General features: G+C 37.4%; 2 protein-coding genes and 3 long non-coding RNA genes across 6 annotated transcripts in view; 4 read left to right on the top strand and 1 right to left on the bottom strand.

The window, feature by feature from the left end:
• LOC141378191 (uncharacterized) overlaps positions 1-2750 on the top strand; it is a 6463-nt gene extending 3713 nt beyond the window's left edge. The window contains exon 3 of the long non-coding RNA XR_012392062.1: positions 2691-2750. This is a non-coding gene — a long non-coding RNA (uncharacterized lncRNA). The remainder of the gene's footprint in view (positions 1-2690) is intronic.
• A 34113-nt stretch (positions 2751-36863) lies between these two features.
• On the bottom strand, positions 36864-102521 carry LOC141378192 (uncharacterized). Its single transcript, XR_012392063.1, has 3 exons — positions 98377-102521; positions 96910-98326; positions 36864-37526 (listed from the first exon to the last, which is right to left on the bottom strand). It is a non-coding gene; the product is annotated as an uncharacterized lncRNA (long non-coding RNA).
• On the top strand, positions 41967-51633 carry LOC141378193 (uncharacterized). Its single transcript, XR_012392064.1, has 3 exons — positions 41967-42015; positions 43653-43715; positions 51448-51633. It is a non-coding gene; the product is annotated as an uncharacterized lncRNA (long non-coding RNA).
• sntb1 (syntrophin, basic 1) lies at positions 54916-142763 on the top strand. Of its 2 annotated transcripts, none has more exons than XM_073924864.1 (7): positions 54916-55502; positions 76651-76867; positions 102890-103097; positions 122635-122771; positions 125714-125910; positions 140040-140329; positions 140414-141524. In XM_073924864.1, the coding sequence occupies exons 1-6, from the start codon at positions 54998-55000 to the stop codon at positions 140294-140296; spliced, it is 1521 nt and encodes a 506-aa protein (XP_073780965.1). In that variant the 5' UTR covers positions 54916-54997; the 3' UTR covers positions 140297-140329; positions 140414-141524.
• On the top strand, positions 90314-95435 carry LOC141378189 (uncharacterized). Its single transcript, XM_073925962.1, has 2 exons — positions 90314-90391; positions 91179-95435. The coding sequence occupies exon 2, from the start codon at positions 93235-93237 to the stop codon at positions 94765-94767; it is 1533 nt and encodes a 510-aa protein (XP_073782063.1). The 5' UTR covers positions 90314-90391; positions 91179-93234; the 3' UTR covers positions 94768-95435.
• Positions 142764-144179: the final 1416 nt, after the last annotated feature.

Here is a 144179-nt window from a genome sequence, read left to right as displayed (position 1 = left end):
AGGTCAAGCTTGGTGAAGACCTTAGCTCCCTGCAGGAGTTCAAAGGCTGAAGACATAAGCGGCAAGGGGTACCTGTTCTTAACAGTGATGTCATTCAGCCCTCGATAATCAATACAGGGTCGAAGGGAGCCATCCCTCTTCTTAACGAAGAAGAACCCAGCACCAGCAGGAGATGAGGAAGGGCGGATGAGGCCAGCCTTAAGGGATTCGTTAATGTACTTGTCCATAGCCTCTCTTTCTGGACTAGAAAGGGAATATAAGCGACCCTTTGGCGGAGAAGTGCCTGGGAGGAGCTCTATGGCACAATCGTAGGGTCGATGCGGAGGCAGAGAGGTGGCCCGGGACTTACTGAACACCAGGGACAAATCACGGTACTCCGCCGGAACCCCGGTCAGATCATCCGGCTCCACCTGCAACACAGAAGAGACAGAACCAGGAAACGGGGCAGGACCAAGACAAGACTCAAGACAGGAATGACTCCAAGACAAGACAGAGTTTCCGGACCAATCCACGTGAGGACCATGCTGCACCAACCAGGGGTGACCCAAAACAATGGGAGCACTGGGAGAATCTAAAAGGAACAACGTGGTGACCTCACGGTGATTGCCGGAAACTATAAGACTTACACTGGGGGAAGTATGGGAGACAGTGGCAATCAAGGTACCATCTAGGGACCGAGCAGGAATGGGTTTAGGGAGAGGGATGGTAGGAATACCCCACTGAGCAGCCATAGAGCGGTCCAAAAAATTGCCCTCCGCCCCAGAATCAATGAGGGCTGAACAACAGTTAGAGGAGTCCCCATACTGGACTGACACAGGAAGTAGGGTACGGGAAGAGGGGGAATAGAAGAGTGGGATAGTGCTCACCAGGATCCCCCGTTTCACTAGTGAGCCTTGGCTTTTGCTGGACAGGATGCTGCAAAATGTCCAGGCTTGCCACAGTAGAGGCATAGGCCCTGAGCCAGTCGTTGCTGTTTCTCCTGGGGTGTGAGGCGGAGGCGCCCCACCTGCATGGGTTCGGGGTCAGACAAAGTAGCAGAGGCAGTGAGTGAACTATGATCATCCATCGTGGCTGAGGAATGGACCATCCTTCGGCGGTGTCGTCGGCGAAGACGGACCTCGACGCGAAGTGCCAGGTTGATGAGGTCATCGAAGTCATGGGGCAAGTCATGGGTCGCCAGTTCATCCTGGATCTCCTCTTCTAGGCCAGCACGAAACATTGCTCGGCAAGCTCCCTCATTCCAGTCGCACGAGGCAGCCAGGGTCTTGAACTGGATTGCGTATTCAGTAACAGAGCGACTCCCCTGGCGAAGTCGTGCTAGCTGGTCTGCAGCCTCCTGTCCCCTGGCTGACCTGTCAAAAAGCCTCATCATCTCCAGTCTGAGTTCGTCAAAAGAGGCACAACATGGAGATCTGGATTCCCAAACAGAGGTACCCCAATCACGGGCTCTGCCTGTGAGAAGAGTCAAAACAAAGGCCACTCTTGTCTCTTCTGCTGCATACGTGCGTGGTTGAAGTGCAAACACAACCGAACATTGGGACAGGAAGGCCCGGCATGAGTTGGAATCGCCGTCATAGGTGGGTGGGTTGTTACAGCGGGGTTCAGGCTCATGACGGGGAAAACGGCCTCCTTGTGCTGCTTCTAGCTGAAGGTCCTGTATGCGAGCAGTGAGGTCAGCCACCTGATTAGACAGAAACTCTACCTCTCTTGTAGTGTTGGAGAGTCTGGTCTCATGTTGCCCGAGCAGGGCTCCCTGCTGGGCCACGGCAGATCTGACGGGGTCTTGGCCTGCTGTGTCCATCCTGGTCAGATTGTTCTGTCAGGGATCTGATCAAGGCAAACAGAAGACACAAATGCAGGTCCTTCACAGTTTATTCAAATATAAGCAAAATAGCAAACTCAGATGGGAAAAAGGTTCTTCAACAAAAACAGCTCCGAAGAGGAAAATAAGATGTTCAATAGCTTCACTATGGAGAATTCTCAAAAACATCCAGACGGAAAAAACTTAAACTTAAACTCTCCGTAGAGGAAAAAAGTCTTAGAAAACTAAAGTCAGAAAAAAGGGAAAAAAAAATGTAACAAAAATGTCCGAAAAATCCAACAAAAAAAACGGAACAAAAACCTCTTCGTAGAGAGGACAGGCTTCTCCCAGAGGGTGTAATAATAGGTACCGCCGGCAGGGGGCGATACTGCTGGGTCGCGTTTCCTGGGCCGCGACACCCGCGAGGAAGAGAGAGCGCTGCGGGGCTGGAGGAGGCCGGAAAATGGATCGCTGAAGCGGAGAGAAGAGACAGGCGAGCAGCAGGAATGAAACTAAACGGGAATGGGCCTGGTAGCAGAAAAAGGCAAAATCAAAGATGTAGACCGGGATTCAGATACAACAGGAAAAAGGCTGACTGGACAGGACCGGGAGATCGAGGGAAACACGAGAAGGGCAAACAACAATCTGACACAGGACAGCGCTAAGGGAAGGAATAAATAGAGGGAGAAATCAAGAAGAACAGGTGAGTGACATTAACTTAATAACGTAATAGCTTAAACAGGAGGATGGGCGTGGAATTAGAGAGTAAACAGAAGGCATGTGGCGGAGGATCAAAACAAAACATGCTAGGGAAAGGCACATAGATAATACAAACAAAACAACAACACCCAGTGGCCCAGATGATCAAACCGAGGACATGACAATCTAGGCTATATACCCAGCCCAAAGGAAAGCTCTTCATCTTGACTCCCTTGGAGAGACTGAGGTGAAGAAAAAGAAGTGTTTGGAAACGGCAAGGTATTTTAATTCGGCATAATCTGATATTGGAAGTTGACTGACAGACAGACAGAAAAAAAAAAAAAACTGCAGCGCAATAATGAAGAAACTTCCAGTTTCACATTGGGTGTATAAAACACTGCCTCACCCACATTAAAAAGATGGAACATCATGTGGTGTGTTTGCGTTGAAGGTATGTGTCATTGACCATATGAAATATTAATAAAAATGGGATTGTTTATTTATTTGTGTTTTTGTCCAGTTTGCAGAATACATCCTTAAAGAGAAGGAAATTGACTTCTGCAGTGCACCACAAGAAGTGAAACGACTCTGATTAGAGATTGCATCAACACTTCTTGACCAATCTGGTATGTTTTTATTCGTTTTTAACTTGAAATTTTTCAATGCGTTTATGCATTTTCAGTACTGGTTTAAATTCACAAAAGAAAATTAAACAGTTTATTTTATCTCATAGACGATCTAAGTGACCTGTGTCATTTTTTTGGGGGAGGCAGAGACATTTGATGAATCTGAGAATGTTCTTTGGGTAACAATATTTGTCTTTTTGTGGTAAATGCGTTGTAAGCAAGTTTTATTTATTTATTTTTTAATCATAGAATATAATTGAATAACACTAACATTTTGCTTACAACGTTGCTTCCCTTTTTATTATGAGGCAGATGTATTATTAATACCCCCTCTCTATTTTTAGATTTCCTGTGACCAATGTGGGCGATGGTTCCACGTGGCCTGTGTTAATAATCCAGCAACAGAACTTTTCCTGTTAATAAAAAAAAAATGAAATGTAAAAACGTTTATTTTCTTGTTTATCTCTTTGGAAATTGCTATGGGATACATGCTGTAAATTTGTCTCTAAAATGTAAACATGTGTATGGCAAACATGCTGTCTAAAATACAATTCCGCTTAAGGAATAAGGAAAAACCTTCTAGATTATGTTAATTTTCATTTTCAGGTTCGCAAAAAATACGTACTTTAAGAACCACTCTGCTTCCCGTACATCCAGTTGTGCTTCACGGGTACGTTGTTTGCAATCATACGTATGGTGCCTCGGCAACAACGCAAACCATGTAGTTTAATTGCATAAAGGGGAACAGACATTCCGAGGGGAACAGAATCGACTGCTACACCGGCCCACCAGCTCTTCCACCTCTACTTCATACTGCCTCATGCAAACACAGTCCTCAACTCCACCTAAACTCTTTATGCGTCGACAATCCAAAACATTGCAAAAGCCCTAACTTGCTGCTTCCTAGCGGTGCACCCTCAGTAACGTATAGCAAGCTTTTAAGGGGAAGCATCGCGGAAATAACTAATCTCCATCAAAGACTAAACATATTTATAAATCTTTGAAAGACAAGATTCATGTGATTAGAAGATTCATAAAGAACTCACCCTTTAAGCCCGTCCACAAATACATAAGTAAATCACAGCAAAGATCCAGGCAATCTAATCTGTAAACATTAATCCACGACATGTTAATGCGTCGATGAATCGCCCTGTTATCCTCCAAACTAGTAGCTGGTGTGCCGCAGTGTCTTTCACACAAACACTAGTAATACTGGTAAACAAACTTGGCCTCCGAGCTTTGATTGACGCCCCATCGAGCCAATAGCTGAAGGAGAAGTGTCCTCATCCAATGCGCTTTTAAAACTCGATATGGTTCCGCCCTCTCTCGACAATTCATGAATGAACTCCGCCATAAAAGACTCGTGATCGTGAATAAAATGAGATGCATATGCTTGCGAATTAATCAAGTTAAGATTCCTAACATGTATTTAAACAAATTAAGTAAAGCCAATAACAAACATTTCATTCATACAGTTTCCACTAAGTAGTGAATTAAGAGTTTGGATTTGATATAATAAATAAATAAATTAACAAATTAATAATATTAATAATAAATTGATTTAATAATAATAATAAATAAATAAAATATTAAATAAATAAATAATAATAAATAAATAAATAAAAACTCTGCCAGATCTGATAGCATTTAACTTGAAAAAGACTATTACCCAACCAGTGAGAATTCAACACAAAAGACCAATCGTAATACGCCCATACTTACATACACAGTGTCATATGTAACTTATAATGGCACGCCGGTTGGAGGTGAAACGGTAAAGAAACAAACTTCTCACTTGACTGCATGAATAGGAGGAGGACATTTTAAATAAATCTTCAAGAAGAACTTCTAGGACCACCAGACAAGCCACACCCCATATCCCCAGCTCTGCATCCACCTGCTATCCTGTGGGGGAACAAATGCCCACCTCTATCATCCTCGCACACTGCGACAACGAAGCTCACAATTGTCCATGCTCTTAAGACGCCTCGCATGGATATCAGCTAAAACAATTTATCATGTCTGCTGTACATGCATCATGTTGTAAAATTTAATTTCTGATTTTCTCTTGTTTCTCATTCCAGAGATTAGGACAGCCGGCCCAGAAGCTGACCTTCATCCAACCTATTACACTCCACATCCATTCCAAATGCAATCACAATCTACACAAGGATGCATTTCCAATCATACAGCCCACATCCACAATGCCATATTTACACTAGTCTTTGGGTTTTGAGATTCTCTGAATTAACATCAGTTTCAATCCAACAATCCACATATATAATCTATATCTGATCTGACTTAAGGAACACTATCTTTCTCTATTAAGCAAGCAAACCGATTAATTCATCAAAGCACGTTCTATATACATTTTCGACTTCCTCTACCCCACTCACACAATTCAAACGTTTTAAAAGTGTTTCTAAGTATAAGCACAACTTGAACTATCCCATACACCCATTCATTTTCACTCACCACAGCTCCGACTCATTTAGGGGTTGCCTAAATTTTTCTATTACTGCAGCAGGGATGCACTAAGCAAGCTCTATACACTTACAAGTTCAATAACACTCGTCACACTGCCCTGCACTACTACAGTTGTAAATGCTTCTGCAGGAGCACACATTGCCTCCAAACTGATCTTCTGCAGCAGCAGAATCGCTCCACTGAGCCATACTCACCCATTGCACCTCTAGCTAAGCCCTTATTCACTTCCTCTCTACATATCACTACTGACAATATTTAATATTCTTGCGAGAGCATTCATAACTCTCCAATATCAATCACTACTGCACCTATCGAATAGCAGAAGCGCTCTGCTGAGCTACACTCACCATAGCACCACTACAACCGCAGTGACGCTCTACCTGAGCCCCTATTAACTTTCATCTCCACATATTACTACTGATATTTAATATTTTTGTGGGAGCACCCATAATGCTACAATGCTGACTACCACCGCACCTGCAACAGCAGAGATGCTCAGCCAAGCCTTATTCTCCCTCTGCACCACCGCCACAGCGAACCCCCTTTCCTTCCCACTCCCCAACACCGCACAGCAGTTATACATTTTCGGGAAAGCGTACTCGCCACCCTATATTGACTTCCACCACACCTCTGCAACAGCAGAGAAGCTGGCGAGCTTCATTTCCCCTCCGCTCCACTGCCGTAGCAGTGACGCTCTGCCTGAGCTCACATACACTTCCATTTAACATACAACTATTGACACACTCCCCAGCAGTACACAACAGTTTAAACGCCTCCATAGAAGCGCATTACTCATTATTAGTTACTCGTCTAGCTCAATTACACGTAACATCCTCTCCAAATGTATACATGCATCACGCTAAGGCTATCAATTTATCCACACAGCTCGCACTCACGACATCCACTATCTTGAATACAAGGACAGAAATTTAACTCTGCCTCTTTCTTTCCCCCCCTCTTTTTTTTAGCGCTCCCAATTCAGCAAATAATCTCCCCCTAGCTCTCTCCCAAGAGTGCCTAAACCCCGACCCCAACAGGAGCAACACTTTTTTTTCCCCAAGGCTACCAGTATAAAATCTTTTCAGTCTTCACTTCCTTCCTGCGTCGAGTTTCTCCGCACCTCCTTTCCTTCCTTCAAGCGTCGAATGCTTTCGCTCTTTCCTCCATTCTCTCCCTCTCTTCTCCCCCACCTCATCATCTTTTACTCCCTACCCCTTTCCACTGTCGAGTTTCTCCGTGACTTTTCTCTTTTCAGCGTCGAGTTGCTCCGCTACTATCTCCTTCTCTTCCTTCCAGCGTCGAATGCTTCCGCTCATTCCTCTCCCCACACTTAACTCCCAATCCCCCTTCCAGCGTTGAGTTTCTCCGCTACTTTCTTTCTTCAGCGTTAAGTTTCTCCTCTACTTTACTATTTTCAGCGTTGAGTTCCTCCGCTACAATTTCTATATTTCAAAAGCATTACTCACCAATTTGACTCCCAAGGAGTCTTCCCACGCTCTGACTCCCCCGGAGTCCCGCTCAGCCCACTACCTACAGGAGTCTCCACCTCTCCCTCCCTTCCCAGACTCCTGTAGTAGTCCAATCCTACAGCTCTAACTCCCACGGAGTTGACCCAGAGCTCTGATCCCCATAGGTTTCTTTTCTTTACCTTTCCAGCGTCGAATTCCTCCACATATCATGCTCTATCCTTCCCAGTGTTGAGTTCCTCCGCATCCTCTTTACTTCCTTCCAGCATCGAATGCTTCTGCTCTTCTCTCCACCCCCTCTACAACCCCTCTCCCCTTCCCACTACATACCCCTTTCCGAGCGTTCAATTCAATTCAATTCAATTCAGCTTTATTTGTATAGCGCTTTTACAATGTAGATTGTGTCAAAGCAGCTTCACATAAATGGTCATAGTAATTGGAACAGTGTGGTTCAGGTTTTAGTGTTTAAGTTCAGTTCAGTTCAGTTTAGCTCTGTTCAGTGTGATTTAATCATTACTGAGAGTTCAAACACTGAAGAGCAAATTCATCGATGTGTAGCTCTACCAATCCTGAACCATGCGAGGCAGTGGCGACAGCGGAGAGGGAAAAAAAAACTTCACCTGATGGGAGTGAAGAAAAAAAACCTTGAGAGAACCAGACTCAGTTGGGCACGACCATTTTAATTTCTCCGCTGGCCAAAAGTCTTGTGAAGAACTTCCTTCGCCGTGGTTTATGCTGGAAGATGGCCTCAATGAAGACTCGTCTGTCCCTGGAGCGTCGCTGGAATCAGACTCATGTTCTCCACTCCCCACGACCATCAGCGCAGCAGCAGCTCAGGATATGGCCTGGTCCCGGATATGGAATCCTTGGGATCATCACGTCGCTGGTCTTGGATCCAATCAGTGACTCCGCCTAATCTGAGGACCTCGGGATGAGTATCCCCAGGTGAAAATAGAGAATAAAGAGAATAATTAGCGTAGCTGCTGTTCATAGTGTATATAAGCAAGATGTAGAAGCCAGTGTGGAACCTGCTAGGTGATGCACTGAGTGTATGCTTTACTAAACAGATAGGTCTTTAATCTAGTTTTGAACTGGGAGAGTGTGTCTGAGCCTCGGACATTACCAGGAAGGCTATTCCAGAGTGTAGGAGCCATGAAAGAGAAGGCTCGACCTCCTTTACTTGATTTTGCTATTCTAGGTACTACCAGAAGCCCTGAATTTTGAGATCTTAAGGAGCGAGTTGGTTCGTAGCGAGACAGAAGGTTGGTTAGATAAACAGGAGCTAGATTATTTAGAGCTTTATAGGTGAGAAGTAATATTTTAAATTCAATACGAAATTTAACAGGCAGCCAGTGTAAGGAGGATAAAATTGGGGTTATATGATCATATTTTCTAGACCTGGTCAGAACTCTGGCTGCTGCATTTTGCACTAATTGAAGTTTGTTAATAGAGGATGCTGGGCAGCCAGCAAATAGAGCATTACAGTAATCCAGTCTCGAAGTCATAAAAGCATGGACTAGCTTTTCTGCATCTGAGATGGATAGCATATTTCGTAATTTAGCGATATTTCTCAGATGAAAGAAGGCAGTTTTAGTGATAATGTTGAGTTCCTCCGCTACTTTTCTTCTTTCAGCGTTGAGTTACTCCGCTACTTTTCTATTTCTAGCATCAAATCCCTCTGCTACTTTCCTTTCTTCCGTTAGGCTCCCCAACCCTGCCTCCCTGAACCCGACACCCACAGAGTCCCCAGCCCCCCCTAAGAATCAGTTTCAACTTTTCTCCTGCAGTAACCTATCTCACTTCAATTTACATTCAGCAGCCAGATATGGCACTGACCTCTTGCCTTTTGGGGGGGCACTTCAATACGCGGCTGCTGTCCCGAGCTAAAAACCTTTGCTTTTTGGGGAGTTCTCGAGACCTACCTGACCTCGAATTCCCCTCTCGCCCTTCTAACGGGAGGGAGCCCCGGGCTCGAGCATATTACGAGCTCAGGGCTCTCTCCCAGGACAGCATGCCAAATATGCTTTATTGATTATCAGCTAAGTGTGAACTCTTGAAGTGCTGTTTATTCATAAACTAATTTCGAGAGGATCACGTGCTTATAATCAACACGGCTGGCTCCTTGTTAGCTCCGTAATCAGCCCTAATAGATGATTACGGAAGCATTATAAATAACCTGAGTTTTTCACTCCAGTTATCTTCGTCTTGAAGTTCCCCCCCTTTCCACCTGAACATCTTCCCACTTTTTTCTGATCGGGCGACACGGTGGTCCAGTGGCTAGCACTGTTGCCTCACAGCAAGAACACCGCCGGTCCAACCCATTGGGCCGGTTGGTGTTTCTGTGTGGAGTTTACATGTTCTCCCCGTGTTCGCGTGGGTTTTCCCTGGGTTCCCCGGTTTCCTCCCACTGTCCAAAAACACAAACCATAGCCAATCGACTAAAACAAATTACCACCCAATACAACCTTAATATACACATTTCTCACGGTGACAAGCAGGGGAGTTCTCGAGACCTACCTGACCTCGAATTCCCCTCTTGCCCTTCTAACGGGAGGGAGCCCCGGGCTTGAGGATATTACGAGCTCAGGGCTCTCTCCCGGGACAACATGCCAAATACGCTTTACTGATTATTAGCTAAGTGTGAAATCTTGAAACATACAGTTCAATTCCAATGGTAGTACCAAGAATAGCAAGTCTACTAAGGGAGGTCAAGCTTTCTTAATTATGGCTCCTAAACTCTGGTATAGCCTTCCTGATAATTTCAGACACACTCTCTCAGTTCAAAATAAGATTAAAGACCTATCTTTTTAGTAAAGCATGCAAACAAAGCACCACATAATGGTATGATGCACGAGTGTGCGTCATTCAGGTGAACAGGTTTGACAAACCACCTGTAGAACACACTCTTCATGTCTTTAAAAATAATAATGACCGTTTAACTGATTATTTACAATGAAACAGAGGAACATAAAGTAGTCATTTGGGGATTTACTTTTTTGGGGAAGGGGGTTGGGTATCTTTTATTAATGTGGGCAGATCCCTTATTTTCATCCCAATGTTGACAAGTATGATAGGGCTATTCACATATTGTGTCCAAAATCACGTTGAAAATGCAACGCATGCTTCTTCCTTTACCACTTTAAATGTGTTTTGTGCTCGAGATCTCCTGCTGTTTGTTGCTATGAGAAACGCCAGGCGCAGACAATTTTCAAATTACTTCAACTTTTGCGAGTATGTGGATTATAACTGAATGTGTGTCGTTGTTACTACTTGCAGTTAGGGTTAAGAGTAGAGCATGCTGGTGTTTAACTGCATTGCTTTATTGCATTCGTGCATTGGGCTCTTACATACTGTCTGGCTGCTGCTTCATAGACTTAGTGGGCATTTCTCTTGGTCTCCTGGTGAACCCACTCAACAGACTGGGTCATTGGTCCAATCAGCGCAGATTAACTTCGTGCTAAAGTGGGGTTAGGGAACAAATGAATCACTGAACGAATCATATAGGAGTCTTCGGGATAACTAGGTAAAAAAAAAATGCATATTATAAGACAATGAAAGTGTTTTTTATGACCTTGCATGCATATCAGCCTGTTAGAGACCCCCAAAATTAAAATATGATAATGCAAAATAGGGGCTCTTTAAAAAATATCATCAAGTAGTGCCAATAGCTGACAGAGTGCTAACCATACAGTATTTTTGCAATATATGTATATATAATTTAACTTGCATTTAGCCATTCAAACTTTAATAACCAGGTTTCCTTTAAATTATGTTACTGGAACTCCCTTTTAATGTACACAAAAGCTATAATCATGCATGAGTGATAGAGGTTATCTAGGATTACTTTAAAATGCAAGGCTAAATCATGATGTTGAAGCAAATCATTTGCAGGTGAGCTGTGTGAGTCAAACATACATCATGAACACTGCTTTATTCCCATAGCACTATATATAAATCATGTCCATGGCTTTTGCTTCTTTAGAAATATATGAAACACTAGACGCTGCGCTATCAGACATCTCTGATTGTTCTAGGATAGTTACTGTGGAATTATGGAGATCCACAGAGTTCTGCCTTTCGTTTGTCACAATGTAAAGTGTTTCACTGCAGCGCAAATGAAAAGTGATGGAATTACAGATTATTGTAATCAAAGCACAGGTCTTGAGTACAATAAATAATGAAATGAAGTGTAAAATCTGTCCACAGAGAGGATATATTTACTCTTGGCCTCATGCACATGTATTTATTTGACATGTCCATAGATAAATAATCTTATTAAGAAATTCTTTATAAAGTAAACACAATTTTTCATTTGCAGTCTGCTGTTAAAAATGATCTGTAAGGACTTCAGATTACAGCAAATAAGGAAAGTTGTGCTGTTTTGTATATTTTCATTATAAACTAAGACAAATATTTTAATTTTTTGTCAATGCTGATTTTATTTGTATTATGATTCTATGAGTTATTCATACACTCTACACAACCCAAACTGAGCTGTATTAATTTGCAGCTTTAAATGTAAGTAGTAATTTCATTTTAGAGTGTTATTATCATACAAAAAAATCAAGTTGAAGCCTTGGAGCTGAAACAGGTAACAGAAAAGCAACATATGTTACCATGACTAACTGTTTACATGATTTCAAATGAACCAACAATGACATCATCTTGTAAGCTCCTGTGAAAGTGCTTTAAAAGATGCAATTTTATTCAATGTTTGACCTAATCTCAACCGAAACTAGATGAGAAGGTGGGGCATAGAGTAACCCCTCCTCTTTAAAAAAAAAGAGCCAGTAGTGTTTGTTTTATCACAGCTCTGCCAGTGAGAGTGCTTGAGCTCAAGTGCATTAAATGAAAAGCAAATTAGATTGATTTTGATTGGTTTTGATGTGATGAGAAACTGTAGAATGTGGTCACAATAATAAAACATATTAGTTTTATATTGTCTCATGCAAAATTTTGTCACTGTTTTGGGGCACACTAGCTTATAGATATTCTAAAAACCAATATTAATGATAGTAGCATCTAAAAAACTTTAATATAATTTCATGGGATCATTAAAGATAAAGTCATACAATGCAGTTGGAAAGTTTGTTAAGGTTCTTCACCAAAAATATTGCTTTAGAGAGCTATATTGATTGGCATTGGGATCTCATGGTACTGGTGCTAATCTTGTGGCCTAAACTAAATAGTCACTATTAGATTCAGATGCAAATGTTATTGTATCTTATGAAGTGAATTTTGACAAAAGATGCTTTGGAATGTCCTGACAAAAATTACATTGAGTGAATCTCGATCAGTTCCCTTGTTCAGTAGTCAGGTCTCTGATCTGGGAGCCAATCCAAAAATTCTACAGGGGCACCCAAATGTTTGCATCCCAAAAAAATCCCACAATGCACTCTTAAAATCAGGGTGCATCAATCATGTAACCAAAATAATCAAACATAATGACACATGAGAAATGTTTCCTAAAAAGAAATGGTTATTTGTTTGCATTTATTTTGAACGAACATAAAAGCTTTTCCACACATGGCAAAATGAGAGACAATTGGGCTGGTGCAATTATGCATTGACTGAAAGGAAAGTGGAGTATTGGGAAACAATTATATCTCCTTTATAATGTTTCCTCAAAGTTTTCTTTACGATCATACATATCAGTAGCTACTTCAGCATTTTTGACATCATGTATGATCAAATTCATGCATGTAGATCAAAATCACGTAATATAATACAGTGACAATCAAAAACAGACAAAAATAATGTGTCTAAACATCCCAGGGAGTTTTTCCTCTGCCATTGCTGCCTTTGGCTTGATCACTGTGGAGGTAATAGGGCTGTAAAAAGATTATCTTTTCCTTTTATATTCTTTATTTTACTATTTCCACTAAAGCTACTTTGGAACAATGCAGTGTATTTATAAAAGCACTATACAAACTCTAATCTGAAACCTCTCAAGGGAAGATATACTAATATAAACACATTATAGACGATAATCTAATTTCAGCCTTTCACACTGGACCAATGCTAACAGATCCTTTTCTTTACTTTTTTGTTCATACACATATCTCTTACCGTCAAATACCCAGCAGAATACACCCAGAAAACCCAAGATTAAGAAGATAATATAAAAAGTGTTAAAATCCAGCACTTGTCCATATTGAAACACTTTAGAATGATTAATGTAATGAAACATGAGACAAAAGCAAGTATAAAAGTGAGCAAGATGAGGGTGTGAGAGAGAGAAAGAGAAACATTAGAGAGCGGCTTAATCCAAACAGCTCTACTTGGACACCTCATTTAAGGCTCAATATCACATCAGCAAGACTGTGAAACTCCTCTGACACACTTTCCATTGTGCTCCACCAGAACTGGCCAGTTACTGGGTCACCGTATACATCCAATCCAAGCCAAGACATGACGTTGGTAAAGTTGCTTGTACTCAATCTGGGTGGTTCAACTGCAGTCGCACACAGGAAGTTATTCATCTAACGTTGACATCCAGAGGTAAACACATACAGGGCTTTTGTATACAGCTCTTATAAACCCATTTGCCACTATATATAATGGGGTATGCAGAATCTTAAGAATAAAGCTGATGAAAAGAGGGGTACTTCAGAAAAATATAAGCAGATGTGTATTTTTACACAATGTGCGTCAAATGAAATGTTTGAATAATGACTTTCGGTTAGTCCATTAAACTGTCTTAAATTGATGGTCTGAAAATGCATTTCTAAGAAGATCAGAAACAAATCATGCTGTTGCAACACATGTTTTAAGCAGTTTGTTACATTTATAAGAGGCAAATGATTATAATAGGGGGTGTTAGGTATATGGCTTAAAAATAATATAATAGGACTGCTATTTCCTTACAGTGACAGGAGAATACAAAATTCAATTACAGACTAGCAGACTAACGTTTTAGGATAATTACGAATTATAAGTTTCTCTCACTGTAAAAAAAAAAAAAAAAATCAGGATTTCACAAAATTTTTTTTATTTTGTCCGGAAACAAATTAAGTTAATGGTGCTATAAATTTTTGACTCTTCTCAAGCAGTGGTTCTCAAATTGGGGGTCCGGACCCCCTAGGGGGGTCGTAGGAGAACGACAAGGGGTCGGCTGGTGATTTCCAAAGCCCAAATAAATTTTATTAAACTTTTTGATTTATCATGTTTTATTCAAAACCCACAGAAGATAGTTAATAGTAGCGTTAAAGAAACAACAACATTAAATTAAAAATCTAAATAAAAATCCCCATCAGCCTTAATTTTTATAATAAAATTTAATTAAATTAACAAATAACTATAAAAAAAGCATTATATGGATATTAGACTGTTGCATTTTTGTGTTGTCAGTATGCTCATGTTTATATTTGCCTATAGTTATGTGTGCAACATTTGTATATTTACAGTATAGCCACCTAAAAAAAATGGGAGTCGCGAGTCCCTGACATTGTTATTTTGGAGTTTGCGGGCTGAAAAGTTTGGGAACCCCTGTTCTGAATAAAGCATAAAAACAATGCTAAAGTCTGAAAAATAATGCTAAAGTCAGTTATTCTGCTTTGAAAATGTGAGTTTCGTGTTTTGTTTTTTTTTTGGTTCTTTTAACCAGCCAACTGTCACTTTAGGAAATTATATTTCAGCACTCTAGGATGTCTTGTTGGAAAAAAAAATGTTATTTCATTCATTCATTCAGAAAGTCTGTTTCTCAATATACATTCTTCAGTGATCTTGTGTCCTCATGTTATCGTGTAACGCCATCATCAACGGCTAAACTTCAGTTCCAAATCTCAAGACTGCAAGAACAGAGGACGCGTGAAAGTTCCCAGATGTGGTATCAAGGATGCACCTATGCAGACTTGAGCATCGAACTCACTCTATAATTCCTAGATGTCATTGCAGCTGGAGGTGGGAGGCGCAGTATTTTATATAGATTTATTATTAAAGTTCAGAGATATAACTTATTTACCTCAGGAGTTTTCTACCATAAAAATCTTAATAAAGGAATAAGCACATTAAAGGCACTATCCAAGCAGCCAGTGGAACGGACTGTGATAGTGGAGTGTTTTGCAGATGCGGCAAGATCGCTCTCTGTGAGGAACACCAGCATGGATAGGTCTGGTGGGGGAGCAGTTTTCCAAGCAATTACCTGCACACGGCTGATCTATTACCACCGAGGACTCCTGGGTGATGTCCCCGACAGTGTTCCAGAGTAGGCCTGCCTGGGATATGGGTGCGCCAATTAAATCATACTTTTTTGGCACGACAAAGCTCCATAAACACTGGCCACCTCGCCATCAAGGGAGGAGAAGGCACAAGCAAACGAGGACCGGGCAGAAAAAAATGCTCTATGGTATCTATCTTGCTTGAGCTCACTGTGCGCCCCTGGGAATAAGGGGGTGGGAGCTGGAAGATTCATTTTACATAAGCCCGCACTTTACACCCTCTAGTCAGTCCAGCAGTGACACTGGGGGACAAGCCTTTTTCAGCCACACTGCCAAAGCAGCCCAGGTTGCGCAGCCATCATGTCTGACTTAAAAACTGAGACCACGCATTGCAACCCACAAGATGGTAGCGAGCCCAGTCTGTCATCTGAGCATGTCAGCTCACCCTTTGATGTTTAGATGGGCATCTGATCTTCGCTATCATGCTGTTGAGGAGTGGGGGGTCTATGATCTTAACTGTGCAACAGCCATGCCCTCACAGTGAGAGCAAGAGCTGAGCACATCAACATGCTTGCCTCCCAGACCTTGTGATGCGGTACCCATGCCCATCATCACCCATCATCTCTAAAGCAAAATTCTAATGCTCTAATGCTCGCTTCTCAGTCATCAGCTGATATACTCTGCTAATGAATAATCACTGACAGCTGTGGAGCTGAGCTCCGCCAATTCAATTGGTATTCATTGGCCTGTTTTCTTACCCTTTAGAGTGATTGGTTGTCTGTCTGTTTCAGACACATGTTGTAGTTCCCATCATACCTGCTAACACTTCCCAGGAGTCTGCCCGTATTTCAGACCCACCTCCCATTTTGTTCTGTCTCCCTGTTCTGTCTTCAGTTTACTATCCCCCCCACCCCCACTTCTTCAGTTCACTGCTCCTCACCAGGTCTGCCCGGATTTTTAGAGACAAATGTTTGCAGGTATGGTTCCCATTAAGGGGAACTTAAATGATGCTGCTTTAAATATGCTTCATAATATGACTTTTTTAAAGGGCAATCACAGATGTGCAGCTTTAGATTGCAGCTTAGGATGAACTATCTTGTTTGCATCATGTAAATGTTTACACTGCACAATATGCTGATAGCTGAAATTTACAAGAGACTTTCCAGTGAAAATCATCCACACCAGCAGGTGTGACCTCCAGCCCTTGCAGAGGTGGTGAGGTAATAGTAAAGCAGGTGTGTGTATGTGTGGGTCTGCTTGTTTTCCTTGCAGCTGAAAATCTCCACAGAGTGGTGTCTTGCAGATGTGCAGGGCTTATTTCTAGCGCTGTGCCAACTACTCACACTGTGATCTCACTCATACAATCCTGCTATACACTGCACAGAGCCCTGAGTCAACCTCTCCAGTCATTAGGCACCTAGTCAAAGCTTTACAGTCAGCGAGGACCAATCTGTTTGCTTTGGGGATAGCTTAGGCTTATGCAAATCAGAGGATCATGGGTTACATCTACATCTATAGTTTTCTCTTAATTTTAGCGTTCTATCTACTGAGAGGTTTTTTTGTACAGCAAGCTTTTTAAAGGCATTCTCCCAAGTGAATACATGTGAAAACATTGTCTTATTGTGACAATGTGTAATAGTGTAAAACTGTAAAAATTGTAGAATTTGAAAATTATGTTTAGTCTCATAGTGCACATTGTAATTGTACATATCTATGGCTGTGCCAGCATTGTTGTGTGTCTGCTATCAATTTTAATAAGTTTGATGAAAAATTGAAAACACTTGATTTTGATTGACCACTTTAGACATTCTACAACCTGATCACATGGTTTTCTATGACACCATGTTTCATGCTTTATGGAAACACATGCAATTACAAAAAAAAACAGTAAATTAAGAAAATATTTTCATCGGTTTGACAGCACATGTGCTGCAAATCCTCACAAAAAAAACACATTTTAATAAAACATGCTGCATTTTCTCACAACACAATGTAGGAAATTACGCTGCATCTTTTCACACTTTTAAATAGCATGACAGACACAACAGAAAAGTTTCAAGTGGACCCTAAACCGTGACAGACATGGCTATTTAGGTTATGTTTTTTACTATTTAGGTTATTGTGTAAAACTGAAAATTGTCGTATTTGAAAATTATGTTTAGTCTCATAGTGCACATTGTTATTGTAGATATCTAAGACTGTGACAACATTGTTGTGTGTCTGCTAATAATTTTTATATGTTTGACGAAACATTGGAAACACTTAATCATTCAATAAGGTTCCATTGTTTTTACCCCAAACATATCCTTAAAGTTTGTGTGAAAATAAAACTATGTTTCAAGAGTTCACACTTAGCTGATAATCAATAAAGCGTATTTGGCATGCTGTCCCGGGAGAGAGCCCTGAGCTCATAATATCCTCGAGCCCGGGGCTCCCTCCCGTTAGAAGGGCGAGAGGGGAATTCGAGGTCAGGTAGGTCTCGAGAACTCCCCTGCTTGTCACCGTGAGAAGTGTAAACTCAGGTTGTATTGGGTGCTAATTTTTTTTAGTCGATTGGCTATGGTTTATGTTTTTGGACGGTGGGAGGAAACCGGGGAACCCGGGGAAAACCCATGCAAACACGGGGAGAACATGCAAACTCCACACAGAAACACCAACCGGTCCGATGGGTTGGACTGGCGGTGTTCTTGCTGTGAGGCAACAGTGCTTGCCACTGGGCCACCGTGTCGCCCGATCAGAAAAAGTGGGAGGATGTAGGGGTGGAAAGGAGGGGAACTTCAAGATAACTGGAGTGAAAAACTCAGGTTATTTATAATGCTTCCGTAATCATCTATTAGGGCTGATTACGGAGCTAACAAGGAGCCAGCCGTGTTAATTATAAGCACGTGATCCTCTCGAAATTAGTTTATGAATAAACCACACTTCAAGAGTTCACACTTAGCTGATAATCAATAAAGTGTATTTGGCATGCTGTCCCGGGAGAGAGTAATATCCTCGAGCCCGGGGCTCCCTCCCGTTAGAAGGGTGAGAGGGGAATTCGAGGTCAGGTAGGTCTCGAGAACTTCCCAAAAGGCAAAGGTTTTCAGCTCGGGACAGCAGCCGCGTATTGAAGTGCCCCCCAAAAGGCGAGAGGTCAGTGCCATATCCGGCTGCTGAATGTAAATTGAAGTGAGATAGGTTACTGCAGGAGAAAAGTTGAAACTGATTCTTAGGAGAGGCTGGGGACTCCGTTGGAGTCGGGTTCGGGGGAGGCAGGGTTGGGGAGCCTAACGGAAGAAAGGAGAGTAGCAGAGGGATTTGGTGCTAGAAATAGGAAAGTAGCGGAGTAACTCAACGCTGAAAGAAGAAAAGTAGCGGAGGAACTCAACGCTGGGAAAGAGGAATGTAATGGGAAGGGGAGAGGGGTTGTAGAGGGGGTGGAGAGAAGAGCGGAAGCATTCGACGCTGGAAGGAAGTAAAGAGGATGCGGAGGAACTCAACGCTGGGAAGAAGAGAGCATGAGATGCGGAGGAACTCAACGCTGGAAAGGTAAAGAAAAGAAACCTATGGGAATCAGAGCTCTGGGTCAACTCCGTGGGAGTTAGAGCTGTAGGATTGGACTACTACAGAAGTCTGGGAAGGGAGGGAGAGGTGGAGACTCCTGTAGGTGGTGGGCTGAGCGGGACTCCGGGTGAGTCAGAGCGTGGGAAAACTCCTTGGGAGTCAGATTGGTGAGTGATGTTTTTGAAATATAGAAAAGTAGCGGAGGAACTCAATGCTAAAAATAGTAAAGTAGCGGAGAAACTCAACGCTAAAGAAAGAAAGTAGCGGAGAAACTCAACGCTGAAAGGGGGATTGGGAGTTAAGGGTGGGGAGAGGAGAGAAGTAGTAAGAGGGGGAAGAGGAAAGAGCGGAAGCATTCGACGCTGGAAGGAAGAGAAAGAGATGCGGAGGAACTCAACGCTAGGGAATATAGGACAGGAGATGTGGAGGAACTCAACGCTAGAAGGTAGGAAAGATGCGTATTTGGCCGGGGCGAGAGAGAGAGGGGAGGGGGGACTCCGTGGGAGTCGTAGCTCTTGGGGTAACTCCGTGGGAGTTAGAGCTGAAAGATTAGGCTTCTACAGGAGTCTAAATGGGAAGGGGGTGGTGGAGACTCCTATAGGAGGTGGGCTGGGCAGGACTCCGGGGGAGTCTAAGCTTAGACTGGAAAGGTAAGAGTAGCAGAATACTCAACGCTGGAAGGAAGTGATAGTAGCGGAGCAACTCGACGCTGAAAAAGAAAAGAAGGGGAGAAACTCGACGCTGGAAAGAGGTAGGGAGTAAAAGATATTGAGGAGGGTGGAAGAGGGAGGGGATGGAGGAAAGAGCGGAAGCATTCGACGCTAGAAGGAAGGGAAGGAGACGCGGAGGAACTCAACGCTAGAAAAGAAGATGTTAATTGTAGAGGGGGGATGGATAATTGATTGACTCCGAGGGAGTCGGGCCTTGGATGGCGTTACTTAGGTTGAAGAGATGAGAGTAGCAAAAGAACTTGATGCTAGAAGGAAGGGATAGTAGCGGAGCAACTTGATGCTGAAAAAGAAAAGAAGCGGAGAAACTCAACGCTGGAAAGGGGGTAGGGAGTAGAAGATATTGAGGGGGGTGGAAGGGGGAGGGGATGGAGGAAAGAGCGGAAGCATTCGACGCTTGAAGGAAGGAGGTGCAGAGGAACTCAACGCTTCAAAACATAGAATATGAGATGCGGAGGAACTCAACGCTAGAAAACAAGAAAGTTGTCGATTGTGGAGGGGGGGGATGGGGGGGGGGTTTGTTGGGGTAATTGATTGACTCCGGGGGAGTCAGGCCTTGAATGGTGATACTTAGGCTGAAGAGATGAGAGTAGCGGAAGAACTCAACTCTATAAGGAAGAGATAGTAGCGGAGCAACTTGACGCTGAAAAGAGAAAAGTAGCGGAGAAACTCGACGCTGAAAAGGGGTAGGGGGTAAAAGATGTTGAGGTGGGGGGGGAAGAGTGGGAGGGTATGGAGAAAAGAGCGGAAGCATTCGACGCTTAAAGAAAGGAAAGGAGGTGCGGAGGAACTCAACGCTAGAAAGGAGAAGAAGGAGGTGCGGAGAAACTTGACGCAGGAAGGAAGTGAAGACTGAAAAGATTTTATACTGGTAGCCTTGGGGAAAAAAGTTTTGCTCCTGTTGGGGTCGGGGTTCAGGCACTCTTGGGAGAGAGCTAGGGGGAGATTATTTGCTGAACTGGGAGCGCTGAAAAAGAGGGGGGGGGGGGGGGACAGGCAAAATTAAATTTCTGTCCTTGTATTCAAGATAGTGGATGTCGTGAGTGCGAGCTGTGAGGATGAATTGATATCCTCTCCAAATGTATACATGCATCACGCTGAGGCTGTTACGTGTAATTGAGCTAGACGATAATAACGAGTAAACGCTTCTATGGAGGCGTTTAAACTGTTGTGAAGTGTCAATAGTGGTATGTTAAATGGAAGTGTATGTGAGCTCAGGCAGAGCGTCACTGCTGCGACAGTGGAGCGGAGGGGAAAAGAAGCTCAGCAGCTTCTCTGCTGTTGCAGAGGTGTGGTGAATGTCAATGTCGGGAGGCGGTTACGCTTTCCCGAAAATGTATGACTGCTGTGCAGTGTTGGGGAGTGGGAAGGAAAGGAGCTGCGCTGTGACAGTGATGCAGAGGGAGAATAAGGCTTAGCTGAGCATCTCTGCTGTTGCAGGTGCGGTGGTAGTCAGTATTGGAGCATTATGAGTGCTCCCACAAAAATATTAAATATCAGAAGTGATATGTGGAGATGAAAGTTAGTAGGGGCTCAGGTAGAGCGTCACTGCGGTTGTAGTGGTGCTATGGTGAGTGTAGCTCAGCAGAGCGCTTCTGCTATTGGATAGGTGCAGTAGTGATCGGTATTGGAGAGTTATGAATGCTCTCGCAAGAATATTAAATACTGTCAGTAGTGATGTAGAGAGGAAGTGAAGGAAGTGAATAAGGGCTTAGCTACAGGTGCAATGGTGAGTATGGCACAGTGGAGTGATTCTGCTGCTGCAGAGGATCAGTATGGAGGCAATGTGTGCTCCTGCAGAAGCGTTTACTGCTGTAGTAGTGCAGGGCAGTGTGACGAGTGTTATTGGACTTGTAAGTGTATAGAGCTAGCTTAGAACATCCCTGCTGCAGTAATAGAAAAATTTAGGCAACCCCTAAATAAGTTGGAGCTGTGGTGAGTGAAAATGTATGGGTGTATGGGATAGTTCAAGTTGTGCTTATACTTAGTAACACTTTTAAAACGTTTGAATTGTGTGAGTGGGGGAGAGGATGTCGAAAATGTAAATAGAACGTGCTTTGCCGAATTAATCGGTTTGTTTGCTTAATGGAGAGAGATAGTGTTCCTCCAGTCAGATCAGATATGGTGAGGTTGATTGTGGGATTGCAACTGATGTTAATTCAGAGAACCTCAAAACCCAAAGACTAGTGTGAAGATGGCATTGTGGATGTGGGCTGTATGATTGGAAATGCATCCTTGTGTAGATTGTGATTGCATTTGGAATGGATGTGGAGTGTAATAGGTTAGATGAAGGTCAGCTTCTGGGCCGGCTGTCCTAATCTCTGGACAGAGAAACAAGATAAAATCAGAAATTAAATTTTACAACATGATACATGTATAGCAGACATGACAAAATTGTTTTAGCAGATATCTATGCAAGGCATCTTAATAAGAGCAAGGACAATTGTGAGTTTTGTTGTCGCAGTGTGCGAGGATGATAGAGGTGGGCATTTGTTCCCCCACAGGATAGCAGGTGGATGCAGAGCTGGGGATATGGGGTGTAGATTGTCTGGTGGTCCTAGAAGTTCTTCTTGAAGATTTATTTAAATGTCCTATTCATGCAGTCAAGCGAGAAGTTAGTTTCTTTACCATTTTCACCTCCAACTGGCGTGCCATTATAAGTTACATATGGCACTGTATATGCTAGTATGGGTCATTGGCTTATTACGATTGGACTTTTGTGTTGAATTCTCACTGGTTGGGTAATGGTCTTTTCAGAAGTTAAATGCTATAAATGCTTTATTTTATTTATTTATTTTTTATTTATTTATTTATTATTATTATTATTTTTATTTATTTATTTTATTTTTTATTATTAATATTATTATTATTTATTCATTCATTTATTATTATTATTATAAATTTGTCAATTTATTTATTTATTATATCAAATCCCAACATCAAACACTTAACTTAATTCACTACTTAGTGGAAACTGTATGAATGGAATGTTTGTTATGGGCTTTACTTAACTTGTTTAAATACATGTTAGGAATCTTAACTTCTTAATCTTAACTTAATTCGCAAGCTCGATGGGGCGTCAATCAGATCGGAGGCCAAGTTTGTTTACCAGTGTTTGTGTGAACACACTGCGGCACACCAGCGACTAATTTGAATGATAACAGCGCGGTTCATCGACGTATCAATATGTCGTGGACTAATGTCGTGATCTTTGCAGTGATTTACTTACGGATTTGTGGACGGGCTTGAAGGGTGAGTTCTTATGAATCTTCTAATCACGTGAATCTTGTCTTTAAAAGATTTATAAATAGGTTTAGTCTTTGATGGAGATTAGTTATTTCCACGATGCTTCCCCTTGAAAGCGTGCTATATGTTACCGAGGGTGCACCGCTAGGAAGTAGTGAGTTAGGCTTTTGCGATGTTTTGGATCGTCGACGCCTAGAGAGTTTAGGTGGAGTTGTGGACTGCGTTTGCGTGAGGCAGTTTGAAGTAGAGGTGGAAGAGCTGGTGGGATCCGGCGTTTTTGCGGGAATTCAGGCTCGATTTTGGCAAGGCTGCGGCTGAATTCTCAGGGAGAGTGGAGCTCTGGCTGGAGTTGTTGTTTGTTTGTTTGTTGTTGTTGTTTGTTCTTCCGTATCGATAGGTTAGATGGTGCGATGATGGAGCGTTTTGTAGCGGGAAGCGAGCTTCAAGACGAAGATAACTGGAGTGAAAAACTCAGGTTATTTATAATGCTTCCGTAATCATCTAATAGGGCTGATTACGGAGCTAACAAGGAGCCAGTCGTGTTGATTATAAGCACGTGATCCTCTCGAAATTAGTTTATGAATAAACCACACTTCAATGCTTGTTGTGCAAGTTCACATTGTTAATCTTAGGGTAATCCACTGAAAAGATTAGTTTGCTTTGGTATCTTCAATGAAAGTCTGAGCATTTACTTCCGCATTTGAAGTGGCGGTACTTCTGTTGACATCAACCTGAGGACTTTTATAGGAAACCTCATATTAATACCCTTTCTTACAGTTAGTTTGTCATAAAGGAATGATGTGCAATAGAAAACTCTGCCCCCAACTCAAAATTCTGTTTTAATTGGAAGTACATCAGCATACTGATAAAAAGGCTCAGCAACTTCCTGTTCACATGGTTTTTAAACCCAAACCTCACAGGAAACTGTATGTTTAAATTTCTGAATGACTTGTAAGCTACCAAAATGGGGACATGGGAAATGTTCTCATAAGTCACCTTTCCTTGTAAAACTTTTGTCTCCTTGTAACAACCACATGTTTCACTCCTTCTGTGGGTACAGGCACAAAAGCCACTTAGGGAACACCTGGGGACTCACAAACAGAGTGCTCACTGCAGAGTGCTCACTGCTCAACTTAGAATCCTCTGAGGGTCATTTAACAACAAGAAGGTAGAAGAGCTTTTATTCAAGGGTGTTCAGTACCACCACATGGCCTGGCCACTAGAAGAGGACCAAATGGCAATTATTCAAGGAACCAGACCCTGAATACATTGAACACCTCAGGTATTTCCTTGCGTTTGCTTTCTCTCACCTCATCTGTCCTTACCTCCTGGTGCTGTGTCTCTCATGGTGTGGGGCTAAAGGGTAAAGGCTGGTTTATGCTTCTGCGTCGAATGATCGGCATGACCCATGTCTCATGCAATGCGCGTAGCAGTGCATTTATACATCTGTTTGTGTTGCTCTGCAATAACATTTCACAAACGCTAGCTGGCAGTAGGTGTTTATGTTCCTCTGTGTCGAGTTTCTTTGGCGGTGTTTGTGGGAGACAAGTGTACAAGTGGCTCAAGTACAAGTGGCTCAAACTTGCTCATTTTGAGGTGGGAATCAGTGGATGTGCAACGAATTTACGCATAAGGTAAGCACACAACAACAGTTTTCATCTAGAGCTCCTTCACGAGATTCCAAATTTGTAAATGTTTGCTCTATCTGGCTCGCACAGCTTTCACCTCCGCCCACACTCATCTGCGCAACTAAGCAGACCAATCACAGAGCTTCACATCGTTGGAACGTATAGTCACATTTTGTAAGAGGTGCGTGTCAGCATTGGCAAAGGCCCCAGCGAGGGGTCTGCGACCACGCGTAGGCTGCGCCAGAGCATACATGTGCGCTTGACGCAGAAGTAAAAATCAGCCTTTAGTGTTTGAATAGAGAGCCTTTTTAAGGGTGTTAAGGGTGAAAGGGGTGTATGTGATGTGGGAATTATTTTGTTTTTGGGTGGGGGATGGGGGGGGGGGGTTGAGGGGATGCATGGAGGAAGCTCAAGACATGCTTTCATGAATGTTAATAAGCAAAAACTGACAAGTGCACCAAATCCCGCTCTCAAGTCCCACAGAGTGATGGCAGTGGCAGCGACAGCGCTCCGAGATCAGACGGCAAACTCAGACCGTGCAGCTTCTGAAGAGCGACTGCAGGAGCTTTGATGACGACACCGATATTACACGATTGGCCGAGTTCACCACATGACAACAACCACATGTATTTCGGGTTTATAATTGGACAAATTCCGATTCAAAAGTTTCAAAACAAACAATTCACTTTTCACACCCTCTCTATCCTGTACACATCTTGCTTATTAAAAGACTACAAATATTTTACTGCAGTATCATCTTTTGTTAAATAATCCGGTTATAAAGGTTAGCTTGTTTGCACAGGTTTATTTTCAACCTTTTTATACAGACTATTTACTGCATTCATCTCCATTAACGATTTAAATGATATATTTTAGTGTATATTTTAGTGAATAACCTAAATATGAACTCAAATAGGTCTTACAGACTTGAAATAAAATAATCATCATCATTGATCCTGCCATCCTAAAGCTCTCTTAACAAATTAAGCTAAATAACTTTTTTATTAAATAATTATAAAATGGTTTTATTATTATAATATAAATATATATTTTATTTCCTGTCTAGCAGTTTAAAGGCTACCTGCTCTTTATGGGAAACTTCTACATAGCTCACTTATTTTACTTTTTGTTCTTTTCAACACAATCTTTTTGGATTAAAATGCTTTTTTGAAAATTCATTCATTATCCAAAATAATCTCATTTATTAAGACCTAATCAAAGCACCTTGTTTTGCTTTTTACATTGGAAATTTTTATATCTATAAATGTACATATATGTAAACCCTTTTTTTAGCATATTCAAACAAAAAGTATCAGCCTAAAGATTGATGTTTAACTCCTAGAATTTATGCTTATTGCTTTGTATTTAATAGACCTGTTCGTTTTTATGTTTATATTAACCTCTTATTTCCTCTTATTTCTCTCATGCATATGTAATATTCGTAATTCTCCCTTATTGTTTAAAAAGGAACTACAGTTTGTGGAGACTGTATTCTGTTTTATTTGTAAATGTTTTGTTGTTATAAATAAAAATAACAAAATATATATAGGCTATATATATATGATGACCCCATGTGATCGGTCATCATGACTGCAGCAACTTTGAGTCCCGAAGTGTCCAGCTGTCCGTCTTGACGGCTTCGTTTTCAACTCCGCCCCCGCCTGCGCTCCGCTAATCTCGTTGATCATCGACTGCAGCTGAGCTTCATGTCGAACGCACCTACAGCTTACAGGAGGAGGAGCGACAGCTCATGCTCCCCCTCGCTGGAGCTCAGCTCTCCTCAAATGGCTCTGCAGCGAGCACCCTCTCCTTAAGAAGGGAGTCTCTCCCGCCCAATCACTAAAAAGACAGGTGTTATTTAGCATTTATGATTGACCTGCTGATTAGCCGCCGGGCTCCTAGCATGCTCTCCCCCCTTATTGGGTGTTCGATCACGCTTACCTCTCCACAGTGTCATAATCTCATATCCTGGTAACACTATATATCACAGTATAGTACAGTTTCTGTATATTTAATCAATTAATATATTATTTTGACCACAATAAATGCACTATTTCTTTACTGTACTGTTATTCCCATTTCCATTCCTTTTGTTTTGGATTTATTTTGTCATTAATACTTTATGTTTATTTATTGCTGGTTTCCACTTATTTCCTTCCTTAACTATCAAATTTGTTACAATTCTAAAACTGCTGCTGCAATCTTAAACAAATTAAAACAATGTCTCATTTGGCAAAAGGGAATGCAAAAACTGTGTGAATGTATTTAGGTCATTATTAAACTTGCTGACCTGCTGACAGTTCATTATGGAGGGAAGATTCAGCTGAAATAAAGAACTCTAACAGAAAAGGCTCCCACAATGCTGTAAAATGGAAAGATGCCATTCATGTGAATAGTGCCATGCCAATATTCTTTGCCAGGGTCAGCTCTCATGCAGACTCTCCAGTACATAGGCTATACACACATAAACACACAAATTATTAACAATAATTGCAGATGCTTGTTCTTGGTATTTCGATTGGATTCTCTGCATGGGAATGTATCCCAGACTGTTTATTGCGACTCATATTTCACACTCTTACTAAAAAAAAAAGAAGTAAAGTTCAAAATGTGTGTGTCGCTCCCTCTAGTGGATGGATTTAAGAGCTTTATTGTAGTTTACTACTTTAAATCAACACACTCCGGTAACATGTACAGTTATACTTGCTCAAAACATGTTTAAATATCTTCATACTGACTCATCAGCTTTTGCTGATACATAATGAAATCAATCCAGACATTCACAGCTGTGCTGTGAAAGAGATGTTTAAACTGTGTGCTGTTCAAATGGAAAAACGCTATTACTGTTGCCATGTCAGATAACACAGCATGAACAAATGAGATTATTTTGACACTTTAGATTTTCAGTTTTGTTTCTAATGACAACAGACGAACAGAGAATCAGAGCTCATGTGGTCTGAAAGGATTTATCATCTCTTTTTTTGTCTGGAACAGCTTATCAAACTAGTGCCAGAATACAGACTGCCAGTATCCATTAGCTGAGTGAAATTACACTGTTTACACAAACACATGCATTTCTGGGTCTGTTTTAAACAGGGAGATTAACAGAGAGTGGTAATAAATCTGTGACCACACAAAGACTGACAATGACAGTGGGAGTCAGAGTGTGTCAAACTACACTTCGTCAGCATGCACAACATTTTATTCTACAATTATCCTGATTTTAAAGCCACCCAGACAACATCTTATGTTGAAATGTATAACACCTGCTTATAGATAAATGTTATTGTTTTTTATGTATTTGACTATGCAGATTTACAATTATATACAGTTCAAATAAATTATTAGCCCCCCTTTGATCTTTTTCTTTATATATATATATATATATATATATATATATATATATATATATATATATATATCCCAAATGTTTAAAAGAGCAAGGAAGTTTTCACAGTATGTCTGATAATAATTTGTTTTCTGGAGAAAGTCATATTTTTCTATTTCAGCTAGAATAAAAGCAGTTTTATATAATAATAATAATAATAATAATAATAATAAACATTTTAAGGTCAAAATTATTAGCCCCTTTAAGCTATATATTTTTTTCAGATAACCTACAGAACAAACCATCATTATAGAATAACTTGCCTAATTACCCTAACCTGCCTAGTTAACCTTACCTTGTTAGGCCTTTAAATGTCACTTTAAGCTGTATAGAAGTGTCTTGATTAATATCTAGTGAAATATTATGTACTGGGGCGAAGCAGTGGCGCAGTAGGTAGTGCTGTCGCCTCACAGCAAGAAGGTCACTGGGTCGCTGGTTCGAGCCTAGGTTCAGTTGGCGTTTCTGTGTGGGTCTCCCTGCATTCGTGTGGGTTCCCTCCAGGTGCTCCCGTTTCCCCCACAGTCCAAAGACATGCGATACAGGTGAATTGGGTAGGCTAAATTGTCCATAGTGTGTGTGAATGTGTGTGTGGATGTTTCCCAGAGATGGGTTGCGGCTGGAAGGGCATCCGCTGCGTAAAAACTTGCTGGATAAGTTGGTGGTTCATTCCGCTGTGGCGACCCCGGATTAATAAAGGGACTAAGCCGACAAGAAAATGAAATGAAAATGAAAAATATTATGGCAAAGATAAAAGAAATCAGTTATTAGACATAAGTAATTAAAACTATTACGTTTAAAAATGTGTTGAAAAAACTCTCTGTTAAACTGAAAAACAAAACAAAAAAAAACATGGCTAATAATTCTGAGTTTAACTGTATATGGTGCATATGTCCAATAAACTGTTTTATTTAAATACTTTTTTCCAGGTTGGGTCTATAAGTTATCCTCAAGTAACAAGTAGGTAACAAGTAAATTCATGAGCAAAGCTGTGACTGTTGAATGCATGAAGTATTCAACATTCCACACTTACATTCAAGTGCACTAATTCTTGTAGAATTTTCAGTGTGAATGCAATACTTATACTAAACAAAAAATTGTGTAGTAGAGCGAACAAGTATGCAATTAGTTACGCACCTATAGTCTCTGTTTTTCTATTAACATCATTCCCCTCTCTCGTCCTAGTGAAATTATGTGATTCACTGTAGTTTAACAAAGGTGATTACGTTATTACCCACATTTGATTTTGAGTACACTATCTGAAAATATTCTTGTCACTTATACAAGTTTTAGGGACAACAAATAATTACTTGACTTTTAGTTGATCATTTGGTATCAGAAGTTTTTTACCAAAAAAAATAAAATATATATATATATATATATATATATATATATATATATATATATATATATATATATATATATATATATATATATATAATCATGCCTTGATTTTAATAATTTAATTAGGACAGTAAGGCCTGACTTTGCTTAGACAAAAGTCTTGTCACTTAAAAGACAATGTACAGTATAGAATATAAAGTCATGGTGCAGTTAATAAAGGATTAATATTGTGTATAACTTTATGAGCTTGCAGGACTGCATCCATACATCTCTGCAATGACTCAAATAACTTATTATAAAGTCATCTGGAATGGCAAAGGAAGCTTCTTACAAGACTCCCAGAGTTTATTAAGATTCTTTGGATTCATCCTCAATGGCTCCTCCTTTATCTTACCCCAGCTCAATATGCTCAATAACGTTCATGGTGACTGGGCTGGCCAATGCTGGAGGACCTTGACCTTTTTTGCTTTCAGTAACTTTAATGTTGAGGCTGAAGTATGAAAATGGGCACTATCCTGTTGAACAATTTGCCCTCTCCTTATTCATTCATTTTCTTGTCGGCTTAGTCCCTTTATTAATCCAGGGTTGCAACAGCGGAATGAACTGCCAACTTATCTCTGGGAAACATCCACACACACTCATATACTACAGACAATTTAGCCTACCCAATTCACCTGTACCGCATCTCTTCGGACTGTGGGGGAAACTGGAGGAAACCCTCCGGCGAACGCAAGGAGAACATGCAAACTCCACACAGAAATGGCAACTGAACCGAGGTTCGAACCAGCGACACAGGGATCTTCTTGCTGTGAGACGACAGCACTACCTACTGCGCCACTGTCGCCCATTTGCCCTCTCCTGTGGTTTGTAATGTAATGGGCAGCAGAAATGTATTGATACCACAGGTTGTTGATATTGCCATCCACTCTGCAGATCTCTCACACACCCCCATACTGAATGTATACCCAAACCATGATTTTTCCTTTACTAAACTTGACTGATTTCAGTGAGAATTTTGGATTCATGCGGGTTCCAGTAGGACTTATGCAGTATTTGTTAGGATTGGGACGCAGTTCAACAGATGGGTTATGAACAAAATCTACCTTCTGCCTTATTTCCAAATGATCAACTAGAAAACAAGTTATTCTTTGTTGCTCTTACAACTGGGATCAATGACAAGACTTTTGTCAGGTAGAGTACATGTTTTACATTATAACCAAACACCCTGTTAAAGGGGTTACAAAACCAATTTGCTCTAGACAGGTATGAATGCATTCAGGATCCTTTTGACTTTGACGAAGCGATGGATTAAAGTTAGTAATTTAATTTTGCTGCAAAATACCTCAGTGTATATTTTTAGTGATACATAGGTATGCATTCTATTGTACCATTTATTCAGCTGATTCATTCAAAAACAATGTTTTATTCAGGCATGAAACATCCCAGCTGCCCATTGCTTATAGTTCATAATGAATACTACAGTGCTGTAATTTCTATTGTGTGTAAAATGTACATTATGAAATGCATGGTCATATTTATTAAACAAGGTTTATTAAAATCGCCATTTGTCATACAGGGCCATCAGTACAAACAAGGGATCCATTACGTTCTCAGAATCTTTCAATTTCAGCTCTGGTTCCAAAGTTTTTGGCTTCAAACAGTGGATCAGCCAAATGTGAATTTATATTGCTGGATTTGTTGTCAATTAAACTTTGTTCCAATAATGACACACACAATGACTGTAAACTGTGTTTTTATTCTGCTTGCCAACTGAGAAGTTTAATGATTTATTGACCATTATCACTAAACACCTGCCACACGTCAACAGCTCCAGAAAAACACACATACACACAATACTTGGTCAGAACATAAGCATGTGAAACTGATTTTACTCATTTGAAAGTATTCACACACCGCTTTAACAGTCATTGCCCTTCCAGGACATGTATCAGAGCAGTTTGGTGAATAATACTGCTCTCCACATTGGGAGAATTAAACCAAGAGCCATCAAATGCTTCCAAATGGGCTTTACAACAACACCCTGCACATAGTAACAGGAGGAGAGCAACAAAGACAACCAGAACAACTGACAGAGCTCAGATCACAGCTCTAGTTAGTCTGTTCGGCTCTGGTAATAGAGTACTCTGGAAAAGGATGAAAGTGCAACAACAGAATATGATGCAACTTGTTTTTGGTACAACTGGGGCCTGTTTCACAAAGGAGGTTAACTGAAAACTCAGAGTATTTTAACCCTGAAATGAGAGAAACTCTGGGTTTTCTGTTTCAAAATGGCAGGTTTGTTAAACTCGAGAAAGCAGGGTAAGTCAAGCCTGTTTCTGAAAGAGAGGTAACTTCAACTCAGAGTCAGTTACTGTGGTAACTTACTCTGTGAACCTAACCTGGTCAGAAGCAGGTTTTATTCTCTAAACTCAGAGTTTCTGTTGGTCTCCTCCCCTTTGTTAAAGACGAAGCGGTACTTCTCGCCTTAGCCTTACGTTTCCACACACCTTTTTTAATGCTCATTTTTAGGGATGTTCATAAAAACGATTGATGGAAACGTCATGATGCACATAACTTTTTAAAATATGCAAAAAAAAAACATGCATAACTGAGTAGGATAAACTTTTATTCAAAAGTGGGAACACTTTTACTGAACAAATTACAGTATGTACATTAAAAAAGGTCATGATCAAATGATGATGAAAATGTGTGTAAATGGACAAACCAGCAGGCAGAGCACACTGTAACATCTTAAATATTGTTTTAGTCATTCTAAAATGCCTTAAGTGTTTCAGTATTAGTGTATATTATTAATTGCCTACGAACATCTGGAGCGTGTCAAGAGTCTCCGCGTCTCATGGCTTCAGACGCCCCCACGTGTTCATTGTGTTTCAGTGTTGTCTTTTGACATCGAGGCGCAAGTACATTAATTAAATAAACAATTAATTGACACAGCTTATTCTACCACAGTAAATTCTGTTTTTACTGTTGATATTTGGCGCCAATAATCAGGAAGTGACTATTTTTTTCTCTTTGACTCGTTGGATGGAAACTTTTGCACATAAATTTATGTAATATATTTGGATGGAAACATAGCTGTTGCCTACATTTTAGTCACACACAGAAGAACTGTACAAGAATGGCTTGTCCTTTTTTAATAAATAATTAAATTACATTTACCTTCGACATGCACTGTAACTAGATTAATGGGATTATTATTCTTTCTAAAAATTATTTTTAGTACTGCTTACCTTCTAAATGTTATATTAACCTCTATCACTTGATCAATAAAAAAGGCAGACACACAAGTGCACTGTTAAATCATTTAAAACTAATAAATGTGTATAAAAGTTTAGAAAAAAGTATAAACGTCACACATTACATTACTTATTTTATTATACTTAAATATTTAAATACTTAAAGTTAAATTAGGCATTAACTTAAGCAGCTGTTTTCCCAATCTAACTGTCTCTTCTTCACTGATGGTTGCTTCTTTTCAAATATATACACTCATATTTGCTATAACTTTGCATGAGAACATCAAGTTCAGCTGGAGAAAGAAATGGTGATCTCTTTTATAAGATATTGCCATAGTCACTCGTAATGTATGCGCTCCATTGATAATGCCTTTTTAAAGTCAAGGTGCGCGCGCTTAACTCTGAGTTGGTCTACTCGAAGTTGATTGAACCAACTCAGATCAGCTGTTCTGAAACCGACAACTCTGAATTTTTAATCTCTCGGTAAATCAACTCAGAGTTCAAGTATAAACTCTGAGTTGTTTGAACCTCCTTACTGAAACAGGCCCCTGGAATTGTGCTATTTCCGAAAAGGTTATGTTTTTGTAATAAATTGATTACAAAATAAAATAAATAAATAAAATAGAATTAAATAGTTAAATTAATCAATACACAAAAACATACTTTTACTCAGTTTTTAAGAGTTTACACTTGGTTTACATAAACATCTGGAGAAACATAAACATTGAACATTGGTCACTCACTTACCAAATTCATAGAGACAGGATAATCAACACCAACTGGAACAGTTTCTTTTTTTTTTTTTTTTTAAAGAAGATGAGTGGCAAATCCGGATTTCACCATTTCCAGATGCGAAAAGCTCTCAGGTAAAAGATGTTTCTTACAAACGTATTTTTGCAACGTGTTGACACTGTAACGTCCACACGCGAGTTGTGCTCAAATCACAAAACCTTCATTACGGCACATTTAAAAATGCAACACTGACGACTCAATGCTATCTCCGAATAGTTCTTCTACTATTTGTTTGATATACAGTTGGCAACACAACATGGCATCTCTCTGATCACTGTAACAAAAAGAGTCTTCAAAGCTATATCATGCATATCAGTGAAGTTGGATTTACAAGAGCACGCTGATTGGTTCGAACCAAGTCTTTCTCATGAGTTAATGAACAGATGTGCTGAAAACTCAATGATGTCACTTTGTACTGGCTGGTACAGACAGCCAATCTATACGCTGGAATTTACACTATATATATATATATATATATATATATATATATATATATATATATATATATATATATATTGCATAGTGATGCCTTTCTTCCACTAAAATTCATTAAAACATTGCTTGTTGCATATACTTTTGAGTATCTAAGCTTTGGGACTACTTCCTTGTTAACATATCCTTGTGTTGCTTATTCATGAGCTCTGTCAATCTTGCACATATCATCTACATTCCTGTCGTATAATTTCCTACCTTATTGAAGATACAGCAGCAGGTTAATCTCCCATTCAAGTGTCTTTAATGTCGAGAAATCTTCACAGGTCTTTGGATAACTATGCATTCAGACGGTAATGTCCAAACATGTCTTTATATAAGTTCAATATTGTTGTTGCAGATGAAATTTAGTGCAGACAACGCTATAAAAATATTTTCCAGTTGGCTAGATATTAATAAACAGTCATACAAACATCTTTACTGAAGCCTTTCTACTTTCATCTCTTTCAAGCTCTTTCATCCATCCATCATGTTTGTAGTTTATTTATACTTTCCACCTACGTTTGTAGTGCTATTTGAATTAACGTCCAATACGCAATGTATTGTTATCACAATATCAGTGGTTAGAGGATGGACACTTGTACACTTAAAATTTTCACTGGAAATAGTAGACCATTCCGGGACCCTTTGGCATACTCTTTTCAACATACTATGATTTGGGACATACTAATTATATTTTCAAATACTATTAAGGACTGATAGTATGCAGATTGGGGCGTAGCATATGTCTTTTTGGCTAAAAATTTTCGGCTGGTCATCTTCTATAAGTCTTGTTTTGCCTGGCTGACATTACCTGTGTTTTACCTGATTACTACTTTGGATCTCTGTGTTTGACTCTGGATTGCTTCCTCTTTCCTTTGCCTCTCAACTTTGTCATGTGAATGTCTTTCTATGTTTTTTTTGCTGTCTGCACACTGACCCGTTGCTGGTCTATCTCACCCTACCTGTCATATTGAACTTGCATTGTACAATAAAACCACAAATGGATCCTCACTATGCTACTGACGCTTTATTACAGACACACCGCAATGAAAAGCAGCAATAAAAACTTTTAATTAACCTGAAACATGTCTGGGAAAGAGAAATGTTACATTTGAAAAAAAGCTTTCACTGTTTGAGGGTCAGCTAGTGGACACGTTACTCTACAAACCTTGTTATAGAGCAGCCAAGATAATATTATTCCAAAAGGCTTCTGGCAATTTAATTGTTTTTCAGCTAAAACTAACTAAATAATTGAAACGAAATGGAGAAAAAGAATGCAGACCTAGTTAAAATTTGCATTAAATTTCATCTGTCTTGCCATCACTCAAGAGGAATATGGCATCATGCTTGGTCATTTAAATAATTCTCACACATTGGTAAGAAAAGCAATCTGAAAATCTGCCTTATGACCAATGGAAGGCTATTGTGTTGTAGCAATGCCGGCAGGCGAACCATGCATAATGTAGATTTCTTTCACAAGTCTTTTTTTAGACTAGAAATAATGTAATAACAGAAAAATACTGACAGCTCCTTACACAACTCTTGAACTACATAATTTGCATGACCAAGCCAGACAATATATAGTTTCATTTAACTTTATTTTATTAAACTAAAACATTTACATTTTCAACGTACACTACCAAGAGATCAGCATACCATAATACAGTTTGAAAGTGTAAATAACATGATTAAAAACACCCATAGTTCACACACTATTTGACACAGTAAGAAAAATCTGTTCATTAACAGTTTCTGTCACAAGAGTTTTCCATTTGTTTGCAATATGGGACCTTGATCTCTCCTCTGTCGACTTTTGATGTTGAAAATTCAACTCTACAGTTTAACAAAGTGACATTTATTGAGCTTTTACTTCCAGTGCTGTTTATATCGAAATTGATATTTACTTGTAACATTTCATTTTTACAAGTTGGGTCATTAGGCCAACATTCAACCCCCAATCTAGAGGACATACACGCATTCACTACGTGCGGTTTATTCATAAACTAATTTTGAGAGGATCACTTGCTTATAATCAACACGGCTGGCTCCTTGTTAGCTCCATAATAGCCCTATTAGATTCCTATTGGAACCTGCGAGCATACTACTGAACTAACATCACATACAACAGCTAACTAACTCCCGCGTGATGACAAAACAGCAATGGGATTGGCTAATACACGTAGCCGTAAGGTTAATAAAAGTCCTCTTGTCTGTTAACTATTAAACACTACAACAATATGCATCGGCCTCCTCCTTCATTCACCCGACAAAAAGTCAACGAACTCCGGAAACATCTTGCAGACCTCTGCATCCACGCTTCTCGTTCACTCAATAAACCGGAACTTCTGAAACTCTACTCCAACGCCACATCGGACTCTCACCCTTCCCTCACATCACCTACAAGAGGAAACAACAGACAATCCAGCAATCGCCCCACTCTGTATCCACCGCAAGGGAAGAGAAAGGACAAAACAAAACACGCACCTCGCCGCACTCCCATCAGACCATGCCCCCAGGAACCACAAGCGCAACACATGACGTCACACCTCACCAACCAGGACTACAACCAGACGAACTCAGCAGTGTGTCAGAGTTAACGGTGCTCTTTTTGACTTCCAGTTTTGTTCCACTGGGTCCACTCAAGGTTGCTGCCTCTCACCTCTTTTGTTCATCATGTATACTAATGATTGTCGTAGTATTCACTGGGATTGTCATATCATTGAATATGCAGATGATTCTGTGATTGTAAGTCTCCTCCACGATCAGGATTTGGGGCATGGTCCTGCTGTACAGGAGTTTACTTCCTGGTGTGATAGATTTTCTCTCCAGTTGAATGCAAGTAAAACAAAAGATATGGTGATAGATTACAGGAAGGCTTCTCCAACCCCAAACATAACTAATAATAAAGGCTTGGACATTGAAATTGTTGACACGTATAAATATCTAGGGGTTGTTATTGATAATATGTTGACGTTTCAACCTAATACCCAAGCTATTTGCAGGACAAATAGAACCAGAAATTCTTTTATAATGGTGGCCATTAGGTCATTAAATGAGTCCAGGGGGGAGGGGGAAGTTTCTTTATACTGATGTATGGATGTTGTGTGGTAATATTTTATTAATATGTACTTGGAAGTTCGCCTGTGTTACCGTACGTTCACACCGAAAGCGGCGAGAGCGTCAAAGTAGCCGGAAGGCATTCATTTTCAATGAAAGCCGGCGGCGAAAGGCGGCGATAAGTGGCGAGGAGCAGCGCGTCGCGTCTTTGCCAGCGTGAGCGTCGAGGAGAGTTGAAATGAAGTCAACTTTATGGTAATGAGCTATGACGCGGTTCAGCGGCAAGCAATTAGAATGAAGACGTCCATCGCTTGATAGCAGTTCAGAGAACACAGACCTGTGAACTTTGGTTCCGACCACAGTTGTTACCAAGGGTTTGATTATTGCGGTCGCCGGATTTCCAATTATTTCCAATTTTTTTCCTACAGGAACATTAAATAAGTTACTGGCGAGTTACTGATGTTCATTAATGTTTTATAAATGTATCTTAAAAAAGCGGGAATCTCACGCGATGTGACAGTAAAAAACAGTACTGCTGCTTCAGGATATTTCAGACACATATTGGATAAATAGAGCAAAGCCACACCACACGCAACTTGATCTTCCATTGTTGTATGAATTTGATAAGAAGTGCGCTACACTTTCACGCTAGAAACATGTTTTATGCATAAATGTAACTGATATGCTGCAACGGCTCCTTTAAATATGAAATCAATGTAGCGAGTTTTGACGCTCTCGCCGCAGGAGCTGAAGGCAGAGAGCGTTGTCGCCAGGGCGGCCAGAGTGACCTTGGACGCTTTCGCCGCACTCGGTGTGAACGTACGGTTATGGTACCTTGTTGCAATTTTAGTTTCCCTAACGGAATAATAAAGCTGAGTCTGAGTCTACAATTCCCAACCTGATCCTCCTCAACCCTGCTCTACCTCTCTTTCCTGGCCTCCAGCCCCCATCTCCAGTTTTTCTAACAGCCCTAATCTCCCCTCTACTTCAGCTACTCACTTCCTCCCTTCCTGTTCCTCCAGCTCTTTCTCAACCTCAATCTTTTTCCCTCCCACTCCAACCCCCGCTTCATGCTCCATCCCCTTTCAACCTGCTAACACAAACCACACTTAGCAAATACCTACCCCCGCTCCAGTTTCTGCCTCACGCACCCCATTCACACTTTCTTAAGCCACGCCCCTTCCTCCACCAAACAATGCTCTGGCAAGGAAACCACCCCAAGTCTCCAACGCAGCACGAAACCAGATCCTCTCAGAAATTTCAGGGATTAGCTCTAGAAGCGGACCCCCATCCAACACCTGTCCCTCCCTATTCAGAAATGATCTTGCCATTGATCACCCTCTACATAACCTCCGACATATTTCCATATCTCTCATCCTACAAGCAATAGCCCCCAGAACCCTCCAGTCATATCTCACAGCCTGGAATTCATTTAAACACTTCCATTCAATATACAAAGCACCTTTCCCCGACTTTTCCCTCCCACATTTAAAAAAACATACAATCTAGCTCTATCAGAAGTTACCTAAGCGGGATCCAGTTTTTCCATAAATTAATTTACGGATCTCCCTCCGATGCCATACTCAACTCTCAAACTTCTCTCCTTATTAAAGGCATACAGAAAACCCACCCTCACCCCCCTGATCCTAGGTTACCCATCACACTCAACATTCTCACCAAATGCATCCACACACTACGCATAGGTTACCAATCCATCAATACAGCTCGCACCCTCGATGCTATGTTTACCCTAGCCTTTTTTGGCTTCCTTAGATGTTTAGAAATCACAACCACATAAAAATTCAACCCCTCTATTCACCCTACCATTTCCGATTTGACTGCTTGACAAAGAAACCATTTCCTTCTTCGTTAAACAGGGCAAAACAGATAAAATTTGCAAAGGTCATCATATATACATTTTTGACATCCCATCCCCCACCCACCACTTACAAACCCTCCTAGCATTCCTACAGATTAAGAAACTCCAAGACCCCAACCCCCTTTCTCCATTCTTTACAGATGACTATAACCGCCCAGTAACCCGATTCTGGTTCCAAAAACACCTCATAGAAATACTACACCTATCAGGCTTCTCCCCCGACTTCTCCGCTACTTTTCTTTTTCAGGGGCGAGATGCTCCGCTACTATCCCTTCTTTCTTGCATCAAGTTCTTCCGCTACTCTTATCTCTTCAGCTTAAGTAACACATCTAAAGCCAGACTCCCCCGGAGTCAATCAATTACCCCCTGCCCTCGACAATTGACATTTTTCCTATGCATCTCCTATCCTATTTTCTATACCATTGAGTTTCTCAGCATCTTCTTCCCTTCCTTCCAGCGTCGAATGCTTCCGCTCTTTCCTCCATCCCCTCCCTCTCCCCCCCAAACATCTTTTACTCCCTACCCCTTTCCAGCGTCGAGTTTCTCCGCTTCTTTTCTTTTTCAGCGTCGAGTTGCTCCGCTACTATCACTTCCTTCTAGCGTTGAGTATTCCGTTACTCTTACCTTTTCAGCCTAAGCTTCGACTCCCCCGGAGTCCTGCTCGACCCACCTCCTATAGGAGTCTCCACCTCCCCCTCCCTATTTAGACTCCTGTAGGAGTCTAATCCTTCAGCTCTAACTCCCACGGAGTCACCCCAAGAGCTACATCTCCCACGGAGTCCCCCCTCCCCCCTCTTTTTCTCCCTGGCCAAATACGCATCTTTCCTACCTTCTAGCGTTGAGTTCCTCCGCATCTCCTGTCCTATATTCCCTAGCGTTGAGTTCCTCCGCATCTCCTTTTCTTCCTTCCAGCGTAGAATGCTTCCGCTCTTTTCTCTCCCCCCTCTTACAACTCCTCTCCTCTCCCCACCCAATTAAGTTAAGAGTTAACCCAATCCCCCTTCCAGCGTTGAGTTTCTCCGCTACTTTTCTTTCTTCAGCATTGAGTTTCTCTGCTACTTTACTATTTTCAGCATCGAGTTCCTCTTTCTAAATTTCAAAGCATTACTCACCAATTTGACTCCCAAGGAGTCTTCCCACGCTCGGACTCCCTCGGAGTCCCGCCCAGTCCACCACCTACAGAAGTCTCCACCTCTCCCTTACTTCCCAGACTCCTGTAATAGTCCAATCCTACAGCTCTAACTCCCCTGGAGTTGACCCCAGAGCTCTGATCCCCATAGGTTTCTTTTCTTTACCTTTCCAGCGTCGAGTTCCTCTGCATCTCATGCTCTCTCCTTCCCAGCGTTGAGTTCCTCCGCATCCTCTTTACTTCCTTCCAACATCGAATGCTTCCGCTCTTCTCTCCACCCCCTCTACAAACCTTCTCCCCTTCCCACTCCATACCCCTTTCCCAGTGTTGAGTTTCCTCTGCTACTTTTCTTCTTTCAGCGTTGAGTTACTCCGCTACTTTCCTATTTCTAGCATCAAATCCCTCTGCTACTCTCCTTCCTTCCGTTAGGCACCCTCTCCAACCCTGTTTCCCCGAACCCAACTCCCACGGAGTCCCCAGCCCTTCCTAAGAATTAGTTACAACTTCTCCTGCAGTAATCTCACTTCAATTGACATTCAACAGCCGGATATGGCACTGACCTCTCGCTCTTTGGGGGGCACTTCAATACGCGGCTGCTGTCCCAAGCTGAAAACCTTTGTCTTTTGGGGAGTTCTCGAGACCTACCTGACCTCGAACTCCCCTTTCGGCCTTCTAATGGGAGGGAGCCCTGGGTTCGAGGATATTACGAGCTCAGGGCTCTCTCCCGGGACAGCATGCCAAATACACTTTATTGATTATCGGCTAACTGTTAACTCTTAAAGTGCGATTTATTCATAAACATTTCGAGAGGATCACGTGCTTATAATCAACACCACTGGCTCCTTATCAGCTCCGTAATAAGCCCTATTATATGATTACGGAAGCATTATAAATAACCTGAGTTTTTCACTTCAGTTATCTTCGTCTTGAAGTGGGGGAAACCAGAGCCCCCGGAGGAAACCCATGCCAAAACGGGGAAAACTCGCAAACTACACACAGAAATGCCAACTGCCCCAGCTGGGGCTTGAACAAATGACCTTCTTGCTGTGAGATGACAGCACTACCCACTGCACCACCATTTTGCCCATTGACATTTTATAGAGAAATAAGTCTGTAAAAATAACAGAAAATATATTGACAGTTTTACCATCAGTTATGTACCATAATATATACCACACAAAGCCAGACAATTTATCATGTTAAACTATGAAGAACGTTAATAAAAGTGTCACGGAACAGAATCAAGGAGCAAAATTGCTGTTTAACAAGTCTTTAATTAAGAAAAAAAATTAAAAATAAAAAAAGTCAACGAAGGCAGCCTGTCGTTAAATCAGAATACACGGAGCTGGTTCTTTACCAATGAAACTCAAAAGGGTCACCCACAGCCGAGAGCGATAGAGAAAGCAGGCTGGTCCCGTGCCCACCACTGCGATGCGGGAACTTCTGACCTCCTGGTGCTGGTGGTCAGAGCACAGTCAACAGATGAGCACACCTCAGCAGTATACAGCAATCTTGTACATACAACGTTGAACACAATCGGGCACTTCAGGACAAGACTAGACGAGACAAATGTGGATCTGATCTGGTAAGTGTACGTAGAGTACAAAACACACGTAGCGTAACGCACAGAGCAACAATAATCTGACAACAGAGGGAGAAATAGGGATATAGACAGTGTTGGGGAGTAACTAGTTACATGTAACGCCGTTACGTAATTTAATTACAAAATAAAAGTAACAGTAATTATTTACAGTTACTAAGAAAAATATGTAATTAAATTAGTTACTTTTGAAAATGTTAAAAATTACAAATAGGGTTACATCTAATATTTTTCTTTAAATCTCTGTGATATGTTGAATAATATTAAATCTATTGCTTTGCCTGTTTTTGATATGCACGATGGCTTCTGCTAAGGCCATTTATTCAAGCGCTGATTCTTTTGATTTGCGGCGCAACCACGGGCGTAAATCCCGGGGGGAACATGTTCATTGTCCTCCTCACCAAATAAAATATATAAATATATATATATATATATATATATATATATATATATATATATATATATATATATATATATATATATATATATATATATAAACGCACTCTCTATTTTGAAAAATATATGTGTGTATACCTAAAACAATTGTCTAAGTAGAAAAAAAACGCATTTATTATTTAAAATGCATTTAGAAAGAGTTCACCCCCGCTTCCTCATAGTGGTTTGATCCACCTACTCCTCAAGTACACTCAGCCTGTAACAGTCACAGACAGACGCAGAAATTAGGTGTGTGGCTACAGGTCAATGTTGAATTTGGGTAAGTATGGTGTATTAATCACATTAAATAAATCGATTCTCTTCAAAGTTAATGCAGAATCATTTATAAATTAGTTGCGGCAAAAATGCAGATTACCGATGTCCATGAATCTGCTGTATTAGCGGTTAAAATGACTCATGTAGTTAACGTATGCTTGTTTAGCTTGTTGCACACGTTAGTGGCGCACTGCAAAATAATACGCCAAAGTGCATTGTTTCATTTGTGACGACTTGGCATAATGTTAACTTTACATTAACGGCCACAATTAGCATATTGTTTATCTGTGGATTTGCTAAATGAGCACTGTGCTACGTCCAAACTAGCCCCACTTTATTTTTTGTATAATCAATTTCAGTTCTGTTCTTAGGTGACTAAATTAATTTAAAATATAAAATGTCCTTGTTTTTATTGTTGTGATGATTTTTATGATAGTTTTTCACTCTTTATGTAAAGCATTTTGAATTAGCATTGTATAAAATATGTGCTACAGAATAAACTTGCATTGCAGTGTCATGGACTAGATAAAATGATTGAGGTAAAGTTGGTTTTATATTCGCACATTCATTCAATGACAGCTCCATACATTGTTTACCATGGTACTTTGAATATTTGAACTGAAATCTCATGCAAGTTTGACTTCAAAACAACATTAATAATAATAATAATAATAATACATTTTATTTGTATAGCACTTTTCCTACATACATGGAACTCAAGGCACTTCACAAACAACAAACAGGCATTGTAAAATAAACCAAATACAAAATAATGTATATTAGACAATTAAAGCAAAATATATACTCAGATAAAAGCATACATGTACACACATATATGCATACATCTACACAATCACACACAATATTCTTTTCATACATGCACACACACCGTACATGCATATGTACTTAAACCTACATGATATAGATAAATTGCATAAACTTCACAAACTTATATTCATACGCAATTTTAAAAAGGTGCTTCTTAAGCTTTTTAAAAATAAATTCTGGGGGATTCTTTTACTTAATTTGGGAGACAATTCCAAGATTTTGCAGCATAGTGACTAAAAGAAGTGCCGCCAGATCGCATCAGATTTACAAAGTGAAATTCTAAAAGTCGAGTGCTAGAAGAGCGTAGCAAACGGTTTGGATTATATTTTGATAAGCAGTCAGAAAAGTATGAAAGGTGTCATGTTGTGTAGTGCCTTATAAACTAATAAAAGAATCCTAACATGTATTCTATTAATGCTGGTGTGATATGTTCTTGTGTCTTCAATTTCATTAAAACTCTGGCTGCTGTATTTTGTATCAGTTGCAGCGTCTTTATAGAACCTTTAGGTAAACCAATATAATATTAACACTAACTGTAAACAATGCTGTACTTTGATGGTTGTTGGCTGCTAATATAATTTTACTATTTAGAATTTCCAATGAATACTCTTCTGAGGTAATATTATGAGAGACTGAATGTGCAAATATAAAACCAACTTTACCTCAATGATAAAATGACAGAGAAAAGGAAAAAGGACATAAGATAATTTTTCAGTGCAGCAAAACTCCAAGTACAAAAAGTTCACATATTAAGCAATTTGGCTTTCAGAATGAGTGCTTATGAAAATACTAATGTCACATTATCAATCACAGGCAGAGGAGAAAGAACTGATTGAGGATCAGGCAGAGCAGAGTCAGTCAGATGTACAGTGTCAGGTAAGGGTGTTGTGCTTTATTGAAGGGATAATGACAATTCTTTTAGGGGTAAACAATTTTTTTTAAATGTTTTCTGAGTTGTGGCTGTTTAGCAGATGAACTTCACAGGCTCACCAATTTACAATATGATCTCTCAATTTAACAAGTGTAATGTAAACCAGTTAGTTATTGAGTATGGAAAACGTCTTTTCCTGCATTTATTCGGCTTCAGGAGTCAGTCTGTTGACTGTAAACAACACAACAAACAATGCAATAAATAGTTTTCAAGAAAAATTTGCTGTCATTGAACCTGAGAAAAACTTTGAAAATAACCATAATGATGTGGTCTCCATGCTGTAATATGAACAATAAAACCATTTTTAACTGCGGAGACAGTTATATAAGTAAAATTCGGCTGTATTATTTGTGTCTCCTTCAAAAAATCTTTAAAAAATTGCTCATAAGAAATGTTATATTTATTGTCCCCCCTACTGTTAAATCTAATTAATGGCCATGGGTGCACCATGTCTAATCCTCCTTGCCATTGAAAAGCATGAGGAAGCATCTGCAGGTATGTAAGCTAGCGTTTCTTTGTTTTATAAAAGCAAATGTTTTTGTCGTTATCGTGAGTGTACAGAAATAAAAACAGACCCTTTAATTTCTAATGATATATTATGATTTATATAGTTATCGATTTGTGAATTTCAGGGCACCAGCAGACTCCTCTGGCCAAAGTGATGTTATCACATTACCAGTGTAGCTAGCTTAACTACATTTCTCAGTAGCGTGACGGTAGCGTCGCTAAAAAATCAAATAGCTTTTCACAGTAGCGAAGCTATTTTATTAGTGAAGTAGCGCAGTAGTGTCCACACAAGTTACATTTACAGATCACGGATCAATATTGTTCAAAATGTGTAGCACCTGGTTTTATTGGATTTTTTTGTTTTTGCTGTTATGTACTATAATTTATTCCTGTTTGGTACAGCATATTATTTACAGTAAACAATTGAAATGAACAGTTCTGCCTCATATGTTTCATTGGCAGTTTTATTGATCACTAAGATGTGATTGATTTGGATTTAAGTGGCTTCGATTTAAAAATGAAAAATTTCAAAAATTAGATGTATTTTTTTTATTGTAAATGCCACATAAATCACCTGCACAACTAACTAACATTGTGATTTTGTAACAACAGTAAACATGTTTTTGTGATAAGGTCTGGTTTTGTGGTGGCTCTACTTTAAATTTAAATAAATTTAATTAATTTTATTTAAGTGATGAAAGCTTTTGAGATTCTAACAGTAAACAGAGCTACTGTAAGCTCACTCCTGCTCTGTATAAATGCTTGAAAATTATTTAGTTGAAAATGTTTATTAGAAAATTAAAAGTAATCAAAAAGTAATCAAATGTAATTAGTTACTTTACTTTTATAAAGTAATCGAAAATTACAGTAACTTATTACATTTTAAATAGGGTAATTTGTAATCTGTAATCTATTACATTTCCAAAGTAACCTTCTCAACACTGGATATAGATATAGGAGTGTCAATAATGACAAAGCGAGAACAGGTGCCTGCTGATCAGCGCTTGTGCTGATTGCAAGAGCTAACAGCTGGTAGGAGAACACAGAAGGGAAAAGGTTAACAATCAACAAACCAGATTCATGACACAAAGTCCCTTTTTTAAGCTTTTCAAGATTAAAAGTTGCTGGATGAAAGATTAAAGTTTCAAAATGCAATTCAAAAGCATAAACATGCAATAACTTTAGTAGTTCATATTAATCTACACCACAATAAAACTCATATAAACTGTAATATATCAGGATGAAAGAGGTGAGTACAATATATGAAAGTGTACACAATCAAAATTATTAAATGATTAAAACGTTTTCGTTGACAAATGAATTTAAATGAGAGGCAAAAATATAATGATTATGTTTTAGGCTCTGAAATATCGTGACACAGATTTACTTTAAGTTTTATTTCATAATCCTGTGGGTAAGCTAGTTTTGTCATTAATCATACAAAAAGGTTGAATTAATCCTTCATTTATGAATAAAACTAATTTCCCCAGAGAGTTTCTTAAAGCGTATAAGCTGGATATGTCTCTAATCACCTTTATATAAGGTGTTCTTCTAATTGTGTTGCCCCACATTTCCATGTTTTGATGATTGGTATGATCAAGGAGAAGAATATTAAAGCAAAGTAAGCTCTGTTTTCAAGATATGTTGGATGAAGGAAAAGCCATAAAAATATAATACATAATTGGCTTTGGTAGAAAAATACAGGCCTCTTAGATGTGTTATTTTAATGAGCAGATTTTGGCACCTATTGTGCTGCATATCACAACAGCAGATATAAGACCACCAAATATCTCCAAATATAGTTTTGCTGTTTTCATTTACTGCATAGTATGGCTTCTTTAAATCCATTACTAAATTGAAGCTCGTTTGAAGACAATGTGCTTTTGGCATCAGTTTTCACATTTAACAAGTGTTAAAAGCAAATTATGTGTTAGTTTAAAACAGCATTAGCATTTGACGCCAGAAATAAGGTTTGTGTTTCAGAGTACATGGCACAGTTGCAAACACTTTATTTTCATGGTTTCGTACTTTTCGGTCAACCAAATTGTTAAATCTCTTCCAACAGATTTTATTCAATTCATGCATTTTTTATGTCATCTAGAAACATTCATTCATCAAATTTTCCTTCGGCCCAATCTCTTTTTCACAGCATACTCCACAGCGAAATAAACCGCCAACTATTTCAGCATATGGTTTATGCTGCAGATGCCCTTCCAGCCACAAAACAGTTCTGGGAAACACTCTCATTCACACACACACACACACACACACACCTACACGATGGACAAATTAGTTTATTCAATTCACCTATAGCACACATCTTTGGGGGAAACCGGAGCACCAGGAGGAAACCCATGTGAAAACCAGAAGAACATGCAAACTCCACACAGAAATGCCAACTGGCCCAGTCCGGACTCAAACCAGTGACCTCCTTGCTATGAGGCAACAGTGCTAACCACTGGGCCACCATTTCGCCCTCATCTAGAGACATTAATGACAAAAATATATCTAAAAAATTTAAATTCATAGTGGTTTAGAAGATATGGTCCAAAAATCAATTGGCTCATGTAATTGTTTGATTAATTAAATCTATTTTGAGATATGAAGAGTTTAGATGTAATACAACAAATTTATACAACAGTTCTTTCTAATTCTGGAATCTGATCAGCTGATAGCCGTACAATATTCTAGTAATATCATCTAGCCTCTTCAACCATGTGTATTAATTCACCTACTGGAAATGCCAAGCAGAGTACTAAATTTACAAATTTGACAACTACTGTTGGACAACATACTTTTGAGACTTTTTTTTAGGTGAGAATGTACTTGTTTAAATTGCAAATATGCAGTATAGTGCCTGTTTGAAAATGTTTTGCCTGTCATTGCCATTTAGCCTGTCGTTGCCAGCAAAATCACTCCTCTGACTAGGGCATGATTAAGAACACATTGGGCCCTGGTGCTATGGCAATCCCTTTTTTACCTCACAAAAGTATATATTATATTATATTATATATATATATATATATATATATATATATATATATATATATATATATATATATATATATATATATATTTTTTTTTTTTTTTTTTTTTTTTTACTAATTAATATCATCAAATTTTCCACCATTTAATTTATATTTGATTGTTATATATGTAGCGCCCTCTACCCTCCCAAGAGGGCACACACACACGCACACACACACACAAAAATATATATATTTATATTTTCCAAATGATTTTAAGATATTGAGCTTCAAAGTTTGTGGATTCCATATAGCAAACAGTATGTGTGTAACATTTATATTAAAATAAAAAGTCTTAAAATGTAAACAACTTATATAACTTAACTTAAAATATCCAACGTTGCGGAGTATCTATCTCCTTACACTCAGTTTTGCTTTGCAGTACGTCTAACTGACCAGTTAGAAAGCAAACTTTTTTTGTTTGTTAACTTTGCATCTTTTATGAAAACAACATGATAATGTGGATCAATGAAATATTGGCACTGGCTTTCATTAGACAAAAACTATTTAAATAAATAAATAAAATAAGGATGCCAGCCTTCTTTAACTCAGAAGACCACAATAAGCTATTTTGCATATTAGAAGCATGGATTTTAAAGATATTATATCATTAGGGATTTATCATTAGCCAAAGTTCTAAAAAAACTTTTTTAAAGGTAAACCCCTGTTTAAAGTATTTATTATAAAGCACTAATTTAGGAAGTATTGCAAATGTTTTTTTTTTGTTTTTTTTGCTGCCTGTTTGAACTTTAAAGTTCATATTATGGCATTATATACTTGCAGGCCTATTTTATTTAAAAATAAATAAATAAATAAATAACTCCTGTCAGGGAGTGTATCATGGGTCTCTGGTGTGACAGGAGGCCACTGAAAGTTGATGAACCCAACGGAAGGCAACTTGCTTCTTTGTGGAAAGTCATTAAGAAAAAAAAAATCTTCAATAGGAGACAAAGTTAGGCATGGCTAAAAAAATACATGATACTATATATATGCACACATAAATCATTTTTACATATACTCACATGATACACCATATACATATAAACACATGATATACTTCATATGCACACACAGGATACACTCTACAGATATATGATACACTCCATACATATGCACACATGAAAACTCTTTACATATACTTACATGACACACCCTATATATATAAACACGTTACACCCTATTTCAGGGGTTTTCAAACTGTGGGCCAGCACCTATTGAAGGGGGCGTGACACAATCAGGCGTGCACTCGACTAAATTATGATTATGATTTGTATGAAGATGGCATAGGCGGGTATAGAAAATTCTATTCTCGTGACCGTCACCCCCCACCACCACACCACACCCACATCTTGTGGGAAAACATGGCTAAAAGTCCTACAGGACGATAATAGTTTGATTGCGGTGTTTATCTCTATAATGCCACTAATATATGCATACTCCACGTCTTGATTCCATTAAGTTTGAACAGTCCAGTTTCCGCCCACTTCTCAGCATTTTACCGTTTCTTCAGGTGTTCCCCAGGGCTCAGTCCTGGGGCCGCTCCTTTTTTATCATCTATTTCCTTCCACTTGGTAATATTCTCCGTAAATATAACATACAGTTTAACTGCTATGCAGATGATACCCAGCTCTGTCTCTCTGGCAAACCCTCATCTTGTTTTCCACCTACATGCCTTACAGTCTACTTAGCAGAAATCAAGTCCTGGCTCTCTCTTAACTTTCTTAAATAGCTCAAAATATAAAAATAGCTTGTTGGGACCAAATCAACACTCTCCAAAACTGACAGCTTTGCTCTTTCTATTGATGACTGTTCAATTTATCACTCCAAACAGGTTAAGAGTTTGGGTGTCATCCTTAATAGCACCCTATCATTTGATTCTCACATTACCCGCTCTGCTTACATTCATCTATGCAACGTTAATCGTCTCCGCCCTTTTCTTACCCCTCATGACACTGGTGTTCTTGTCCATAGCCTTGTCACATCTCGTTTAGATTACTGCAACTCCCTTCTCTTTGGTCTCACTCATAAATCCCTTTGTAAACTTCAGTTGGTCCAGAACTCAGCTGCCTGTATCAGCACCAGAATCCCATCATATCACATCACCCCTGTCCTGCAGTAGCTTCACAAGTTACCAGTTCAATTTCGAATTGATTTAAAAATTTTAATGTTAACATGCCAAGCCATCCACAATCTCGCCCCTCCATATTTTGTCTGCCCTCATCCACATTTCTGTTCCTTCTCGCACCCTGCGATCTTCTTCCTCCCTCCACTTGTCTGTTCCCTCTGCTCATCAATCGTCCATGGGCAATAGAGCATTTAGCCGCTCTGCTCATCAGTGAAAGATGATTTACAGTTAGTCAGAATCCAGCCATGTTGTCCTCACAGAAACAGGCTCAGCTATCACACTGAATCAGATATATTTATGTTGCAATGTAATTAATGCTATGCACTTTAAACGCAGCAAATAATATGTAAATGATGTTTGCACATGCATTATAATTTTGGCTCGTGGGAGGGGGTTAATTGGGGGATGTAATTGAGGGAGGGGGCGAGTGAAATGGGCCAAACTTGGGAGGGCGTGTTCCCTAAAAGTTTGAAAACCACTGCCCTATACATATACACACACGATACACTCTACATATGCACACACACACATGATACACTCGAGATATATGATACACTCCATACATATGCACACATGATACACTCCTGTCAGGGTCTGGGATAGTACCTGGTTTCTGGCGTGTGAGGTGAGTCACGTAACCACTGAGCTACTGGATATTAATGAATCCGATAAAACGAAAAGGAATTAAGAAACAAAGTCAGGCAAGGCAAAAAAAATGCATGATGCAATCGATACATAAACACACACATCATACACTCTAAACATTTACTTGCATGATACACTCTATACATATACACACAATCAATACCCAGCTGATTCAGTCGTTTCGTTGTGACAAAAAAAGAGGACTGCGCTTATTTTCTTCTTTTTTCCTTGTCAACATAAAAGGAGTGAGGTGCGCCTCACGTTTTTGGAAGGGAAAATCACGTTTGCTGTGATCGGCCCCTTGTTGAACTGCAACACATATTTGTTATCTCGCGGGACGATAACGTATTACCACACGTGCCCACAGACATATTTGCCAAAAAAGCAAAATGGAAGAAGAATATGGCTGTTTTATACAGACGAGTCGATGCCAAACCAGCGCTGATGCTGATCGCCTCCTGGATCTGCATCATAAATACAACAAATAGGCTTTACCTTTTATTTTATAGCTTATAATGCATGTATGCAAATTAATGCAATATCATATTTAAACAACAAAACTGTTTACAAAAAGTCAACATATGCACGCGTTGTCAGTTTTGTCATTTCATTATGCAACGCGCACTTGAATCGCGTGAGAGGAATCAACAAGACATAATCTTTAAAATAATGACTTCTATTAAAAAATGTAAAAAGGTTTGTGATATAATAACAACAGCGGGGCATTAAATAAATGCATATTTTCCGTGGAGCCACCAGTTTGAGAGAGTCTGCTATTTTTATTTGGCGGAAGACAAAAACAAATTATTTAAAAAAAAAACAGCCTATGCCCATTCTTAAAAAGGATCAGTCAATGTTTTCGTTTTGTAATCTAAATTAATCTTTGAGGGGAATATTATTTAGGGCAGGCCTATTTATTTTATTCAGTTGATTTAGTTTATTCTGTTTTTTCTGTGCTATCAGAAACACTGCAGGTGCTTGACAATGCTTTGTTGTTATGTTCTGTTATTAATATGCTAGCATATTAAAATAAATCAGTATTTCAAAATGCAATATTTAATGTGCCAGACTCAAAATAGACATGTGAATTAAAAAAAAAATAATAATAGTAATCTGACCAGTTAACCGTTAATAACCAATTAACGAGTGGCGGTTGTTGGTTAGCAAAATTAACCAAAATGAGCATCCCTACTCTTTACATATACACCCCTTTTGCCTTCAGACCTGTCTTAATCGTTCATGGCATTTAACAAGGTAATGGAAATATTCCTCAGAGGTTTTGGTTCATACTGACATGATAGCATCACACAGTTGCTGCAGATTTGTCAGCTGCACATCCATGATGTGAATCTTCTGTTCTGCCACATCTTAAAGGTGCTCTGTCTATTGGACTGAGATCTGGTGACCGTGGAGTACAGTGAACTCATTTTCATGTTCAAGAAACCAGTCTGAGATGATTCACACTTTATGACATGGCACGTAATCCTGTTGGAAGTGGCCATCAGAAGATGGGTACACTGTGATCATAAAGGGATGGACATGATCAGCAACAATACTCAGGTAGGCTGTGGCATTGACACAATGCTCAATTGCCAAGAAAATATCCCCCACACCATTACGCCACCACCACCAGCCTGAACTATTGATACAAGGCAGGATTGATCGATGCTTTAATTTTGTTGACACCATATTCTGACCCTACCATCCGAATGTTGCAGCAGAAATCAAGACTCATCAGACCATGCACGTGAGTGACTGATTAGAAATTTGCATTAATGAGCAGTTGGAGAGGTGTACCTAATAAAGTGGCTGGTGAGTGTGTGTATATGTATGTATGTATGTATGTATATATATATATATATATATATATATATATATATATATATATATATATATATATGTGTGTGTGTGTGTGTGTGTGTGCGTTTTTGTGTGTGGGCGCACACACACACACACACACAGACTCTGGCACATATTTTACCAGTGGATGCCCTGAGAGTACACTCACTTGTGCAACCACCAGTCCTGGGAATTACCCACATACTTACCTATTCAAACTCTTTGCTTATTGTAGTTTGACCAATATACTGTATGTCTTTGTACTTTGCAAAGAGAGGACAGCCATATCACCCTGTAGTCCAAGACTGGTTACTCACTGAAACTAAGCAGGGCTGAGCGTGGTCAGTACCTGGATGGGAGACCACATGGGTAAACTAGACTGCTTTTAGAAGTGGTATTAGAAAGGCCAGCAGGAGACGCTCAACCTGTGGTCTGTGTGAGTCCTAATGCCCCAGTAAAAGTGAAGGGGACACTATACTGTAAGTGGGCACTAAGTGTGGAGAGACTGCCCCTCATGATTGTGAAGCGCTTTGGGTGTATGGCCATACACAATAAATGTGCTATATAAATACACATTACATTACATTACAAAACTCATGCAGGCGCGAGAAGAACATAAAAACTCAAACATGGAACCTTGGGTGAACCATGCCTTAAAGCATCAACTTGGGATGGTACATTGATGAAGAAAAATCGAAATTAGTTAGCACTCGTGTCCCATTTAAAGTCTCAATCTAAAATTCTGAAAGAAATATTGCCATTAAGGATATCATGCGTTGACAGACACTATAGTTACTGTAGTTTGAGATCATTTTCGGACTACACAAATAGAAGTTACCTTGTCGAAGTAACAAAAGTGTACGACTGCATCTGTCTTTCACCCCTGAGTCTTTCTCTTTTCTCTGTACACCCGAGAGCATGAACGTTTCAACATGGTTTTTTATTTCAACTCTAATGAGCTGCATGTGCCTCCCTGCTGTTTCACAATCATCAGGGACTGACAAAAAGTACTTTCACAATTCAGAAAAAAAGAAGGAAAAGTCATTCCCTTTGGTACAGCAGCCCTTGTAAATTTCAGTCACGGATTCCTGCAAGCTGTTTTAGGGATAACCTGTACATTTCATGCAAGTCTTAATCCTTAAATTTGTCCCAATCAAACCCAGAGAGACATGAAACAGATTTAGAACACTTTTAATTCAATGGAACAATGGCATTGTTCTCAGTCTTAATGAAATCAGTCTTGTCATGTTTTTCCACTGTATTGAATTGGATAAAAATGTTTGCTTCACCGTCAACAAATCAGAAAGGAAATGCAACATGAAACAGTTTTTAAATCCCTATCAGTTTGGCAACAATCTGTAGAGAAAATGATTACTTTGCTAATTTAATCTTTAGCTTTTTATTTTCCTTGCTTTGATCATCAGCCAAGCACAGAGGTGATTGCTTTATTCAAATATGCACATATTGTCAGATGTTACTATTTTTTTTTATCTTAGTTATATCTTGTTTCTACATTTTACAGTAGCAAGACTTCTTTAATTGAAGTCTCAAATCTCTTTATAAAGTGCTCTGCAGAAGACGTGGGAAACATGTTATAGCACATGCAATAAAAAAAAAAATTGGCAAAGTAAAAAGAAGCATCAATAAAATAAGTCCAAACATTATTATTTATTCTAAGTTTAAAGGCTTTGAATGATAAAAAAATCAATAAAACAAAAATAGGCCCTTCATTCATTCATTTACTTGTCGGCTTAGTCCCTTTATTAATCCGGGGTCACCACAGCAGAACGAACCGCCAAATTGTCCAGCACGTTTTTACGCAGCGGATGCCCTTCCAGCCGCATCCCATCCCTGGAAAACAACCACACACACTCATTCACACTCATACACTATGGACAATTTAGCCTACCCCATTCACCTGCACCGCATGTCATTGGACTGTGGGGAAAATCGGAGCACCCGGAGGAAACCCGTGCACGCGAACGCAGTCGGAACATGCAAACTCCCCACAGAAACGCCAACTGACCCAGCAGAGACTCGAACCAGTGACCTTTTTGCTGTGAGGCGACAGCACTACCTACTGCGCCACTGTGTTGGCGAAATAGGCCCTAGTGAAAGACAAAAAGAAAATTAATTAACAGAGTTCAAACAGCTTCAAGTCCAGTGTACTGAAGTTATTTCAAAAATGCACAAACCAATATTAAACACCAGATGGCGCTAAAATCGTTTACGCCACTAAATTGTAGACCGTCTAGATAATAGGAACACCGCAGTTTTTTTTCGTGAGAAAAAACAAGCAAAACACATAAATGTTTTTATCATCTTGCTTGAGAATAATCGACATAATTGTTCCCCCAGTTATGTACATTTAAAGAGAACCATCAATTAATGTGTTAAAAGGTGCAAAACAGATTATTTCCCAAACCGGCACAGTGATGGAATTACAACAGCGGAAATCCATGTTCAGTACTTAAAACAAGGCGCTAATTATAGGTGGTTACTGTGTGTTTTTTTGAAAACATGCTCTTTATAAATATAGCTGTATTTTATTATATTTGGCGTCTCCCAACCACATGAGTGGCGTGTTTCCACGAGGTAAACAAACGCTCGTGAACGTTCAGCTGAGGCAAGTTTAACGGCAGGATTTTCAGGAACATAACTTTTCTAACATTAACGTACATTAGCCTTGAAAGTCATAATAGAGTTTGTAAACACGCAAATTGAATACCAAGTGACAGCTAAATGCAATCTGAAGCCGTCTGCCATTATTTTTTGCAAAGACATAAATGAACATTACTTTATGTAATCTCCGTGTGGAATGTAATGTATCTATCAAATACATCGATGTATTTAAAAGATACATCCCACACGGAGACTTGAAACGAAACATTTCCTGACAGCGAGAGGCAGTTGAGCATGGCCACACAGGACATCTCAGACATTTGCTCCACCCAAAAAGGATATGCATGTGGAGCCTGTAGAGGGGCTGAAACTATTCAACCTGAATCACAACTTTTTCCCTGTTCGGGGGTAAAGTCCTGTACGAGTGTATGAAATCACATGGCATTTTAAGAATGCTTCAAAGATGGCGGTTTGCGGTAACAGAGTGCAGAAAAGTGCATGTTTGGAGGTGCTGGTGCGGGAGCAATGGCACGCGGTGCTGGCGAGTTTAGGGGACGAGTCTCTGACGCTCAGCTGCGAGGATCCCGCGGCGGACACCAGCGTCAGCCTGAACGGCATCACCACCAACGGCTCCTACGACCAACCGGACCCCACCAACAGTCCCAAAACCGGAGCGAGAACTCCTTTTTCGGATTCACAAGTGCCCGAAGCGATTGCGAACCGCAAGAGATGCGTCAAAGTGATCAAGCAGGAGGTCGGTGGATTAGGGATCAGCATCAAAGGCGGGAAGGAGAATAAGATGCCTATTCTCATTAGTAAGATATTCAAGGGTCTGGCCGCGGATCAGACTCAAGCGCTGTACGTGGGCGACGCGATACTGTCCGTGAACGGGATCAATCTGCGGGACGCCACGCACGACGAGGCGGTGCAGGTGCTGAAGAAAGCGGGCAAAGAAGTTATGCTGGAAGGTAAGGACGAGGAAAACGCCAGAAAACCTGCCAGACAGGCTGAGTTTTGATGAGGCTATATGGGTTATTATCAGGTGTGTGGATGAACCTGTTGAAGTGACACGGCAGGGTGGATGCTGTATCATAATGCATACATAAAAATATATGCATTCGTGTGTTATAACTTTATATACACATAACATTTTATAGTTTTCCTCTATGAGGAGTTGTATTTTATTATGGTTTAGATTTGAAAGAACACATAACATAAGACTTGACCAATTGAATAATAAGAATAGAACTTTAAAAACAAACAAACAAAAACCTCAAAAGTTCAAAGTCAATCAGAAATTACTAAACCCATTTATTCAAAGATAACATTTGTTTGAAATGTAAAAAAAAAAATACAAATACACATCACAATAAGTAATGTTTATTCACATACGCTAATGTTTAAATGCAAATTGGCCAATGTTACAAGCTACAGTGTCAGTAAGGGTTATGGCATGTTCACAGAATTCAGTCACAAAGTTGTTAGATATGGGAAATGCAGTATGTCTCATAAATATAACACTAAATGTTTTATAAAGGGTTACTGAAGTACTACAACTATGCAACTTGTTAATTTCCTTTGGGTCACCAAATATGATGGGTTTTTTACGCAGCAAATTGCTTGGCTAAATAAACAAAACCCCACCCTAAACCAAATAAATACAGCAACCTGAGCTGGTTTAAGTTGTTTATTTATTTATATATTTATTTATTAAAGCAGGTTGATAATTAATCCAAAAACAAGTCCTTTTCTCACACCTGTGGAAGGTCATTGTCAGAGTGATGGAGGTTTTTGCTCTGCCCTCCGGTGTTGTACATTAAGGATGAAAGCACCCTTGAGAGTGACAAAGCTCTGAAATTCCCTCTGACTGAATCATAAAAGCACACCACAGATTTCAGAGGGACATCCATAACTTTCATTCCGCTCAGTCATGTTGAAGATTTCCATAATACAACTGAGGATTTAGAAATATGCTTAGATGAAGAAGACTTGCAATGGCAGTTAGGCTTGGAATACCCACACAGTCGAGACAGAATATGTATTAATTTAGACTGTGTGGAAAAGATCTAAATTTGTTGTTATTTTAAATAATTATAATATTATAGGCATAATTTACCCAAAAAATGAAAATTCTGTCATTATTTACTCATCTCTAACATGCTTTAAACCTTTCAGTTTATTACATCTGTTGAACACAAAGGAAGATATTTAGAAAAATATCGAAAACCTGTAATCATTGACTTTCTTCGTAATATCTTATTTTGTGTTCAAAATCAGAAAGACACGCATACAAATTTGGAATCACTTGAGGGTGAGTAAACAGTGAGTTTTCAATTTTGGGTGAACTAACCCTATAATTTTGATAAAAAACTTTGAGCATTGTGCTCTACAAAATATTACAATATTTATTATCGAGATTGTAATTAACCAGCTGTATCTACACCCAAATATTTAGAACAGAGTATACTAAAAAATACTACAACTGAAAGCAAAGCGCTTTAAATAGGCAAAGAACTACTCTCTGTGAAGTGTTGTGGATAAATATTAAAAACAATGGAGAAATAAAAAATTAAGTTGTTATAAGTACTTATCGAATACATTTTCAATGTTTATTTCAAAATGTGAAAATTTTGAGTGTAGGAGGACTTCATGTGAGTGCGTTGAGTCAAAGATCTCATTTGGCACACATTGCACACTGCCACTTTCTGGGCCCTATCATACACCTGGCGCCAAAAGGTGCAAGACGTGTTTGGCGTGATGTGTTGCTATTTTTCAGCGCTTTGTGGAATCATGGGTGTGTCGGTCTAGAAAGGAGGTATGTTAAGGTGCATTGTTGGCACATTGCTATTTTGAGGAACTAAAATTTACTGTGCAATTGATCAGCTGAAAGCAGGTCTAAAGTGCAGCACAGAGCGCGTTAGTTGTGCGCCTTAAATGCGTACATATTGCTTAGTACACACAGGCAATGTACAGCAATATGCAAATTTACAAATGAAAAAAGGAACTAAAGGATTAAAATATTACAAAATTTATTTTCCACATAAATATAAAAACCGCCTGCTCTGTTCTTTCTTCATCTCATGGGGCTTTTTTCACTTTATTCATGACAACTTACTTTCATATAATGTTATTATTATTATAATGATGATGATGATTATTATTATTATTTATATGCATATTTATATTTGTTTTAATACAAACAGGCTAGGGCTGCTCAATTATGGGAAAAATCATAATCACGATTATTCAAAACGATTATCAGTTGAAGTCAAAATTATTCGCCCTTCTATGAATTTATTTTTATATATAAATAGTTCCCAAATGATGTTTAACAGAGGATTTTTTTTTTACAGTATTTCCTAAAATATTTTTTCTTCTTATTTCAGCTAGAATAAAAGCAGGTTTAAATATTTTGAAACCTATTCTAATAGCTCAATATTATTAGCCCCCTCAAGCAATATATATTTTTGATTATCTACAGAAGAAACTACTGTTATACAATGACTTGCCTAATTACTCTAATTAAACCTTTGTGTCACTTTAAGCTGAATACTAGTATCTTGAAAAATATCTAGTAAAATATAATGTACTGTCATCATAGCAAAGATAATATAAATAAGTTATTAGAAATGAGTTATTAAATCTGTTGTGTTTAAACTGTGCTTTAAGCATCTTCAATGTATTTTTTATTTTATTATTGATTAATAATCAATAATATTAATGCTGAAAAAGTTACATTACAGCACATGCTTTTAGTCACTTTCACGTGGAACTGAGCTTTGCAGAGCAACACGTGTACAACTGGAAAAGGGGCGGTATGTGATGGAATAATCGTTTATTTAGATTAATGTTTTTTTTTATAATCTGATTTTTGATTAATTGCACAGCCCTAAAACAGGTTTAGAATTGTCCACCTGTCTGGTTTTTGACCATATGGGGCATAAGACGTGTGTTTGGATATAACTCCAAACATACTTTGTTAATATTGCTCATTTATTCGTTTGCTGGAAATAAGAACTGAATTTAGAAATAGTTTTGAAACAAATGTTTGTGCATAACAAACAAAATTTAGTATGTAGGCTAATGTATGTCTTCAGTGGAGTACATACAACACCATTTCCACGAAAGGAGTAAAGAGTAAAAGTGAGGAGAAAGCGAAAGTAAAGAGGCCGAATGAAGGAGGCTCGTTCTTTATCCTCTCACCGCAGATGGTTTGTTTAACTGTTTTCTTGCTAGTGAAGTGTTCAGTATTTCCATTTACAAAGTCCACCATGTAAATAGTAAATGTGTCATGGCGCGACTCAACTTCTCTTAAAGGGAATGGGAGATGAGACTCTCATTGGTTTAGTACACGTTATTCTCGAAACACACCCTAAAGCAGGTCGCACACCAGAAGCGCCGCTCGGCGTCGCGCCGCGCAGCGCCATGTATTTTAGAATTCTAAACATAGGTTTCTATCAGGATACACACACCGGCGCCGCAAGTCGGCGGCTGTCGGCGGCGCCCGGCGACGGCTCAGGACGCAGTTCATTTTTCAGCCGCGCCACAAAGCGCCATCTGATTAGTTTCATGTTAAATATCATTCAAATGTGCGCGTCTGGTGTGCGATACTTTAATCTGTCATGTACGCGCCGTGTCGCGGCGCCGAGCGGCGCTTCTGGTGTGCGACCTGCTTAACTCATTAAGAGAATACAACCATGTTAGACCATGTTCTGCAGCGCAAACTTTATTTTTCCATCTTTAAAATAGCAAAAGTGGATTTGGACATGCCCTTGATGCCTTGCGCCCTGTGCTTTAGACTTTGCTAATAGATTATTGGTCCCTCTGATTGGTATTTTTCTGTACAGCTTAATGGGAAATTCAGTTGTACTTTCCCTGCATAACTACTTTTTAAACTCCCTTTTTGTAAATAAGATAAAAAAAACAGATGGCCTAAACCTCAAAGCTCACAACAGCTGTCTTTAAAGATTTATCAGTTGTTAAATCCGTTTCTTTGAGTATAAATGTTTCTACTTCTGGAAACTGTTTTGCTCTGTATCCATTTCTGTTCTGCATTTCTGTATTTGTGCCTTGTACAGTCCCTGTCACACAATATATTGTTGTGGCCTGGAGGTGTTTATGCAAATGGTTTTACACTATCAGTTGTAGAGCTTGACATACTGATTCTTTATGCTGGAAGAGACTTTAACCTCATACCAGTGCTTCACCTTTTTTATGACATTAAAGTCTTTCTGTAGTCACGTTCTGTAAAAAAAATAAACATGGCATAGTAACTCAATACTGTGTTCATCCTTGTTTTGATGTCTTTTATTTGCCCAATTAAAACACCATTAAAGTTTAACAGTCATGACAAATTACTTTGGAAAGTAAACATTTAATTTAGTTACTTTAAAACTGATTCATGCAACTGATACCGGGATTACATATCTATATTTGGCCTCTTTGTGTGATTATTTTCAAGCTTTCCACCTGACGTCTTTGTGACTAAATGAACACAGATGTGCTGTACTTTTGTCATACCCTCCTGCATAAGGATTGAACTGCCTTCGGGAGTCAAAGCAGCATGTGGTTCAGTCACTGATGGCTTGATGTTAAATAAAAAAATATTAGAAATTCTTTTGTCATTTACTTTCCCCCATGGTTTCTTTTTCAGTATTGAATGAACGCCTTTCTTCTTTGGAAAGGACAATTTCAGAACGTTGCTTCTTTTTAAAGCTCTGACTTACCAAAAAAATGTAACTTTTTCATTAATGTCAAATTTCTTATGAATCTGAATGATTAGATTTGTATGAAGATTCACACATAACCCTCATTGGGATGTGTGCAGATTGTGTGACCATTTGCAAATTACATTTCAAACAAATTTGTCTCCAATTCATCAAAAAGAGCAGTTGGCTTTTTCCCAAGTTTTTACTTATGGATTGAACTGCCTTCAGGGATCACATCAGCTCAATATTTAGTCACTGTTTTGGTTTAATTGGTTTTTATGGTTGTCTGATTGGAAATAGAGAAATGCAAGGTGTTTTAATTGGTTAGTTTTAATTGGTTAAAAAAAAGAAAAAGTGAAGATCCATTTGCAAAACAACCTTCACAGGGACATCAGTAGATTGTATAAAAATTTGGTAATGGCAGTCCTGTTATATGTGCCTCCAGAACTAAAACATATTCTCCCATTAAGCATGATAGCACATAACATTGTGTAATTTGGGGTTTGACGCTAGTGTTGTAAACCCCTCTCCAGGGGTCCAGACTGTGAATAATGGCTAGTTTCCACTGTTCGTTATGGTTCAGTATAGTATAATACAGTATAGTACATTTTGGTACGGGTAACCCTGATCAGACTTGCATTGCCATTGCTAATAGAACCTTTTACTTGGTAGGCGTAGTGTAAGCCAGGAAGTAGTGATCAACATCATTCTCATGTAAATAAGAAAGTCGCGCGGGCTGTTCACATACCATATGTTTTGTGCACTCAACTTCGTCATTTCCAGCCTGATCTCACAAGAAAAATTAACTATTTTACATTTTGTCAGTTTAGTGGCTAATTCGTATGAATTCCTAAGTTCAATCATACAAAAATGTATGATTTTTAAAAGGAGGCATGACACTCAACCCTACCCCTAAACCCAACCATCATTGATTAATAAATCATACTAAATCGTAAATCAAAAAGTTACCAGTTGTAGTGAGATTGTGTTGTAACTTCACATGTAGATGCACGTAAAGAGAGGAAGTGGTGATGAGCTTTGCGCTTTCCACATATTTTGTGATGCCACATATGAATGCCCCATAAACAGCAATGATACAGCAGATATTGCTCTTTTTTTTTTTTTTGGGATGTGACTTTTTATCACAAGAAGATGACAAGCTTTTATTTAGCTTGCTGAACATGGTTCATTCCCTTTGTGATTTATTCTTCCTTGTCTAAGGGAATAATTTAAGGGTGGTGCATATAATTCTTTAAACATGTCTTTTAAAACAGTTTAATGTGCGCATGCTATGGACAGTAGCCGATTTACAGAAAATAATAGCTAAAACGACAAAAACATTGGTAAGATTAATGACTTGCCAATCAAATGAATTTGGGAACATTGCAAATGATGGAAGCAAAATTCAATATTAGCTATAAAGAAACATTTAGGAGCACATATTTGATGCTCAAAATACACACCATCTGTACATGCATGCATTATTTTTTATTAAAAGGAAATATAAACTACTGTTTGCTACATCATAGTTATTTGAACATATAAAGGATTCTTCGTTTAATGTTTTGAATTCCCTAAATTTCCAGCGTCAAGTTTTAATAGGCTTGTGATATCATTGAACTACACAAAACCTTCAGATCTTAAATAGGCCTAAATACAGTACAAGGTTAAGTGTGATTTCACCAAGTAGGACATGTTCCTAAATGTTGATTCTGGATCAACATTCCAATCAGTTAATCAGAAATAAGGGATATGCTTACAATAAGGGTCATGTGCCTTGATTGATATCCAGCAGTTATTCCTCTATTATTTTGGGAATAATTTACAGTTAGAGTTGAGTTTAGGGGTATGGATTACGTTTTCAAACAAAAATGACGTTCAAAGTTCAACATAGATGTTAATCCAGGATCGCATTGTACTTGGCAAAATCACACCCACCAAATACATGCAGGACCTTTAAATGGTTTTATCATCTCACTTATTGATAGCAGTACACTTTTATCTAATAGAAAGTGTGGTGGAATGACATTGTTTAAATGCATATTCCTGACAATAAGCAGGTATGAAATAAGGTCATAGCCATCACAGAAGCTCCACTGAGAACATTGCAATCTCTCAATGAAAAAAGGATGAACGTCTGCTGCAATTTTTGAAAGCAATATCTTTACTGCGCTATAGCATATTTTATAACATATATTATTCTTGGAACATCATGTGTCTCTCACTATCTTTCCTCTTCCTCATTCTCTCTGATCTCCATGATTTCCAGGATATTCCAGCACCAATATCTTTGGCATTTTAATAACACCATTTTTAAATGAACACTGAAAATGCGTTATACATTTTATGCGTTTTGGCAGTTCATTTATTTACTTGACAGTGGCATTTTGTGGGCCTGAGAGCAGTACTGTTTAAAAAAATGATACTCCTCATCCTCTCTGTCTAAACTACAAAAATGTAATTTTAAGAGACGTGATGTGCATGCATGAATCTGGGGTTGCCACAGACAAATGGACCACCAACTTGTCCAGCATATGTTTTACGCAGCAGATGCTTTTCCAGCTGAAACCCATTTCTGGGAAAAATCCATACACACTCATTCACACTCATACACTACAGACAATTTAGCCTACCCAGCCGGAGCATCCAGAGGAAACCCACGCAAACATGGGTAGAACATACAAACTCCACACAGAAATGCCAACTGACCCAGCCGAGGCTCAAACCAGCAACCTTCTTGCAGTGAGGCGAGAGCATACCTACTCTGCCACCGCGTCACTCAACACAATTATTATTTAATAAAAAAAATGACGTATCTATCATGAGTTATTAAATATTGCGTTTTAAAAATATTTTAGCATGCAAACAACAGCATACAGAACAAAATAATATCTTCATGCGCATCTTAAATAGTCCTGCCCTAGAAATTTTTCACTTAAACGACAAAACGAAAACATTGACAGAATGCTTTTTTAGAACTGGCAAATGCTGTTTTTTCAATCATACGTTTTTTTTTTATTTTTAGTCAAAAAATAGCAGACTACCACAAATCCATTGCTCCATGGAAAATAGACATATCCATTTAAATAACATTCAACGCTAATTATATAACAAGCCTTTGTCAACATCTCTAAGTCATTAAAGATTATGTCTTGAGCTTCTGATTTTTTACCTTAGAGCTTGTGTGCTTTTATTTCCTTTCTCACTGGCGGTTCATTCATATGCGCTGCATGTGGAAAAAAACGTGACAAGGCGATAGGTCATATGTTGACCCTTTTTAAAGAATAGTTTACTATAACATATAACAATTTTGTTGTTTACATATGCCATTGTATTCATTTGCATACTTGTTTTATAAGCTGTAAAACAAAAGCCTCAGTTTAGTGCAAAGTTATCATTATACAAAAATCACAAAAATCTTTACATTTGTTTGATTCGTAGATTATGTAGGTTGTTTAATAAAATTATAATTTAGGGTGCTTTCACATCTGTAGTTCACTTCATTTGGTCCGGACCAAGTGCAATAAATTATACGTTAATGCATTTTCTGCCGTTTTTAAGTCGTTTTCACCCCACACTGCTGGCTTTGTTCCGAACCATTTGAAAAGAACCAAAATGCACTCATCTGACAAAATCCTCACCTCTCATTAGCCAGATGTTGTTGAATAAAGTTTCTAAACTGCTTATCAATTGGTCAGAATTTACGTGCGGGAAAATGCCTATAAACTCCCACAAGTAAACTGCTTGAGTACAAAGTAAAGGGATACAAAGTATCCCTGCTTTAGACAAACTTTACATTTCGAGAATAAAGCGCGACCGCGTCTGGAAAACAATGTTTTAAAGGGCCATGAAACCCCCTCGTTTCAGCAGGGTGTTTTCACACCTCTACTTTGGAAAAAGTCAGAAAAGTGGGCGTGTCCAGCTCTGTTTAGAGGGGAGTGTCGGAGGAACTAAAGTGGGATGGTGTGGGAGTGTCTATTTGTGCACGCGCGAGTTTCAGAGTCAAAATACACACCCACACAGACAGGAGAAGTGTTTAACCTACATGGACATCTGTAGTCGAATTATTTGCCAAATTATTAAATGTTGGACTTTAACTGCAGTTTGGCTCTTTCATTCAGGGAATTCATTCATGCCCCTCGCGACAAACGAGATATTTGATTCGAGGAACTGCTGCAAGCGTGTATTTTTCATGCAATGTTTGATACCGCACGGCGAATGAGAGAAAAAAAACTCTGCATTTCCCGGAAACTTAGATGCATACGGCAGGTAGCATCAGAAAGCCGAATGTGTTATTCCGGTCACAAAATGCGGTGCTAACATTTCTGCACTCAGTGCAATAGTTAACTTAATTCGATATGAACAAACTGAATAAACAAAGAGCACTGGTCGCTCACTTACCAAATCTGTAGAGACAGGACAATCACCAGCAACTAGAGCCGCGTCTTTATGGAGAGAATACTACAAGCAAATCCAGATTTCAGCGTTTGCAGATGAGAACAGCTTTCAGGTAAACAATAATCCTCCTTAGACACGTAAGTTATTGTTGTCGAGCGTCGCGTACACTGTTAATCCAGACGTGATCCAGATAAGCTCTCACAGAGAGAAAATGAAAATGAAACTTAACGGCAGCAAACTATAAAAGCAACCCTTCACGCTTGTTTTGCCAACACAACGTGGCGTCTTTGTGGTGTAAACACGGTGACACAAATGAATATTAATGAAGTTGCACAATAGAGCGCGCTGATTGGTTTGAACCAAGCCTTACTCATGCATTAATGCATCACACTGTAAGACGTAATAAGACACACTCTGGCACAGACGCCCAGTCTGCACGCTGGAATACACGCTATTATGTCATGACCGTGACGCAGCTTCAAAAAATCGTTTCAAACCGGAAGTACGAATTTGCTTGAAATAACGCAAAAACAACCAATTTACACTTTTTAGTGAAATATAGGTGTCCTAATAGTGTTTTTAGCAGTGTGGGACACATATATGACTGTCAACAGCTCAAAAAATGTGTTTTGGTGTTTCGTGACCCTTTAATGCATCGCAAGTCACTTCAGGAGGAGGTGTGAATTGATTTAGCTAAACTGCGACATGGTCATCTTGCGGAAATGCTACCAGTGATGCATCATGTGTTGTTTCCCTCTCTCTCACTCTGTTGGTAAAGTGCTGTCAACAAATATTTTTCCTCCATATCCCATAATGCACAGCGCATCAGCCTATGGCAGCTGGATTAGTCGAAAAAGCGCAGTACTTTTTGTGGTTGGGTCTGTTTTAGTTCGGATCATATTCTCACCACAAACTAACTGGTCTAGGGTTCGTTTGAAACCGTACCCAGACCACCTCTTCATGCAGGTCTCGGTATGCTTTTTTGGTCTGCTTTTGGTGCACATTCGAGTACGATTGCTGCATTCAAACCTGCCCAAACGAACCGCACCAAGAGGGAAAACGAACTCTTGTGCGATTCTACCGAACTAAATAAGGCCTATGTGAAAGCACCATTATAAGAACTATTAATAACTGTTTTCCAAATGGAAAAAAGGTTGGTTTGTTGATTGTACACTAAATCATCAGTATAGCTTATTTGTTGAGCAAAACACTTGCGGATGAAAGTAAACCATTCAAAAGATGCTCCTCTCAACGCACAAAGCGCATTCAGTGTGATCGGCCCCTTATGCAGCCAAACTTTAAAAATAAAAAAAATACTTTCTTTTAATCATTTAACTGATACCATTAATCAGTTAAAAACACACCCTTTTGGTTAACGGTTAATCTTTTATTTTGAGCATTCCTAAGGAAAACAGTAGCTCAGCAGAAAAGATATCCAAAATGCCTTTTTGAATTGTAAAGAAATCTGTGCTTTTGCAACTAATGAAGACAGCAAAAGTCAATTATTCATTTTAATTATTCTGCCAGACATGTGTACTGTTTAAAAGTATTAAAATATTTCTCAAAATCAAAAAAAAATATATATATATATTTTGTTTTTTTACCCAGACATTTTAAAGAATATATTGTACAGCAGAAATCACAATACTGTGAAACTGTGATATTTTATCCAAGCTTATCACACCGTCAAACCTGATACCGGCCCATGCCTAGTTGGTCGTATTTGTTGACCTGTTTGAAACATGATTAATTTAAACTTTTTAAATGGTTTTTATGAAAAGCAGAAAATAAACCTCAAGCATAAATTAGATTTTAGTTGAGCACTCGTGTTATAATTAATACATAAAACTGATGAAACATTTCACTAGTTAAGAGTCATCGTTGCAAGTCTTCAAACAGAAATTCTGATTTAAAACACAATCTTCCAATTTGTTTGAACATAAAAGGTTTGCTAAGAGTCAGTTTAAAGAAATACACAAGAGTTTCAGTGAACAAATCATCCAGCAATTGTTGTCTATCAGACTCATGGTTTTGCTCAAGCAAGTGAGATTTGCATGTCAAATCGCAGTGCATGATTTCCCCCCCTGTCCTTGGGATTTGACTTATTTGAATAATTCACTTCGACATTTCTTGCCAGAAATATTTGCACATTATTTATTCCTACAGATTTACTACAGAGTAACGTGTATTTTTGCGCTGTCACCACTCTATCAATCAACACTTTCGTCTTTTAACAGATTCCCAGATGCCCGTTCATAGTCTTTGTCTAGATATCCTTGAGAAACACATTTGTCCTGGGGGACAAGTCAATGTCTTTGGCAAAATTACAGAGCTAGTCACATTGAAGTCTCTGGGTGATTTTACAGAAATATAAGCTTAGTCTTTGGAGATTTGACATTTTGATAGCTACCTGTCTATGTTTGCACCAAAAAAAAAAAAAAGAATATATATAGTTGTCTCAAGTAAAAGGATTTTTTTTTTTGCCTTTTTAACAGCACCATGCATCAAAACGTCACATCTGAAATGAGCTATTTGCCAATCACAAAAAAAACAACCTTTCTTTCTGTTTGAACAATGAATCTTAAAAAAAAAAAACTGTTTGTAATGAGCCAAACCAGATAAACACAGAACAAAAAAAGCTGCCTGTGTGTAGACCTGATGTTTTGCATTGATAAATGCAATGTTTGTTCAGATGCTGAGCGTTCTACAACACACCATTATGCTGAATAATTGCATAGAAACTAATAGTATTGTACACAAGGGATGTCTTTTCCAGAACATAAAAAAAAAATGGATTTGAGCTTCTGTTTTCTTATAGATATGCTTTAAACTAGAGTCCCTGTTCTCTAAAAACACCCAATTATAGCCGTAAGTGAAGAAGCCTAGACAAAGAAATAAGGATAATGAAATGCACTAGAAGTCGAAGCACATTTTCAATATTACTAGTGCAAAGCATGACAGCATGACTTCGTAAACAGTTTAAGTCATTTTACCTAAGATAGATGCTTAAGCCAAAGGCACGAATAAATCATTCCAGGAATGTGCCACCTTATGCTTTCTGTTCTTTCTCATTTGCTCGCATATTCAGTATTGTAAATAAATGATAAAGTGAGAGAGAGCGAGACAAAGAGATTGGAGGCAAATGTGATAACCATTCTCACAAGTCACATGACATCATTCTCAAAGCATGTAGTAGATACACTGAGCAAGAACAACACGTTAGCACTGCATGCAAGCTCAGCTCTTCTGTTGTTTACTTCAGTATTTGTCAAGCGGTAAGTTAATGGTTCAGGGAAGTGTAAATTATAAGAGCTCAGTGCAATTTAAATGCTTTATTCTGTGTTTGGAACGCAGCTCAAGTTTTTGACATTCCCTTTAACAAAGGTCAGGAGACAAAAGAATGCATATTCTCAAACAAAGTCAACCCTACGTGGTAAACAGCAGAGATATTTGAACAGCAGCCAGGGGACTAGAATAACTGGTTTTGTGTAACATTGATCCGGGTTTTAAATGCATAAAGTCACCCAGAGAATACGCCTACGTCATTAAGTTTTACTATGAGTATGTGGGTAACATCTGTTCTGTACAACCAACTTCACATAGTTATGTCATCGGGATGTTACCAAAGGTAAATTTTAGTATGTCATTGTCAATTTTTTCATAGTTTTTATAGGTTAATTAGATGTCTCTGTGGAATACTTTAATTCTGTCAGTCGTACAATCAGTTTGTTTTCCCCTGATAACAACTTGTAAAAAATTATAAAAACAGCTTATAAAATCTATTTTGTTTTTGAGTTTACCTAAAAAAGTATGCAAACCATTTAAAATAATGATTTTTTTGTTTTGTTTTGTTTTGTTTTGTTTTAATAACTAATCTCATGGGTGGCACAGTGGCACACTTAGTAGTTAACACTGTTGCCTCACAGCAAGAAGGTTGCTGGTTCGAGTCCTGGCTGGGTCAGTTGGCATTTTCTTCGTTTTCGACCGGGTTTGCTCCAGGTGCTTTGGTTTCCCCAATCGTCCAAAGACGTGCGGTATAAGTGAAATGAATAAACTAAATTGTCCGTAGTGTGTGTGTGGGCGAATGTGAGACTGATTGGGTGTATCCCTGTAATGGGTTGCAACTGGAAGGGCATCCGCTGTGTAAAACATATGCTGGATAAGCTGGCAGTTCATTTCACTGGGGCGACCCATGATGAATAAAGTGATAAAGCTGAAGGAGAATGACTGAATGAACTGATCTGATTTTTAGGTACACTGAGGGTTGTACTTTCAGTGCTGGGTTGCCACAAAAAGGGCATCTGTAAACATGTGCCAGAGTATTTGGTGGTTCATTCCTTGGTGGTGACCCCTGACAAAACAGGAAATAAGTAGAAGGAAAGGGAATGAGTCATTTTTTTAGGGAAAATATACTAGGTGTGTATTTCAAACAGCTTCGTTATTGAGTAACTAATGGAACATTTCCTGGAATTTCTCTTTTGGATTTACTGCAACAATGACCTGATTTACTGAAAAACATGCAAACCCTTTGCCTTAAGTTTTAAGTGTTATTTCAGTAAATCTAAGCAATACAAAACTGAGAACTACATTGGTTCTCCTATAAACAATTTTAACCTAACTAAAGGTTTCTAACTAGGAAATGCAATTAATATTTTTTTTTTTTTTTTTTTTTTTAGAATCGGCAGATATTTAGAATGTCCTAAAAAATCTACAATTATATTGTCCTAAAATGAATGTGGTTCTTTTGCACTGTTGCCAGTGAATTGGGAAAACTATCTTAAAGTTTTCATTCATTTATTCATTTTCTTTTTTGGCTTAGTCCCTTTATTAATCCGGGGTTGCCACAGCAGAATGAACCGCCAACTTATCCAGCATGTTTTTACACAGTGGAAGCCCTTCCAGCTGCAACCCATCTCTGGGAAACAACCATACACGCTCATACACTACGGACAATTTAACCCACCCAATTCACCTGTACCGCATGTCTTTGGACTGTGGGGGGAAACCGGAGCACCCGGAGGAAAGCCACGTGAACGCAGGGAGAACATGCAAACTCCACACAGAAACACCAACTGACCCAGCCAAGGCTCGAACCAGCGACCTTCTTGCTGTGAAGTGACAGCACCACCTATTGCGCCACTGCGTTGCCACTAAAAGATTCAACATTGATAAATGATAACAAAAACATCAAGCCATCATATAAAAAACATTTTCTCAAGGAATAAATTATAAAAAAATATTCACAAACACTTTTTTTCTGAAGTAAGAATATTATTTCATTTGTGTTTTTGATCAAGTTAATGCAGACTTCCAAAACAGTAAGATATCTTTCTGACCACAAACTTTTGAACTTGTAAAATATTGATAAAGGACTTTAAAACAAAGCTTAAAACATGTTGTTGTACGTAAATCCAGTATGTATTGATGCTATTTTACTTTATCCTGACATCAAAACAAGCCATTATTGCATATTGGTGTAATGGAATGAATACTATACTTTTGAAATGTCAGTGATTCTCATTAGGACATGCTTGCTGTTATTTCTGATGCACTTTAACATTTGTCAGAGCATATCATAATAAGATAAATTTATGTTCACTTCGATGTGTGAATGTTCAAGAAAATGTATCAGTCACAGACTGATTACAATAAACAAAGAAAAGTGATTCATCTAAGAATTATATTTTTGTTACAGTTTTCTCACCCTTTGTTCCAAAACATGTAGTTTTTTGGCCTTTCAACAAAAAGAAAGATACTTTGAAAAATGTTGGAAACTGGTAGCCACTAGCATCCCTATTAAGAAAACAGATATTATGGAAGTCAATGATTAAAGGTTTCCAAAATTCTTAAAATATCTTCTTTTTTGTTAAACAGAACAACACAACTCAACTGATATGGAACAAGTCAAGGGTGAAGAAATGACGACAGTTTTCATTTTTGGCTAAACGATCCCTAAATATGATTAACTGAGTGTGATGAATGGTGATGCACCATAAACACACTTCAATGTTTATCTTAACTAATTACCTCTCAGCCCAGTGAGTACGGAGGGTGCTTACAGCCATTGGGGTGAATAAGGAGGAGAGAAAGATAACAGTTCGCAGGATGGAGGAGGCAGCAGAGAGCTTCTTGCTGGTTGTAGAGCAGGAGAGAGGAGCTACCAATGTTGAGGGTGTTGCGGTTTAGTGTTAAAACACCCAATGATCGTTGGATACCGCCTGATAACATCAACTCTTAATGGCCATGGCTACATTCACCAAAAGTGAATGAAGGAGAAGCATCTTTGGATATAATTATAAACAATTACCATATTTTTACATTTGGAAATAAATGACAAAGCTACAGTGAACAAACAGGGTTTTGATTGTTTTTTTGTTTTGTTTGTTTTAGAAATGCCATGGATATTTGCGTAAAACCTCTGTCAACTGATACTGTAGTAACATGATTAAGTCAGTTTAAAGCAAAGATATGATATAAGAAACTGTTTCACCGCAAATGCAAAGTTCCCTATTACCTTTATAAAAGGCAGAAAACCCTTTCATAAGTTTGTGTTTGTAGCCAGGCTCTTAGCTTGTCCTTGAGGATAAAGGACCGCAGGAGCTCTTAGCCCTGTGAATAGAGTTCCACCTGCTGTGTGGTGGACTCTAAAGCTCTCAGTAGTGATGTTTTATGCAGGAGCGACTGAAGAATCCTTGACCCTGAAGTACACAGCTACATGTGAGACTTTGGCTGTGGCGTTCTGAATCACTTCTCTGTTTCCTCATTCACATGGGGTATATGGCTTATCTTGCTTTGTTTTGTTCTTAATCTTATCGGTGTGAAGGTGTAAAGACGAGGATTATCGTTCAGGCATTTAGTGACCCAGGTGCATTGCAAGTTGTGTTTCCTGTGTTAACATGTAAACTGAAGGTCATGATAGTAACACATACCATTGATTATTAAAATGTTTTTTTTTTTTAATTAGAAATGAAAGCACAGGGTGAAGAAAGACAGTACGCTGTCATCATTTTTATTTTATTTCAAATCAACATGAGTGAAAGCATAAACAGCCTCTAGATAGATTATTAAATGCAACAATTCAAAGTACGGATGCACAGGTGTGGAAATTTTGTCAGATGCTGTTAACAATAACTCCTTATATTTTAAAGGTGAGAACCAACAGGATAGGACCAGTAGGAGGATATTCAGACTGTGCTCTTCATTTTTCTTAGCAAATATTACAAAAACAAAACCCAAACACATAAAATGGACTCCTGATTTTATTTTTTAACCTTAACTGGACAAATCAGGGAAACTGCTAGGAAACATCTTTTCCGAAAATCATTCCCAAATAGCAGTTTTGAAGTTCTCTTATCTGACAATGACATCTTATGTTGAAAAAAATAAACAAAATTAAAACTATCGTGGCCAGCAGTGTAAAGTGGAAATAATGCATAATCTATTGACTTCTACCAATATGGGCACTGATATATTGTGCATCACTAATTTAATGGGAAAAATAGTCTTTGAATGCTTGTTCGAGTGGCTAATGAATGTTCTGAGGTGTGTACTTGATTTCTAAGAATCATACAGCCAAAGTACTTCTATAAGTCTTGACCACATTAAATGTAAAATCTGCAAATTCCTAGGTTATACCTGAATAATAAGAGTTCAGTACATGGAAATTACCATAATGTGAGCCTCACAACACAATTGTTTCCTTGTTTTCAGGTAAATCCAGCGAGTGTAAAACCCTGGTAAAAAACAGGTCTATTAGAACAAAATAGACTGTTACATTGCATGCAGGTTCATTAAGGCTGATTTATACTTCTGCGTTGTGTATGCTCCGGCGCAGCCTATGCGTGGACGCATAGCCCTCGGCGATGCTGACGCGCACCTCTCAAAAAATTTAACTACACTACGCAACAACGCGTAGTGCAAGCTCTGTGAGTGGTCGGCTTGGTAGTGCTGACGGCGTGTTAGCAGATGTGAGAGCCGTGCAAGCCTGTTGGAGCGAGTGGTTACAAATGTAGAGTCTCGTGAAGGAGCCCTAGATGGAAACTTTTGTTTTGGGTTTACCTTATGATTAATGTTGTTGCACATCTGCTGATTCCCGCCTCAAAATGAGCGAGTTTGAGCCACATGTACATTAAGGTAGTGTTCAGAAAAAACAAAACACCAGTGAAGAAACTTGACACAGTGGAACATTAACATCTACTGCCAGCTAGCGTTTCTGAAGTGTTATTGCAGAGCAACAGAAACAGTGTGAAGAACAATAAGTGCACCTATTGCATGCACCGTGGGTTACGCCGATCACTCGGATATATATATAGAATATATATATATATATATATATATATATATATATATATATATATATATATATATATATATATATATATATATATATATATATATATATATATATTCATGCCTAATATCCGATGGCCAGAAAGTGATGATTAGTTTCTAACAAATTAAAATATTGGTGTCTGTGATGCATCAAGTCCAGAGACTGTTGTGTACGCCATGATTTAATATATAATTCACAGTATTTAATGTGTGATAGGACTAAAAAGGGGTCATAAACTAACAGTTTATAGTAGCAACTTGGACCCTAAAACAGTATTCCAGATGTCACGACTTAACAAGCGGAATAAACTGACTATGTATATGGGACTTTTATTTTGAAAACGGTAGATACAGCGAGACCAATAAAAGCAAAGATTTTAGGTTAAAGCCAGCCACACCACTTCTTTACAGAATGTTTTCTATGGTATACCAAGGAACTCACTGAAAGCAGACCTCCAGCCTCCTCCAGATTATCAAAACACAAAATGCCGGACATAAGGATTATCATTTGTTTCAGTTTCACCCTGAAGAGGCATAAGGGTAATTTCATTTTTTGTTAATATATTGTGAAATTTGCGTGGATGTTTGTAATAAAGCAACAAACACATGTAGACTGCTGAGTAAAGTTGTTTAATGCAGGTTTATGCATTGTGTCATATCACTCAGCTCTTACTGCCATTTTTTCTGTAGAGTGAAAGAACAGAAATACACTTTATTACAGTCATCTTTTTACGCAGAGGTTGACATAATCCCTGGCTGTGTTTTCATGAATGTTAAAGCTTAAAAATACAAATTGTATACATCTCTGTTGGTCCCGTTTGTTGAGACTAATTATAAATTTGCTCATAATTCATCCACAACACAACTAAGGAGATTTTTTTTCTGATGAATTGAAGACAGCTAGTGCAAAAAAAAGAAACTTCTCTACCACTTCAGTTGAAAATATTTACCAAGACAATTACTTAATTTGTTAAAATATTCGTAGTAGTGAAAGGAAGTATTATTATTTCGTACATGTTTATTTCAACGTACATCAGAATGCGTGTGCGTATGTGTTTTTGAGTAAGAGAGCAGGCACTGCGCTGTAAGAGAGCTATTAATATTCATGACTATTCCAAATATGGTCAATATAGACCTTTTGGTTCTAGGGACAGGGTGTCCGCGAGGTCTTAAAAGTCTTAAATTCACTGAAATATTGTGTTGTAGGTCTTTTAAACAAGTCTCAAATTTCCTCTGTCTAGATAAATCTCAATAAAACTTTTTTTTCTAAGTGTTTTTATTGCAAAGACTTAAATTAACATCCAAATTAAAATCCCTAGACTATAAACAGTTACACAATAACTCATGATAACAACAGAGCAACATATCCCTTCACACGATCTTCTATTTAACTGTTTACAGAAGTAAAAACAAAGTGGACAATGTTTATAAATAGAACCAAGGTTCTATTTATAAAAAACAAGGTTTTATAGCAGGAACACATTAAATTGAATAGGAATTATACTTAATCCATTAGGACCAAAAGCCAACAAATACTGCATATATTTTGGATTATTCATTTAATTTTCTCTGTATTAAATATACTTTCAACAATGGCTACGTTTCCATCTACCAATTTTTACGCACATTATGGAGATGTGCATAAAAAACATTTGCGCATAACTGGGTAGGATAAACTTTTTATTCGATTAGAAAACATGTGCGCAAACTGTGAGGGAAACACTTTAACTGCACCAATTCTATAATGCGCATTGAAAAAAAGTCATGTGATTTTTGTTATAAGAGATGCATGTGATGATAAAAATGTGTGTTAATAGATAAACCAGCAGGCTGAGCACATTGTAAAACATCTGTATTGTTGTTTTGGTCATTCATAAATGCCTCAACCATTTCAATATTAGTGTTATTATATTATTAATTACCTCCAGAATCATGAGCGTCTGTGCTCCTTGACTCACATCTTCAAACGTGTCAGGATTGCCTTCTGAGGCACAAGTCATTTATTAAATGAAGAAACGATTCTCACAGCTTCTCCTACCACAGTAAATTCTGTTTTTACTGTTGATATTTGGCACCGGATAATCAGGAAGTGACGGTTTTCTTTGACTCGTTAGATGGAAATGCTGCTTTATTCGTACATATTTTATGCTATAATCCAGTTTTGGATGGAAACACAGCTATTGTTAAACTTGTCATTAAAAAAACAAAACTTGTATGTTTAAAAAAAGCGTATACAACTACGTGGCTAAGAAATAATTACATTTGATTTTTGTAGGAAATAAAAAATAAATTAAAAAATCCATTGGCCCAACTGGTCAATTTGAAAAATCCTTAGTGTTTAGCCATGCATAAGTGTTAAATTTCATTTATAATGGTCTTAAATGGTATTAAAAAGTCTTAAAGTTGACTCGATAAACCTGCAGAAACCCTGTCAGGATATAGTTTTGGCTTAAAAATGAGCATATAAACCATTTCTCCAGAATTTTTACTTACCTAAGCCACATACCTACGATGTAGATATCAGAAAACAATTCAAAGGGCTCCTAGTTTGCCCCTTTTATAAAATCTAAAAAGGATGCTTCTATCTAATTCTGATAGTAGTTGACAAATTCAGGAAATACATGCACACTTATCACATCATCAATGAAATGTTTCTAATCTCTTTAGTAGTTTAAAAATGTATAACAGATAAGGGTAAGACAGTTAGGAAATAAGTCTGAAGCACATAGGCAAAAACCCAAAATATGTTTTAAAACCTTTGAAAAACATGGTAAGCCTAAAAAAGTATGCCAAGCCACTGAATTATCTAGCATTTCTAGTTGGTCTTCCTACAAATATACATGAGCTTGTGTCTCTAATGCTTCAAAAAGCATAATGGGACACTGAAGCGTAATGGGACACTGAACTGTGTTCTTATGCCTACTACCAGACTGCATTTTCAAAGTGTTCCTGTCATAAATCTTTCTGAAGATCGTTTATTTCTTGGCCCTGTGCTCTGGAATGTTTACTTACCACACCACAGCATATTATGTGTGCAAGAGTGTTTATGCAATATGCAACTGATATGCTACCCCGAGGCATTCAGAATGATTGTTTTAACTAAACTGATGTCATGCCAAATTGCCAGTTTGCCCATTGCAGTATGTCTCCTTTATGACTACTTCTGAAATGCCTCGAGTGTTGTGAAATAACACTGCGCTCACATGGTCAGTGGCTTCCTGTAAAGATTAAGCTGTCATTCGGAATGGCAATAATTGGCCCTCAGCGTGACGTTCACCTGAGAAGCTTGGCAGTTGTGATTCCCTTATTGCATCTTATCAGCAAGTCTAAGTGCAGATGCTCCGGCCTCCAGTTCATCGCCCTGTCATAAAACCGGCAGTAATCGTCTAGCAGAGCTATAGGATACTATGCAAATGTGCGGTGAATTGATTTCCTCACTCAGGATAGCTGTGGGAGTGAAGCGGTTTGCGTAGGGGTTTCCTGCTTTCATTTTTGACTGGTTAGGGCCTAGTGCACACATGTGATGGAAAATTAACCTGCAGAGCTGTTTGATGTTGATGTGTTTGAATATGTGCATCTAATGGTATTGTTTTTGAAGAGAATATGGGAACTGTTCACAGATACTCTCAGTATTTGTGTGACCCTTAAATGACCTCTTTCTTTGTTTTGTCTGTTTCAGTGAAGTATATGCGGGAAGCGACGCCTTATGTGAAAAAAGGCTCACCGGTGTCTGAGATTGGCTGGGAGACACCCCCTCCTGAGTCCCCTCGTCTTGGCAGTCCTCACTTCGAGCTCCCCAGCCCTCCGTCACAGTGCTTGCAGGGTGACCGCAGATGTATCCCCCTCAAAATGTGCTACATCACACGCAGTATGACTGTGCCTGACCCAGAAAACAGGTACAGCTGCTTTTGGATATAGTATCCGTTTGTTAAGGCCCAATCCCAATTCTGCCCCTTAGCCCTTCCTCTTAACCCTACCCCTCATTTTGCATGTTCACATGAAGCGGTACAATTTCTCAGAATATACCATCTACTATGGCAGCATAGCTGCACATGGACGTAAGGAGATGCACAAACTAGTATTTTTTTGTCAATGTTCTGAATTTTTACAACAAACAAGCATATGTTTTTTATGCATTCACGTGCATTCATGTTTTACCGTCATGCTTAAAAAAAAAAAAAAAAAAACACTAAAATAAAAAACACTAACTTTCGCTATCTATAATCCATAATAATTATTCCTGTATAGCAGTCCCTTGACATTCAGACACTCGATGATACTCGAATACCCTGTCAGAAAAGTCTAGTGTCTGGAAATGACCTTTTTTACAGTGTCTGGTATAATGTTAATGTTGTTTTGGTGTATTTAAATTGATAAATATAGTCATGGTGGTAAAGGAATGCAAAAGCAAAAGCATTTATTCTCTGTGTGTTTACCATGGTTGAATGAATAAATACAAGAAACTACACAAAAATGTATGAATATAAATGTTTTTTTTTTTTAAATATACAATTTTTTCTTATTCAAAAAATAACGGAAAAAAAATATTATTTCTCATCTTGCAAGCATGGATCTGCTTAGACAACACTGGAATACATCACATCTGGTCGACCAGTCACACATGGTCTAGTTGCAGGAGTTCAAATGTTTTAACAGGTAACGTTTGTCGTCATATATATGTCCCATGATTAATATCAAATGGCCAGAAAGTGATTTTTTTTATACATTTTTTAAATTTTGGTATTTGATGCAGCAAGTCCAGAGATTGATAATAATAACATTTTACAAAGCGATGTATTACTTTCGAAAATCATGATCGCAATATAAATGTCCATGCCTAATATCAGATGGCCAGAAAGTAATTCATTTTTTATAAATTGTTAAAATTTTGGTATTTGTGATGCAGCAAGATGAGAGACTGATGTGTACACTATGATTGTATATATGATTCACTTTAATGTGTGATATGGCTAAAAAGTGGTCATAAACGAATACTTTTGCAATTCAAATGAGTAGCGGCTTGGACCTGGAAACAGTACGTCCGTATGTCACCGATACAACACAACTTAACAAGCGGATTTTGACCACAGGTCAAGTTTGTAAGGTTGTACTTTGAGTCCAATACATGCGTGTGAAATTGGAAGAAAAGCTGACATTTAAATATTTTTAGTTTCTTTCATAAATATTTGGGCTGCTGATTAAATCGATAAAAAGCAATTACTAAAAGGGTTGACAAAAAATGTCATAATCGATTTGATATATGGCACGGGAATGTTTGATGATTTAAAAAAACACTTTAGTTCTCTCACATGCACCGATGCATTGTTCAAAGACAGGGATAAGGAGGAAGAGAGTTCAACAACAGGGTAAATCACTACAGAATCCTACTTTTGTTTCATTTTAATGTGAGGAACGTAAAGTCCCTGGTGCTGGTGTTTACTCTTTATGGAGCTTGACAAGCATGACAAGTTAGCATTAGCTTGTTATATCGCGGCAGCTGAAAAATTCAAACTGAGCTTTGGCACGTCTTGTGCTATTTCATGTATCGTGATTATTTTTTAAAAATATTTGGATTGAAAACCGGACAAAGCTACTTAGTTTTTTATTTTATTTTATTATAACAGCTCAGGGATGAGACTTTTTGATCAAAGCGTTAAAAATTTATGCTTTTTATTTTATTTTTATCCGATTTATTAATTAATCAACAGATTAATCGATTATTAAAATAATCGTTAGTTGCCGCCCTAATAAATATTGCAGTATTTTTCACCAGATTGTTTGAATACAGGCCTGATTACAGAATAAAATCTATAGGATGCTCTTGCCCAGTTGCTCAACTGGTGGGTTGCAGAAGCATCTTTGGTTGCTAGTGTCTATTTGTGATGCAAGACCTAAAGTTCTTTTGAAAGACCTTAGCGAAAGCTGTTGTCACTTTTAACAGATGCGGTCCATGTGTGTGAGAAACACATGCTGGGGCTTCTCAGTTCTTATTTATGCATCCTCATTTCCTTCTCTTGCTTCCTTTTCTTGTGTATTTGGTTCATCCTCTCTGGGTGGAACATTTCCATTTAATAATTGTGCAGATAATATGTGATGCTCAAATGCGCTTAACAAATATTGTAGCAAAATGGGCTTGGTCAACACATGATTAATTCATCCTCACAAAGCACATGGTTGGGATGAGGCTCCAAGGTGGCAGGCACTCGGTCAGTTGTAGAGCAGGTGATTAGGCAGGTGAAATGCCAGTGGCACTGCCTTGATAAGAGCGGAGGCCCCTGGGCTCAATGTCTTGTAGCCCCCTACCTGGCGCATCCCTATAGTTGAATTAAAAAATAAGATTAATATCATATTTTTAAATAAAATTAATCTATAATGTTTTGCTCGCATTTTAAAAATAAAAAAAAATTCTAATACAACTAGTGAAAATTAATGGATTTTAATATACTTGTTCAGGTTCACTGAAGCAGTACTAAAATTTATATTTAAGGGTGTTTTTAATGTTTACTAACTTATAATGCATATGATTTGGATAACACCTCTCCAATCCAGTTCAGTTCTATCAATCTGAGTCTTCCATAATACACACACTTAATAATAAGTCCTACTTGTCTTCCTCATGACGAAGAGTAGGCAAAATCTTATATGTAGTGGGGGGAAAAAGAAGAATGAGTTCATCAGACGCTGGATTCGAACTGGGTTCATAATCGATTGTGTATAACATACGCTTTACGAGCTACACCACTCACGCTGCTATTTGCTGCTCTCTTTAGTTATGTTGTCTCAGTCAATCAAACGCTGATGGACGGGAAACACTCAGCTAGCTCATTCAAACTAGGTGTGCTATTTGCACTTAGCCTAAATAGACACTACAAAATTTTACATCTTTGCATCGGACCATTTCTTTTTTAATTCACTCATAGTGCGATGTTCAAACTCCACTGCGTTAACCGCGTCAGTTAAACTGTCCCACTCTATTTTGTTTTTCTTTTGTTATTAATTCTAGAGGAAAAACTTGCAAATAACTCCATTTCTCTGGTCTACCTCTGAAAAGAGCACAAGTAGAGTCATTACCATATTTATTATGGGAGGAGGCAGGGAGGGGGTTTGCGCTCGTGCACATGCGCGCAGTTTCACGTTAATTTGGATGTACAAAGAGAATATGCGTGGGATTCCACATACGCAGTGTTTTATGGGTCTGAATTTTTTACACACGCAGATTTACAACTATGTCCGTATACAATGTTTTAGCATGAGTTCAACGCAAGTCTCTGTTCATGAGGCCCCTGAAGTTTAGCAGTTACAAGCTGAGCTGCATGCATTGCTTTTTAATACCCACATCTTACCACACCCCTCACAGTGACGTCACAAGCTTCATTGAGTACATTTTGTCTGATATTGCATCTCTGAGATATGCAATCTCAGCTTGCATCATCATGGTTGCATCCAGATACTATATATATATTTTTGACCTACCTTTTGTTGTGTTTTATAAAAAAAAATGCACTTATATTAGTGGTTTTGCCACACTTTGCGTTATATTTAATGTTTAGAATGCAAATGCCCCTTTTTTTTAAAGAAAAATAAATAGTTTTGATTTGTGATGCATGTAATGGATTTTTAATAAAAACAAAATATGTAATATCAATTGTTCAGAACCTTTGACCCTAAAAAAAATTCCAATTTGGACCTTTTTATGTAGACATTGAGAACATTTGGTTTACACTATACATTACACTACAGTGTGAATTAGGTTATTAACTGATACAGTATTATCTATTACTTGTTTAAGATGGTGAAGAAACTGATGAGAAAAATTCAAGACAATCTCTTTGTAATGCCGTCTCAGCGTGAGCAGTAAGGATTCTCATTATTCAGAGGGTGAATGTGACGGCCCTGGTAATGCACTCCACACAACAAATGCTTTATGCTGGTCGCTCACTTCGTCATGTTTGATGTCTAAAGAGTGCTAGTGTCCTCTGCTTGTCAGTGGATGAACCTTCATATCTTCAGAAGTGATGGAGGATGACATCAAAGACCATGTCAACAATGACTTCAAAGTTTTACTGTGTTACTAGAGTGCTTGAGCTGGGCTTTTTCTAAAAAAAAAAAAAAAAAAGCCAAAAAATCACTCAGAATCAAACACAGGACATGAAGCCAAACAGTAATCCAAAAAAATAAGTCCCAGGTTTGATATTATTTAAATGGGAACAAAAATGGAACCCATACACTGTGTCCAAAAAGATGTGTTACTTTTTTAAAAGAAGGTAATTCTGATAACCAAGGCTGCATTTAGTTGATCAAATACACAGTAAAACAGTTAAACTGTGAAATATTATTACAATTTAGGTAACTATTTTCTTATTGAATGTAGTTTCAAATGTACTTTAACACTATACTGTTTAGCTATGATAACTGTAACAATCATTTTTTTATTATACAAGTTTTCAGAAGGATCATTTGACACTGAAGACTGAAGTAAGGATGATGAAAATTCAGCTTTGAATCTCAGGAATACATTAAATTTGAAACTACATTTAATAAGAAAATATTTATTTAAAATGACGATAATTTTTCACTATTTAGCTCTGTTTTTACTGTAATTTTGTAGTTTTTGTAGTTTTTAATGCCTTTGTGAGCAGAATTCCTCCTTTTAAAACATTAGCAATCTTACTGTTGTTGACTAGTGTGCAGAATTGGCTTATTTTTTTTTTTTTTACTGTACAAAATGTTACTGTTTCCAGTCAGACTGTTCTTGATGCAAAAGGTGGTAATATGTTTAAAATATAATCTGGAACATTTAATATCCTATAAATTAATATTCACATCCCAGCAGATATGTGACATACAGTTTTATGCAAAAATTTGGACACCCTTCTGTGGTTGTATAATAATGTGCTCTTTCTTTATAAAAGATCACATTGAAATGCCATTAGGTTTTCAGATAAAGCTAGACAATGTCATGTTTTTCAGACAGAAATATGTAGTGTAGCAGTATTGAGATGTGTGAAATTAAACTTAAACTGAAAAGTAGGCTGTGCAAAAGTTTTTTGTATGGATTTCAAAACCTGTAGACACTTCAATTCTGATTGATAACAACACAAAAAAAAAAAAAAAATATCTGAGTGACTCACTGAACGTCAACAATCCTAACACAGGTGGAACCAATCATGGAAAAGGATATTTAAGATAGTTGATTGCTAGTTGTGCTTGTCCTTATTTAAGATAGTTGATTGCTAGTAGATTGCTGATTGCTGAACCAGAAAGTAGCAACATTTGTACCTCAAAAGAATTTCCGAATTACCTAAAAACTAGAATAATTCACCTACATGAATTAGGAGAAGGATGCCAAAGGGTATCACAAAGGTTTAAAGTCTCTATCTCCACACTCTGAAATATAGTAAGAAAATGGAAGGCCACATGAACAGTTCTTGTGCAGGAAAGATGTGCTAGTACAAGAAAAATATCTGAAAGGCAAAGGTGAAGAATGGTTAGAATGGTCACAGTCAAACCACATACCACCTCCAGAGAGCTCCAGGAACATCTTGCTGCTGATAATGTCATTGTACATTGTTGTACATAGTTAAGAGCACTATTCAAAAAGAACAGCTTAATGGAAAGTGATGCAGAAGAAGCCTTTTCTGCATTTTGCCAACAAGAAGAGTCATTTGAGGTATGCAAAGGCTCATCTGGACAAGCTTGAATCATTTTGAAAAAATATACTGTGGACGGATGCCACAATTATAGGCGCTTTGCATGGCAGAAGAACACAGCATTCCAGGAGAAGAACAAGCTCCCTACTGTAAAATATGGTAGAGGGTCCATCATGCTGTGCGGATGTGTGGCAAGCAGGGGTACTGGAAACCTTGTCAGAGTTAAAGGTTGCATGGATATCACCCAGTATCAACAGATTCTGAAGAATAATGCTCAGAAATCACTCAGGTTGGATGTTTTAGCAGGACAATGACCCAACACACAGTTCCAGATCTATCAAGGAATTCATGCTCAGACACGAGACAATGTTCTAGAATGGCCATCCCAGTGCCCAGACTTAAACATCATCTAAAATAAATGGATTGATTTGAAAAGGGCTGTTCACACTTGGCACCCATCAAACCTGACTGAACTGGAGAAATTGTGCTAGGAAAAATGGCCCAAAATGCCTTCAGCAAGAATTCAAGGACTTATCCTTGACTATAAGAAGCATCTACAGGCTGGTATTTTAGAAAAGGGTGGCTGTACAAAAGATTGATGTCACTATTCTGTTGGGGTGCCCAAATGTTTGCACCTGTCTGTTTTTGTTATGATTTAAATTGCATTGTATCTGTTGGTTAAATGCAGTGCATTTAGAAAGTATTCATAGCGCTTCACTTTTTTCCACATTATATTAATGTTATAGCCTTATTCCAAAATGTGTTAACCCATAAGAACCCGGACCAATTTTTCCTTATAGGAAAATTATGGGGCATATAATACAGACCAAATGGACCACTAATAACATGTTTCTGCAGTTGTTTTTGAAATACAACCCCTCTTTGTGAAAGATCTCTAATGTTACATAAATGTCACATTGGGCATTTATAATACATTTTTCATGTTACATATATGTCACATTGGGCATTTATTTCACAATAAAAAAAATACATTTTGTCAGTTTTATCTGCTACATAACATTTTTTTCCTAGTTTATTTGCTTTTCCATCACATGTTTCAAAGCCCCATAACTGTGACCCATACATTTTGCAACAATTCTTTTGAGACATCAAAATTCGACCTTTTTGGTATATATGGTTATTTGTATATTGTTTTCACAATTTGAAAATGTGTGAACTAAATAAAAATAAATAACTACCTCACAGTGGCTCAGTGGGTAGCACTTTTTTCTCCCAGCAAGAAGGTCACTGGTTTGAGACCTGGCTGAGTCAGTTGGCATTTCTGTGTGGAGTTTGCATGTTCTACCCATGTTCGCGGCGGTTTCCTCCAGGTGCTCCGGTTTTCCCCACAGTCCAAAGACATGTGGTAAAGGTGAATTGAAAAAGCTAAATTGGCCGTAGTGCATGAGTGTATGAATGCAAGTGTGTATGGGTGTTTCCCAGAGCTGGGTTGTGGCTGGAAGGTCATCAGCTAAGTAAAACATATGCTGGATAAGTTATAAAGGGACTAAGTAAAAAAAAATGAATGAATGAATAAATGAACTACATCACACTGAAGGTTAACATGTTAAACCTGCACATGTTGTCAGCCACCATGGAACACCTAGTGTCATTTTCTCAGTATGCACAATTTCCTGGCATTTTGTCTTAGACCAATACGCAGATAGCTTCCAACCAGTATTTACGATTCTTTAACAGTGGAGTAAACAATTTTTTGAGTTCCAGATTATTGCAAAATGTACAAATGCGTTTGTTCCTTCAGCAACGCGAACAATTCTGCTGTTATCAACTTTCTGAAATACTCCAGTGGTGTGTGAAGATAGTCTGGAGTTTTGGCACTAAGTCATTTGAATGTCCACCCGGGGGTTTCAACTTTCTCCAAGAAAAAGTTTAGTTGCCCTCGCTGGCCAGAGTTTATGTTTGGCTGTGCAGCTTCTGAATCTAGATCACTTGATCTGCTAATGTCTAAATCAGATCCACTTGATTCACCATCCTCCATGTTTTTTCTACTTCAAGTGTAATCAGGATCATCAATGTCTTTATTCGAGTTACTGTCACATCCCTCATACTCACTATCATCTCTGTGGATACACTCTGTGCATTCTGAAAATCAAATTGTTTCCTGAATCTAATCATGTTATTCTCACTTCGATTTTACAACCTTAAATTAAGACCAACATATAATATAAACATCTTGTTACAGCTTGTAGTTATAAAATAGTTTCAAAATACATTAACAATATAATTAATGTGACATTATTAATTTTTTTTGTTAATATATGCTTTGCAATGAGCAGTAGAAATTATTAAACACTAAAATAATTTAATCAGCTAAATTATTCGAGCAGTTTGTTACTATTTTTCTTAATGTGACAAATATGTCACATCAAAATTCCACCAACTGTTAAGGTTAACCCGATGTGACATATGTGTCACTACAATATCTTCGTACCTACATTTATATCAGTTTGTTCACGAAATGTATTAAAATCACGATAAATGTAATCTAGGATGTGTTATTAAAACTTTAGTATAGTTAAATGGGTCAAAACATACCTTTAGTAATAAAAACAGATATCTTTAAAAATTCCTGACAGTGCAACATGTGCTCCCACATGCTCCCACACAGTCCACCATTTTGGACATGTTGCCACGACAACAAAAATGCACACATTCTCACGTGACTGAACCTGGATGTTACTTATACGTCACTTTGAGACTTCCCGAGTTAAAAATGAGGAATAATGCTTTTAAAAGACCTTTTCAGATGATCACAATTGTTTGTGACACCCGCGTCACAGTGGGTTCTTATGGGTTAAATGCATTTATTTCCTCAAAATTCTACACCAAATACCCCAAAATGAAAATTTGAAAAAATATATTTTGAAATGGTAGCAAATTTATTACAAATATAAAAATCTAAAAAATCACATGTACAGAAGTATTCACAGCCTTTGCAGTGAAGCTCTAGATTGAGCTCAGGTACATTCTGTTTCCACTGATCATTCTTGAGGTGTTTCAGCAGCTTAATTGCAGTTCACCTGTGGTAAATTCAGTTGATTGGACATGATTTGAAACTGCATACACCTGTCTATATAAGTTCCCAGGGTTGACAGTGCATGTCAAAGCACAATGTTTGGAGAAAACCAAGCACCGCTCATCACCAGGCTAATACCATCTTTACAGTGAAGCATGGTGGTGGCAGCATTATGATGTGGGAATGTTTTTCAGCAGCAAGAACTGGAAGACTACACTGTAAAAAATTAAAAGTTGAGTAAACTTAAAATTTTAAAGCAACCGGCTGCAAAGAAATTTTTAGTTTACTCAACTTCAGTGGTTGAAGTTGTGCCAAATTATTTTTTTAAGTTGACTGAAATGGCTGGTTTAAGTCATGACAACTTTCAAGCCTAAGTTCATCTAACTTGTCATTATGAGTTTGCCTAAAATTAAACAGGGGTTGAGTAAACTGTAATAAATGAGTTGGCACAACTTAACAGAAGTTCAGTTAACTCAAAGCTGTGCAGCTGGTTGCCTTAATTTTTTAAGTTGATTTAATCTTTATCTTTTAATTCATAATTTTATGGAAATCTTATATCTGCGCTTCTCAAACAAATACCTGTATGACTCTAAGTATGAAGTTAAGAGATTACAAAACACACTATAAAACACAATATCAAAGAATATATTTATTGACAATTCTGCAAACAGTTTTCTGTCCAAATGAAATGTACTGCAGTACAGAGAAGGAAAAGAGGCAACAAAAAGGTAAATCCTCAAATCCTATATTGCCTTTTAAGTGCTCGAGTTAAGCAAAAGTAATATTTAAAATGCTTGCACTATCAACATTTTTTTCAAAGTGCAAGAGTAATTAGTTTTGTCACGATATTTTAATTTTGTTACCCATCAGTTCTATAATTTTAAAAACGTCCATTTCCTGCTAACATTTGAGCGTTGTTGACCATGTTTTAAACACTGTTATATTGCCATTGTGTTCACATGCTCAACAGAAAAGACTGATTGGGCGTGAAGATCAGTTCACCAAACTCACTGCTGTTTACTGAGTGTAACCACAGATACAGGGACACTTAAGAATTTCACATTGATCAACTGGTCTGTGTATAAGCTGACACAAGTGGTACGCTGTGTGTGTGGGTGTGTGTGTGTGTGTGTGTGTGTGTGTGTGTGTGTGTGTGTGTGTGTGTGTGTGTGTGTGTGTGTGTGTGTGTGTGTGTGTGTATCTGTGTTTGCACTCCATGAACATCAGTGAAGAGCAGTGAAATGGTGAACTTCTCAGCCAATCACAGTCATTTATGTTGAGCGCTTGAACACAACAGCCAATCTATCAATTGGTGGGAAATGGATGTTTTTAAAATTTGAAAATGTAAAATCAAAACTGAATTTAAGTTTGGTGACAACACCAAGAGTAACACAATTTCAGTGTACAAACAAATGCATTCAAGGCCAATAAACACTTTCTGAATAGTTTCAAAGATGTGTTTCAGTTCTTTGGGGTAGTTCATAATGAGGAAATTAATCAAACCAAAGAGGAGAACAACAGCTGATCTTTTCCAGCACGATTTGCTCTTCCAGAACCACAGACAGGCACCTTACATTTAGGTTGGTCTGAAGAGTGGCAACATCATCTTCAACAGTGCTAAGGATGTCCATCTCCATCTCTATTGTGCAAATATCTTCTGGCTCTGTGTCCTGCAGTAAAAAGAAACATAAAAAGAGGATGAAAAACTATTTTTACTGCTAAATCACAAACATCTCCAAAAAGCAAGGTAAAAAAAAGCAAAGGCAAAGCAACTTAATTTGGAAACTGAAGGTAGTAATGTCAGTAACACAGTCATTTATATACCTTCTATTTATAAAACATTTCAGGTAACACTTTTATAATAATGAATCATTTATTAAGCATTAGCAAATAGTGAATTGATTATCCGTTAAGCATCAACTCTACATGAATAAACATTAGTAAGCTATTTAATAAGTACTAGTATCTAATAAATAAGTACTAGTATCTATTAAATAGGTAGTAGCATCTCAGTAATAGGTACTAGTACCTAATGATTAACTACTAGTAGATAAAAATATGCACTAGTCACAGCTGGAATACATACTAGTCAAAACTGAATAGTTGATATCTCAATTAGAGATCCCATAGAAATGAATGGGAAATTTTTTAATTCATTACAAGTAACAACAGAATAGTTACTAGTCACTATTAAAATAAGTACTAGTATCTAATAAATAAGTACTAGTATCTAATAAATAAGTACTAGTATCTAATAAATAAGTACTAGTAACTAATAAATAAGAACTAGTATCTATTTAATAAGTACTAGTATCTAATAAATAAGTACTAGTAACTAATAAATAAGTACTAGTATCTAATAATTAAGTACTAGTAACTAATAAATAAGTACTAGTTAGTACTTAATGGAAAAGAACTAAGAAAATGGATAAGTACTAGTAACAAGAAAATAGATACTAGTACGGGCTATAGAATAAAAGTTAAAACGGCTTGCCATAGGTCATCAGCTATTGTCACATTAAACCAGATGCTCAGACCCTGAGAGATGACAGGTGGCACCACTTTACAATTGAAGGGCATTAATTATGGTTATTCACAGGTTAGTCATTTTGATCAGAAATTCCCAACATGTTTTAATTATTAAAAATGAAATTAGCTTCATAATTATTGTTGCAGCACCTGTTTTCACTCCCTGGTCAGCCGGACTCAGTCATGGTTGTTCTACTAAAGACTAAGTGATGAAAATGTAGCATCCTTTACAGAGGTGAAAACAGTGCTACAAACTTTTCTTTTAGGGAACAAACTGTTTTGTAACTTCAAAGATTAATTACCTGCATGAATTCCAATATTGCACACAAAAAGAGAAACTCCATGGTAAACTCCATAAACCACAAGCTCCTGGAATACTATATGTACACTACTAGTGACTTCAAATGAAGCAAACTTCACAGGTGGCTAGCTTGTTAGCCCGAGCTTGTCAGAAATGATCTTCACACGATGTAACTTAGTTTTTTGGGAACATAACATTACATTTTACTTTAGATTTGCACGCTATTTAGATTAATTTTGATAATAAAGCTAAAACAAAGCTTACCTGAATCAGGAGATGGCAGCTGCTGCTGGTGAGAGGACACCTCGTGCAAAATGGCACCCGAAGACAGACTGAGCATGTGCAAAGACGGGAAGTAGATGATCCAGTAAAGAACTCAAAATGTAAAGTCTGCTCAACTTAAGTATTTACTTTCATTGAACAAACCAGTTTTAAACCTTCAGTTAACTCATTTTTAAAAGTAAACTCAACACTGGGCTCAAAATATGTCCACCCAACTTACAATTTTGATTTGAGTTAGCAATTTGCAAGTTGGATTTTTTACAGTGTAGTCAGGATAGAGGGAAAGATTGATGCAGCAATGTACAGGGACATCTTGAATGAACACCTGCAACAGAGTGCTCTTGACTGCAGACTGATCTTCCAGCAGGGCAGTGACCCAAAGCACACCGCCAAAATATCAATAGAGTGGCTTCACAACAATTCGGTGAATGTCCTTGAGTGGCCCAGCCAGAGCCCAGACCTAAATCCTCTTGAACATCTCTGGAGAGATCTGAAAATGACTGTACACGGTCGCTTCCCATCCAATCTGATAGAGGTTGAGAGGTACTGCAAAGAGAAATGGGCAAAAATTCCCAAAGACAGGTGTGCCAAGGTGTGGCATCATTTTCAAAAAGACTTGAAGCTGTAATTGCTGCCAAAGTTGCCTCAATAAAGTATTAACCAAAGGCTGTGAATACTTCTGTACATGTGATTTTTCAGGTTTTTTATTTTTAATAAATTTGCAACAATTTAAAAAAATCTTTTTTGACATTGTCATTATGGGGTATTGTGTGTAGAAATAAATGAATTTAATCAATTTTTGAATAAGGCTGTAACATAAAATAATGTGGAAAAAGTGAAGCGCTATGGATACTTTCCGGATGCACTGTTATGTCAGAACTGAATTGTTGCTTTTTCCCTAGGCTATAAATATATATTCAAATGAAATTGCTGATTTGAAGGATCAGCAGGCTATGGCTTGCAGTTATGAAAATTATAAGGGGTGCCCAAACTTTGGCATAAAACTGTATTTATCATATTAAAGTATGTATGCAAATTTAAATATTAAGATAATGATCAGATTTTTTGTATATGTTTGAATTTAAGTTATCTTGCAAGTACAATGTGTACTCAGTCAATATCATCATAGTCATCATTCTAAACCTGCACCATCCAGATGAACAACTCTTGATGTATAAACAAACTTAACACTTGACCAAACACATTCAAGGATTATAGATGAAACATCAATCTCAGATCTTTTATTCTGTGTTGCTGAAATCATTTACTCTCAAGCAGTAAAATTTTCCACCAGCCACACGGCTGCTTTTTTTTGCGTATATAATCTTTTTGTTGTCACAGATACGAACGCTGTGGTTTGTGAGAGTAACCATAACATTACACAGGAAGTGTGTTAAAAGATGATGTACCAGAGCTAAACTGCTTGACAGTCATGGCAGACGGAACGAGTCACATCCCTTTTAAAACACTGTACGGCTTTGTGTCAGCATGCTGTGGAAATATCTAACAAACTGCATTCTAATTACTTTTCTTTTTGATGTAGCTCAGTACAAAAAGACCTGGCTGACGGAAATCTGATGGGATCTCTCTGTGAGGAAATATTTAACTTCAGAAATGTCAGGTCAAGCAGAATTCTATTAGGAGGATAGAAATTAGAATGCAAAATGTTGCTATATTGTAGAGCTGTGAAAATTGTTTGAGAGAATCTAATCGAGTTTTCATCAGCAGATGGCGCTGTATGTCTTACAAACAGCCGTATTCTGCTTGCATCCAATTCCTTAAAAATACCGCCTTGAAATTAAAATAAGGTTAGTAAAGTTAGGAAAGGTTTAAGGCAATTTAAACAGCGATGGTATTTAGATGTTTACAACTAATTTTATAAGCCAACTTACATGACTTAGCTAAACCCACAAGTGCTCTTCCTCATGATCATTTGAGTGTATGTTAAAAAAGGAGTCTAAAACGCCTTCTTCTGTTTAAAACTAAGCTCAGAATCGATTTAAAGGAGAATATCAATAAATGAAACACATTTTCACAGCTCTACGAATATTGTACTTTAAGTTCCTGACAAACCAAATTGACAGTTGGGCTTTGTCGAGTATCTGTCAATTTAAAAAAAAAACATTTTTTGGTGTGGTCAGTGTGTGACATTTATTTTTGTGTGTGGTGTGTGGGTTTTTAGCCAGTTGACATGTTGAACCAGCATCAGTTAGTGTCACATGTGAAAACTGTTTCATGTTTTCCTGAATTCCATTGTTTCAGATATTTACTTGTATTGAATTTACATATGCAATAGCCGATTTATTTTTACAGATATATTTTAGTTTTGCTGGTTGAAAGTGTCTTCACATCCTGATAGCAATCATTAAGTTCATTGTAAATATTTGTATATGTGTATTCATGTACAGGGCCGGAGTGGGACTCCTTTTCAGCCCTGGAGTTTCAAGCCTCAGACCGGCCCACCTCAGTTCCCGACTGACTATATTAAAATAAGGTCTTTTCCAATTCAGTTTCTAATTACACTATCACATCTTTTTTTGAGAAAACAGCTGCTTTAGAACTTCAAATATTCAACAACCTTAACAGTATTATATGTTTTAACAATAAAAATTAAAAAAATAAATGACTCATACGAGGATCAAACCCGGGTCGGTGGCGTCGTAACCTATCGTGCTAACCACTGGACTACAACAGCTATACGGTGAAAGTGAGTCATCTGACTTATATCATCATTAACCTGCAGGCTGCGGTAAAATAATGAATAAGAAGACTGTGGTCAAGTAAATAAATAAATTAATTTAAAAAGTATGACTGCTGAGAGCAACAGATTCTGGAGCTAGGGACACCGGCCCTCCCGGCCAAAAAATGGACTGGCCCAACGGGAATTCTCCCGGTCCTCCCGATTAGCCAATCTGGGCTTGTTCATGTATTTTGTGAAAGTCAAAGTCAATAGTTTTCAAAGATGAGGATATTGGACACCAAGAGCCCAATCAGTGGTGTCTATGGTGTTTTTCTATGAAACAAATATTAGTGTAGAAATAACATCTAATGTTCTTATCCAACACAGTTGGATAAGAATATTAAGGACAAGCAGTTTAGTCAGGCTTTTATGTTGACCTGTAGATATGACAGAAGGCTGTGTGGCTGAGAAAAGATATTGGATGGTGGTTCAGGGTTTTCCTCTTGAAGTAACAAACAAGATAGTAAAACCAATCGAGTAACTGACACAAATATTATCATGGACCAAAAACAATGTTAACTATTTCATGGTGTAAGTTGCATTTTCCTGTACTCTTCAAATACGACAACAAATTAAAGCATTGCTTATTAAAGGGAACCTATTTTACCCCTTTTACAAAATGTAAGATAAGCCTTTTGTGTCTCCAGAATGTGTCTGTAAAATTTCAGCTTAAAATACCCATCAGATTGTTTATTAAAGCCTCTAGAATCTGCCCATTTTGTTGTCTGAATACAATGTACAGTAGTCGTTTTTGTTCACACAAATGCCGTTTGCAGTACACATACACGCATATTAACGTTTACTAACACCATGCGGCTGTGGTGATTATATCGGTTAAGAATTACACAGATTTTACTGTATTTTTCAAACATGCCCTCATCCTGTTTTAACCCTCTACCGCATGGTGTTGCCAAATGGCAAAATAATATTTATGTTCATTTTTTTAAGACCAACGTTCTCATTTTTTTTGTTGGAAAGAGAAGACCTTGTAGCCAGTGATGTGCTCTGGTTAAGTCACATAACATGCTGTGTTTTTCTGTGGCACTATTTCTGACGAACTGGCATTTATTGTGAGTAGTTGCTGAATGCAAATGATAATGTCAATCAAAACAAAGGATCAGATTATGTCAGATCTACAAACAAATCTGAGACATCACCTCCAGTAAGTTATGACATATTCACAACAATTTTTTCTTTTTATAAAATTCGTTTTTTGAAAATTAGCTAGCTAGTGTTACGATAACAAGCGATCATTCACTGGAGATCGCTGGTTTCCTCTTCATCATGAACTTCACTTCCGCATTCCCCAGGACTACATTTCCATACATGCACTTCTTCCAATCACGCACGCCTGGTCACTCATCTTCCTGATTACATCACCAGCTGAAACCTGTTACAGAGACTGATTACACACAGTATTTAAGCAGCACACACACTCATTCACATTGCCGAGTCTTGTCTACTGTTTGTTGACATTTCAACGCGTTTCTTCCGATCTTGTTTTCTCCGTGTCTGTACCTAGCTTAGTTTCCTAGTTATCCTGTTTAGCCGCCAGTCTTTCGACCTTTTGCCTGTTTACCGACTTCGACTCTGGATTTGCCCGTATATGCCTGTTCATACCTGTTTTGACCATTGCTTGCCTGACCACGAATAAACCTGCATTTGGATCTTACCTTCAGTTGTTTGTATCTATCCCGAATCACAACAGAAGACTCGGCCACATTATGGATCCAGCAGTGTTTTTGGTCCGTCTACGCCAAGGTAATCAATCCCTCGAGAACCACATCCAGTGTTATTTGGAGATCGCTAACACCACTGATTTACCAAACTGTATGCTCATTGACTTTTTTATTTATGGGCTTAATGAGCCGCTAAAGAGCACACTTTCAAGTGTTCGTTCTCGAGGGACTTTCTCTGAATTTTTGGACTATGCTCTACGCACTGTGGACTCGTCCTTCACCGTAGGTGAGGTGGAGGAAACTCCTAAATATTTTTTGGGGAGGGGCAGTGTACAGCAAGACCAGATACCACCGGGGCTTGCTGCTCATTCCATCACCACACTCCCAGCTCAGAAAATGGCCGCATCTAGTCCTTCAGCTCACAAGATGGCCGACTCCAGTCTTCCAGCTCACAAGATGGCCGACTCCAGTCCTCCAGCTCACAATGTGGTCACAACCAGCCTTCCAGCTCACAATGTGGTAAGCGCCAATCTGCCACCAGCTCACAAGATGGTTTCCTGTTCCTTGTCCGTTCCTGCCTTAGTTCCTATTCTAGTTCCTGAAGTGCCATCAACTGAGTCCCCAGAATGGTCACCACTACCGGAGTTACCAGAACTGCCAGATCCTCCAGAGCTGCCAGACCCTCTAGTGCTGCCAGAGCTGCCAGACCTTCCAGAGCTGCTAGACACTCCAGTGCTGCCAGACCCTCCAGTGCTGCCAGACCTGCCAGACCCTCCAGAGCTGCCAGACCTTCCAGAGCTGCCAGACCCTCCAGTGCTGCCAGACCCTCCAGTGCTGCCAGACCCTCCAGTGCTGCCAGATCCTCCAGTGCTGCCAGACCGTCCAGTGCTGCCAGACCGTCCAGTGCTGCCAGACCGTCCAGTGCTGCCAGACTCTCCAGTGCTGCCAGACCCTCCTGTGCTGCCAGATCCTCCAGTGCTGCCAGACCGTCCAGTGCTGCCAGACCGTCCAGTGCTGCCAGACCCTCCAGTGCTGCCAGATCCTCTAGTGCTGCCAGACCGTCCAGTACTGCCAGATCCTCTAGAGCAGCCAGAGTCTACGCCGCAGCCAGAGTCTACACCGCAGCCAGAGTCTACGCCGCAACCAGAGTCGACTCCGCCTCCTGAGCTTCTTGAATGGTCGCCGCCTGAGTTTCCTGAATGGCCGCCGCCCAAGCCTCCTGAATGGCCGCCGCCTCCTGAGCTTCTTGAATGGTCGCCACCTGAGTTTCCTGAATGGCCGCCGCCCAAGCCTCCTGAATGGCCGCCGCCTCCTGAGCTTCTTGAATGGTCGCCACCTGAGTTTCCTGATTGGCCGCCGCCCAAGCCTCCTAAATGGCCGCCGTTGGCTGAACTTCCTGAATGGCCGCTGCCACCTAAGCTTCCTCAATGGTCTCAGCTCCACGCTCCAGGCCCTCCGCAACTCTACTCTCCGGGTCTTCCGCAGCTCCACGCTCCAGGCCCTCCGCAACTCCACTCTCCGGGTCTTCCGCAGCTCCACGCTCCAGGTCCTCCATTGTCAAACGATCCAGGACCATGACAGCTCTACTCTCCGGGTCTTCCGCAGCTCCACGCTCCAGGCCCTCCGCAGCTCCCTCCTCCGGGTCTTCCGCAACTCCACGCTCCAGGCCCGCCTCAGCTCCACGCCCCAGGTACGCTCCAGCTGCATGGTCCTGGCCCTCCATCCCTCCCCCTGTTCCGCCTCCGCTCCACCCCCCGCCTGAACTGTATTTGGAGCGTCTGGAAGCCGCTCTTTAGAGGGGGGGCTATGTTACGATAACCAGCGATCATTCACTGGTAATTCGCTGGTTTCCTCTTCATCATGAACTTCACTTCCGCATTCCCCAGGACTACATTTCCATACATGCACTTCTTCCAATCACGCACGCCTGGTCACTCATCTTCCTGATTACATCACCAGCTGAAACCTGTTACAGAGACTGATTACACACAGTATTTAAGCAGCACACACACTCATTCACATTGCCGAGTCTTGTCTACTGTTTGGTGACATTTCAACGCGTTTCTTCCGATCTTGTTTTCTCCGTGTCTGTACCTAGCTTAGTTTCCTAGTTATCCTGTTTAGCCGCCAGCCTTTCGACCTTTTGCCTGTTTACCGACTTCGACTCTGGATTTGCCCGTATATGCCTGTTCATACCTGTTTTGACCATTGCTTGCCTGACCACGAATAAACCTGCATTTGGATCTTACCTTCAGTTGTTTGTATCTATCCTGAATCACAACAGCTAGCAAGGTCAGCCGTGAACTTTTAAGTTGTAACAACAACAACATAAACGCTAGTAATATAATGTTGATTAGTCATGTGTTAATGGCATTTGCATTAGAATAAAATCTAGTTTTAATGGCAATACTACTTTTGAATAGATATGAATACAGGGAGCAGTGTATTAGTGAGCACCACCATGTTCTATGGTTAGTAAAACAAGAAAAGGACAGAACTGGCTGAGATGGGTTTTAGTGACCATTAGAATTATGTAGAATAGACTTTTGATAAGAGCAGTGATGGAGACAGTTCAGGTAAGTTAGCTATGAGGCAGATGAGACAGGTTTAGTATAGTATATAGTATAATATATAAACATTGTTAGCTAGTAGCTACATTTTTTGATGCATCTGGATATATTAGTCATGCTATTTATTTGTTAAAATATTAACTGAACAAAATAATTATGTTTACTCTGTTGTATACATGATAATACAATGTGATTGTATTCAATAATATTCAGCAAAAAAAAAAAATGGAATAAATGAAAGCTGTTGGAATATCAGTTGTTGAAAGGTATGTATAAGGTGTCCTATTTTAACATCAGGAAATATTATAAAGACACTTGTTGTGTTTCAATCACTCCAGTTTGACAGTGGACACACTATACCTGCACACAGTTCTGTCCAAACAGCTTATAAAAGTTAACTTTGATCATAGGTGTCCATTAAGACATTGGGCTCTATTTTGACGATCCAGGCACAAAGTCCAAAGTGCAGGGCGCAAAAGAACTAAGGGCGTGTCTGAATCCACTTTTACTATTTTAAGGACGGAAAAATCTCCTTTGCGCTGTGGTGCATGGTCTAACAGGGTTGAGCTTATTCTCCTAATGGGTTACAGGTGTGTTTTGAGAATAAATCAATCAGAGTTTCATCTCCCATTCTCTTTAAGAGTCAGTTGCTTCATGCAATAGCACATCTGCTATTCACATGGCAGACTTTGTAAGTGGAAAAACTAAATGCTTCACTAGCGAGAAAACAGTTAAACAGACCATCTATACCACGAGAATGAGAGAATTAGCCTCCTAGTTTTTTACTTTCACTTTTGTGGATAAGGAATTGTGTTGTGCGCACAGACATCCATAAGCCTATACATAATTTCTTACCCAGAGATGGGTTGCGGCTGGAAAGGCATCCCCTGCGTAAAAACGTGTTGGATAAGTTGGCGGTTCATTCCGCTGTGGCGACCCCGGATTAAAAAGGGACTAAGCTGACAAGAAAATGAATGAATCAATAATTAATTTTGTTTATTAAGCGCAAAGATTTGTTTTAAAACTACTTCTAAATTCAGTTCTAATTTTCGGCAAACTAATAAATGAACAATAATAAGGAAGTGTGGTCAAAAAAACAATTTTTCCAAATATACATACTAGCCTGCAGCTAGCTCTCTGCAACTCTTACATGGTCGCCCACTGAAGCTAAGCAGGGCTGCGCCTGGTCAGTACCTGGATAGGAGACGACATGGGAAAGGTTGCTGCCGGAAGTGGGGTTAGTGAGGCCAGCAGTCTGTGTGGGTCCTAATGCCCCAGTATAGTGATGGGGACTCAGTGTACGGAATTTGCATGTTCTCCCCGTGTTTACTCTGGGTTTCTTCAGTTTCCCCCACAATCCAAAGACATGCTGTATAAGTGAATTGGATGAACTAAATTGGCCTTATGAGTGTTTGTCAGTACTGGGTTGCAGCTGGAAGGGCTTCTGGTTGGGCTGGAATAATTGACGGTTCATTCTACTGTAGTGACCCCTGATAATCAGGGACAAAGCCGAAGGAAAATTAGTGTGGAGTGGATGATGATATGTAATACCTATCATTTCCAATTGTCAAGGTCCTTTAATATGACTATTACATAACCGGTAGGCTGCAAGTACGAATACCACCAAAATGTGAGCGGAAATGGTCACATTGTGTCTTTTAGGCAGAGATCGTTTTTCTGAATTGCAGAAAGCAATTTCATTCCAAAATGCTGTTTTAAAATGAAAACTGTCAAGTGTTTTGCCTGGAAATATATACGCCAGAATTGCTTCATGTCACCAGAGCTACAAACTTTTACAGCAATTCTTTAATCTGATTGGTCAAGAAGTGTTTCAAAAGGTCTGATATTTGCTTTTTTTATGAATGTTTTACACTGTCACATTTCTCATGACAGAATCACAGCTGTGTTAATATTCGGTACAGCAGCGTTCCTGTTCTGAAGATATCACTTAAATACATGGCGTAGGTTTGTAGCCAGAGAGATACGTGGCCTGATAAACTGACAGGTAGACAGTCAGACGTAAGACTCATCCTCTCCTGCCATGTGCTGCCAATCAAAGCTCTCGACAGACCGGCTGCCAGGTCCTCAGCTCTTACCCTCTAGCTCTGTTTTCAATTTACACGATTGTGTCCCATGTCTTCTAGTCCATCCATCACTGTGGTGCTCATGCAGAGCTCTATCAACACGGCTTACCTCAAGTGCCAAACTGGGAGAGGATTCCTGTCAAATTCCTAAAGCAAATCCATCTGGAATAGAAGTAGAATGTGTCTTTCTTCCACTGTTGTCGTTGGTGTTCTGATACTCCAGAGTGGAACTTTAAATGGAGTTGTTTTGGTTGGAGCGAGAGTGGCTGGTGATTTGGGGAATGGAGATGTTCCTCTATGACAGATGTGTCAGTGACCTCTCCATCTGTTCTGTGTCATTGATGCTCTTGTTTGGTTTGACACATTGTGTTTGGAGACTGACTAAATTTAGGTCATCTTCTTTTTGTCCTCTTTGACTCATTTATTGGGATGTTGATGGTAAATGAGTTAGGTTCACTGAAAGTAAATGCATTTTTGTTGTGACTATGGCCCAATGTTTAGAATAAGAATTTTTTTTTAATTATTATTTGCACCGAAACAGAACCCTAACAATTAATTTAATAAATATGGCTCAAATGGGCCTTGACATACTTTTATTAAAAAGAAAAAAATCTTACATAGAGTAACTTTTAGCCAATTTATTTATTTATTTTTACGTATTTATTATTAAAAAAAATTTATTAGTTGATTACATATTTATCTGTGTTTGTCAATTCAAAAAATGCCATTCATGTGTTAAGATTATTTAAAATAAAAATAAAATAATTAATTGTATTAGCTGTATTTGCTTTTGAATTTAATTTACAGTTGTGCGAATCTCTATTTTAACAAACATCATCTGTAGCTTGTGAATCATAGCTGTTTATTTAAACTATCAATTAGCATTATAAGGCTCTGATATCTGCTTTGACAGCTTTTGATTCTGAAACTTGAAACTTTTAATTTTGCAGTCCAACAATGTTACTTCTTTTTTATTTAAAGGTTGTTTTAAGTGACAATGATTTGAAGTTTGAAAAATGAGGTTGATAAAACTTTGTTACTGAACAGTCTGTTCATTCTGGGTGGACTTGTCATCTAAGCAACAAAACGCACACAGAGCAATGTATTTTTTTTGTTTTGAAAAAAAAAAAATGTAGAGTGAGGCGTGTTATTTCAATTACCCTGGGCTAAGGTCAGAGATTCGCTTGGTCAGTGGTCTCCAACCCCTGGGCTATGGACCGGTACAGGTCCATGGATCAATTGGTACTGGGCCGCACAAGAAGTCATTAATTATTTCCACTTTATTTATTATCTGAGTCTGAATAATCTTTTATTTTGAAAAATTACCATATTATCTCAGTTCGCTTACTTGAGTGCCAAAAGTTAACTCATAGGGTAGCAAAATTTCATTGGAAAGCTTTTTTTGTGAAGAAAAAAAAAGGCCCAGTGAAGGACCACTGACTGCCAAGGAATAGATCCACGACCCATTTGTCAACAAATGAGTTAAATCCAGCATGTCTACGCGAGAAGATCAACTGCTGGAGATCGCAAATGATGGCGGCCGTTTACATAGCATCTTTTTCATAGCGGAAAACGGAAAGCCTCCGTCTTTTCAATGGAGGCATGTGCCAATTGGGAGTAGGCACTAGTGCCTTCCAGGTGCCCCCCAGTTAAAAACATCTTCTTAATCACCTAACAAGTGACAAGAACTGACCAATCATCATCTTATTTTGTATGGAATATACACATTTCAGTAGACTATTTCCACCAACTATTACTATTACTATTAGACCAACACTGCAGTGCTTTTTAATTTTCTCCATAAGTGAAGTTTATTTATAAACTATTTTCGAGAGGATCATGTGCTTATGATTGCTCACGGCTGGTCCCGCATTATCCAATTAATGATTCACCAATCAGATGATTCCAAAGTCTCCAAAAATAACCCAAGTTTCATACCATAGTCATCTTAGTTTTAAATAATCCCCCCTTTCTCCCCTACTCCTGCTGCTTTCCTAGATGGGTGGCACGACAGCCCGGTGGTTAGCACTGTTGCCCCACAGCAAGAATGTCACTGGTTTTAGTCCTTACTAAGCCAGTCGACGTTTCCGTGCGGAGTTCACATGTTCTCTCTGTGCTTGCGTGTGTTTCCCCCACTTTCATCCCACCATCCAAAAACATGCAACTTAAGTTAATTGACTAATCCAAATCGGCGCTATAGACGTGCTCCTAGTAAATAGTTTAGGGATGCACCGATATGGATTTTTTGGCTGATACCGATAACCGATAATTCTTCAGACTTGGAGGCCGATAGCCGATATATATAGGCCAATAATTATAAATAATTAAAAATGTTTTATTTTTATACAGCAAACTTCATAAAAGCTGAAACTCCACTCTTTTGAAATGAATAGCCTATACTCAAAGCAAAAAAACTATGATTTTAAAATTGCAAGGTGATTATAAACCTATATTCACGATTTCACAAAAAGCAGCATGCAAAAAATACAATATTTCCTTTTCTTCATAGCAAATTAACATTCAAATTGACTGTTGCATAAAATTTAAAAGGTTAAATAACAAAATGGGATTTAATCAACAAGCAAGTTAAATATATTTTAAACAAAATGGAAATGAAAGAGCTAAGGACTAAAACCAGCTCATATGTTCTTGAATAAAACGTGTTACAGTAATGTACATGTGTACAAATGTGTCTTGTCCGAAAAAGCCTTTTTTAGAGGTGTTTTGACAGTTCAGAGCCACTCTCAGAGCCATTATTTTAGAAAATGCGACACAAATTCATCATATTTGGCGTTTTAGATTCTTTTGAACACGTAGCATCATTGCTTCTGTGTTCGTTCTTGCTGTCAGTCGCAGGGAAAATAATCGAATGAAAAGTTTATGACAAACCGCTCTGAGGGCGCAGATTTGCCCTTGGATTTTGATACAAACCTGATCATTGAGCTCAGATGACTTTATGACAAACACAGAGCAGAATATAAAGACAGAACGTGTGGCCCGTATGCTGGATTCAGTGACCAGTGCACCCAGGCTCTCCCCTGTTGATCTGTGAAGGCTCAAGATCTATATGTGTGTGAAGGCTGTCAGATCTATGTGTGTGTGAGCTTGGGCTTTTCATAGCCCTAAGAAATGCAAAGAGTCAACAACGAAGCGTACCCGGAGCAATGTATTTTATGTTTTGCAAAAATGTAGGCTAACCAACATAATGCCAATGAGCCTGGACTGGTGTATTTATATCCTCATCTCCCAGCTCAAGCTTTACATTTATTCATTCTAGCAGACACTTTATTTCATATGAATAAAGAATACAACAAAGCTGATAATGCTACAGTCTAGTGGCTTTTATATGTACATTTAATAGACTAAAACGCGTATTAAATAAATGTGCAGTTTTTCCAGATCAGGTGTTTGTGTCACCATCTGTAGAACTTGTTGTCAAATGTTAGTCTGCAGCACATTCATCTAAATGTTTTCTTCGGTCCAGAGCTGCACATTTACTCTTTGCAGTTACTTGAACCTGGGACTAGTCTTGCCCTTATCTCTGACACCTCAGTGTAAACATGCCAAAGGGTTTATTTTTAAGGTTAACATTCAGAAGTTTTGCGCACTACCCAAGTGAGATCTCTTTTGACCACAAAAGGCATTGAGAAATTCACTTCCTAAATTGGACACAGACATCACCATTAGTTGTGAAATTCTCCCAATTATAGTCTTAAAGGGCAGAGCAAATTGGGCCTCATCCAAAAAGCTCTTTCCTCCAGTCTGCTGCGAACACATCATCAGCTCCATCTGTCCCACCCCCTAGACCCCTCCAAACCCTCTGTCTTCATGAAACTAGATCTATTTTTAGCTACACGCTGCACCTGAAAATGATATTGTGGAGTGTAAGGTTAAGACTTTTACTCTAGATGATGTATGAGTGGAGCATTTATCACAGTAAACTGCCTGAGCTGAGCTGATGTATGGTTCTGTTTGAGCGGCTGTGTCTGATATTCTGCTGGATATTCATGTTGACTTCAGAGCTCTTTTAGGCTCGGTCTGCTCCGCTGTCTTTCAATTGAAGTCAGTTTTTAACTCATTTAACTACTATGTTTTCTTCGGTAGAAGTAGTGAATTATTATTTTATAATCTGTGGATTTATTTTCTATTTTGAATATGGAGGGAAACATTACTGTATCAAACACATCGTTCTCTACTCTAACAAGCATGTTTTGTAACACTTCACACATTTACAATACGTTATTTGTTAAAGGGATTGTTCAGCCAGACGAACAAACAAACAAACACAAATAGTCATCATTTTGCTTTTGAGTTTCTTCTTTTAAATGCAATTCTGAAGAATGATGGTAAATGGTAGCCACCTGTTGATAAGAGAGTGAGTAAATAAATAAATAATAGATGTCAGGAGCTAGTGGTGTAACTCAGATCACAAATCTCATGGTTCGAATCACATAATAGGGGCGTTCGATATGAACCACGGCTGCAGCCGGCAACCAACAAGATTAGTCGAGCGAAGGTGAGGGCGGAGTTAAAAACGCGGCCATCAGGTCGAACACTTCGAGGCTTGTAGTTTGCTGCATGATGCAGATCACATGACAGGATCAGCTTACAGACATGTGATTTGAATGACACGAGTTTAGGATTTAGGATAGGACAAATTTAGGATTGATATACAAGTAAAAAAAAAATTAATATTCGCAGACAACGTGTGTTCCGAACCGTGCGTTGTGATCTGTACAAATTATGGATTAACCTTACCGTTACACCCCTATCAGGAGCTAGCATCTTTTGTTTGGATAACGACATTGTTCAAAAGGCCATGATCTATACTCATTGAGTATTCACCGTACTCGTATAACCACAAACGTTTTGGCTGCATGCCTTCCCCAGTGTGTGAAAGCCCACGATCATCATGAAGGAATTACATATTGAGAATTGTCTTTTTTTTTTTTTTCTTGAAAAGGTCTTTGATTGGTCAGTGAAATTACTCTTGTTATTAATTCAACCAGAAGGTTAATATGTTTCTTTTCTGTCATTGTGTTTCAGACAGGTGGAGCTGCACTCCTCTGATGCTAAAAACACAATAGTGATGAGACATACAGACAGCTCCTCTGCCCAGACCTGGTTCACTCTCATGCAATCCGTCATCACAAACCTCACCAACAAAGTCATCAGTGAACTACGAGAACATGCGGGCCGACACGGCATCATTGGGAGTCGAGAGATCCGACACCTGGGATGGCTAGCGGAAAAGGTGAAGCAGTTTTAAATTCTTCATTTTGTTTGGGAGGTCTTAAAGAATGGTAACAAATATCCCTTTCATTTTATCACAATATATATTTAATTTTAAACTCTTCGTTTCAACATCTGCATCTCTTTATAAATGTGGTGTATGCACAAAATGGGTGAGCAAATGTGTGCATGTCCACTTCCCAATAATAAGTTAATTGGAGAATGTGCGCAGCCCTTACTACACACTAAATAAGCAGATTTAACTTAAACATTGACTATGTTTTTTATGGACAGCAGTAATCGAATAAATTGCCTTAATCTGAATAAGACAATAATATGATTAAGGTGTTTACATGAGTTGCTTTTTGAATGTTCCTTTCATGATCCTGTTTTACATGTTATAGCACATAATTTGATAAATGCTATTGCGTCACCACGCTATCCACACTTCCTCCAAAGTAATTTTTTTTAATTTGTCGACTTTAACTGCAGTTTGGCACTTTCATTCAGGAACTGAATATGGAATGTATGACCGCCGTGACAAAAAAGATATTGGATGCGAGTATGCACTGCTGGAAGAGTGTTGTTTTGGACTTTTAAAACCACACGCCGTATGGGGAAAAACTCTCTGCATTTTGTGATGCTGGTACCTGTGGTCCTTCACTGACTTGGTAGATGCAGAGAATAGTGTCAAACAGCATAGTGTGTATAGACTATTCTGTCGCAAAATGCGGTGAAAATCCTACACAGCGGTAATAGTTTGATTAAGGTGTTTACATGTCTGAACTGGACTTCAATAATGCAACTAAAAACAGCATGCTCCCCATGTCTTAATTTGATTTCATTTAGTATAATTATGACATTAAGGTAATTAAAAACCGCTGTTTAGATGGGAGGCTCTTAATCAGAGTATTGTCTTAATCGATTTAAAATCGGATTATTGTTGTCCATGTAAATGTACTTACTGACTTTAAAAAACTATATAGCCATAATCAATAATAAATAAATACAAATTTATACAATAATTTTAGCAAGGTTTCTACACAAATTTTATAAATTAGACCCCTTGTCTGTAAATCCCTCCTATCCTAATCTAATGGCCTAGACTGTTGTGATTGGTTGACCTCTAATAGTGCCTTTTTAAATCAAAAGCTTTTAATTATGATAGAATTTCAGCTTCAGAGATTTGTCTATTGATTGTGGTATAGTAATGACTTTACATTATCAATTTAAACACGAGTCTGATGAAAAAAGCATTGGAAGAGCTCATTGATCAAGCCAAACCTCCACCACAAGCACAATCTAAACGTTTCTTAGTGGTAAGTTTAGTAAATTTTAAGCAATCAAACATTGTTTTGATGAGCTTATGAGCGCAATGGCCAGGAAGAGCTGCTTAGATTAGTCACCACTGAAAATGCTGAATTTTTGTTATGTGTTCTCAAAGAAGTGCTGATATGATGGCAGTAAGAGATTAATTTTGCAGCCTCAGTGATTATAACAGTTTATTTTGGATTTCTGGAAAATGGCAAATTTTTTGTCTTGACAATATTGTCGATATATTACATTACGATATTGACAACATGAATTATCTAAAATGTTTGAGGACAGGTCAAATTTGGCCTTTTTTGGGAGAAGCCAGCACTCAAAGTAACTGCCTGTCACTTATTTAAAATTAGCAGAAACAACAACTTTTATTTATTTTTGGAACAAAAAAAAAAAAAAAAAAAGCATTTTTATCTTAATTGATTTACATCAGGACACCACGAAGGAATTGTGTGGAACCCAGATTTTATTTTTTACAGTGAATGAAGACAACTGTCTGACATGATGTAAAATTTTGACAGATCTACCTAGATCAGTTACGGAAATAAAATGGGAATAGGTTATTCTGAATCAGCTTTATTCTGTTTTAAGTAGGGATGTAACGGTATCAAAATTTCACGGTACGATATTACCTCGGTATGAATGGCACGGTACGGTATTTATTGAATACTTTACAGTAAAAACAAAACTAATGAAAAGACTCGAAAAAAGTGCCAAAAGTGTTTATTTACCTTAGCACAGAACATATCAATGACAAACAAATTAGCCATCTATCTGTAAATTTCGAAACAGGAACTTCAATTTTTCAATTTTAATAACAAAAAATTATTAAACCATATTAAAAAAATAGTTTCAATTTAGTATTGTTAAAAACTCATCACATTCAACATTTAATCACTCACTCACTTAGATAGAGATGGTTTTTTTTTAAGGAAAGATATCATATAACTTTAATCTGGTAAAAGCTGGGATCTCTGGGCATGTCCCCTGCAACAGAAAAAAAACCCTCTCATTTGGGACTGAGGTTTCTGGGACAGAGAGATATGATTTAGCCAAGGTTGACAGCAGTGGATAACATTGTGCATTGTCTTTCCACCACTTGAGAGGAAAAGCCATGAGTCAGATAGAGGTCTCTTTGCGGTACAAGTAAATTTCTGCATCAATCTAACAAGTGTGCTGTGTTGTGCAGTCCTCATGACTGTTTTTAGTCGTATTCCCCGACTTGTATTTCACAACAGTCTGGCAGAGCCTGCATATTGATTTTTTCTTTGTCTGTCACCTTTTCTCCTTTTTCGTATCTTTTTAGAAAGAAACCGAAATGCTTCCACACATCTGATTTAAAACCCGCTTTAGGTACGATCATTTCCAGCTCTTTTTCTTCCCCGCTACTAGCAACACACTCCATTTCCGCATTACTAGATCTGTAGTGACAACAGACCGCAAAGGATGATCACCACGCCTAGGCTGATGGGAATTGTAGTTCCCGCTACCTCCTGTTCGCTACATTCGCCTAAGCAAACTTTTCTTAGAAATATAGTTTTATTGAGTCATGTGTCTACGGTAATATAAAAAAAAAATTACCATTTTGGTATGACGGTATTTACAATATTGTTACATCCCTAGTTTTACGAAATAACTTTGATTTTAACACACTTCGAACGTTAAAAATCTTTGCAGACATTTTACATCAGGGGTGTCCAAACTCAGTCCTGCAAATTGTAGCTCCATTCCTGCAGCTGTATTAAGGCAAGTTATTTGTAAAAAGCCTAGCAAGAGCTTCATTAGCTGGCACAGGTGTAACTGATTGGGGTTTGAACTAAACTTTCCAGGACACCGGACCTCCAGAACAGAGTTTGGACACCCCTGTTTTACATTTACTAACAACTACACACTGCATAAGGGGGTATGATATTCAATGATATTCAAAAAAGGCATTTCCCTGTATTTGTTCTACCAAGTATCCTCGTAAGCGTTCTTACTTTGTAGAAGAAAATGGAAAAAAATGTTTTAGCATTAACAAATTCCTCTATAGAAGTAGGTTGTCACCAGAATACATTTTTTGCATATGCCATTTTCTGAGGCAGAAGTCATGCAAATTGATTAAATATGAGCAGTCTAGACTCAGAGGGTGAGTACCATACTTCAAGGTCTTTGGTCTGATGGTGTAAAGATTCCTTACAGGCTAAAAACTGTCAAGATCTTCGACATTCACTTAAAACAGTAATGAAAAGACCATCATTGCCCAAAAACGTATAAATGACCTTGAGCTTTTTGAAGTGCTCTTCACAGGGCTTTTTTTATTCTTTTATTCACAAGTAAGAGTTATGACTAGTTACAAGCTGTGACAGACGTTCATTCATTCAAACCCTGCTGGCACAGTTTTTTCTATAGAAAACACTAGATTAATGTAAAACATCATGAGAACATTTAGTTAATGAAAACCATAAAAGCATCTTTCAATGAAAGTCCTCATGAAATCAATATTGTTTTTAGCTTTTAGCATGAATCTTTTAGCCTTGAAGGGATAGTTCACCTTTAAAAATATTATATTTGCTGTATTTATTCACCCTCAGATACATGATGACTTTTCTCTTGTAGAACATTATAGAAGGTTTTAGCTAAAATTGTGGTCTTAGAGGATTTGTAAAATTGAAGAGGTGAATGATTAAAGCTAACAATGCTGTAAATAATTTATATTGCAGCCCCTCTATAAGATCTCGATGTATCATCGAGTACCATGGGTATTGCATATTTTTAACATGTTTTAGACAGTAGCTTATTGAAAACTGTGTAGGCTCCCCTGCAAGAGTGAAACTGAGTCATACTAAATAGCTTACCATAATTTAATTAGCTTTAAAGGGCACCTATTTTACCCCCTTTTAAAGATTTAATGTTTATATTATGGTTCTTCTGAGTGTGCAAGTTTAGGTTCAGTTCAAAACACAGTTCAGATTATTTTATTATAATGTGTTAAAAAGTGTCATTTTAGGGGTGTGTACACAGGTCGTTGTTTTAGGGGTGTGTTGCTTCACATGAAAATTAATTTCAACTTCCCGCCCAACTTAACAAGGGGGCGGAGCCAAGAGCTCCTCCGCTTTGTGTATGGCAACAGACAGGCAGACAGAGAGAAGCAACATGAATGAGAGGAACAGCATTCAGCCGTACATGTACAACTCGGACACAGACCAAGAAGAGAGTACTGTTGAGGAATCAATATTCCTAATGTGCCAGAATGTGTCAGAGTGGTAGTTACAAAATCAATTGTGTCTTTGTATAGTTTTACAGCCGCAAAGTAATGATGCATGCTTCATCCGTATAGTGATGCTCACTGTTATAGTGATATCACAGTATAGTGATGTTTCCTGTTATTGGCTCTTTAATTCATGACAGTTAGTTAATCATAAAGGCTTCTAAGCATCATTTTTCTGCACGGAACAAAACTGCGGCAACTAAACAAAGTTATGTCAACTTGTGCTAGTTTAAAGTTCTGAGCTTGTACACCGAGACTAATAACCACGCACCCTGGATTAACTTTGACTGAGGCTATAACTAGGTCAAGTTCAGACGTGCACTCTTGGCAACACGCTCAAAAAAACTCTACACATGTTTGCAAACTCCCCTGAAGTTACAAACAATGACGCAGATGAGAGCGATCATGTGGTGAATGTTGATCTGCCAGCTGAGATCAATCGAGTGTTTTCGGAGAGAGTGCTAAAAGACTCGGTGGGTCAGCTGTTTTTAATGGCCTGAATCACGATATGTTGCATTCACAGCGTGTTCAGTACAAATGGCCGCTAAATGTAAAATTTGCAGGAAAACAATGAAGATTTTTGTGTTGAGCCCAATGAGCCTTAAATCCAAAAATAGAGTAAGGGTGTTCCTTTGTTGACATCGCTTGACTCACACGCTGAACATGGCGGATGTTAAACAACAAACTGAGGATATGGTAATGCAAGCCTGTCAATCAATATTGGTGGGCGGAGGGACCTCAGAACCGATCTCAGAACCGCTCTAATTGGTGCACCGTTTTTATGTTGTTAAATTAAAAAAAAAAGGACTGGATGTGTTTGTATCACCCCAACACGACGTTCTATAGCTTGAAAAGTAGATTTTTCACCATAGGTGCCCTTTAAAATAATTTACTGCTATACTGCAAAAATGCTTCGAGTTTTAATCTTGCATTTTATCTTGCTATAATATCTAAAAATTTAGTTTTTCCTTAAAAGAAGCTAAATAATCTACCAATAAGATAAACAAAAACAAAATTAGTTTGTTTACACCATTTGCAGATTATTATGCTTATTATGTTATAAGGAAAAACTCACTTAATTTTGAGTTTTTAGCTCTGAAAATAAGAATTTTTTGATATTTTACTTAAAACAAGACATTTTTTGCAGTATATGTACTACTTTTTTTTTCAAATGAGAAAACAATGTAATCATTATTTATTTATTATTATATTAATACATTTACCTACCTTAAAAATCTGTAAGCCTGTTAAATGTAATCTACTTACAAAAGCTAGTGGAAGAATCCAAGAAGCATTTCACCTCTAAACGTGTAATGCTCCTTTCTTCAAAAATATTTTTGTGTCTGAAATGGCCATCTGATGTGTGCACTGGCGTTCAGTGCTGAGAATAGTTTGTAAAGCCTGTCTTGATTCATACTGGTAAATCAACTTGAAAAAAAAAATCAAAGTAAAACTAACTGGCACAATGGATGATTTTATCCTTAACAGCAAAAACAGTTTAAAATAGGCTACACATTTATTTATTTATTTACTAAATAAAACAAAATGTGTCATACGGTTCACAACAAGATATTATTTTAAAATTAATTGTTCAAGATAATTTACAGAAACAGTTTGTGTTCTGGCCTTTTTTTTTGGCTACGGAAGCAGGCTTGGTCTTGAATGCACTTTATTTCACCTCAAATGTTATTTGTTGTTCTTGTCTATTTTCTAGTCATGTTATTTAGCAACTGACCACCAAAAATTAAATAAAAAAGATAAAAAATTAACTAAATTAAACTAAGTTATTTTTTGCCACAAATTGTAGTGTCTTGATGTTTTTTTTTATTTATTTATTGGTTTTGCTAATGTGAAGTATGTGGAAAAAAGACGGCATGCTTACGTTATTAAAAGAAAATTCACATTCATATTTAGACCATAGGTACCACCATTACGTGTTTCTATTGTAAACGCAGTGCAACTGGGGTTACAAAATATGGAAAATGTGCCACATTTTGTTTTCTACATATGTAGAAAGCATTCTACATGGTCAGGGGTCTCAAACTCGTGGCCTGTGGGCCAATTGCAGCCCGCGAGACGATAGTTTATGGCCCCCGCCTGAATTTAAAAGTTTAATGTTAGTGCGGGGCCCCCGAGTTTGATATGTATAGCACATTACAGTTTTTATGCAATATGTCCCCCTCACTTTTAGAGCCAGACCATTTAGAAACAGGTGATAAATAATTATATGAACATAAACTTTTGGGTCTCATTAAGCTGTCCCCCTCACTTTTAAAATGTCTGCTATGCCCCTGCGTTTAACTATTGGTCCTGAAAAATCTTTACAACAATCTTTCTTGCATTTACAATCACTCTCATTGGTTGATGGTTATTGTTTTGCGTGCAAAGAGCAGAAAAGAAATCAAAGTGATGTGTATGTGGTAGGATAAAAGAAAGGGAACTCCATGCAACCTAATGTAGTCCTCTGAAGTCACACATCGACACCTGTCCATCGGCGCAACCCGGTAGAGTCCCCGGTAACCTGGACCAATTATGGAGTCCCACAGTTATTTGTGGGTCGTTTGCATCATTCTACCTGCATTGTATTTGCATTGCCACACACAATAAACATTGCTTATATTTTTATATGATGTAAAAGTAGTCAAAACAAATGACAACAACACAGTGTTGCTTCTTTTTCCTGTAACAACAGCACGGCGGATAACAGTAAATCTAATGATTATTATTATCACTATTTTTTACTGATTGATTTTTCTTATTTTCAATTTAAATTTTTTTTAAATTTTGTGTAACAAAAAAATCTTATCTTCTCAAATCTCTTTAATTTTATTTTTTAACACAAAATAAAATGTAAAAATAAATAAATGAAAAAATATTAATTAATAATGTGATCAATTTCTTGTGGAAAACCTGATTTTTGGAATCAGGTTTTGTGGAAAACCCAGCCTCACCCAGACTCTGCCTCCAGCGGCCCCCAGGTAAATTGAGTTTAAGACCCCTGGTCTACATGAAATGTAGGAAAATGGATTCTACATACTTCATGTACAAAAAATGAAACTATCTACAGGATTTAAAGAATTCAATAATAGTGTTTTTATTGGACATTAAGTTAAGTTGAACAATTTATTTATTGATTAATTAGTTTTAGTTGTCCAAAGCATTTGCGTTTTTTCTGCAGTGAGTCCCCTGCATGCCAGTTCGCTACATCACTAGTTTTAGACTTTCAAAGTGCTGGTAACCATTTGCAAAATTTATTTTACTACTGTAGCCCTATACAAAATTAGGTTGGTGTATCCTAAACAATGACAAAATTCAAAGTTATAAGATACTTATTCAAACTTATTGTCTCCTACAACAAATCTGGATCAAAACTTTTGTTTTTGTACAATCAATTGCTCTTTAGAACATTTCGGGTAAGTGATGGCCAATTGGCCAATTTAAACAAAGAGATACACTTATAAACAATATATTTCCCTCCTTGAAATATAACAAACCATTGAGGGAAACTGCTAAAGCTGCTTCACAGAGGCATTATTATTCACTCTTAAAAACAACCATTGAAGTACTTCCAACTGGAACAGAATATGGAGTTGGGGGTGGGGCACATTTTTTTTGCGCATCATTTCCTCATAGCAAACTAACAGCAAGAGGATTTTTTTGGCTAAAGCCAACAATGGTCAGTCTTTGATTGAAGATTACCAAAACATTTTTTTATACAGTGGATTAACTTTTGTGGATTAATTGTTCACTGAAAGAACAACAATGTGCGCTAGCAATATACACACTGCAAATTTAGATTTCACACAGACTTTAAAGCAGACCTTAAAAATATTACAGTAATGCAATGTAATCACATGATAGAAAAAAATAAATACCCAATAAAACTGTCATCCACAGTTCTTAAATAACTAGCCAATGTGTAATTAGAGGGTATCAAAAATGTTCTTTATGATTCAGTCTTCTGAGATTGGAGGCGACTTCATGATGAATCTGAATAGCAGTACTTTGATATGGCTTAGATTGTAACAGTAGCAGTTTGATAACCACACTGATTAAATGAATATATACTCTACAGGTTTCATAGTGAAGCACGGTACTGTTAATGAACACAAGCACAGCTCATGATCGAGGGTTTTCAGTGTGTCAGGAAGGCACAGAAAGCATGCTCCACATGCTGCTCTTCATGAAAACCATCACTGCATCTGCTGTGAGTTTGGGATGTGTTTAATGTGCATTTGGGGAATTTAGCATATGCCACCATCACAAAATTGTATTGAGCAGTGCTTATAAATGGGCTGTTAATATATAAGAAGATTTAAGGACTCCCTGTGGTTTTCCACCTAAATAAAAGCCAGATGGTTTAACATTTGAAAATGAATTAAGGCAGCTATAAATATTTGGTTTTGCATACTTAAAATTTGTCACTTAAATCGTGATTTTTCTTATTATTTTTTGTCATATATGTGAATTTAGCCTTGTCAAGTGTGGTTGTCAAATTTAGTTTCAACTTGGCTGAAATCTTGATTATACGCCACTAGGGCTGTGCAAGTAATCGAAAATCTGGTTTCGATCCATTTTGGCTTCTAACGATTATGAAAAAGCATTATTCCATCATAAACCGCCCCCTTTGCAGTTGTACACATTTGTTGATCTGAAAAGTTCAATTCCACGTGAACACGACTAAAAGCATGTACTGTAATGTAAATTTTGCAGCACGGGATGCGTAGCATTCATATTTTTTAAAAGCACGAATGAGCACATGCTCTGTGTGTGTGTGCCGCGCTTAGCCTCGGACAGGCTTGGAGACGAGCACAGCACACACACATCTAACACCATCTTAATGTGAGTGATTTAATGGTCAAATACATGCATATTTGTGTAGAGCACAGTGTTTAGTGATTATGCATATTAACCCTTGTTTGTGTAATAAACAAAGAAGTTGAGAATCAAAATATATGTAAAAGAGAAACCATATCAGAGCCGCACTATTCTTAAAGTGACAGAGTGCGATATTCCTGCTGCCGCCTGTTTTTATTATTCATCAAACAACAAAAGGAGAAAATCCCTCACTGCTCTTGACTGAAAGACTGCTGGAGCTATTTTTATTTTTTTTTTTACTATGAAGATGCTTAAAGCACAGTTTAAACATAAAAGATTATATAACTCATTTCTAAAAATGATTTATTTTATCTTTGCTATGATGACAGTGCATTTATATTGTACTAGGTATTTTTCAAGATACTAGTATTCAGCCTAAAGTCACATTCAAAGGCTTAATTAGTGTAATTGGGCAAGTCATTGTATAACAGTAGTTTCTTCTGCAGACAATCAAAAATATATATTTCTTAAAGGGGCTAATAATATAGAGCTATTAAAACAGGTTTCAAAATACTTAAATCTGCTTTTATTCTAGCTGAAATAAAACATAAGCCTTTCTCCAGAAGAAAAAAAAATGTTTTAGGAAATCCTGTGAAAAACTCCTCTGTTAAACATCATTTGAGAAATATTTATATATATATAAAAAATTCACAGAAGGACGAATAATTTTGACTTCAACTGATAATAGTTTTGAATAATCGTGATTACAATTAAGACCAAAATAATCGTGTTTGTGATTTTTCCCATAATCTAGCAGATCTATAAGCCAGACAAGATCACAATTGTATTTTTGGGGGAAAAGAAAGAAAAAAAAAAGAAAATAGTTAATTACATTTGTCTCATTGTGAGATTTATACGCATAAAAAGTTACATTCATTCATTCATTTTCTTTTCTGCTTAGTCTCTTTATTAATCTGGTGTCGCTACAAGCGATTGACTCACCATTTATCTAGCATGTTTTACACAGAGTTTGCCTTTCCAGCTGCAACCCATCACTAGGAACACTCTACAGTTATGAAAAAGTTTGATAACTAGCAGGAAATGTTCATGGGCCATGACATGACCACATTTAAATACTCTTTAAGTCTAAAATTTTACTCATATTGGTCTTGAACGGGTCTTAAAAAGTCTTAAATTTGACTTGAAGAAACCTGCAGAAACCTTGAGTGTTTCAAACATGCAACATTTTTATTTTTTATTAGTATTGACAAGTTTATGTTATTCTTAAAACTGTATACAAATAATGAATAAGAATCGGAATAATACTGTATAATGATAATGCATAATACTGTAGTGAATAATTCCAATTATATCTGTTGCCTAAATCATTGAGCCTCAGCTTTTACAAAGGTAAGGTCTGGTTATTGTATGATTACCATTGATATTGACTTTATTTGACACAGTATTTCAATGTCCTCTGCTTGACAAGCCTCAAAAGTTTTCCACATCCTTACGGTAATAGTACAAGTGGTGTGATCACACACAAGAATGTTAACAGAAGAATACAGTGTATGCTCTAGTTAGAAACAAAGTTGACGTTCTCAGAAGTGTACAGACAGTTCAGCTCTGGAGGTTTTTTTATTTTTTATTATTTCAGCGGTGGTGAGCGGGTTCTGGAGCGATTGATGGAGAAAGACTCTTCTCACTGTGACCACAGGTTTTTCCTCCCTATTAAATCCCATTTTCATCGCCATCTCATTAGCTGAGGCCTGGCAGGACCAGCTAATAGAGAACCGCAGAGATGGCAAGACTGTGGGCAGCCCCGTCTCGGCCTGCCCTTTAATGAGAGCTCCCTCGTACCGGCTCCTATTACCAACCTGCCGGCCCCTTGATGAATAATTATATGAGAGTGCGCTCAATGCCCACAGACAGCGAGCACATTTCTTTTTGCTGAGGCCTGAGCTTATAACAAGGGTCTGTTTGTGGTTTGGCCTCTGCTTCTGACGCACCGGAACCTGTGGGGGTCTCCTTTTAGCCTTAAGCCAAACTGACCCTCTGATTTCTGATGATTTGATCGCTCTGTCAGAATGTCAGACCTTGTGGAGATGCTTGTCATAGACCGGGATTCAACCGTAAATCAACTTCAATTTAAGCTCAAAAAGATTTTAAAAATTAAAAATGTTCAGAGCTAGCAGTCAATTGTAGAGCATAGAGTTGATGTCTGAGTGCATTAAAGTCAAGGTGAAATTTTGTTCATTCATAATATGATGGCTGTAAGCAGGGCTTAATTTGTGCTGGCACCTGACTTTACCGATCGCCCTCCTTAACTGCCCTCCTTCCCCGTCTTCGGTTCACTGTCACTTTCTTTCGCGACTTAGGAAGGAGACCACATGGGATAGCTAGGTTGCGACTGGAAATGGTGTAAGTGAGACCAGCAGGGGAACTCAACCTGTCACCTGTTTTGTTCCATAACACCCCAGTATATTGATGGGGACTTCATACTGCTCTGTGAGTGCCGTCTTTCGGATGAGATGTTAAACCAAGGTCCTAACAGATTACACAATTATAATGGCCTCAAGACAATCATGTATATGACTATTATGTTGTCTTTACAAAGACTAGGGGCCCTATCATACACCCAGCGCAATGTGGCGCAATGCGTGGCGCAGTAGTCTTTTGCTAGTTTCAGCTTGGTGCAAGAGTCGTTTTGAGGCGTTGGGCTACGCTGTTTAAATAGCAAATGCATTAGCGCTCATATGTGCGCCCATAGGCGTTCGGGTCTAAAAAGGAAGGCGTTCTGAGGCACACTGCTGGCGCATTGCTATTTTGAGAAACTAAAATAGATTTTTCATTTGACCAAAACAAAACCGGTCTAAACTCTGGCGCAGAGTTGCGCCTTGCTTACACACTGCTTAATACGCACAAGACAGCAATAGGCAAATATCTTTTCATATGAAAAAAATTTAATATTAAGGATATATATATAGGATATAATAAGAATAGATATAGGATATAAATATAAAGGATTAAAATATTACAAAACATATTATTTTCTAGCCTACATAAATATGAAAAATCACTGCTTTTATGTCTTCATCTCGGGAAGCTTTTTCAGTTCATTCATAACAATTTGCTTTTGTATAATGTTATTATTATTAGCAGTATTATTTATTATATACATATTTATATTTGTTTTATTAAAAACAAGCTTAGATTTGCCCACCTGTCAGGTTTTAGACCATATGGGGCACAGCATGTGTTTTAGTATATAACTCAGGTTTTTGAGCACACTTTGTTATTATTGTTCATTTATTCGTTTGCTGGAAATTAGAACTGAATTTAGAAATAGTTTTGAAACAAATATTTGCGCTTAACAAACACAATTAATTATTTATAGACTAATTAATGTCTGTGCGTAAAGGTTTCCCTATCCAAGAGCGAAAGTGAAAACATGGACCGTCAAAATAGAGCCCTAGTTGTGGTGTATTTGTATTTGAAGAATGCATAACATCTTCATGTTTATGACATGTGTCATGATGGTTTTATGACAGACTAAGTGAAGTGTTACTGTATTTGGTGTCTGCACCCTTCTAATGTAATTATCAAGATCTGCTCAAAGACAGTATATAAAAAAACTTTAAGTACTTAAAATACCATAGGACTTACTTTTATTACTGGTAGAAGCTACCAAATAAATCATAATGCACTTTATGTAGGAATGTGTTACCTTTTTTGTATACCAGAAGAAGTTTTAATTGGTATTGTTCCACCCTCATGTTGTTTCAATCTCTTGAGACCAAATTAAGATAATTTAGATACAATCTGAGAGCTCTCTGATCCTCCATAGACAGCAAGGCTACCGCAGCATTTAAAGTCCAGTAAAGGAACTAAAAACATCCCAAGTGATTTCAGTGGTGTAACTGTAATTCATTTTTTTTTCCTTCTCTGGACTGAATGTTCCACGACCCTCTCATATTTTAATATGCGATGAATGAAGGACTCTGGGTTTGGAACGACATGAGGATGATTATAATAACAGAATGGTAATTATTGTGGTTTAACTCCATCTTACTTGTCTCTCACCTTCTCAAATTCAAAATTATGCCGTAAGCTTTTTTTATATGATCTGTTAGACTTTGAAGTACCTCACACAGAGCTAGTGAAAAAAGTGTTATAATGCTGCAGTAACTTGGAATTGTTTCCTACCCTGAAGACCTATGACCCTAGAACCAATCAGAAGGCGCGAATCAAATCATATGTTTTCAATATAGCGGCACACTGATACTGCAGATTTTATTTAAAAAAATGTTCTATGTTTTATTTCATTTCCGATTAAGCTTTTAAAAGACGGAGTTGATGAATGGAGTTGATGAACTTGATGAGCCTGTCCGACTGTCAGTGAATGGCAAATGAAAACGCCCCCTACCTCAAAACTCTGTGCTTCACAAGAAAAAGAAAAACACAATGTACAGTCGGAAGCGTAACATGCATTCATAACGTTTTTTGCTCAGTGATGCTACTTTGAATGAGTCCGATTTACTATACATGAAGTGCCATCTCCATTTCACGAAAGATGAAGTTAGGATGCCATTCCTCTATCCTGCATGGATGCTAGAGGATAAACGATAGACGCAAAAGAGACAAAGACTGTGAGTATTGTGAGAAAGAAAGAAAGAAAGAAAGAAAGAATGAATGAATGAGTGAATGAATGAATGAATGAGTGAATGAATGAATGAATGAATGAATGAATGAATGAATGAATGAATAAATGCTTCTAAAAGTGTCTGAGAGACATCCTATTTTTGCCCAGGCTAGACTTGTGTTTTATTTGCTAATGGAAGCTATTTTTAAAACATAAATGTAATGTATAAAACTACACTGAAAAAAAAATTATTCAGAGATGATTCCTTGGATTTACTCAATTTTCTACGTTAAGTGGTTGCAAACAATTTATTTGTTGAATTTAAACAAACAAATTAAATTGAACATTATTTAACCTAATTTGTTTGTTTATATTCAACACAAATAAATTGTTTGCAACAGTTCTGCATGCAGCACTTTTTTCAGTGACATTATTTGTATTATTTAATATTACCTATATGTCTGATAAGGTTTTTATATTAATGGACAATGCACATATATTGATGTTTCACAATGTATTACACTATATTATTCGAATCTAAAAAGCTTAGTTTTTCAATGTTTCCATTGTTCTACTTACATTCAATCTAAATCCCAAATATCAGAAATGACAACAGATTGTTAAGAATTAATTCATGTCAGTTTTTATGTTATTGAATAATGCACTTACTTGACAGATTTCATTCATTTATTTTCCTTCTGCTTAGTCCCTGGTTTATCAGGAGTTACCACAGTAGAATGAACCACCACTTACTTGACATATTTATGTATTTTAAACTGTAGGTGTTTTATGTTTGCTAAAATAGTTTCTAATTGCATCTTTAGTGATTTTCAGCTAATTACACTGTCTTGTGGATTTAGCTGGTTTTGACGCAAAATAAAACCAAAGAAATGTCTAAAGTGACTTTTGTGAAAAAAAAGTTATTTTATTTCCTACATAATAACCTTTTCATTATCTATAAAATGAAACTTCTGAACCTTATCAGAGGATATATACATATACATATACTATATACAGGCTACAGAGCAAACCACTGTTGACCAGTGACTTGCCTAATAAACCTGAATTGAACCTAATTAACCTCAAGGTTTTAAATTACACTTGAGTCTAAATACTTTTATCTTGGAAATTAGCTGGTAAAAATTAGGTACTGTCATCATGGCAAAACAAAATAATTTAGCTCTTAAAAAGGATTTATTTAATGTAGATTTTTTTTTCTACAGCGCAAACTACTGTTGCACGATTGTGTTACATAAATGTGCCATATAAGCATACAGTAGAGTAGTTCTTAAAAAACATTATAGTTTAAAATGTGTTGGAAACAATCTCTTCATTACACAACACTTGGGAATAATTTAAAAAAAGAATTACAGTTTCAAAGGAGGGCTAATCCTTTTGTCTTTCACTGTATGTAAATATGGCAAGTAAACAAACAAAAAAGTACAATAAATGTACAATTCCATAGGTGTCTGTAGAGGATTGTAGAATGAGACTGAATATTTAATCATTAGAAAATGTGGAGAGGATCTTGATTTTATCCACCTGGAAGTGATTGGATCATGTTTAGTGGGTGTTCCACACAGAATAATGGTTGGTGGGGAGGGGTGGGAACAATAAGAGGGATTTGGGAAGTCATCCGGAAAGGAAAGTCATTTCAGAGGCAGAGCGAGTTATTATCTGTATTTTCATTAAAGATGATGATTGAGATTTGTTTGATTCATTCACAGAAATAATATGGGGGTGCTGGTGTAATGCTATCAGATTTTGGCCTTCTGTGTTTCTTGTAATTTTGCATAATTTAAGGTTTCTGCAGTTATTATTATTATTTTTCTTAAAAGAAGTTAAATTGAATTTAAATATTCATATAGCATGATACAACAACAGACACTGACCATTGTGTTGTACTAAAAATGCCAAAGAAAACAAGATAATATGCCGATTAAAATAATAAAATATCAAACACTGCAATATATTAATTATAATATATTATTATATAATTATATTACCATAAACATTTTAAAATAATGCAAGTATGTTAAAAAAACAAACAAACAAACAAACCAAAAAAACTGATATGCATTCAAATACTTCTAAAAGACAAAGACTTATAAACGGTACATACAAAGAAACAGCATGCTAAGAAGCATTTGGATATTAAATGCTTTTTCTAAAAGGTGACTTAAATTTCACCTTGAATAGAGATTATAAGGATTAATCTAATAGGCAGAGAATTGCTATTCCACCATTTAGGACCAACAATGGCAAAAGCCAGATCTTCCTTTTTCTTTAACCTTGATCTGTGAACTTTTAATAGCTTCTGATTTTATGACCTTAAACATTTGATATGTTAACATTCACGCGTTTCAACAAAAAGGTATTCAGAAATCCTATTTTGGATTGAAAGTAAAGGCAGAGAATTGTGCATGCTCCACAAAAATGTTCTTTCTCGGAGTTTAGTTTTTTAAGGACAAATATCTTAACACCCTTGAATCAGGGTAGATTAAATTTCAGTACAAACAGAAGAAATGATGTCTTGTTTTCTAAGAGTGATTCAAATTAAGAGAGTTCATGCATAAAACAAGAGCAAATTTCTGGTAATTGTGTATGAAAATTACTTTTCTGCTTAAAATATATGGGCATTTTGGGACACATTTGTTCTTGTTTCAATCATAAACTCTACATTATTTTGATCAGTTTTACTGAAATGGAGACTTTGTTTCTTATGTATTGTTGCTTTCCAAGTAAATGTATCTTGATTTAGGATTTGTTAGACTCTGCACTTGAAAACAAGGCAAAAATCAGCAGGAGCAGAATGCTATTTCCATATTACATTGTTTGGGTCTTTTGCCTTCTTTCTGTTAACAAATATGAAAGTAACGAAGAGAGGTACAAACTAAGTTGTATTTTTAAGTTTTCAAGTTTTAAGTGTTGCTAATACATACTGGGATCATTTTTGATGACAATTTGCATTCAGATACTTTGTGTTAAAAAAAAAAGGTCTTAAAGGGTGTTTTGCGTCAGGATACAATTAAACAGCATTGTGATCCAATGAAGGATTTTTTGGTCTGAGTTTTTACTTATAATCATCAAGCATTAACTTTAAACACATTACCAAATATGTGATTAAAACATTATCCTGTCATTTTAAGCCTTCACTTGGATTTAATTACGATGTAGGGACACACTTGTATTTTAAGTTGAGTTATTCTAGCATAATGTATAATAATACATAATATATACAGATGTGTGTAAATACAAAATCTATGTAAAAAAAAAAAATAAGTTTTTGTACATTGAAATGTTAATGTTAATTGTATATAAAAGTATACATTTATTCAGTATTAACTGCATGCTACGTTAGTTTTATACTTAAAGTTTAAACAAAACCTTAATTTATGTCCATGCACAATTTAAAAATAAATAAATATGAAGCATCACATGTTGAGCATGTGCATCGATAAAGAAAGAACGTCCTTTTATTAACAGTTCTTATTCATTTTGCTGTAAAAATGACAATAAAGAGGGAATTCTAATTGTAATTTTGATAGGAAACTGATTTTTATTGATGGTTATCATTTTTTTAAATGGTAAAATATTATTATATGAAGACAGCTGGAGAGCCACATATTTTTGATCGAAGAGCAACATGTGGCTCGAGAGCCATAGGTTCCCTACCACTGCTATAGTTGTTAAACGTGATATTCGTACCTGGAGTAACTGTAGGCTAAGGCACACATTTAGAAGGAGCCTGGGGTAAAAAAAAATTTATCCACATTCCCTTTGTTAGAACCAGAAGCAAGGCAATGCAAAATAAAAAAATTTATAGAAAAATTATATATACATATTATAAAATTATATATATATATATATATATATATATATATATATATATATATATATATATATATATATATATATATATATATATATATATATATATATATATATATATATATATATATATATATATATATATTGGGTGCAACAGTTCAATTTACTCACGGTACAGTATGTATCATGGTTTTAGAGTCAAGGTTTTGGTATGGCACTGTTTGTGCTATGCTTAGAAAAAAAAAATGCCTACAGAACAATTCAAAGAACAATAAACATATTTATTGGGTGTCAAATACCTCACAATGCAACAGCCCCACACATATGACTGTAGATTTGCATATTCTCATGTTAATTAAGTAAAAGTAGGGCATTTTGAAAAATGTATGTTCTAATAATTTGTTTAAGAAAATAGGCTTAAATTTCCACTTTTTCTATTTTACATTTTACATATTTATGTCAACACATAACATATTTTACATATTTATGTCTACACATCTTAATAATTGAGCACTTTTAAAGTATTGATTACTTCTGTTTACATTATGCTTGTATTACCAAGGCAACAGTGCATTTTTCTTTATGATATTTATGATATATTTTACTTCTATATGACTTTATTATGATTCTAGAGAGCTCTGTTTCACTTGACACCATCGTAGTAAACGAAACTTAAGCATAGAGAGAGCGTTCGGCTCTTCTTTCTTATTCAGCAGGAACAGTGGGTAAACAGTGTGAATAGCAGAAGGGATCGGTGCGAAAGAACACCCAGCAGGAGTGGGACTGAAGTAACAGACCTGCTGTATGTCTGCACCTGTATTGGATGCTTCTGGGTCTGGACATGGACCTTGATCTGCCTGTTAGTGACCACTGATCTAGGCTATCTTTGCAATAAAAACAACAACAACATATGGCATTTGTTATGTTTTTGTGTCTGTCTGAATATATATTGAGTGTCACACTATTACATGATAAAATTGGACTGTTTAGATTAGTAAGTATTGAGTTCGGTAAAGTACAGGATGTTTTTTAGAGAACAATGACCTCTTATGTCAGCAGATCAAGGGGATTTTATATAGTCAGTACATGACCGCTTTAAACATGTTGTAACATTGTTTCTTTGAGGTCATCTAAAAGTTGCAAATGGCTTTCAGCATGTTACATCAGTGCTCATTTTGCTGATGAATCAGTTACAGTTTAAGAGGCTCAATAGTTTTTATACTCTGGCTTTGACTTTCCGACTAGTTACATGAAGTTTTCCTAAAAGAGAAACAGCCCAGAGGTTTACTGCTTGACCTGCGCTTATTTACATATCTCTCAGATTAACAAAATATGTAAAATGAAAGGACTCCCAAAAAGAAAACTGTCATAACTTACTCATAATCCTTAGCTTGTTCCAAATTTATGTTTTTTTATAGTAGTAAAAAATAGTTTTTTTTGTTTAAAGTTATGATCAAGTAGACATTGACTTCCATAGAGTTTTCATTTTCCTATCATGGATGTCAACAGGTACCATTTTCCAATATAAAATATAAAGTAAAATAATCTCAAAGGTCTGAAACTAATTTTTTTGGGTGAACTGTTCCTTTAGTGTCTAAAAATGAGAATGGAAAAATAGGATCAAATAACAAGGAGAAATATGATCAAATGTAATTACACGGTATCTAATTGAGGTTTTGTGTCTTTGTGTTTCAGACGGAAAGTGAAAGGCAGAGCTGGAAGCCGGTGCTCGTGATGCTGACGGAGAAAGATCTGCTGCTGTTTGACAGTATGCCACGCATGAGAGAACACTGGCTCACCCCGACACACACCTACCCTCTGCTCGCCACACGGTACACACACACACACATACACACACACAGACGTACTGCTCATTCATACAAAAACAATCACAGCACACACTTCTGTTGAACACATGCCTCTGTACAAGCGCATGCAAATACACATTTGCATGCCAGCTGGCAGAGATGACCAATCGGGAACTGAAACGCACAACTGCAATCTTCCTCAGCCAGTTGGAAAGAAACAGTAAAATTGCATTTTAAATGCCCGTCCGAGCAGCAGCTATTACTACAAGAGTAAGATTTGAGGTCCAATTTTAGCTGGACTACAGCCCGAATCTCACTCCAAAGCTGATAGGGCAGTTATCACAGCCTCTGCTGGCATGTGTTAATGTTTTGTTGACCCTAAACTGGCAGAAAGCGTAGCTAGGCTTTTTTTGTTGTTTCTCAGAACTTTTCTAAACTTATTTTGGCTCGACTTGCTCTGTGAAATCTCAAGTTTCTGTCAAGTCGGGCAGCTGTGCCAATGGTGAAAGCTCATTGGAGAAAATCCCACGCTGGGATATAGAACGCCACAGTGCCTGTCCACTTTTTTTAGTGGTTTCAGAAGTTGTTTTAATATTTATTTTTGTCCTTTAGGACGATTTTTAATGCTTTGTTAAAGGGCCATGAACACCAACCCCCCCTTTTTACCAGCAGGGTGTTTTTACACCTTTAATTTGAAAAAAGGAAAGTGGGTGTCCATCTTTGTTTTGGTGGGAGTGTCGAGTGGCAAAAGAGGGAAGGGTTTGCATGAAAAAGGGAGTTTCATTACATGCACAGCAGCTGATTTTTACACCGGCAACACAAACACAGACGCAGGGGAGATAGACAGTGATTCGGAGAACAGTGTTTACAGAAGATCTGAGAGCTGTGTGGAAGTGGAGGATTTTTAATTTATAATATTGTTGTGATATTACTGTAAACATAGTGCCTAAATCATTTTGACTAAGGTATGTCTTTAAAACTAAAAGAGTACTGCTGACGATACTAACTTACTTTGCTATCTGAATAAACATAAACAAAGAACATTGATCACACACTTACCAAATCTGTAGAGACAGAAAAATCAACACTAACTTGAACTGCATCTTTTTTTAATAGAAGTGGCAAATTTCCTGTGCAAACCTGCAATCTACTTGCCGTAGACTAGAGAACAGTGAATGTTCATCATACGTGTGTGAATGCAAGTGTGTTTGAGTGTTTCCCAGTACTAGTTTGCAGCTGGAAGGGCATCTGCTGTGTAAAACATATACTGGATAAGTTAGCCATTCCATTCTGACGAACCCTGATAAATAAAGGGACTAAGCTGAAGGAAAATGAATGAATGAATGAATGAATGAATGAATGAATGAATGACAAAACTGCACAATATAAGTTTACATAATGTATAATATTGAGCACTTATATTCCTTAACCCTTTTGTTGTCTTATTAGACATAATACTGACATCACAGAAATAATTATTAATGAATTATTATGTTTTAGAAAACATAGCATATGAATAATATGCTTTCTGCAATTTATTCTAGTATAACCATGGTATTTTTTAAGTATCTTGGAAAATGTAAATATCAAATGCATACATGCTATATCATTTTAATGTATTGATTGGGATAACCACTTGAGTTGAACCATCTATTTTTTAAGGAATATATAATATACAGAATTTCTTTTTCTTTATTTTTTTTTTTGTAATTTCCATCAAGGCTGCACAATATATCATTTGAGCATTGATATCACAATGTGTGCGTCTACAATAGTCAAATCGCAAGATATGCTGTGTTGAGTTGGGATTAAAGTTGACCAGAATCCACAGGTCAAAACAGATTTGTGAAGACACTGCAGAATTTAACCATTATAGAGTGAAAATTTATCATTTCCATATGTTTTTAAGGTTTTTGTAAACATTTTAAGAGTTTAAGTGAAGTTTCACCAACTAATTTCGAGAGGAGCATGTAATATGATTGACTGCAGCTGGCCACTCATCTACACGCATTAGCAAGCCAATCAGATTGATCCAAACTTACTATAAGTAGCCTAGTTAGAACTACTCCCTTATCTTTGTTTTTCCGAAGAAACCCCCCGTCCACCCCTTCTCCTCCTTTCCTCCTTTACTTGGGGGAGCTCTCGAGAACTACCTGATCTAGTACTCCCCGCTCAGGGTTCTCTCCCAGGACAGCATGCCTAACTTGCTAACAGTTGTCAAACTATAAGTGTGAACTTTTGAAAGAATATTAAGATAACATAAAGAGCATAAAGAAGTTTAAAAATACAGAATTATATTAAATTGTTTATATAATGAAGACTATGCAATGCTATTTTACATTTGATTATTCAATTTATGTACCTGAATACTGTTTTACTCTCTCTAAAAAATCATAAAACATTGTCTATTTCATGTTAACATTTGCTCCATTGTGTTTTGTTATGACAGTATTTATTTTTTTACTGTTTATTATATATTGATAATAAATTACATAAAACATATTTAACTCTCATACAAAATCATTAACCAATCAATAAAGTAATGACTTTCCAAGCAGAGCTATTTAAGTCATCTGGTGAAATTGCATTTTTATCGCAATATGTATCACAGGGTTTCCAATATCGTGCAACTCTAATTTCCATTATAAACTTTAAAGCAGTGTTTCCCAACTCTGTTCTGGGAGGCACACCAGCAATACATATTTTGAATGTCTCCATTTTCTGACCCATAAAATTTCAGGTTTTAGAGTCTCTTCTAATGATCTGATGAGTGGATTCAGGTGTGTTTGATTAAGGAGAGGTTGAAAATGTATACTGTTGGTATGCCTTTAGGAACAGTGTTGGGAAACACTGTTTTAAAGGACCAAAGTGTTGTTGAGTTTGTTTTTCTATTCCTCTGTGATGATGAGACTTTACACTCGAATGAACGATAAAAAAAATCTCTTAAGCTGAGTTTGTGATCGTAGGCTGGTGCATTCTGGTCCAGATAAGGGATCACCGCAGCCTGGTGGGGAGCTGTCCTTTGCTACACGGACAGGAACCAGATTAGGAATCGAAGCCCACCTGTTCAGGGCAGAGACCTGCAAAGATCTGTCACTCTGGACCAGACACATAGTCACGGGCTGCCACACATCTGCAGAGATGATCAAAGAGGTCACCACCAGTGAGTATCCATTTATCTAGCTTTTTTTGTTTGTTTTAAATAACATTCCACCTATTTTTTCCTTTTCTTTTCAGTTAGCATCTGGAACTTTGCAATGATTTGTGTCGACCTCAGTTGTTTTCTTGTGTATTTAACTTTTTTTTGGTTTTGTTTACATTTGTTTTTCAGCTATATATATATATATATATATATATATATATATATATATATATATATATATATATATATATATATATACAGTATTTAACATCTGTTGGGGATCAAGACCTTTTATCAAAGTTTTCCTGAAACCATTGAACAACACATATTCTTGTTTTAGGGTGATTTTGGAAAAAAACAAAACAAAAAAATACACTTAATGTCAGTTTTCAGAGTTTTAGACCTGCAAAATGCCATTGTTGTGTAAATAAAAGGCAGACGCACAAAACATTCTTTCAGTATTTAAGAATGTCAACCCCCCAAACGCATGAAACCCCTCTCTTTCTGTTCAAGTCTACCTGAAGGAGGAGTGGGCGTGGCTGGCCGAGCAGGGGAAAAGGAGGGCAGCGAACAGTTGTCTGACAAAATTAAATGCAAATCGTGAGGAGATCCATTATTTTAGTTTACAATGTAAAAATGCAACGAAATAAACAGTAAGTAATTTAATGCCCTGCTATGTTACAATTTGTTATTTCATTATAAAGATAATCATGTTTATATAAACACTATAAATGAGGAGGACTTTTCTTCTTCTGAATCCCAGAGTCTGAATGCAGCCACAGTGGATAGAAGTGCAGCAGATATCTTGCCCTGTCTATTCCTGCCATTAGCCCTGCTGGTGGTCTGGAGTATTAAATATATGCTGAACATAGCAGCACTGACAGGCTATGTGTCTGAATGGTAATGAACTTGACTGATTAAAGACAAAGTACGCCATTATCTAATTCTCGTACAGCTCTCCTGACAAAAATGCTAGCTGCTAACCAACAGCTTTGCTGTATCGGCCCTGACAGCATTGCGAGGAAAAACATTCATCAAACCCTGTGGCTCATGGAAACAAACACATATAACCCTTCATAAATGGCTAAATACTGCGTGCCATGAGCGGATGCGGCCTCACAGCATGGCATGCTTGCCTTGCGTTTATAAAGCTTGTGCTCTCATAAAGCAGGCTCTTCCCATAGAATAAGAAAACTCAGCTATGAATAATAATGAGAAACCGACACATCATCTCTGGACAGGCAGATTGGCGATACGTTACCGATTTTGATCCCTCCCCAAAAATGATTTTAAACCCGGAAGGTAAAACTAGCAGAATATAGCTCAAAATTATCAATTTTTTTTCCACAATTAAAGCTGGCAGGTGCTAATGTTGCTCAACACACACAAATATTTTAAAATGTTTGTTTACTGTCCACACTAAAGCAACAGTGTAATTCTTACACAGTCATGTAAAAAAAAAAGTTTTATAAACACAGTATAGATTTTTAATACTTTTTTAATCCACTTAAATGTTGACTACTGTATATTCACTCAAGTAAACACTACTCACATGTGTATTTTGGGTGTAATTAGTTACAAGCTAACTAATTAGTTACTAAGTAACTAATTAGTTACAAAGTAACTAATTACTGTAAATTACTTTTCCTCTGAAAAAGTAAAATATTTACATTTGTAGGTATTTTAATTACAGTTAATTATAATGTATTTGCCGTTAATACTAATATATATAAATTCAACAAATCTTTATAAATCAATTCAGAAAGCAGAGTAATTGTATTTTTTGTTAATAATTATATTTGTTCACCAAAAAGTTTCAGTTATCAAAGCAGTTGCACTTGGTTTAAGACAAAATGAAATGATTAATAAATGTGTAAGTATGGTGCATTAAAGGTGATGTCATTTAATTTAAAAGTTTTAAGGATTTAATGTTTAACATTTGTTTATATGTAAAAGGTGCTGGTTGGACTCAAATTAAAAGTCTTATTTTTAGTGCCTATATGTTGAGATTTAAATGCATTTTAAATGACTTATTGAGTAATTAAGTTACTTACTGGTGGTATCGTGGCTCAGTGGTAAGCACTGTTGCCTCACAGCAAGGTCGCTGGTTCAACTACTGGCTGGGCCAGTTGGCATTCCTGTGTGGAGTTTGGATGTTTTCATGCAAATGATGTAATTTGTAATGACTTATTTTTTGAAGTAACTTATACACCACTGCTTGTGAGCTTTTCAAATATAGCACACACACTACTGTCTGATAGAGATTTGTGGTTTCTCGCAAGCTTCCATGCAAAGATAAACACTTTTCTGCCATCTGTAGTCATGGTCTGCGTCACCTACTGTACTGTAAATCCCCAAACACTCTGTTCTGCGCCGCATTAATGCTGACTTTTGGATGTGCGTAATTCCGAAGTTTAAGTCAAGAGCGTATTTTTAGAAAGGAATGCCATGGCAGAGTTCCTGTGTGGTCTCAATGCAGCAGGCGAGGGGCACCGAGCAAAGCATTCTGGGAATTGAGTCTCTCAGGCCGTCCCTGAGCTGGAGCCGATAGGAAATGATGTGCTGTTTGCTGAACTGCCTGTTTGAGCCCCTAGAGATCACTGTGCCTTATTTGGATATCTTGTGCTTTTTTTCCCCGACTTCTTTCAGAAGCTTTAACTGTTCGGAGATCAGGCTTTGAGATAATTTCCACTTAACCTACAAAGCTAGACGGAGATTAAACTGAGCCATGATTAATGTTGATTTTTTTTTTTTTTTTTTTTTGAGAAAAGGTACCCTCTAAAAATTTTACAGGGAAAAAGGAAACATCAAAAAATAGACTGACCTTGTTACAACATGCTCAAATGTCTAATTAATACTTTTGGGAGAACATAATAATTACTTTGTTGCTCAAAGTCAGATGCAGCAGTTCCTGTCAAAACTTACCAGAGCGCTTTAAGCACGATGAACAACACGTTCCACTGGATTTGATATATTAGTTCCTTTAAAAAGATTGTGTTTGCGTCAGAATCTTGGAGCTGCTCCATATTTGGGATTTTATGGGAAAGGCCTGTTTAGCAGCCGGTGTCCTATTACCTGTGTTTAGTCTGATCTGCTAATCTGTTCACAGCAGTTTGTGTCTCCAAAGACTTGTTCTCAGTTTGTGGTTTCTTGTGTGCCATTGCATATTTCTCTATGTATTCTTTTGTGGTTTAACAGGACATTTTTTTGTGTATAATGTCATGGGTTTGACATTTGTGATCTATTACAGTGGTTTTTCAGGACAAGCCTGATGTCCTTGTAATTCAAAATGCTTAAAGTCCCCATGAAACGGAAGCTGTGACCATATATTTTTTTTTTCGTATCGTGATGCAGTTTCTAGAGAAACAGAATATTAAATGAGAAAAGTGGGCGTGGCTTGTTTTTTTTCTTATCATGACCTGATTGGATGTAGTAAAGTAGGCATTTCATTCAGAAAAATAGGCAAAAGGATTTGGGAAGAGTTATTACAACTTAACTTGTTGTCAGAACTGGCTGTTGAACCAGCGTGGTTAAATATGTTAGCCACGCCAATTTCTAAGATATATACGTAATCTGACAATTTAACTGAAAACAAACAGAAAGTGCATTTTCAGATATCAGTTAAAGAAATAGAGATAGAACATCAAACAATTTTTTTTTTCATAATGACATGCACTGATGAATCAATAACCCCAAAACTAGCATTATTACCTAACAAGGTCAAATTCTAACAAAGTCAGTTTCTAGGGGGCTTAAATCATATTTAACTTGACCGTTTTGCCACATGTTTCTTCTGAGGACTGGGTTTAGGGGTAGAATCACATATAAGATTTTTTTTTTTACTTTGTAAAATACATTATGCCTATGGAGAGTGCCTGTAAACCAACAAAACCAATGTCTGTGTATGCGTGTATGTGACATATATTGTGGTCTCCTGGGCAATGCTGTCAACAAGCTTCAAACAACAAACCTTCAACAAACCTGAACTTCAGTATTTTCCTAGACTTGTTGCAGCAGCTTTTTCAGTTCCTGTAGATTTTTAATCCACTTTATGAATATATTTTGTCACAGTTTACTTTATTTTTTTACCCTCGCTTAAACAAATGAACAAAAGGGTTTTTCACACACTAGTAAATAAATATAAACAATGTATGTTGTCTGAATAATTTTGGGTTTAACTGCACATAAATATAAAAAAGCTAATAAAACAACCTTGATAAATACAAATAAAAAAAAAAACACACACACAATGTATAAAACGTATAAACAATTTGAGTAACTATAAATATATTTCAATATTTTTATTGAAATATAAATATATTTAAACAAATATTTTTTTATTAATATAAATATTATTATTATTGTTCTTGTTGTTGTTTCCTTGTTCTGTTTATTCATTCATTAATTTTCAATTAATTCATTAATTTTCAATTAATTCAATTAATTTTCTTGTCAACTTAGTCCCTTTATTAATACGGGGTCGCCACAGCGGAATGAACCGCCAACTTATCCAGCACGTTTTTACGCAGCAGATGCCCTTCCAGCCGCAACCCATCTCTGGGAAACATCCACACACAGACAGACACACACACACACACAGACAGACACACACACACACACACACACACACACACACACTCTTACACTACAGACAATTTAGCCGAGGTTCGACAAAATCGACCCAGCGACCTTCTTCCTGTGAGGCGACAGCACTACCTACTGCGCCACTACGTTGCCCTTGTTCTGTTTAGTTGTTATTAAAAATTAGAATAATTTATTCATTGACAATACAAATTAAATACTTTATAAACTAATGTACACTGTGACACTATTACATTTTTCATTACAAAAAAATGCTGGGTTTCACAACCGATTTGTTTTTGGACAACATGCAGGTATTAAGTTAAATTTGTTAAAAACAAATAAGCTAAGTGGGGTTAACATAAAACAATTAAAAATCATTTTAAATAATTACATTGAACAAACAGCAACTTTTTCTTTTTTTTTTTTTTTTTTTGAAGTGTCAAAAAAAAAAAAAAATACAATAACAGGGGCTCTTTTTGCAAAGCTGCTGCAGTTTAGAGTTCACTCATAGTGAAATGCAAGCTGTTTGTGCCCGTCTGGTGGGAACGAGTCCCTCTGTCCTGAAGATCTGTCTGTTTGGATGGGGATAAAGTTACAGTATTGTCAAGAGTAACATGGGAACAGTGTTTCCAAATACCCCCCTTTTTTTACGAGCCCCTCACCCAGACTCAGTCATTACTAAGTGTTTGAGGATTTAAGAATTTAGGCAAGACACTGCAGTTAAACAGTATAAACAAAGAAACAAACAAAAAGCATTAGTTATTGCCACACTTCCCTAGTTGATTATTCGTATTAAGAATTGAAAAGAATTATGAAAACATTTGGACAAAAAATACATTGAAAAAATCAAGATCATTGGAGAATGCTAGGTTAAAATTTTGTTACAGAGGGCATGTTGGGAGTATATTGTTATCAACCCATAATTCAGAAAATACTGTGTAACCAAACAAAAAAAAAAAAAAAGTTTTTTTGTTGTAGAATAACAAGTTTAATAAGTTTAAGTGACACAACATGACCAACACTTAATAACCAAAGCCATTCAGAAGAGCAGAATACTGCACTGCTAATAAAATTAACACATTTTTAATCTAATTATTATAAATTAAAGCATCATGTTGGCACAGTGGGTCTCACAGCAAGAAAGCTGCTGGTTCGATTTCTGTGGAAAAACTATTTTTCCACAAACACTTCCTGTTCACTTTATACATGTCAACCCTCTCATTTTTGCCGGAATTCTCCTGTATTTTGCCATTCTTTCCCTCTATCATCCAATCATTTTCCCATATATCCCGTGTATTTTAATCTTGAAAGCACATTGAAATGAATATAAAATGTCTGCATTCCCTTTCTTTCCATTAAAGCTGTGTCAATCATCGCCCTTCATATGCAACCGCTGAATCAATAAATGCATGTATACGGATGCACTCTGTATGATAAACTGTTCCTAGATCAGCTTCTGTACTTTTCCACCAATTTTTTTTCACCACATCGCATCCCTTCTGGGTCTCCGTAGGTTTCCCTAAAACATATGCTGGATAAGTTGGTAGTTCATTCCACTGTGTCTACCCCAGCTTAATAAAGGGATTAAGCCGAAAAGAAAATGAATGAATGAATTATATATTAAACATCTTTAACATTAAAGTACTTGCTGTGACTGATGTTGGTTTGCACTGAATGACAACAAGCAAACTGCTGTTTGATAGTTATTTTTTTTAATCAAGATCTGAGGTAAACGATCTCCTGCCGCTTTCAGTTTGGCTATAAATGCCATGTAAAATGCCATTCGTTAGTAGCATTAAACACGTAATATAGCATATAATCAGCACTACAGATATAATCACTACAGAGGTTGTAGTCTTTTTTTGTTGTTGTTTCAGACATTACATACAGAAGCAGAAAACGAAGACATTTCTAAAATAGAAAGTTTGCCGTCGCGAGTGGTTAGTACAAAATGGGAAACATTTTTTACCATGTTGCAGTGTCACGTCACAAGCTAGGACATGTTGTATTATAAAATCAGGTAAATTATGTACAGTACAAATGTACAGTATCTCTCTGTAAAAACCTTCAGAATACAAATTTGAATTAAAGTGATGTCTGTGGTTTGTTTCACAATACAAGTTTGTACTAAAGTGATGGTACAATTTCAGAAAAAGGATTTTAAAAAAATATATGTACTCATGTAATAGACATTTTGGATGTTTTCAATGCATTAGACTGACAATCCAGGAGTGGTTCTAAAGAGGTGGCTTCAGCAAAAAAAAAATTAACTAAAAATGCTTCGTCTTACTTAAGTATCATCAAGCAGTGCACTAATAAGAGAATAACATCTTCAGTGTGGGACTAATTTAGGTGCATTTACAATCTTACTAGTAGACTTAAAGTAAATCAATAGGGCTGCACGATACTGGAAAAAAAAATATGCAATGTTGTTGAGTATTGCACCAGAAAATTTTTTTCATTTTTATTAGCTATAATTTGAACAATTTATTTATGTAATGCAGGGGTGTCAAAATCAGTTCCTGGTGTGCCGCAGCTCTGCAGAGTTTAGTTCCGACTCCTATTAAACACACCTGATCTTACTAATTAAGCTCTTCAGGCTTGTTTGAAACCAACAGAGAAGTGTGTTGAAGCAGGGTTGGAATTAAACTGTAGGGCTGCGGCCCTTCAGGAACTGAATTTGACACCGATGATGTAATAATATCAAAATAAACAGATCAAATGTATTTTTCACATCTAATTAATTCTAATTGAGACACAAAAAAAAAAACTGTCAAGGGGCAAACATTCAAACTTAACTGAATGAACAAAACACTGAATGAAAGCCACAACAGATATTCGACTCTGATCGTCTGTTTCCTTTATACGTATTTATTTCAAATTTGGGTTCTGCTTTGTCCTGCTCCAGCCAGTAGCAGAACAGCAACTACTGGCGAGGTGGGGATAATTGTAGCCCCTTCTAATTGATCAAATTTCGATAAACAACCAATGCATGAAATAGATGTAATTTATCACACGTGATGTCTGTGATATGTAAATTGCAGATAGTAATATATGCGATAACAGTACTTTTACAATATATTGTGCAGCCCTAGAAAACACCAGCCAATTAAGTCCAGTATACATTTACGCTATGATGTCATTGAATTAATGTGCAATTTCACAGCTCAAAATCAGAAGTTTGATTTCCCAAGCTGCACACCACTTTTCTGTTCATTGTAAGTACTGAATTATAATTATAAGCCTATACTTGCGCATATGTATTGAAATATGCTAATGCATGTTGAAATCTCTTTAGAGCTTGGTGCTTATAGTTATTCAGCTGCACTGCGTAAAATAGAAACCTTTTGTTACATTTTGTTCCTATTGTTTTAAACATTAAAGGCACAAGCACTTTCCCAATCAGTCTGCAGTACTGTGGGGAGGTTTATAATGTTAGAATTCTGACAGTTGGCATTTTAGGACGTAAAAAAGTAAACACTTGTTTTTATTGAATAAACAAAAATTTTTGTGTGGTAGCTTTGTTTTTTTTGTTTTTGTTTTTTGTCAATGTCCAACAACTGTTTCATATTGATGATTTTGTCAGATGTTAGTATGACCATTAAATATTTAAAAAAGGGATTTTACCCTAAAATTGACTGGTTCTACACTGCAAAAAAAAGTTGTATGCAAACTGCTGCAGAACTTTAAGTTGATTTGTTGTAAGTTGAGTCAACTCAAAAAAGCTCTGCAGCAAGTTGCCCTCCCTGCCTCATTTTGAAAAAAATAGGTTACTATTGGTCATGAAATTTATGGAACATCTTGGAATTTTAAAAGGTCTATGGACCATTTCAATATGGGGATGTAATTGGAGCATTAACATTTTCCTGCTTGTTGTCAAACTTTTTCATAACTGTAATAAGAGGCAAATCAATCCTAAAACTAGGCCCTCACTTATATTATTGCAACATAATAATAGTAATATAAAAAAATGCTAATATGATTTATTTACAATACAGGTGTAATGCAGCAGACACTGAGAACAGACTTGTGGATCCAAATGCAGTTTATTAGAATTGAGGTCGTACAGGCAAGGGTCATAGACAGGAGCAAAACAGTATCACAATGAAAATCCAAAAGACGTTGTTAGTATACAGACGAGACATCAGACTAGGCAGCAGTGAATCAGAATAAGGAACAAGGCTAGGATCAAATACACAGGAAAACAAACCAGGGAAACCACTTTGTATTGTTCTGTAGTGAAACAAGACTCGGCAATGTGTGAAGGAAGGTTAGGTGTATTTATAGTACTTATAATCTGTGTAGATGAGCAGCCGTTGTGTGTGAGAGTCCAGATTATTGTCAGCTGCTGTACGAGTTGATGAGCGCAATGAGTTCTGGGAGTTGTAGTTCGTTCAGCAGTAATCTCCAATATAGAAAACCCCGCAGGCGATTGCAACAAACTACAGGAAGTAATTGCCAGCGGAGACATCACCACTGGCAATCACAACAACAATAGTAATAATTTCTGTCTTTTAGTACATATATAAGAGACTTGCTTTATGTACCAAATAAATTGATCTAATAGGATTTGAATTGTAAACAATAAATAAAAGTTTAAAATAATTATTTTGTTTTTGGTTCTGATACTCCTAAAATCTTAAATCCGCAGATTTTTTTTACTAAATTCTCTGCAGAAATCGTCTGCAGATTCTGGCTGGCTCTACCTATATAACTTATATAACATTATATAACATTATTATATCAGCTATCATAACATTATTTATCAATATGTGTCTTTTTGGATTTTCAGAAGCTATGTAAATAAAAATGTAAAACGGGAAATACGTTAGGACCATTGTTATTGTTTACATCCCTCAAAACGGTTTATTACAGACATTTAAATTAAATGATTTTTTTTTTTAAGTCATGGAATATCATCAATATTTATTTGTTTTTTAAAATTATACCACTCATTTAACAAACTTTCTGATTACTGCAACCAAAACTGACAGCTAAAACAGCTATATTTTATCATATCTTATGTTGTTTTACTGTGAAAATGAAAAGTTTATATGCAAAAGGCTCTATATGCCTTTTGATATTTTTCTGAAATTAGCATTTTTCTCTGACTTCTGTGTGTAGGCTCAGCTATTTTACTTTGATTGTGATGAAAAAGTTATTTTCATTGCCTTTAAAGTGAAACAAGTGAACATAAACATTGGAGGCTGAAAAAAAGCTCATTTTAGAACAACATTTCAAAAAGCATTTAGAGGTTTTTGCATCTGAACTCTTCAAATATAAACATCTTCATGACTTTTTTGACCTCAAGAACTATTGTTCTCTGTATGTTATAAAGGGAACACTGAAAGAAACAACAAGATATTTTTTTACCCTTAACCTTATAAAGCCTAACACATAATATTTAATGCATGACTCTAAATGATAAAAATAAACAATTGTTCAAATCTCTTCAACAACAGCATTAGAAAAAAAAAAATCATGTATAAAAAAAGCAGATTTTCTATTGTGATAATGGCACAGACAACTCCTTTTTCTATGACAGCATGAACTATGGCACACCAGATAAGCCTTTTCTATACTCGAAAATAAAGTAACAATTTACTGGCCAAAAAAAAAAAAAAAAAAAATTCTAAACGTCCTTAAATCGTTTTGCCATTTGTGCACAGAATTGAAACATTGTAGTGACACAACGGCTTTATTCATTATAAGTGATGAAAATTCAGCTTTTTAGCAACTGAAAGTAAATAGTTGGTTTAATAATTCCTTACTTCTATATAGTGCTTTTCTTCATACTCAAATTGCTTTACACATTTTTGAGGGGAATCTATTCATCCACTATCAGTGTGCAGCATCCACCTGGGTGACGTGACGGCAGCCATATTGCTCCATACCACACACCAGCTGATTAATGGAGAAGAGACAGAGTGATGAAGTCAATTATGATATGGGGATGGTTAGGAGGCCATGATGGAGAGAGGCCAGTGGGCAATTTGGCCAGGAGGCCGGTGTTAAACCCTGCTCTTTCCCAAAGGACATCCTGGGATTTTAAATGATCACAGAGAGTCAGGGCCTTGGTTTAATGTCTCATCAGAAAGATGGCCCTCACTAAGCAGTATAGAGTCCCCTTCACTATACTGGGGCTTTAGGACTAGGGCTCTGCAATTGATCAAAAGTCCAATTTTGTTTTCGATTTTAGCTTCTAATGATTATGAAAAACCATTAATTGAAATAAACGATTATTAACTTAGCAGCGCGAAAGACCAGCAATCGGTCAGCATTCGGTCTCATTCTCACACTGAGACGAGCAGAGCGCAGTCAGCGCACACATCTCAAGTCAACTTAATGTTAGCGCTTTAATGGTCAAATAGGTGTCAAAACGCGGTGTTTAGTGATTATTCATATTTAGCCCTCATTTGTGTAATAAACATTCGAGTTGAGACTCAAAAGACGTGAAAGAGAAACCATCAAAGTGAAAGCGAAGTTCCTGCTGCCGCCTGTTTTTATGATTATTAATCAAACAACAAAACGAGAAAATCCCTCAGTGCTTTTGACTGAAGGACTTTTGTAGCTAAAGTGTTTTTCTTACAGTGAAGATGCTTAAAGCACAGTTTGTTTCATATTTTTATTCTATTGTATTTATTTCTCTTTCCTTGGCAGGGTGGAAAATAACTGTATGTATACAGTTGAAGTCAGAATTATTAGCCCTCTTATACAGCTCTAATATATATTTAAAAATTATATAGAATATAAAAATATAAAACTCGTCAATGACAGGGAATCGTTTTCTCTTTGGTAACTGCAGGGAAAGAGTTCATTCAAGAGTTCAACAAAATCATTTATCGATTTGACGCACATCATAATAACAGCCATACATGTAAAGTACAAATAATGTCCTTCAATCACGCCCATCTGTTTGTTTCATTGCTCCATTTCTTAGATGTTTGCTCACACTTTCTTTTGCAGTCTAAAGCACATCAAACGCACAAAACGCCCAATTCGTACCACAGGATTTCTAATACCATCTTTGCTTTGGCTTCACATGTAAATCACTTACCTTTCATCCGTGTCAGCTTACTGCACAGACTGGAACCCCCAAGAAACTATTTGATGTTTTATGAGATTATTTAAATTTTTAGCGATTATTTAGCACTACAATTAAGAGTTTTGCTGGATTGCAAAAAAATTGACTTTTTTGTTGATTTTGCGTTCAGCTATCGCGAAATCGCAAACAACTAGGAAGTCTGGCATGAACTAAACTGTGGAACGTACTGGATATTTTGTAAAGCTATATTGTAAATTCCTCAGCTAATCCTTTCAGAAGTGAAGTGCAGGTGGTTTGGGACTGCCTGAAAGCCTGTCTGGTGGGAAAGATCCCTCTGTCCTGAAGATCTTTCTGGATAAGGTTACAGTATTGTCAGCAGTGTATCCAAATCTCCCCTTTTTACGAGCTCCTCGCCCAGAGCCACTCATTAATAGGTGTGTGAGGATTTAAAGTTAGAGTTTTTCAGATTTAATGGTTAAAATGCTGCAGAAGATGTTTTTTTTTTTTTTTTTTATTGCAGTGATGATCTAATCAGGGTAATGGACTGTACCTTGGATAAAGCAGAGGGGATTCGCTATGTGAAAAGAACACACTAGACTCGCAATTACCAGTGCAAAGAGTGAATCAGAGAGGCTTTATTGGGGCAAACGGAGGGAACTGCAGAAGTGGATCACTGGCACACACACAATAGACATGCTAACAGTGGTTTTCCACACGTCCTGAGGAGCTGTGATTGAATTAATTGGAGGACTGATACTAGATACATGGAGTCCTGCAATGTATTTGATGGGAGCGAGGCAGGTATTGAGCGGAGATTATGGGTGATGAATAATGTAGCAATTATCTGGCCAATCAAAGGACATTTATCTCACAGATGGAAGATTCGTACATTTTTATTCCTCTTCTTATAGAATTTAGCATGAACTGAACCAACTAGAAAGGCAGTTCAGATCACTCATACTGATAATCTTATTGATTTGATTTTTATTATCTTTTTAAACTGCACCATATCATTAAATAGCATCTGAATGGATCATTTACAAAGTTGAGGTAGTCTCGACACTTTTTTTAAATTTCTTTTTTGTCTTTGTCTTTTATTAGCTATATATTTTGAGCATTTTAATGAAGTGATGATAATAAACAATAGGTTACATTATTTTGATGGTCCAGTTGAGTATTAGTAGACTGTCTGCTTAATATATGTTGATACTACTTCTTCAACACATTTAACTGACTACAAGTAAATCTGCAAGTACGTCAATTTACACTAACTCCAACCTAACAGTCTACTTATAATCTAATGAGAATTAGTTGACATGTAGATGCAATGTATTTAACAGATTATCAAAATTCAAATAATAATGCAAAAATAAATACACTCTGGCTTGCTTTGCAGGCATTTGTAGCGCTGCTCTACAGAGAATAGCATCCTACAATGACATTCATTTTTAATTGATCTGAGTTTTAGCAAACCAGCATTTTTTTCTTCTTCTTTATGCAAAAAAAAAAAACAAATAAAAACACTATAATGAAAATTCATACCTGTGTTTATTAAATATTCATTTCTGTGAAGTTGCTTTGACAATTCTGCATTCTATAAAGACATAAAAAATAAAATATAGAAAATAATAACTTAATAAATACAAATAAAAGTGAATAAATTAATAATAAAATAAGTGACTTAACATTAAGGATGATAATGTTTCTATTAAAACCCATTAAAAATTAAATGTCAGCATCATTTATGTTGAAAATATGCATTAGTAGGCTTTAATTTAGGACATTTTCTTTGTTTATTATAAACAAATAATAATAATGTGCTTTTTTATTACTGTGATTTATATATATCTATATATATAATTAATTAATTCATTTATTCATTTTCGTTTTGGCTTAGTCCCTTAATTAATCGGTGGTCGGCACAGCGGAATGAACCTATTTATCCAATTTATACAGCATATGTTTTTACGCAGCAGGTACCTTTCCAGCTGCAACCCATCTCTGGTAAACATACATACACACTCATTCACACATATACACTATGGACAATTTAGCTTACCTAATTCACCTGTACCGCATGTTCCCACTGTAGGGGAAACCGGAGCACCTGGAGGAAACTCACGCAAACACGAGGAGAACATGCAAACTTTACACAGAAATGCCAACTGACCCAGCCAAGTCTTGAATCAGTGACCTTCTTGCTGTGAGGCAAACGTGCTACCCACTGCACCACCGTGCAGCCGATTTATTTTTTATTTTTAAGATAATATGAAATTGTATTAATATTGAGTGTCACGGTGGTGCAGTGCGTACTGTAGCACAATCGCCTCAATCTGGCGACCCCAGATTAATAAAGGGACTAAGCTAAAAGAAAATGAATTAATTAATTAATTTTTCAATTATATGAACTTCATACTTTTTTTTTAACCCTCAAGTTTTACAAGTCGAATCTTTGCGGTTGACAGATGACAGAGTCCGATTATTATTGTGATGTATCTTCTGTATTTTTCTGTGTGTTAAGGCTGCATGTATCAGGGTCAGGACTGTCGGTTGGTCATTCACTATGAGCGAGGTTTCTCAGTGGTGGCCGAAGGAGAGGAATGTTCTAGAGCTGAGCCGCTCTTCAGCTACCCGTTTGAAAGGCTCAGGATGTCTGCGGATGATGGTGTACGGATCCTCTACCTGGATTTCGGCGGGAACGAGGGTGAAATTGTAAGTAACCATTTGAGGTCTCTAATCTCCTTAGATGCCGTCATGAGGGGATTTTATTATATTTAATGTTAGATAAAAAACAAAACAAAAAAACAAGCTGCTTACTGAATTTTGGGTCACTTTATTTTGATGTTCACTGAATTTAAGTTACATTTTATATACATGCCAACTAATTCTCATTAGATTCTAAGTACACTGTTTGGTTTAGGTTAGGGTTAGTGTAAGTTGACATGTGCTTGCAAAGTTTCTGATGGTCAGTTAAATGTCTGCTGAAGGAGCAGTATCAACAGATATTAAGCAGACAGTCTACTAATACTCTAATGGACCATCAAAATAAAATGTTACCAAATTTTGTTCAAAAGAAATGATGTTATTTGAATAATTAGTTAATGTTTATGGATGCGTAGTCTGGCACTTTTCATGCTAATTGAAATATACATTTACATAAACATTTCTGCTCAGAATTAATTGAATGAATACATTAAAATCAATACATTATTCAGCAAGAATACATTGTTTACAAGCATACAAGTTAGATATAAAATATTGTATTCAAAACTAAATAATTGTTTTGCTTTTAACCATTAAGTAATACAAAAAATGTGCCCACTTATAGTGGTGTTTGTTTTCTTAAGAACAATATTAGCCTATTAAAACTAAATTTCTGACCAGTCATGTTGTGTAACGTGTAATTTATTCCCTTAATGTGGAAATTTATATCAATTTTATGACCCGTTTTCACTGATTGGTTCAGTACGGTATGGGTCACCTTTATTAGGCTTGCGTTTCTACTGCCAAAAGGGTACCATACTCTTTTGGTGAGCATGGTGTGCAACAAAAAGTTTCCGTTCGACGTCATTCTCACTATAGGAAATGTCAAAGTAAAGCAGTACTGGTCGTTCATATATCATATGAGAAGCACTTTTCACAAAACAAATACTTTATACACAAAAACTTGTGCATAAATGTTCATTACTAAAATTCTCATGAACCTGATTTGATTATAACTGCTGATCAATGATATAAGCTAGGATACAAGTCTAACTTGAAGGAATTAGCCTACTGTAACATCTGCAATTATAAAAAATAAGTACAGAAATGCACCGTATATGAACACATACAGCACCTTACAGTCTCCGATATGTTAGCAATTACAGAAAAACTACGCATAACAAACATTTAGTCCTTATTTTGGTTCAAAAATAGACACGCCATAAGTACAAATGAGAAAATGAAACCGCTTGTGCTTTAGACGACCTTGTAAACAACTACGGGGCACAATAGTACATTCTGCTCTTCTTGGTTTTTTGGCTATTCGTCAAGATAACAACAAGGTTTGTTTAAGCTCAGGTTGACCATGGCTTGTTATTACATGTATATATTATTACAGTGTAATGTCTCGGCTGTGTATTTAAAACATGGCTGTTTCTTTGTTTTCATTCTGGCTTGTTGCACAAACAAGTGACGCATCTCTGTAAACCAATAGCGTTTAGTTGCGTGTCTTGTTCTGCTTTTTGGTACCATTTTGTTGTGCTAGGTAAAGGGTACCCAAAAAGTGGTATGGTACGGTTCACTTTTAGGTACCTTTTGACAATGAAAACAGCCATAAAAGCATACTAAACTGAACTGTACACCACCACTCAGTGGAAACTGGCCCTTAGTGCATCCTTGCTGAACCTGAAGATTATTTGCATTATAAACAACAGTAATATTGTTATCTATATTAATCTACTTTAGGCAATGGTTGTTAAATTGTGTAAAAGGAAAAGAAAGTGTACTGCAAAACTTTGATTGTCAGAGTCAAATGTGATAAAAAAGATTTTAGGCCACCTATTAGAGATCACCCTTCCTTATATGTAATTGTTTGCAACAGAAAATGATGTATGTCTGTACTAATGGATGGTCCATCTCTGGAAGTTCCTGAGGAGACCTGTTCAAATCATGACTGTTGTTCTCAACATGTGTTTGTCACATCAGGAACTTCCCTTCATTTTTTAATTCTGTCATTTTTTTTCTATTCACAGCAACTGGACCTGCACTCCTGTCCCAAGCCTATTGTTTTTATCCTCCACTCCTTCCTCTCCGCTAAGATTGCACGATTAGGATTGGTAGCCTGAGATTGAACTGTTATAGACTGATTATTCCAACAAACCTGGGAAACTGTGACTTGCAAGACTGAACGAAGGCGATGTAGCAAAGCAGACCTCTGAATGATTTTAATCACATTTCAGTAAATGACAAACAATGTATTTTTCAGAGAAATCGTAATTCTAGTGAAACACAATTTCACATTGATTTTCTAAGAAAGAATTCAACTATATGATGAACACTAACTTGTGATTGGAGCTAAAAATATATACTGGAAGTATTGCTTTAGAGTCCAATACGGCACTTACAATATTAACTCCTTTATAACGTTGGGAGGGAAACGGCCATCTGTGTGACAGCTGCCCTGACTAACTGCATCTGTCTGGCAGCTAATGTGGATTAAAAAGACTAGTTTAATGCACATAAAAGTTAAACAGCCTGAAAACAGTCACAGTGTTTTGTCTATACTGCTTTCTGTGATAATTGTTTCACCAAGGGCAGTCTATAGCACGGGTTTTCAAACTGAGGTGTACATTGGAGTAATCATCAGACCCCCTAGATTTTCGTGATTTTGCGATTACTGAATCCAACGCAAAATCCACAATAAGATGTATTTTTTGTGATCCTGCTAAATTCTTAATTAAAATGCAAAAAAAATTGCGAAGAAATTCAATAAAATTTAATAATCTCATAAAACATCCAATTCCAAACCATATAATCTAATTCTACTTATTACCTGATAAGTAAGCAGATGAGGCGTTAACTGCAAGTGATTTATATGTGAAGTCATTGCAAAGATAACCTAGATTAAATTAGATAACCTGTGGCACAAATCGAGTAAATAACATGGCGTGAACTAGGCATTTTGTGCGTTTGATGTAATTCAGACAGCAAAATAAAGTGAAAGCAAACATCTAACAAAAGGGAGCAATGGAACAAACGGAGAATGCAGCGTACACTGATGAAGATTGCTTCAAGGATGATGGCCGCTGGATGTGACCGAAGTGAAGGACATTATTTGTGCTTTACATGTATGGCTGCTATTATGATGTGCATCAAATCGATAAATCATTCCATTTAACACTTTCCCTGCCATTGACAAGAGAAAACGCTTCCGTACCATTGCTAATTCTTACAGCAATTTGTTTTAGGTGTATTACGGTAGGGGAATCCCTAACGTGTGTCCTGAGTGAGGTACATGATGTCAGATGCTCCGGGGAGTAAAATCTGAAAAAAAGAAGTAAGATTGTGGGTAAAAATCTGAGTTATATTCCTTTGCCTTAATCCCTACCGTTTTTGATCTGTTTTAGATCTTGTCTTGACAAGAGACCAAATGTATTTTTATGATTATTGTTATGAAGATAATATTTGTGTATGTGTGTGTATATATATATATGTGTGTGTGTGTGTGTGTGTGTGTATATATATATATATATATATATATATATATATATATATATATATATATATATATTTATATATGCTCACAATATATATATATATATATATATATATATATATATATATATATATATATATATATATATATATATATATATATACTCATATATACCACAAATTTCTGTGAATTACAACCACAAAAATCAGTCATTGTTATTGCAAAAGATTGCAAAAAAAATATGAAAAAACTAGGGGGTCTGAATTATTAAGAGTGGAGTGAGGATTTACGGTTAGTCTTTTTTGGAACCCAACATGTTTTGTTCTCAGAAGCCATCACACTACATTCTCGTTTACATATACACAATTCCAATTGAAATACTTTACTGAATCAGTCAAGCTGGATAGGGCTGCATGATTGATCGAAGGTCATATTTTCCCTCGTTTTGTCAGTAAAGTCGTA

Source organism: Danio rerio, chromosome 16 (genome assembly GCF_049306965.1).
Source record: "Danio rerio strain Tuebingen ecotype United States chromosome 16, GRCz12tu, whole genome shotgun sequence".
In the NCBI taxonomy this organism is placed as follows: domain Eukaryota; kingdom Metazoa; phylum Chordata; class Actinopteri; order Cypriniformes; family Danionidae; genus Danio; species Danio rerio.
The sequence above is the reverse complement of the archived record's forward strand: the minus strand, read 5'-3'. Positions and strand labels throughout refer to the sequence as shown.

What these genes read in the sequence shown, in the direction of transcription:
- sntb1 (XM_073924864.1), top strand. Translation starts at nt 54,998, where the DNA reads ATGGCGGTTTGCGGTAACAGAGTGCAGAAAAGTGCATGTTTGGAGGTG. An exon ending in CAAAGAAGTTATGCTGGAAG is followed by an intron (nt 55,503 to 76,650) that starts GTAAGGACGAGG and finishes TGTCTGTTTCAG; the next exon opens with TGAAGTATATGCGGGAAGCG. An exon ending in GATCAAAGAGGTCACCACCA is followed by an intron (nt 125,911 to 140,039) that starts GTGAGTATCCAT and finishes CTGTGTGTTAAG; the next exon opens with GCTGCATGTATCAGGGTCAG.
- LOC141378189 (XM_073925962.1), top strand. Translation starts at nt 93,235, where the DNA reads ATGGATCCAGCAGTGTTTTTGGTCCGTCTACGCCAAGGTAATCAATCC.